Raw genomic sequence first — 144,179 nt, 5'->3', positions numbered from 1 at the left:
CAAAAAAATTATAACAATTTTATATATAAGTGTTCTTGGTAATTAAATAATGAATTAAATAAATAATTAAGTATTTTTGAAATAATAATGCTTTAAATAATTTAATTTATAGCAAATGCAACGGTCACGATTAGTTTAAACATATTTTTGTCTATGAAATATTCTTAATTCTATATAGTAGTGCTAGTTTTATACGATAAACATTTTTAAGTGTGATATACTCTTATTCCCTAGCTTTATAAACTTTTAACGCTAAAACTCCAAGTAACTTACAAGCTAAACTTTGCTGATAGGAAACTGTCTGACTGCATCTATTGGTCTATATTTAGTTAACTAATAGCTGTAAGATTGCAATGCCTTTAGTTTTTAAACTTTTGAGCGAACTTCGAAAGATCATGACTAAATGTTTTACAAAGAATTACTAAAATGAATGTATTAATCAATTTTAATTGTCTTTTAATCTATGAGAAATATGGCAATCTCAATTTTTATAGAACCATCCTAGAAATTCATAAAATTTTTGAAACTAGCGTCCCGTCCGCGGCTACACCTGACCTATAGAACTATTTATTTACTTAATTTTATTTAAGGTGATAATTTAAATATAGTTGTCTATTATATTTTATACACTAAATAAATTGTAATTTACACCTTTTAGAATTTAATTTGTTTTTGCTCGCAAATAATAACGAATGTTTTTGGTTATTTTATATCTTTCCGCCAATAGGTACTCGCGCTCGATAAGCGCAATTTTCCCACACTAAATATATCTCCACCAGAATTTTGTGATAGTAGCCATACAATGCTCCACTCTTCCTTTCTATATCTTCTAATGAAAGTCCCATAAATTCCAGGTCCAGCCCAGAAGAACAGAAAGTCAGGGAATCAGTCCAATAGAAACACATCTCAATTTTTTTTATATAGAAGATAGCCGAATGGAAGTTGAACTTCCAATCATCTTACATACACATATTTCAACTGTATCCCGATGAAATCAAAATACTGCTATATCTAATGTGATATCCATGACATTACTAGGGACTTGAGTTAGTATTTTTAAGATAAGTTTTCCATTAAAATCTTTTCATTAAAAAGTATAAATGATTATTAAATTAAGCAACTCCAAAGAAAAACGCTAGTAATATATAAACCATTTGAGCGATTCAACAAGTTCTAACGTAAAAAAATATATTTAAAACTCAGAATTTATACCGTTTTTCCTTCGCTTTGTACATTTATATACTTTAAATATAAAATGTTATTCATCAAATTCATTTTTAAAGGTAAAACTTCTAGCAAGTCCGTACAAACTTTTCTATTCAGAGAAACTTCACCGTCTAACTAAAGGCTCTATTGGTCTGTATTTAGTTAATTAATAGGTCGTAAACTAGTAGTGTCTTTAGATTAAGGATATTACGGGTATTCACTTTGAGGCACTTCTGGACTAGCTGTGAATTGATTAAGTTTTATATAGAGTGCTTGTATAGCTAGTATTCATTACATTAATGAAGTTTGATCTTTCTATAGAAATATTAAATGTGATAATATTTATTATTTACTATCATCTTTTTTAATAATTTTATAGAATAATATGGCTTAGATTGTCATCTATGCGTTTTTAACCTAAATGAAATCGAGGTAACGATCTAAATGGATATACAAAAAATTATAACAATTATAGACATTTATAAAGTTATATAAAGTAAATAATATTATTATTTTTAATATTTTTGAAGTGTAATTCCACACTTAAAAAAGAATATTACTTATATAGAAAACCTATCAATTATTGTACGTAGCATGATTTGAACCTACACCTCTTGGACAGTTTCTAAGAGGCGCGGGTTCCAATCCCGATACATTACAATTTTTATACGTTTTCCAAACAAGTAAATATTATTATTACTTCTAAATTGTGTACATTATTAGTACTATTATACATTAAGTTAGTAACGATTCATATGAAATTTCAGCTATAAACTGAGTCGGTCCGAGCTCTCAGAGTTTCAAACTCGTTGCCTATTGTGATTTTACTGTTCAAATTAATCCTGCGGTGTGTTCATTGTTGCCGTTATTTAAACGGGACGTAAAGTAATGTTCACACATTTTCTTTTTTACCCTAGTATCTACGCGTGTAATGACTTCAGTAGAACGTAGTACCTACCCTAAGGTACTATATTTTGTATGTATCTAAATATTTCTTACTCATATTTATGATAGGTTTACAAAAGAATGATGTATCAACATAGTGTGAACCAGGATGGTGGTGGTGGTGCGATGGTTTATATTATGTTGTATATGATGGGTACCATCGCGCTATCATATTCTTTCATTGACATTTCCATTTTTTGAGAAAATTCCAGACATTTTGTGCTCACTGGCGGAATTCAGTGCCACGCTTTGTCTCCCCGCTCTGGCGAAATGAAATGAAAATAATCTATTTCTCCGCATGGAAATTGAGCCTATGAATATAAAATATCAATTTACAGACAGACGCTGTCACCTGCTTACTAATGAATTATAAATAGAATTAAAGTGTGAATAACGAGAGTAAATGAAATAATTACAACAGCTGGATTCTGTGCCTGATTTGTTGATTCACCCGACAATAGTATCACACTTTTGTCAAAGCGCGGTGCTGGGTTTAACCAGCTCAATACGCAATCCTTCGAGAATTCGGTTGAAATTGGGGAACGGAAGTGTCTTAATGGAAACTTCTGGAGGATCTTAGATCTCGGAGGATTTTAAAACTAGATCCCCAGGTTCCCTCTGCCTACCCTGTAGAGATACACTAGATACAATGTGAAGCGATGTAATCACACTTATACGATATTGTAGTACTATTTTGTATCTAAATATATTCTACAATCGTGACTTCATTGTTTGTTTTCTAACAAAGGAAATCGTATCGTTTTTCAGTTTAAAAGAATTGTCCTAAATCCACCGTGTCCTTTCAGGATCTCGAGCCCCAGTAAAGTACCAATAACGTAGACTTAACATTTAACCCTTTTATTTGAACACGCAGAGGAGTAGGGTCGGATACGCTACGGTTAGGTATTTGTGTATTTTGAAATAATAAAATACGGCCGATTAAGCATCGTGTTTGCGGATTATGTGCCAGTATTTCGTAATTAAGGTAGGATGTCATAATGACAATATTATTTAATTGTATTTAAATTATAATTCACGTATATTTTTTGCTTAAAACATTGCTATGTAATTTAGGATGAAAAAAATCCTGCCTAGTAGGTATCCTTAGTTAAAAAAATTGAGGATGTTATGGCGTAGGGGCACACGCGTGTTACTGTAAACGTGACAGGTTGTGGATTCTATTCCCATTGGAGGAAATGATATATTTAATGTTAGCATTTTGTTGCCCTGGTTTGCCTTGTTGAGGTAAAGCGCGGTGTTAAGTTTTGCCGTCCAACACGTAATGTTGCAGCAATTTGGCAGTGTGTCAGGAATGGAGTGTCATGTGTAGGTTCCTTCTACCTACCCTGCTATATAGCATTTTTTTTTTATTAATTGTTTTTTGTTAGTATTGTTATATCCATTAGTAACATTATACAAATATCCATGGCATTACGATCCTGAAAAGAGGCGTGAAAGATGCGGTTTTCTATTCTCGAATAAAGCGATCCCGAAAATCCCTTTAGTCTGCTTGTGATAAATGATGTTATTCTTTTCAAGTGTCATATTAATGGAGTTCTATCTCTGAAATAAAAGTGGTGTTTTTAATTAAATCTGTTTCGATTAGCCTAACCTTTAGATAAAATTTGTGTAGTATATTTTGAGATAATTAAACAAAATTGTTATTAACCTAATTTTACTGGATATTTTTCCTCATTGTGTAAGCAAGAAAAAACATAATTGAAACCTATTTCGTCAACATAAAATAATTCATAAAAAATAATCAGAAATAAAAAAAATATCCCTTCTCTCTGTGCGGGATACAGCGTGAATTTGATAAAAAAAAATAAAGAAAATATTCAGTATATATCAATGACATTTTATGTGTTTATAGTAAAATGTATAGTATATACCTATATTTTTATTTATTCCTTTACGCAGCATTAATAAATATTCCATCAAGACGTCGCACCCTCCAAACACACCTTGAGGGTGGAATCATCGATTGCTATAATTACATTACAACCCTTAAGATAAAAACTATATCTCCATCTTGATAAAGACAATTTGGTATTTTAATTAAATCATGTTAGTTAGACATATATGTATTAGAAAAATGTATAGTTAATTACTAGCTTCATGCTTTTGCCATATAGCTCTTAACAAGAACCTAGTGAGGTCAGAGACGACCTAGTGAGAAGACACTTAGATATTCTCTTTCTTGAATATCTGGATTTGACGATGAAGCTATGTTTTGCCAGGGTAGCGAAAGTAAAAATAATAATTCAATGCTCAGAGAGGGAATCAAACCTACAATCCTCGAGTCATTTACACTGTAACACTGTTCCACCGCGTCTCGGTGGCCTCAGTTGATAAATGAAGATACATACAATGACACTTCTGCTATTCCTAACCACATAGATATATAGGAAACGATAAAACATCATACTTCTTTATTATATTAATTTGTTTAAAAAAAGGACCTATTGAAATTATAATTACACAATTAAATGTTTTTTTTTCCAAATTAAATGTTATTTTAGTTTCATGCCGTATCATAGCACATTTCAGGATAAATAAAAGGGCCTAGGCATATAATAGGTTCTTCATATGTTTGCCAAAAAATAGAGAAGAAGAGAATATCAGAAGCACGGAATCGAAAAGTCCTTTTTTCTTACATTTTACACATGTGTTTTATATCTTCAGTGTATACAAAAAACATATAATAGAACACAAAACGAATAAACATTAAAAAATAAATAATTAATTAAGAATTTACTCTTTAATTCAGTGTCTAATTAATGATTGAAGCAAAAACGAAGTCGCATAATCCCGTTAGAAGGAATGGTAGTCCGTGGTATCCCCGGGTTTATCTTTGTTGCGGAAAATATAAATATCATACAATTATAGTCTTTAAGGTTAACACAATAAGATTTAGGATAATGGAACTGTATACTTGCTGTACTTCTGTTGCCAAAGGGATCAGTCAGCATTAGTGAGTCCGGTGTAGGCACTTTAATATTCTATGTTGTCGATGTGCTATATTTATTATAGCACTATGGATAGGATTAGGTTTGAAGGACTTTAGGCATACATTTGAGTAATTTAGTAAAGTTATCGGAAATAATATGTATTGGTTTTTAATCGTCAATTATATAAATACTAATTCGAGTCGAGTTATATGACTTTTAATTAATATTTAATTTAATATTAATTGTAGTGGTGTAAACAAGTATCGAACTATTAACTATTCGGTTATTAGTTCGATTTCCACTCACACATTTGATTACAGAAAACTCATAAATCCCGATAAATGCAGCAGATTTCTGAAGATATAAATAAATAAATAAAATAGAATGTTGAAATAATCCTATCCCTATTTCTGCAATGCTATTATGCTTTATAGCGTAATATGACATTATTTTTAGAACAAATAAAGCTTAATAAACTCAAACACACCTTAAAACATTTATCATCATATTTAGCAGCTTTTAAAAACAGAGAAACGTTTTAAAATGGCAATATTTAAAAGAAACGACGGTAAAATCCTTTAATTGGGGTCCAGGTTGGACGATAAACATGAATAATGTGCCTGTTGTCCAAGAACTTTATTTTCTTACTTTGTCACCTGCCTTGTAGAGATAACAGCTAGTCTGGATTTAGAGTATTTTCAAATGTTAGAAAACGCCGGAATATTTGGTCATTTTATTACAATTTATTACATTCTGTCCACTAGTTTTTGTCTATCGTATGACGTTGGAAAGTGGGTCTTTATTTTCTTATTTTTCTTATTTATTTATTTATTTTCTTTACTTTTATATGTATATTTTTCAAACTACAATATGAACTCTAATTATCGTATAGCGAGATCGTAACGACGCAGTGAAATAGTGTCTGACTGTAAACATGATGGTTGTGAGTTCGATATTCACTGGGAGGAGTGTTTATATTTAAATTATTCTTATTTCCCCGCTCTGGTAGATAAAGTGCGGCGTTGATTTTCGCCACTTAACATACAATCCATCGACATAATGTGACCAGGCAGCGGCGGTATATCGCCTTTTATGGTTGAAATAAAGTTTTAAGCAATACCTTATAAGTTATAACTCCAATTAGAAAATACAAAAAGAGACTAACTCCAATTAGACAAAAAAATCCAACTAAACAAGCTTCTCCAAACAAATCAGCACTAAAAACAAGCTTATACATTCAGTTATAACATATTCTAACAGTACAAAAAGTTCGACGACACACTTGGCTCAGCGAGGTACGGAGGAAGTCCTAACGTTTATTTAATAGGCATCCGACGCGAATGCGTATCTTCGCAGCAATAATCTCGGTAATTGCGCGCCAGCCTCCTGCATACAAAATAGAGGCAGATGTTAAAGAAATAGCGCTGTTTAGACTTTGGGAAACAGAATTGAAATAATTACCGCTATTTGTGCCGCTTCGCTGAGTTTCTCTGTTGTTTTATGTAATGCGATGTAGGGGTGACGTTTTTATTTTTATGTTTTTAGGGAATAAGGTAAAATGTGTGTTTTTAGATATTTTTTTTTGTAACGGCCTAGGTATGATATTTGACAGGATAATGCATGGAAAATGTTTTTTTTTGCACCATCGATTTGCTCCTTTTTAAACCATATGGGGCATATAAGGATAATAATTCAGCGAGACTAAGTCTTTATTTACTTTACCTGTTCTTTGAAATAGAATGAAATGAAAGGAAATTTGTGTTTGTAGGTATCATGGACTAATATAAGATTGCCTATAATAGGTAATCTATATATATAAAAGGACTTGTCCTCACTGACTGAGGTAAGACGCGCGCACAGCCGTAACCGCGGTGCGTAGAAACGTGAAATTTGGACAAAAGTTTACTTTCATAATCTGGACATCCACTAAGAAGGGATTTTGAAAAATTTTAACCCTAAAGGGGTGAAATAGGGGCTCAAAGTTTGTATGGAAAAAAAATGAAATCGGCACCGATTTTTATAAAATTTGAAATGTAGATTTTTAAAAGTATTTAATTGAACACGTGTTTCATCGTTTTCTAGAATTCTCCCTCAAAGGGTGCAAATAAGGGGTTGAAAGTTTGTATAGGTTTTTTTTAAATCGTCACCAATTTTTATAAAACTTGAAATTCAGACTCTTAAACGTATATAATAAAACACATGTTTCATGGTTTTCTAGAATTCACCCCCTAAGGGTGCAAATAAGGGGTTGAAAGTTTGTATGGAAAAATCTTTAAATCGCCACCGATTTTTATAAAATTTGGAATTTAGACTCTTAAAAATGTTTCATTGAACTCATGTTTCATGGGTTATTAGAATTCACCCTTAAATACGCAAGCGAAGCTGCGCGCGTCCGCTAGTAGGCCTATATATATAGGCCGTCTTTGCGTAGCGGCCACTCAACACGCAATGCCCCCAGAATTCGGATGAAAGTGGGGAACGGAGTGTTTTAAGACTAGGTTCCCTCTGCCTACCATGCTGTGTGCAGCGTGAAGCTAGAATATATATCTTTTTAAAATTATCATACGTAATTATTATGTGTGATAATTTATTTTAATATTTTAACTTTCAGCTTTAAGAAATAATTAAATAATTATATAAAAGTAAGCTTTCTTAATTAATTTTAAATTCTTTGTTAGGAAGCCTGGGAAACCAGGAACTTGAACAAATAGTTCAGTACACAAAGCATTTGCACAAGCTTGGTACAGACGATGAAATCTACGGCTAACCGATATTTACTTACAAAAGTGAAAACTATCTCTAACGTGAAATGTTTATACAAGTGCTTAATTTACTATAATGAAATTAATATCAATTTTTAAAGTAAAATATAGTTTATTAAGTTATATACTTAATTTTTCAAATCCACTCTTTTTTAGTTTGGAGATCCACTAGAGATTTATTTTCAGTTTGATCATTTCGTATTTATTGTCTTTAAACACGTGAGGAGCACTTAATTACTAATGACAAACCATTTGTGACACACAATAGGTTGTGGGTTCGATTCCAGGTAGAGGAAGTGAAAAACTAAATATTTTTCGTTCGTTCGAGATAAAGCGCGGCGTTGAGTTCCGCCGTTCAACATGCAGTGTCTCCAGAATTTGGAAACTAGGGAGCGGAGTGTCTAACTAGGCTCTCTCTGCCTGTCTTGTAAACATTCTTCATATAAACTATTATTTTGAATAATCCTGACTTGTGTAGATATATCTAATAATATACACACCATTTTTATTGAGACACTATAAAGTTGTACATCAGTGTTAGTTTTAAAAGCGTTTCTATTTTCGCTTACGCATAAGACACCAATTTTATTATCTAAAAACAAAACAAAAACATACCCTAATAACCATTATCTGTCACGTCCTCTAGCTTATTACACGAATTAGTTAAGAAAGAAGAAAGAGAAAGAGAAAATTTGACTGTTGACAAAATGTATGAATCATACAATTTCAAAATCACTAAGCCATTTAAAGTATAACTTCTCTGTAAATAATCCAAAATTAATGAGCTTGTAATTAAAACTCTATGTTTAGACAAACATGGACGCTCACATCAAAAGGATGGGACAAAGAATAAATAGGGATGCGTCTGCGCCACGTGTCTGTATTAGAGGATACTACGTCTGACAAAATTAATGTGACGACCGGTTATTTTATGTACACCGTATTTCAATGGTGTAAAGTCGAGAATTGCTCAGCGTTGAATTATATAATGGTATTAGTACATTGGTATATTTACAAGTTGACATTGCAACTAGTCTCAACTATCAAGGGATTTTCCGTGTAATAGGGTGTCTTACTAGCAAGCGTTTAAAAGCAGATAGAGCTGTACAAAGTCGTTCACGAAATTGGGTTTTTGTTATCATAAGAGATTGTGATGAAAAATTCGAGTGGTTTTGATCTTCGGGTGAACAGAATGACTCGCATTCTCCTGTTTTATATTAGTCATAGTGGAGTCGTCATATAAAAGTCGACAAATATATTTAAGGTAATGAGCATGAATATCATGGCTCAGGGCTCAGGTAGAAGCAACTGGTTTTGAGTTCGATCTCCATTGAGAAAATGAAACATTTATTTAAATTTATGTTTTCATTTCTTCGCTCTGGTGTCGAGGCAAGGTGTGGTGTTGAGTTCCGCCACTCAAGACGCAATGTCCTCAGATTTCTGCGGAACGTGGGGAATGGAGTGTCTCAACACTAGTTTCCCGCTGCCTACCCTGCTGTGTGCGGGTAAAGCGTGAAGTAAATAAATGTTTATGAATGAATATTATAATTTATAATATATAATATATATAATATATTAAAAATACATTTTCTTAAAATATTATAAAAGTTATTCGACAACAGATAACGATCGTAAGTTATCGGTTACGGTTAGGCTCCAGCACAATAACTTTAAAGGCGTATTACTTAGAGATATGGCGGTAAGCGGGTCACCTCCCGTGAGGCTTCAATGATATTGGGGCTCCTTCAAAATTCAGCTATTTCTTACAACTACATATATTTAATATATTATATAAGATTACATTATAGTTTTCTTTATATTAAAAGATGCTTATGGCACATTGAATTTTGCTTAATAACTTTTTAGCTTCATTATAATATTTTAGAAAATTATAAAGAACATTTCTTTAATAAGAAATTACCTATGAGGGCGTCGTCATGGCACAAGGATCTGCCTGTCACGTGACGGTTATGGGTTCATTCCCCACTCGGAGGAATTAACTATGTATCATTATTTATGAATATTTTAATTTCTTCACTCTGGCGACTTCCGCCATTCAAAAGCAACGCAAAGAAAAATTCTGCGGAAAATCGGGAAAAGAGCGTCTCAACACTAGGTTCCCGCTGCCCACCCTACAATATACGGGCTATACGAGTTTTATTAAGCTGCATAATAATAACAAATTCCATATAATTTATAAACGACTAAGTAAACCTTATACCAAATATCCACAACTCCATTGGTATTCCGCACTGTATTTGGTGCACTGCATTGGCTGGTTCCGTCCCGTCTATCCTATTATTAGGCAGGCGCGTTAAACGCCACAGCTTGAAATGATTGTCGGCTGTCGTTTCATTTGATTGCAGTCGGATGTTCTTTGGGCCTCAATTGGACAATCGAATGAAATTTATTTTATTTTTTTTATTATTTTACTAATTTAATTATAAATTTCATCATTGTTTAATTTTCTTATTGGTATTGCTGCACTTTGATAATTGCAAAAGTAAATTTTGTGAAAATACGAGTATAACGATAATTTTATACTTTTGTTAAATAAAAGGAAAAAATATTAATAAAAATCTTTCTACAGCTACTAAATTAAATAATTTTGTTATCTATAAAATCATTTGCAAACTAAAAAAGTCTATGCCTATACCAACATTCAAGAGTCGTTAAAAGTAAGTATTCGATTAGGTAGCAAAAGCTATTCATATCGAGTCCGTCCAGCCGAGTTCATTTCAGAATTTCCCAATCAAATTAGTGGAAGCCTCATTTTAAATTTTTCAGCCAATTTACATAGAGCTTTAGTTTCAGGCTGAGCAGTTACCAATTAGTAGATTACAGAGGATGGTTTTGCATCATGAGAGCTCAGGGCAAAGTGTTTATATCATGGATGAACGACAATATGTATAAATAGGCAATCTGGATTGGGAACACGTATATCTAACGAGCCGTCGCGACTGCACCAGGATCGATACGTACGGTGTGATGGAATTACTTAGATTAACTATTCAGGTATTGGAGTATTTTTGGTACTGTCAGCTATTTACTATGTTGCAATTTTCAAAGTATGTTGATGCAGTTTCAACATTTTTCAAGTTGATTTAGAGGTTAGGTAGTTTGTTTCAGATTTAGTTCAAAAACTTATGTTTATTTTTTCATAAGTAAGCTTCCTTAGGTTTTTCTAAAAGGATAAACAATATCAGTAATACAACATTTTTAAAATTCTATGATTATTGGGTCTAGCGGGGAGGTCGGCGTAGCAGTGAATAGTCGACTGTGTCTACGATATGTAGGCCTGCTACGGGGCACAACTGTAGGCATGAACGATAAAGTCAATTACGTCAGTGTTATATATACCATTTAAAACATTCATCTATATTTAGTTCTACAAATTCTGTTCTCCACATTCCTTATAAATTAAAACAATTGAATTCTGCACATTGCATCTTGGTCGATAAAGCTACCATCAAGTGGGGACCAAACCTGCTACGATTATGTATACGGTCAGTCACTTTGCAATTACGTAATGACTAGCTTTGATCTGTGGCTTTATCTGCGTGGTCAAATAGAATGACACAATCTAAATAAGTGAGGTACCTCCGACCGCAGGTAACGTGGAATCTATTTACCTAATGTACCCTATAGCGCCCCTCGTTAAATGAACTTAACAATTTTTTTTTTCAATTAAAATGAGCAGTTTCTGAGATTAACGTGTTCAACCAAACAAACTAGTTTAATACTATTTATATTTTCCAATATTATTTAAAACGCGCGGAGCGCGTGCCAAGTTCTGGGTTTCAGAACTGGCGAGCAGCACCGTGTGTTATTTTACACGAACCATTTGAAGCCACTTTTTACCTATTCGTAACTCAAAAACTATTCCACCTAAAGCTGTCATATTTGGCTCAAATATTTAGACCCCCTACCTATATACGTGCATAAAATTTCATAAACACAGCTCAAACAGTTATTTAGATAATGACGTCTAAAAATTGTAAATTTTTAGGGGGGTGACTGACCTATAGACCTTAATGTTAACCAAGTTCCAGATGATCTAGAATGGTGAAATTTAGCATCCGGTTAAGTAATTGGGTGTATGTCAAGGGAAAAATCCGAAACTAGTATTATTTTAAATATTTTCTTATAATTTTTCAATAAATAGATTCAATTAGGAACATTTACTTATAGCACCTGTAATGAAAGCATAGCAATCAAAGATAATGATAACTGATTTTTAGGCATAGCGCCTGCCAACAAAATAAGAGCAATGCATTATTTATATATATTTGCTTTTATTTATGTCACACGTTAGTAAATATTTTATTTGTTTTGTAGACTAACTTCACTATTACTTACGTAAGCCATCTAAAACAACACGATGCTTTCAAGTATATTTTAAGATAAGATATGTCTTCATTTGTAGCTGAAAATGACTCTAATTTATGTCCTGAGAAAGCCTGCCATCATGTGGACTTCAATGGCTTCACGTAAAAATATAAAAATATAATAAATGGATTAACATCCTTCATTAACATCCTTATTATTTATTACTAGCGGACGCGCGCAGCTTCGCTTGCCTATTTAAGGGTGAATTCTAATAACCCATGAAACATGTGTTCAATGAAATATTTTTAAGTCTAAATTTCAAATTTTATAATAATCGGTGGCGTTTTAAATATTTTTCCATATAAACTTTCAACCCCTTATTTGCACCCTTAGGGGGTGAATTCTAGAAAACCATACAACATATGTTTAATTATATACGTTTAAGAGTCTGAATTTCAAATTTTATGAAAATTTATGAATATTTGCACCCCTAAGGGTTCTCTCTAGGGAGGGAATAATAAGAGGGGAGAATTCTAGAAAATGATGAAACACGTGTTCAATTAAATACCTTTAAGAATCTAAATTTCAAATTTTATAAAAATCGGTGCCGATTTAAAAAATTTTCCATAAAACTTTGAACCGCTATTTCACCTATTTAGTGTTAAAATTTTTCAAAATCTCTTCTTAGTGGATGTCCAGATTACGAAAGTAAACTTTTGTCCAAATTTAATGTTTCTACCATCAGCGGTTAAGGGTGTGCGTGCGTCTTACCTCAGTCAGTGAGGACAAGTCCTTTTATATATATAGATAATTTAAACATTTTAGTACTTATTATACTAAGAGTATTTGCATAGTCGATTAACGTATTTGATATTAAATACCTGAAGAACTTTTATTAAATTAGTGAATCACTTTTACATTTTTAAATATAAATTATTATAAAAAAGATACATTTAAAAATATAAAAAAACCACTCTTCTGAGGGCGGGACAAGGGTCCAAGCCATCGGTGGCTAGGGCTCCAGAGAGAGGAACCTCCGCACAATACGTGCCGTCTCAAGTAATACTGCCTTCTGTATCCGGTTCTTGATCCAACAGCTAAGCGATAGCCTCTTAAGGTGTTGGTCGAGGCTTTTCGCTATTAAACCGTTAACCGAAACCACTATCAGCACAATGATAGTCGCATTGATAATAATATTAAATTGTTATTACAATATTTAAGTACTAAGTCCTATATAAGATCCTATAAGGGTTCTGTTTTATTGCTTTCGAGGTACAGAATCCTAAAACAGAAAAAAAATACGCTAAAAAATAAATATAAATAAAAGCTTTTAAAAAATAATTATATTGATAGAAATATATATAAAATTTGATAATAGTATACTATCTGTAAGGTCAGTCGTGGTACAGGGGCACAAAGTGTGACTGTAAACCCTGACTGGTTACTGGTTACTAGTTACTGAGTGTTTTAACACTAGGTTCTCTCTGTCTACTCTTCTGTGTGCGGGATACAGCGTGAAGCTGATTTGATTTTTATTTTGAAACATTGTCAGCCTACCAGCTATCTTAACAGAAGTAATTATAAAGTAATTATTAACAGTAAAAATTTAAGTAATTGTTAATAAAAAAATAAGAGAAAAAAAGAGAAAATTAAGAATTACTTAAACAAAAGAATAAAAAAAACCAAAATGTGGTGTCGTGGGACACCAGGTAGGAACGAAGTTTGACGAACGACGAGTCCTTCGGCTAATGTAGAATCGACACAAATTGTAAAAAAAGTCGTGCTCAATTTTATGTAGGTTTTCTTGATTTTTCTCTTAAATTTTGCTGATTTGTTTTTATTTAAGTACAAGAAAGTATTTAGAAAATTCTGTGTTTTAGGAAATAATAAATTACTTAAAATAAAAAAACATCGTAATTCAAATGATCAACTAAAAAAAGAAAGAGGGAGAAAGAGAAAGGTATTATACACTACTCGTCTGTGTATGCGACTGTCGCGCCTGGGCACGTCTCATTTAACGGTTTTATTCCACGCATTTTTCTTACGGTTTTACTATCACATTTTTTTCAGTTCGGTCACGCAGCGAAATCCCTATCCCTTCCAAGCCTGCCGTAAGGAACTTCGTTCTTATAAATAAATCCGCTTTACGGTGTATCCCACACATAGCGGGGTAGACAGAGGGAACCTAGTGTTAAGACACTCAATTCCCCTCTTTCCATCGAACTCTGGAGGCATTGCGTGTTGAGTTATTCCAACAAAATAATAACATTAGAAAAAAATAATAATAAATATATCAGATTTCTAAACGCAGCATACATTAATTACTTTATAATCTGACAACTGTCATTTAATCAACAAAATAAAAACTATAGTCGAGATTCATTGATAAATATAATCTAAATTCATATATAATTAAATATCATCTTAAGAGTAATAAAACATAATATTATTGACTATAATAAAAAAAGTAAATATCTAATTATATTAGATACATTTTATTGTATGAAGGCGCTCATATTTTAATGGTTTTTTTGGCCTGGGTTTCATGATTTTACTGGTTTTAGGAACACTTGTGAAAATGGCAGAGAACGAAGTCGACCTTGGGATCATATCAATTCAGATTGGTACCGTCGGCTCTTAATAAACTTATTGTTTATATTTTTTCCAAGACATGTTGAACAATGAGTCGTTCAATAGAATTGCTTGTGGGTGAAACAAGAACCTTACACCGAATTGTTCCGAGGCCTCCCGATGGGAGCTGTCTCTTCCATGCTATTGCATCTTTGTTTGAGCGTATTGATATACAACAAACTAATAAATTGCGCGAGACTATAGTAGAGTACGTATGTCGTAACTGGAATGATTTAAGTATCTACACTAGCGCTCGAAACGGGAATCCTTACTCTTCTAAAGAAGACATGCTTTGCTTAACTACGTACGGAGCTACTTCCGAGATAAAGGCTGCAGTAGATTTGTACAATATTAAGATAGACGTGTATTATCACAATGATGTCCTACTTGGTTTATTCGGCGAAGAGAAATGTCCTATGAAGCGCTTACTCTAAACTATGTTTTAAAAAGAGCAACTTTTGAGTTTCTTGCCGTAGTAGCTTCCTATAGGAAAATTACTTGTAATGGCCAAATTGAATAAAGAATATTTTGATTTTGATAACATTATGAACCTTCCTACTTATAATTTCTGTACAAAAAGTAATGATATCCCATCAAAAACATAAATGTAAAAAGAAAGCCAAGTTCTGTAATAAAACGTATGCTTTCAGCGATAAAAGAAGTGAGATGTAAATGTATGCCAAGTTCAATGGTCAGTCCTGAAATTTATTTTTAACAATATAAAATATTTTATAACAACTGAAAATGCCCATTCTTCTTACAACTTGGAGACTTTATTTATGTGTAATATCTGACTTGGCTAGTTTTCAAATTAATTTACATCTATATTAATGAATCTATTCAAATTCTATTCTATTGTATTCAGATTCTATTGTAAATTCATATGAAAACTAGCCAAGTCAGATATTACACATAAATAAAGTCTCCAAGTTGTAAGAAGAATGGGCATTTTCAGTTGTTATAAAATATTTTGTATTGTTAAAAATAAATTTCAGGACTGACCATTGAACTTGGCATACATTTACATCTCACTTCTTTTATCGCTGAAAGCATACGTTTTATTACAGAACTTGGCTTTCTTTTTACATTTATGTTTTTGATGGGATTAAATATTAATATAAATATTACTAAATAATTCATTTAATACATCGACAATAACATGTCACAGAAAGCGTTCATATCATTTACATACTTAACACTAGAAGTGCCGAAGATTGAGACCCCCCTAGAACCGCCGTCGTGACAAATTTGTCCCATTCTACTTATTATGTTGATTATTGGTATAATACAAAAAAATATATTATTAAAATAATTCGTAAAGTATGTAGACCATCTTTAATAATCAATTCTTATGCTTTAACAAACATAAAAGTACCAAAAAACAAAACACAAAGAAAGAATCAAATATTTCTAATACGTTCTAAGGTCATGACAACTAACTGAATAACGTTTACAAAATTTATAAGTTATTGAAATTAATTAATATTATTATTAGGCCAAGTAATGCATTAATATATTCTTCATCAGTGATACATCACAGATGATTTATAACATTGCGTGGTAATGTCTCCGAAATTCGGCGAAAAATGCCAGCGGAGTGCATAGCACTAGGTTCCCAGGTTCCCTCTACCTACCCTACAATTGCCCACATTTGGTATCGAGTGTTTTTCTGAAATTCAAGCCTAGCTCAGTCATCCTTTCATCTGATACCTCACTTGCACTAGCGGCAAAATTTAGTATTGACACCAATTTTACCCCACTTTTCAGGCTATTATTTTTTAAGATTTATGCATAAATGTATACATTTATAACTTACAACTTAACTTATTTTATGAAAACTATAGTTTTCAGATTTTTCCCTCTACTAGTACTACATGTAGATGCTAGCTGCCAAATTTCATAATTCTAAGTTAACTGAAAGTACCTTATTAATTTGATTCCCTTTATAGTGTCGAAATACACGTTTTTTACTATATAAATGGTCATATCTTTTTTTAAGGGCACTTTTCAGGAAATTAAGGGACTGTAGATAGTCATATAGTTGATATTCATATACTTATATGAATATCAACTCGATTTCTCCAAGCATTCCTGAGATAAAGGCACAGACAGACGCATGGACAAAAATATGATCTTATAAGGGTTTTTTATTTCCTTAAAAGCTACAGAACCCTAAAAACTTAGGCATTGACTGCTAAACCTACTATTCAATTTTTTTCCGCCCCCGCATCGCCCTTTCACCTCCACCTCGTCCCCGAGGCATGAAAATATGTCAAATTATACCCTCAAATAATAAAAAATAATGGCGGGACAAAAATGACCCAGCGGCAGTTCTAGGTAAATCTATTTTTTTTTCAAAAAGTATGACTGCTATAAAATTATTTATATTTTTAATTAAATAAAGATGTAAAATTGGTAATAGTAAAAAAGTTTCATCAACATAAATTAACAAATAAAAAAGTTATATAGAATCAAACTTGCGTTTGGGACAAAAATGGGACGGCGGCGCTTCTAGTGTTAACCGATACAAATGTGCGGTCAGGGCCGGAACACTGTTGATATATTGAGGGAGGTTTTATTTCAAACCTTTTATAATATGTTGACGTGAATGTTCTTTTTCATTTAGCCATATATTGTGGCTTACAATTATATATAAACATATGATGAACTGTAAACGCGAAAGGTTGTGAATTCGATTCCTATTTCAGGAATATTTAATATTTTCATTTCTGCGCTCTGGTAACGAGGAAAAGCGCGGCATTGAGTTCCGACAATCAACACGCAATGCCTACAGAATTTGGAGGAAAATGGAAAACGTAAATGTCTCAAAACAAGGTTCCCTCTACCCGTGCAAGATATAATATAAGGTTAAAAGCAATAAAAAGATATACTGTTAATTTAATATGTTTTTACTTACATATGTAAAGATATTTTTTTCTAACGTTTAAAAGCTATACACGAATGTTGGAAATTTCAGTAAAATTTTGTTGTGTAGTACAACAAACCAAAAAGCTATTTAATCTTTAACTCATTGTTAGCGGTAAAAAGAGATATATTATACGTCACTTTTTCTCCGACTCTACAGACTCTACAGACTCTCTCTACATCCGGAATAGTATTCTGGATTTGATATTTACAATTTTACATATTAAACTCGCAACTCTACCTCATAATTATTATCTTTATAAATACATATCTTTGAATTATAAGATATTACAATTTTTCTAGAAAATACGATTTCATATTACTAAGTGGGTATGAAATTTAATATGTGCTCAAGTGTAAGTAACGTGATATAAGTAAATCATTTGATCCGTGCCTTGCCTAGCTTGCTCTACCAGGCTCTAGTAAGCACTTAGAACCTACGCTGTTGAGAAGAGAAGAGTAATAAGGGTTATATTTTTATAACATAGCCAGATTATGAACGGTATGACATTAAAATTTCATTTTTCAAAGTAGCAATAATAATTTAATTGAGGCCGTCGTGACGCAGCGGCGCAAGTCTGTGATTGTAACGCGACGGTTGTGGGTTCGATGCCCACTCGAGGAAGTGAAATATTTATTTACGATTATATTTTCATTTCTTCACTCTGGTGTCTTAAGTTTTGCCACTCAACACGCAATGCCTCCAGATTTCGGCAGAAAGTGGGGAACGAAGAATCTTAACACAAGGTTCCCTCTGCCTACCTTGCTGTGTGCGGGGTATAGGGTGAATCTGATTTTTTTTTCAATAATAATTTCTGGTATCTTGTTACCAGAATAAGATGAGGCAGAGTTGAGTTTCGTCACTCAATGGCTAATATCTCAGAAATAAGGGACAAGGTTGGAAACGGCTATATGCTGGGTTAAGTGCGAGACTTATTAGTCCACTCGGTACCAATTTCAAGATTGTAATTTTAAAGATATTGTATTTTTTTATACTGAAAGCAGCGGTGCTTAAATTTTAAAATTAGTGGTACATCGAATTTTATATTTCGCGGTGCCTATGGGACTACCACGTCAGTTGGAGAGGGTTAAACATAAATAATCTTAAAAGTCTTATATATATTTTATATAAAAAATAGAGTTTTTACAAGTGTTCGTTGGAGGTGTACTTAGTGAAACAGATTGTTTCACATATGTTTTCCATTAGCAATACATTCTGCTAGTTACCTACATATATAGTGTAATTTGTATACGTCGTAGCGAAGTGTTACAGGTACATGTTGATTGAATTACTTTAGATTTTTATTAATGTAATTTCCTGAATTAAAAATAATTGAGATGAAACCTCCTAACAAGGAGATAACAGTCAACAACATTTTAATGTTGTTTAGTTTAAAAAGACTATAATTTAAATTTGGTTTTAAACCGTATTAAAGGTAACGTTATAACCATTCCTTAAATTTATCCTTTATTGACCGAAGGATGGCTATAAGAGATTACTTAAAGCAATAAGATCGCCTTTGCATACATCTTATAAATATATTATATTTTTATTATATTGTGTTTTCCCATATTTTGTGTATAATTAAGAATACTTTATTCTTTTTTGTTCTAAGTCTAAATTTTAGGACTATTTTTTAATAAATTCACAATAAAAATAACCTTAATTCCATATAATAAAATTTCCAAAAAAAAAAAACAAATTTCAGAATATTACTATTTAATTATACATGTTGCATAAGAAAATGACACCTTAAACGATTTTCCTTTCTCAAGTAATAAACATGACTAAACAGGATTCTCTCCGAACATGCATACTCGTATATATTATGTACGAAAACGTGTTCCGGAACGGTGAGTCCCGACGTTTCATTACAAGTATTTGATTTATCGGGAGTTGAAATACTGAGCTGTACGGTATTACGGTATTGTGATAAATTGTAAACCTTATTATGCTTCTTGATTCAAAGGAACATATAAACTATATAATATACGAAATATATACAATTAATGGACATTCTCGCTTCTTTAAATTACACAGAAATCACCTATGTGACGTTCTGTGAAAAATAAAATCTGTTATGGTCCAATTTTCCATAATTTTGAATTTGTATATTAATTGTATAATAGATTTATGTCTTAATTATCTATAGTAACATTTCTTTAAAACATATACATGTATCCAATTTATTTTTTGAAAATATATAAAATTTAAACATAGCGGGAGTTTGAACCCACGCCTCTTGGAAACTGTTTCATAAATAAGTTGTACTAAGCATATAAGAAATTCGACGTATCTTGAGGATAATATATGACTTAGTGGTCAAAGTGTTTAAACGCTTTCCGAGAGGCGCCGGTTCTAATTTTGCTACGTTAAAAAAATATTATTAACATATGTGTTAGTAAGTAATATTAGTTTCTAAGAATTTCAAGAAATTTTCAGGGAATCTATATTTCCTGCATTAAGATATCAGAAAAATCAAACGATTAAATATTATTAAATAAAAGTAAGCAATGTCAAAATAATAATTTTCCAGTATCTGGCGCTTTTCCAGAAACACTTTAGATAAGAAAAAAAGCCTCTTGTTGAACGAGAGCAAGGAAAACTACGATTGGGACATTCGAACATTGAATTAATGGGATACGGTCGCAGCGGATACAGATATTCATTGAATAAAAAGATAAAATCCGTTTTATAGTAACAGCATTTGAAACTTGGCTCGTTCTCTTCGGAGAGAAAATAAGAATTTGCTCACTTTAATGAATACACTTAAGTGTATTGTAAGATCTGGAATAATAACAACTTTTTTTATACACTTGATATATGAAGTGAAAATCTTTATCTATATTTATTCGGAGAAGAAAAGTAAGGAGAGAGAGTAATCCGACATATGTTGGTTCGATTCCCGCTTGGGGACATGAAATATTTCATATTTTCATTTCCTCGGTTGCTCCAGTATACAACACGCCAATGCCTTCAGAATTCAACGGAAAGTGGGAAACAGATGTATTTTAATGGGAACGTAGTGTCTTAGCACTAGGTTTTCAGGTACATTCTGCCTACACTGCTATGTCCAGTATACATCATGATGCTAAAAAAATCAAGCTCAAAAGTCTGTCAAATCTATAAACATCAATTATGATATGATGAGCACTTTCGGTTAACATAAAAAACGAGGGTCTATTATAGAGCCCTTGCTACCAGCGTAGTGTTTACGAATATAAAGCCTACGTCATAATATGATTTACATAAAAGGATTGGAAATGGAAGTATTATGGCAAGCATATTTAACTCCATACAGACAAAGTTGCGGGTGGCAAATAGTATATAAAATCTTGACACATTTTCATGTCAGATTTCAAGTTTAGAGCGTTATTGAACTAATAAAGCAAACAGTCAGGAAGGGGCTGTTTTTCACGTCACGATCCATCGAGTCAGGTTCAATGGTTCGAAAAAGCCGCCGATAACGCTTTTTTGAACTGATCCTAAATATGGGATATTCCTTTGATACTTGACATGTTGCTCACAACTTGATCTTGTTGTTAAAATTATTGTTGTTGTTTTTTTTTTATTCTTTTTTGTTGTAGTACGATACACTTATGAATTATATATTATTTTATATTATATTTGTAAGCATAAAACGTTTTTTATCGTACAGTGATTACGATATGTATTTTTTCTTGGCAGTATATACATGACTAGTGGACCCGGACGCGGCTACGCCTGCTTCAAGTATAAGAATATTTATTAAATATATTCATTAAATTATTTTCAATTTTCAATAGAATTAGTAAGAAAATATAAGTTTAATAATCAAAAAGAATAATAAGTAGATACACATTATTAGAAAAAATTATCTGAGTTATTGAAATTAACCAACAAAAGGATTAAAAGTAACTAAAGGATAGATATTCTTAATATTAGAAAAAGTACCTAAAGTTTTCCGTGCGTGCGTACATAGATATCGACTCTACGAAATAACTAAACATTTCTCTCTATTAAGCAGGATAATTTTAGCGGGCAATATCAAATAAAATAAGAAGAGAACCAAAGTGTAGCTTAAATTAATTATAAACAGCAAATAATTACATAAACATTTACAATAGTTTGAAAATGTATGAAAATTTATAAAACCGTCAACGTCATCTGCCCGTTCGCGTCGGTCATACTGTGCCGCCCGTAGGCTAGGTCATTTGGAATCAGTGACATCTCCTTAATTATTTATTAGAATGTTATACAGTAAACTATAATTTCAATCTAGATAAAATGTAAATAGTGACTATTATATTTATTTTCATAAGGATGAATATCAAAATGTCGCGGTAACGGTTGCGTAGCGACGCGACGGTTGTTATTAACATGGCAGAATAAATTGCATGTCAAATTAGAAAGTACTTTAAAATATATTAGTATATATGTGTAATGTAATGTTATATAGCCTATAGCACTTCTGAAAAATGCAGCTTTCCAGTGGACCAGTATATCCAGAGATCTTAGCGTTCAAACAAACAAACAAACAAACAAACAAACAAACAAACAAACAAACAAACAAACAAACAAACAAACTCTTCCGCTTTATTATATTAGTATAGATTGTTTTTTTAGGGTTCCGCAGCTAAATAGAAATAAATTGTACCCTTCTATATCTGCTATTTGCCTGTCCGTCTGTACGCGTTACCCACTTTATTCTGAAGCTATTATAGTTTAAAATTATAGTAATAGTTTGGCTAGGTATAAGTAATTGATATATTAAGTGACCCAATTCCATTCTACTACGAAACACTCTCTGGACGAGTGTGATTTTTTAGCCAGTTTTGATGCTGCAGGCAACCCATAGAAATTTTGAGCTAATTTCATTAAACAGGTCTTGTAAATTCATAGACAAAAATAAAGTATTAAACAAAACTTTTACTGCTACTCCAATTCCAAAGTATTTTGGAAATCAATTATTTAGCTTAAGAAACAACTCAGTGCAATTTTAATAGACCCGACCCCGAATTTTCTTTAAGGAGATTAACCCCCAAGAGATCGCAGGAGTTACCTATTATTTAGTTAATGTTCTAACTTATTCCATATCTGGCCATTTTTGTATGGACTGTATAAGTCTACTAACCATATAGAACCTGAGGGTCCCTCAAGCTGGTTGGTTTTCAAAATCCCTCGTAAGTTACAATACTAAATCTACAGAGATCCCCATCGATTGCCAATAATGCCTGTAATTACTTCCCCAGTGTCTTTAGTTGTTAATCTTGCTTAGGCTCAGGTTTAGTTAAAAATATTCGTTTAGGTATACGTAATTTTATATTGAAAATTTATATTTCAATTTTAGTATCATTATAATAAATAAATAAAACTCCATCTTACAATATTATTTTATGTTTTTGCTCGTAAAATAATACAAATAAAATAATCTATTTTTTCTTTTCTTTTTTAAAAAGAAACAAGAATCAAAGTAAAATGTTGTTTTAGGTCATAAGAAAAACGAGGGCATCGGTTAAGATTAATGAAAGTTTGATAAAAAATATAATGAATTATGAATAAATTGCATGAAATATGATTGAACGAGGGTCTATCGCATTAATAAAAACTGAAGCTATCGAGAAATCAATTTGCAGGGCAATACGCTGAGCACGCAAATTTAGCTATTCTACCAAACATCTAAGCTTTTAAAATTTTAATTTATATGGAAAAAGTTGTATAATCTTTAACATGAAAAGTTATTATTACGTAATATTATCGCAAAGTTGTATATTTTGAGGGAGGAGGGAGATAGAGAAAGAGAGAGAGAGAATGGAAATGTAGAACTTCCAGAAACTTCAACTTTAGAAAAATGTAGACTTGTCACTCTGTAGAGCGACGTATTGTGGATTTGGTTTCCATTCGAAGAAATGGAATATTTAATGATTTAATTTCTTCTAGTTCTGGTATCAATTCAGCACGTAATGCCTTTAGAATTCGGCGGAAAGTGGAGAGCGGAGTGTCTTAACACTATGCTATCTCTGCCAACGTGAGCAGTAAAAATAAAAAGAATATCAAACAGATTCCAAAACACGGATATAAATAGCAACAAAGCTTTAATAGCCGACAAATACTCTAGGTATCGACACCGTGTGCCATTTTGTGCATCGTGTACCCTGGTCACGTGGTGTCGTTCAGTTATTCTTGTACAAGATTCCGTAACGGATGATATGGTTTGGTACGTTTCTACTATTGGTCAATAGAATTGAACTTAAAATAAAATATGAAAAATATGTAGGTTTTATTTACATTTTATAATATTGTGATGGGTATTGTTGCTTGTTAAAACACTATTCTGGTTATCGATAGAATGTGGTTTTATTTTTGAGATCTATAAGAATTAGTTTTTTTTTTATTTTAATAATAACAACAGATTTTTCATACCAGGTCAGTCGTGATGCAGGACACAAGTGTCTGACTGTAGACGAATAGTTCTGGGTTAGATTCCCTCTCGAGAAAATGAAGTATTTCATTTCTTCGCTCTGGTGTCGTTAAAGCGCGGTCTTAATTTCTACCACTTAACATACAATGCCTCCAGAAGATGGCGAAAAATGGGGAACGGAGTGTTTTAACACGGGGTTTCCTCTGCCTATCCTGCCTAAAAAAAACTATTTCCATATAAATTAACATTTTTCTGTATAACTCCTGAAACTTCGTATGAAACAGCCCTTAGATCATTTCACAGTCAGGAAGATATAAATGTCCCAGACGTCGTGGAAGGCATTAGTAGTCAGGGACTACGCCGTCCCGTCACGGCTGAGCCAAAGCCGAGCTATTGTTCGAGAGAATTTGCCAACGGCGAAAGTATATTAACTGCGTGGCTAGACTCTTTTGAGACCGATAAAGATTTGTTAACGCAATTCTGGCCAAGGATCCTTTAGTGGACAAAACGGTTGGACTGTGGGATTTTCTTCATTTCATATATTTTTTTGCTTTTAGTTTTGAATTTTGTGTCGTTTGTAAGGAAAGTATGGTAGAGATGCATTATTATTCTCATTTGTGTTCTAAGGAAGCATTTATGGAACTACTTTATGTAAAGGCGAGGCCAGTCGTGGCGCAGGAGCACAATTGTGGCTCTTGTGGCTTCGATTTCCACTCGGGGAATCGAAATATTTCCATTTTCTTCTCTCTGGTGCCGGGGCAAACAGGCCACTCTTTCCGCCATTGAACAAGCAACACTCCCAGAATTCCAGAAATTCCAGAAAACTCTGCCTGCTTTTATGGGGGATACAGCGTGACGTTATATATTATTGAAATATCATTGAACCTACAGGTACTATTCTGTCATATATTATGGATGATTCCTAGCCAAGCATTCCAGACTATTATTATTAAAAAATTCACACAAATATCGATCATAATGCAAGAATGACACTGAATTATATATGATGAAGGAAACTCACATTTTTCTATTGTTACAAGGAAATTGGCACTTGTGTCGTAATTGACGGACATGATGCGGACAATGTGACATGAGACACCCCACTCCGTCCACCCCATACTACAATAAAAACATTACACTAAATCGAATGTACTTGGATCTTGTTATGTTTAATCTTGTTGTTTATTTATAAATATATGAAATATATGTTAGATAAAAAAATGATAAACGTATCGATGTAACAGATTCTTACATTCGTCTGTCTGTCTGTCTGTCTGTCTGTCTTTTACGCAATCAGGGCCAAACAGCTAATTTAATTGTGATAAAATACTCATATAGTAATATAATAATAATATACTCATATATATAGAGATACTTGAGGGTCTCGGGATGAACATAGGATACTTTTTTTTCTCATATTTGTGATATTTTTGATATATACCAATATATTAAAATACTTATTAATTTGACATGCAATTTATTCCGCCATCTTAATAACAACCGTCGTTACTAAGCAACGATTTGCAAAGTTTGTTGTTACAAAATGTCACCCAAAACGAACTTGCTTAATGCATCTCTCTATTGAAAACTGAAAATAATTTCATAAATATATTTAATAAATATTCGTATAGTTCAAGCGGGCGTAGCCGCGTTCGGGTCCACTAGTTAAATATATTTAACAAATAAATAACCTTGAAACAGCTTGATAGGGTTTCTTTATTTTATTTTTTGATGAGCTTCACGCTGTATATGCTGCCCGCACATAGCAGAGTAGGCAAAGGGAACATAGGAACAGACACTTCCGTTCCCCACTTTACCTGGTTACCAGAGAGCAGAAATTAAAATATTAAATATATTTCCCTGGGTGTGAATGGAACCCACATCCTTCACGCTTGTGACCCTGCATCACGATGGCTTAAATACAGCGTAAAGCTGATTAATTTTTTGTAATAAATATATATTTACTGTCATTCTTAATAAAATATAACATTATTAAATATCAATACATCCCAATATGAGCTATCGTCATAGCAATGAAATTAAAATGTTTCTTGCTCGCAGCTGGGCCCCCCACTATTATGTCCAACATCAAAGGCTTGTGGGGTGATGGATTAGTCGCATGCCACGTGCGAGATAACATAGATATCTATACTAAACGATTGTTTAGCCCGGGGGACAGATTTTGGTTGGTATATTGCATTTGTAGATCTGTAATCGTATATGAATTGAGTTTTGAGGCTATTTTGATTTTGTATTTAAAGTATTGAAATTGATCTATTTTGGATATTTAGATGCAATATTTTTAAAAGTTCGTTCAGATTGATACTGTATTCCGCATCTGGCAGGATATGCAGAAGGAACCCAGTGTTAAGACACTCCGCTCCCTACATTGAGTCATTGCGTTGCTCATCGTCGTGCTTTCGCCTTTGTACTAGAGCGAAGAAATGACAACGATCCGAGCTGAGAGCGAATCGAACCCACAACCGTCGCGTGACAATCATAAAAAAAGTAAAAAAAGCAAAGTAGTTAAAAATAAAGTCTTTTTGTATTTTTTTAAAGTTTTCAACAGTTACGATTGATTGCAAGCACGATCGGTAGCGTAGCCATGTTCCATATTTAAAAAAAAATATTTATATTATTTAAATTTTTTGTTTTTATTATTTTTAGTGTTATAATTTTCGTGCCTGATTATCCACAGTGGTTTTTAATTTTAGAACAATTTTTTTGGTGAGATTTTAAATAAATTGACGTATAGAAGATATGCAAAAAGATGCATGTGCAATTTGATAACAATTAAATAATTGAACAAGTTTTAAATCTTTATTTAAGACATATTAAATACACGTACTTAAATTTTCTCGATTTCTTTTCTTCCTTAGCTTTGAATATTTTAATGAGAATAAGAACCATTTAGAGGCAGACAGGGATTTTGTCACCGACTGCGTCTCAACGAGCCCTTGAATATTAACTTTTGCAATTTTACAAAATGGTAATTACAAGAATGAGAAGTATACATATATTTGCTTATTGTTCTACTACATAAAAATATTAAGTATAAAACGATGTATCGACATAGTCTATAGACGAGCTTGTCTATACTTTACATAGTCATTTAATTCAAACTTTAATTTTACAAATCACATAATATTTTATAAATATTTGAAATCTTCAAAAAAAATTAAATCTATTTGTATTTTGTAAACCTATTTGTCCTTGAAACTTTTATTGAATCTAAATACATTTTTCTATCTATATAGGACAATTGGTAAACAGAAAAATATACCCAGTAATGAAAAAATAGTGATGTGCTGTAAAAGTATAATTTCTGACACTATTCTTCCACATTATATTAATTTTGTGAAAGTAAAAAGTCCTAAATATTAAACCTTAGCTCATAAAATCACTGAGATGTACAAAATCAATGCAACTATCATTATATCTTTATTCGTTGTAGTAGCTAAAAGCGTCAGCTAAAATCTCAGGATGTTATAGACTAGCTGTTCGGAGATCAAGAACCAAATATAGTATTACTCGAGCAGATGGGTATCGTAAGGCACCGTCACTCTAGAACCCTAGCTCATATTAAAGTTTTGTCCTGCTACAAATGGTTTTTATGTATATTCAATTTTATTACAAGAACTTTTAAAAGAATTTTCATATCTTTCTACGTAAATCTTCATACGTAAATCTAGTAGACATTTCGCGTAGGGCACCAATTACCAAGCTAATACCATAAATAAAATTAATGTAATGTAAATATTGACACCTTCACATAATTTAAATACTTAATTACATACTGATTACAGAGTGCTCTGACAACAGTTCTTGTAACAAAATCGAATTATCTAAAATTAATTTTTATAGGAAGTTCAAAATTAGGGGAGTTATTATTAGCAATTACGAAGAGCGAAGTTCACTAATTAGGATTATGAAACCGCCAAGCAACTTCTAAATGTTCGAACGAAAATCAAAATAGCTGTAATAAAAACTGATAATTAAAACAAATTAAAACATGAAATTGGTTAAGTTTTAATATGTTGTGAAATATATTTATTGAAGTTGTTTATTTTGTTTAGTTTAATTATTTATAGGAAGTTATTTGCTTATATGATATTTGGAAGATTAATTAATCCATAATGAATATTTTATGCTTCACTAGTGGTTGTAGCCTCAAATATGAAATATTAATTCAGTTGTCTATGTATTTTACAAGCTTATATTTTTATTTATAGGAGGTAAAACTCTTTTAGAAACGTCCTCAAAATCCTCATTTTTATACGTTTTCTAAAAAAAATATACAAACCATATACTTCCTTATTTTAAAATTCCCAATCATTTGCTTAACGTTGATGGGAAATACGAATACGAATACGGTTTACCAAAGCGTACAATTGCTGTGTGCAGGAGCAATGGAAGACGTGAAATTAGGTAAAAGCCACCCGTGAACCCAGACACGGCATGTAAACTGGCAACGTCTTCATTTCATTAAGGGGAGCGGTGTTAACTCACCCTAAAGTCACGGCTATTGAAGAAGTGGCATAAGTCTCATTTTAAATATTTTAATGGTAATAAATGTCTAAAAATTTTATTACGTACGTATGTTTATATTCATATAAATATGTAATAACAATATTCATTAGTTTCTTTTTTCCTGCTTTAGGCTGTAGGTATACAGCAGGGTAGGCAGGGGAACCTACTTTCTCTATTTCCGTCCTATTTTCCGCAAAATTCTGAAGACATTATGTGTTGAGTGGAAAAATTCAACGACGCGCTTTGCCTCGACACCAGAGCGGAGAAAAGAAGATTATGAGAAAAATAGATTATTAATTTGAAATGCGAACAAAAGTACATAAATTAAAACTTTAATTAATAATTATAATTTTTTGGCCTGTAAATTTTAGTAGTACATATTTATAACCAGTAATTATTGTACTTAGACATGTTTGCTTCACATTGTTTATCAAGTAACTTATGTTTGCTCCATACATTGCATTAGGGATGTTTGTGAGCAGTCGAGATCTCTTCGGTGAATTGTAAATTGTTACAAGTACTGGTGTTACAAAATTCTTACAAATGTATCTAACACCAAAAAGCACCAGCAATGTTCGTAATGTAATTGAGGTGTTTTCAAAATTGGTTTAAAGTTTAGGCTTTAAATTATGTTTAAAAACCGCCACCATAAAGCAGGTATGTGTACGCGAGTGGAAAATGAAGATTAAAGTAACTTATAACAGCGCCGAAAACGATGAGACGTCGAAAGAAAATTACTACGAAACTACTACGAATGCGAATAGAACTCAGATTTTAGAGCTCGCTATATTCCGGATATAGTACAAAAGGAATAGAGTTAAGACACTCCGTATCTCATTGTCTCGTACCTCGTACTGCGCTCTACTGAGGCAAGAAATACAAACATTAAATATTACATTCCCCAGAATGGGAATTGAACCCGCAACCACGAGGGCCCAATAAATATATAAGGCATTATAAAATAATTATAACATATAGTTAACTTATAAGTAACATCTGACTTGTTTCCAAGGTTTTTTTAGCGTCTGTTAACTGAAGTCTCAAGATAAGTTCTTGTTAGTCTCGAGCTCAGTTCTAGATAACAATACTAATTAAATGAATGTTGCTTACAACGAAACTAATTAATATACTTTAAAAGGATATTGTTTTGTACTTTCTGTGAGTACTTACTTGACTATGAATTGTAGAGAATGTATTTTTACTTTTGTATTAAGTGTATGTCTGTTGTGGATCCGCGCGGGAATAATGCGTTTGTATTTTAAATTATTGTAATATTTGTACATTACCTTATTAGGAAACGATATAAACATTTTAACGAAGCGGAATTGGAACCTACGCCCCTTGGAAACCGTCCAAGCGCTCTGCCCATACCTTCTAAACAATACGTCGTCTACGTCTAAATTCTTATACATATTTGTTACAATTTATTTATGTTGCTATCATCACTATAGGGAAATTTTTACTAATTTCAAAGAAACACGCTTGTTAGATTCGTAAGAAAGTGGGAATCGGAAGTGTCTTAATGGAAACAGTGTCCCAGGCTCCCTCTGCCTACCTTCAAAAGCTAAGCTAAAAAAACCTAGCGCTATCCGTGCAAACTATACAACACCAATTTGCTGAACCAGCAAAAAGCGCTAGCAAAACATAATATTATTATCAATATAGTTCATACAAAGGTTTCTCTGTATGAAATTTGTATGATTTTGTGGAATTCCGTGAATACTACCATAATGAACGAACTAAGCTGCTTATTCTGCATGCGCTGTGTAATTTGATATCATATAGAGCATCGTTATGCCCTCATATATATATGTAATAGCGAATATAAACAAAGGACGTTACATACTGCGTAGTACAATTTCATTAAATAAGTGTACGCTTATTAAAACAGTGTATGACTCTTTTATAAGATTTCTTGCCAAATTAAAGTCTAAAATACTTTTATTATTTCGAAAAAAGGTCATTCTTTTTTAGATACGGAAGCAGAGAAATAGGTTGAGTTATCGCTGAGAAAAATATATATTTGCAGTAAAGTAAGCTGGAGATATTTGAACTCTAGAATAAGACTTGACTAGTTAAATATTACATTTCCAAGTCGTAAAAAGTGACTGCAGTATTAAAAGTTAAAATTTTTCTCAATAATAGAGTACTATAAAAATAGCCTGAATGAATTATACAAATCTATTTAATGGAACTCATCGTAAACTGGTGAAATTCTGCTTAAATTACGTATCGTTATTTTGGGTCGCTAATGATATGAATGTTCCCTAAATAAAAAATATCTTTAAAAATAATAGTTAAAGTACGTAAAGTAAAGTAAGTTAATTTAATATTTTATACACAAATAATAATGTAAACTGACTTCTCATCCCTCAAACTGAAGAGTCGTACACGTCCCCACAGATAGACAGATGGAGTTCGTTACAAGTCTTAAAACAATTAAAGTTTGTATAGAGAGCTCTGAAGACGCTAAGTGCTTCTGTCGATTTGTTTAACTTTCAAGAATAGACAATTGATGTGAATGTAACAACTCGTACAAGTTAAAGTATTGTTCTTATTTACAAACTAGTGCCTCCCGCGCGGCTCTGCTCGCTTGAACTCTACGAAGAGAATTTAGAAAAATTAGTTGATCAAATTATTATAGTCTTACATATTTCGGTAGGCCGGTAAAATAGAATATCAGACAGACCTACAAAATTCTAAAATTCATAGACAGTCTAATTTTAATTATATTTTTAGATTTATTGAAATCTTTTAGAGTAGTGAATAGGTTTTTTTTAAATAATAATTTTAAATATATCCAAATTTAATGTGTATAATTTTTCAATACGACAAACTAACGGAATAAAATTTGCCTCCGCATTTTTCTTGCTGCATAGACTTCGCTCTGGTAATCTTACCTTGTTAAATTTCAGACGTATTTAAATTAAACATGAGACACACAGTAATAGCATTTTGTGAACTAATTTACATAACAATCAAAAGTACATTAAGAGTAAATTATTACCTTTTACTTTGTTTTATTAACCATTTCGAGAGTAAATTTATTTATATATGTATATATATTCCCATACTCGAAGAACTATATCAGATGCAAGTGCCTTGCTATGTCTATCCCTGGAGTGACACATCCCGGAGGCCTAATAAAGCACTGGTATTCAACCAGTGTTCCTTCGGCGTCGTCGTCGTGATGCAGGACATGAGACCCAGTTGTCTAACCAATGAGGACGTTAAAGACGGTAAAAAGTGAAGTAGGTTGAGCTGGAAAGCAGATACTGGCAAACGCCGGAATTAATGCTAGGAGAAAAAAAATAAATGCTTTTAAAAACTCTATTTTCCTATATAAAATAATGAATGAAATCTTTGAAATATTGTTATTGCCTAGTTATAAAATGCTTGTATGGTGTAACACGTCAGTCAAAGCATTAAAATAGTTACTTACAATAAAGAAAATAAATAATTGTCAAATCAATAACCTCAAAAATATTGCAATTTTATAGCTAGCATATTCTTAATTTTCTGAAAATAATCTTACTTAATAAGCTATATTTATACAGACATATCCAAAGTTGACGTAAAATAATTACGAGTGTACATTAGTCGAGCGTAATAGCAGTAAGTAATTCCCCAACTCTAAATTCTACGGTTTTCGTCTCAATATATTAAAGTGATTTATCGACAAAACTCAAAAGACTGCAGGAACTTTTGTCGTTTGCGGAAAGAAACAGATTTCCTCTGACTAATGAAACAGCCATTTTGTCTTTAAAACACGCCCGGCCTTTTAAAAGTTAAAAATGACTTGCCATATAATAAATTCTAAAGTATGTCAAGTTTCGTAAGCAGCCTCCAGCTGTAATTTACTTGACAAAATAAAGAGAATGACTGTATTGTGTCTATTTTTATTTCACCTGTATTGGTAAAACTATTTCATTAAGGTATATATTTTAAGTTTATTACAATAAACAAAATTATGGATATTTTTTTAGGTATCTGTAGATAAACATGTAGTATATTATGGTAAGTTGGAAATATCAATAGGATTTTAGATATGAATATCATACACCTAAGAGGGATAAAAGTTGGATGAGTTCTAGAGAACATGTAACTATATTACTACTGTAAAAAAAAAGCCATGACAAAAAAACGATAAAATATTTAATCTTTCAATTAGCACGTGTTAATTTCACATATTATTTCCATTAAATTGTACTCTAGACACTATATTTCACCTACAATTTTAAAATTCACTATACGCTTTCTAAATCCAGAAACATGGATTTGCTCTGTTGTATGTCTTCGGGCAGATTTCACACCTATCTACGAAGTAGTGTTTCATGTACCAGGATTTCACAGATAAATGGCATCACATACAAAACAAGCACGACTGTCGCGTTCACGTGATAATCTTTGTTGGAGATACATTGAAAATTCATTAGATTAATATTACTATAATAGAATTTACAGTTATTTGATTATAACTAAGTATTTTTGAATTAGTTGTTCTGTTTTCACTTTCTTTTTGTTTTCTTGCTTGCCGTTACGCAACGGTACAGTGTCTAACAGTAAATACGACAATAGTAGGCGTTCAGGAAATGAATTATTTACATTTTTTCACTCTGGTAACAAAAAGGACAAAGTGCGGTGTTAAGTTCCACCACTCAACGCGTAATATTACGAAAATGAGGCAAAAAGTGGGGAACGGGGTACTTTCATAAAAGGTTCCCTCTGCTTACCCATTCCACCCGTATACCTATGCGGGATACAACGTAAAGTTATAAAATAAATAAATAAAAAAATCCACAATAATATACGATAATGTACGCAGAACAATCGCCTTCATACATAATGCGTGATGACATACTACTTTATTTAATATCCGACTGCGAATATTAAACAATAATTTCAAGTCATAATTGCTTTTTAATGTCCAAGCCGGTACAATAAATTTAACCTGGTCATAGTGGAGAATTATGCAAAAGTATGAACATTTTCTCGGCAACATTATTCGCAACTGTGTATCTATTTGCAACGTTGGGAATAAATCTGAATAAATAAATACGACAGCACGTGCATACGGCAGTAAAGCCGCGGTGGCTCCGCGAGCGATGCTAAGAATTGGGTTACTTTAGGTCTGCTTCTTAGAAAAAGATATACTTTTTTCTTGAAGTTAGTGTCGAATTAAGAATTCAAAAAATTAACTTACCTTACCCTCACGCTTTTCCTAGGGGGGTAGTCAAAGAAAAAGGAGCGCCAAACCCTACGGTCGCTACACGCCACATACCTCTTTTGCCTCGTTCACTATCATCACCCGCTCACTTTTTCTTCATAAATCTTTTTTGATATTCTTTCATCACTCATTCGTTCGACGTACCCAAACCGTTCACTTTCTTCTTCATTCTCACCGTGATATCCTCGCTAGTACCTGCCATTCTCTGTATCCCGTCATTGCCGTTTCGATCAGCTAAGCTGACTACGCCTCCTAAGAGAAGATTCTTTCAATTCTTCTTCTTTCATTCCTCTTCTGTAATATTTACTTTCCCTGTCAAATAACCAAATAACTTCAACATCTTTTCTATCTTTGTTGGTAGTAATGACCTCAAGTTTAGATTGTATTACAATTTCGCCCGTGATAATTAATTTGAAAGCAACAATGTTACTCTTTTTACCCCTTTGAAGTTTAAGTACACGTTAAGAGAGACAAAGATGAGAAAGTCTGTTAAGACTTATCTGTTCCGTTTATTTATTCTTACTTAGTATATTATTACTTATTACTTCTATATATCTATCTAATATCATAATAAAGTTTTCCCCTTTCGTCAAATTTGAAATAATGGTAAGGTAAGTTGAAGTACGTGGTAAGTGCCTAAACTTCACCAGAATGGGGAAAAAAAACAATTCATTTCTTAGAGTTAGAATTGAACCTGCAATCGTTAAGTTTACAGACAAGCGCTGTTCCACGTTGCTACGGTGATATTTATTTCTGAAAATACTATTTTAATATTGTATTAAGAAAATGTTGGCAGTAATTGATAAAGATCAAGTAAAAGGCTTGAGAAATTCTTAGAAGTTGGAAATATAAAAGGTAAATGGCAGTCCGAAGAAATATCATAAAAGAGGTGGTCTGCGTGTACCTGCTATCCCTACTTATAGTTTTCTTACGGAGAAAACTTTCAATATTAAGTAATATATAAAATTCCAAGCGATAGTTCCTGAGACTAGTGGGTTCAATAAAAAAGATTATTATAAAAAATGCTATTATCATAATTAATCACCTATCCTATGAAGTAACTACTTTCAGATTCACATATCATTAGCTCGTTCTCCCACCATGTCATTTATCTTTCTCGCTAAGCTACTACTGGAAACGTATAACGTGTTTCTTAAACATGAATTGCTGGTCTACTACGACTGGAAAACAAGTCGCGAGAAGCGTACTCGCGTGACATGGCAAATGTTCCAGTATTTGAAGTCTGAATTTGTATTTTATGTTTAGATACTTTGAATTTTTAACTTATGTACTACTATAGTAGTTTTCTAGAAAAACGTCGTTATGTTACGAAAGCTAGTAGGACTATTAGTATGGCTTCTGAACTATTTATGAGATTTTCAAATGATGTTAACCATTTCTTTGGCCGAGACATACTTTAAATATTATAATGGTTACCAAATATATTTGCATAATTATCAATTTAATTATCGTACCAAATTTAAATAACAATAATAACATGCAAAATAAAAATTGATAGCTTTATCTTTCAAGAGAATTATCTTTAGTTTATACCCACATCTTCCAATTAAATACTACACTAATTCAATAAAAAAAGTATCTAATCTTATATTTATCTTAATAGGTTAGATAACAGAATTGAATGTCCAAATAAATTAACTGTGTTAGAAGTTTCACGATATATTTAGTATTTTTCGAAATATATTTAGAAATTTAAAAAAATGGTCGAAATAACATCCAAGGTACCTTTACCTACCTACTAAAAAAAATATTTATGTCCATATAAAATGATTATAATTAAAATTACTCAAGAATATCTAAATAGCAGAATAAGCTTAATACAGCTAAAAAGCTAACTTATAAAACGAGAGCCTCGTTAAAATGTCGTTGAAGGTTAAGTGGATAAACAAGTTAAACGAATTTTCCTCTCTCAATACAGCCTCTCATACAAATGACGTAATTTTCCGTTGAATTGAAAATAGTATGAATGCAAGTCTGCAATTGCCCGAGTCGCTTAGCATAATACGGCAATACTATTCCAGCAAAGACCAAGGGGTAGAATCAAAAAATAAATACGATAAAATTACGGTAAAACTGATTATTATCCGCTTCTTTGAGGATCTTTTTAAGTTCACGCTGTGCATATAGCACGGTAGGCAGAGGGAGATTTAGACACTCCGCTCCCCACTTTTTGTCTAATTTTGGAGGTATTGTGTGTTAAGAGGTGGAATTTAACGCTTTCAGGATTTAGATAATAATCCTGATGTATTTGAGAAATTGAAACTTGTTTTTAGTGTTATATAGTAATAGTATTTAAGAAATGGATAGGTGTTCTAGAAAGTGATATCTTGGCAAGTAAGTATTGCACAAAAAAACAATTAAAATAGAAATAAAATTTTATAATAAAATTTGAGGCTTTATTCAAGTTATTAAAATTGGTATCTGTAGATGTGTGTTGTGTGTGTTGATGTAGAGAAAGAGAGAATTCAATCATAAACATCTCCGTTATTTCTTTCAGCCTATTTCAAAAAAGGAATTTCAGATAGTAGATAAAGATCTTCATATTAAAATGAACAAGCCAACCTTTATTTAATATTGTAACGCCAGCAAATATTTGAAGTGTTTCATAACTGCAACACAGCACCTACCTAAAGCGAAGTAAAGTTTAATTTTAATTTGAACACCTGCCTTGGGGCATTTGCATTGTGCACGTGTTAACAACATTTTAGCTAAACATATTGTACTTCCATCGAGCTCGGTATTCTCATTACAGCTCTTCTGAATTTATTTACACGAGGGTCATCTAAGAAAATGAGAATGGATGCAAGCCAAGGCGCGCCTGGTGAATTTACAACTTCTATTTGGTGAGATGTTCTAGCTTTCTAGCTTTAATGTTACAGTGTGTTAAGTGTGTTCTGGGTACAGTATGGAAATTAGATAGATTTTAGAGAAACGAGACGTTAATTTTAATTTATTTCAAGTTATTTTATTTTGTTGTTTTTTAATTAACTGTTTAAACAATATGTATGTATGACACTCATTTTGTAAATTTGTTACGTTTAACTTATTCACAAGTGTGGTTTAAGTTTAAGTTTATAATCATTTTTTTGTTTAAGACCTAATTGTTTAAATTACATGAATTACTTTAGATATTAATAATATTTCATAAAAAAAATACCTTGTAGTTCAATATATTTTGTGTTCCACTTAACACCCATTGTCTAGAGAATTCAGCAGAAAGAAGGATAAATTCTTAGCACTAAGTTCCATCTGCCTATACTGCTATACGTTAGATATAGAGAAAAGGTAAAAAAATATAAAACCAAATTGATTCATAAAGTCACTGAACTTTTTCAATCATAAATATAATGTTAATTTCGTTTGATTTTTTATCCTCGCACTAACCCTTCGATGACGTATTGTGTAAATTGTGAATCCCCTAAAAATAAATAGAGGACTTGCAAGACACCAGTTCTCTGTTTTCTACATTTGCTGAATTACCGACCTTGTTATCTTCCCAACTTATTATTCGTTCTAAACAGAGGGTGCCTCAAACACACCACTTAGACACCAAACAAGGGTGTATTAAGTGTGAGTTAAAATTTAAATTGATTCCACCCTCCCTTGGAGGAAATTCAAATAGTGCATGATGTTGAGCAATACTGAAGCTGTGGGATTCTTCTCAGCAAATTGGACGCCTCAGGCAGTTTAGACACTAAAAGAGAATTGGACAGTGCGTCTATGTTTTTTTTACATACACCCATGAGCAATTATCGTATGCTTCATTTGTAAGGGAGGGTAGAAAACGAATTTGTTGGCGATAGGATAGGCTATCTAACATAGGTTGATAAATTTATATTTAAGTTAAAATCATAAGGATATTTTGATTTTTATCTATTTATATAGCAAGGTAAGTATTAAACAGGGTTCACATAACACTAGGTTCCTTCTGCCTTCCTTGCTATATGAGGGATACATCGTGAAACTGAAAAGGTAACTAAAGCCGAATCTAATTAATATCTGCTGTGCCTAAGTGGAATAACTAATTAGAATTAGGACTTTTAAATAGACATTTTGCTCAAAGCATAAAGCTATTAAAATTAAAATTTATATGAATCTTCTGAATGCATTGTAAAAAATATATCAAGATAAGCTAAATAAAACTGAATATGAGTGCTGAAAGTACATATCCAATTTTTCAAAATAAAGGTGACGACGAAGGCTCCCTTGTTCCCTCCAAAACGAACCCTGCCATCTGCCCAAATCAATCTTAAATATTGAATTTGCGTCGTAATCGGATGGCAACTTTTCACGAGTAGGGCCTCTATTACGTTTCAACGCAATTTGTTTCAAATTTTTACCTTCCGCTATATACGGCGTTTGAAACTTACAGAGGGGGGTCGAAATTTTAATTGCTAATGTTTGTGGTATTTTCATAAATTGATTCATTTTGTATAATTTTATTGATAAAAATCTACACAATAAATGACATGTGGTTAACAAATAATTTTAATAATCTACCATTTCTGTTGCTATTTATATTTATAAAAAAATTATATTATTCATTTTAAGCTATTAAATAATAGTTAAACTTTTAAACCGTATATTTGCTTCGTTGTTTCTGGTCATCTACTAGAGAAGTAGTTAAAAAAACAGCATTCAAAATAAATCAATTTATCCTCCAGGTATTTGGCCATGTCATTTTTTATCATGAAAACTGAAACGCAGGCATTACAGAATAACAATGTTAATACAGATTTTTCACGGTCCATACACTTTGCCAACTCGCTGAGGGATTACGGCACGTCAATGGCTGCTCGTTGGAACTTCCCGCTTAAATCTTTCCCTTCTCTGAGTACATACTTAATTAATTATATATTTCGAGTTTGAAAACCTAATCCCTTCAGACCAAAGTTAAAATATATAAACGAGTAGCTTATTAAAAATTTGTTAGTTAAATTTGTGGCTAATTTGTGATGCATACAACAAATATAAGGCAAAGGTAAGTTGTAGTTCCTGCTTTTCCTGTATTATTTTAAATTTATAAGAAAGTATAAAAAAAAATAGAATTTTCTTATGATGAAATTAGAAATTAACACTTAACACTAGGTTCCCTCTGCCTACCCTGCTAAATGCGGGATACAACATAAAGCTGAAAAAAATATTCCTTTTTTGAAAAGTGCGGTAAACATCCGGGTTTTACTTAATATCATATTATTTATGTACAATTGTACATATATTATATTCTTTACACTACAATAAAATATTTTATACTCACAGAAGCACTAGTAGTACTGACATGCATCTAGAATACTAATGTTATTTAGTCTAATGCGAAGCAAGAGCCAATTAAATTCAAGCGAGAGTAAGAAAAACAAACTCATGCATTTCCATTATATTCACTGCATTTACAAGATATTCCTTTCATTCTTTACATAATAAATACGTACACGGACTGTAAGGAAGCTTGTTTATTATATACTAGTTTTTACATCATGCTTTGTCCTCGTGGTTAAATTGAAATATGTTATTTGAGGCCAGTCGTGGCGCAGGTTGCCAGTCGTTATGTTAACAACATAAATAAGTTGTAACAAGCGTATAAGAATTTTGACATAGCTTGATGAGAACCTATGGCTTAGTAGTCATGTCTGGACGGTTTCCAGGAGGCGCGGGTTCAAGTCATGGTTTCTAAATAAGTATTAGAGTGTTAATAATTAAAGATAGGCTATATCAAAGTTTTAGTAACTTTTCCTCCTTAAATAGTATTTTATCGTTCTAGTCTGCCTCATTACATTGATACCGTTAGTACGTTCAGTCAAACAAAATAATTACCCATCTTCCTCCAAGATTATGAAAAAGGAAACCATTTCATAAAAATGTGTACAAACAAAATGTAGAGAACGTTTCATTAAAAGAAAACACAGTTAATGCTCTCCCGTAAAAAGGGAAACCGTTGTAACTTTCTTTCCCATTAAAAACATGGAGATAAGCTTTCTGCGCTGTCAACTCATACATCGTTAATTTTGCGAGTCTCTACTTTTTATTGTTGGTAATTTTTCCTTACTCTGTAAATATATTAGCTGAGCTGACAAGGTTCCCATTTTTTTCGATGAAAAGAAAGCAAATAGAACATCTTCCTTATGGGCTTCATTGTTTTTCTGGCCAATTAGGATTTTCTTATTAATGACCAGACACATTTGGCGAATATCGTATAATGTTGAGATATGTTTATATAATAAATTTATTTGATGTTACATTGACAAAAAAACACAAATAGTTTTACATTTTTTTATTAGAAATAGAAGGTCTGTACGTCCTCACTGCTTAATCTTAAACAACTTCTACTTCTTTCTCCTCCTTCTTCTACTACTTCTACATGTAAGGCTGAACAAGTTAATAAATATCATATATTTTTTCAGCTTCACGCTGTTTCCCGCATATAGCAGGGTGGCCGGATTCTTAGATCTAAACACTACGTTCCCAGTGTTAAGACACTCTGTCTCAAATCTGTTGCTCACTTTTCGCCGAATTGACCTCACAACTGTCGAGTTACAATCACACGCTTATGCCCCTGTAACACCACGGCAAATCTCACAAGATTTTCTATTAACCGCTTTTCCATGTAAAATGACATTCTGGGTAGCGTAGCAATGTGAAACATTTCTTACCTGCCTATTGGGCCCACGCATATAGCTTATGTTTAAGGTAGGATGCGCGCGTCTGGTCATAGTCTGTGCCCTCCCCTCAGTAAGGCTGCCGGTCCCGGGGAGGGTGCACGGAACCACTTCCGCCCAACGCGCTACGTACGAATGTTAGAAGTTTTCATTGTGCTGTGCATTGTGTAAATGACTCGGTGATTGGACTTGTTTGTACGTACGGGAGTTTTGAGGTAGGTGAATGTTTTGCGAGTTTTTGGTATGGTTCTATTTTGCAAATTTAATTTTTTATATTATGTAATGTGAGATTGAAATTAATTATTCTTGTTGGATTGTTTTTCGACTGGGATTATTCGAATAAGATTTTTTTTTCTTTAAGCTCCCTTAAGAACAGTGATATATTATGCATATTATTTGCCTTTTCACATATTACATATAAGGATGACTATAAAAGTTAATAAAATAGTTCACATTTTACAGGAAATGTAATCTAATTCAGGTAATAGTGGAGTAGAACAATTCGTATATATCACATACATATATAATATGTAAATTGAAAAAGAAAATTGGGAGAAAAAATTATACATTCAGAATCCGTATTCAGTTATAAAACTATTTTTATTTCGATAGCCTCGATGGTTCACCTTTCAACTACCCATTCAAACTTTCACATTTATTATGAAAGCTGTCAGTGCTGGTAAAGCTGAAGCCCAACTTTGAAATGGCAAACTTTTATATGAGTCAGTCCACGTATTGAAAATAAAATTTCTCATTGTAATATTTCACATGTCAATATAAAAAGATATTTAACAATCTTTATTATAATCAAAAGAAAGTTATTGATGTTAAAAAAATAGATATCACAGATAAAAATAGTATCAGGAACAGGTACGAAATATATTAATATATTAATTCAGTTATATTTTTTGTCTCATATAATAAAACAGTATATAGATGTAGGCACATGTCATAGGTATGTATTCGTACCTATGACATGTGGTAGTACTTAGCTTAGATTTAGTTAGAAAAAGCTTAATTCAATAATAAGCTTAATTGTAAAAAAATAGTGTATTTATTTATTTATGCTATATAAAGTATTTTTTAAATCTTCCTTGAATACTTTTCTGTAAAACCTATTTTTCTTTATCATCGTTATTTCATGGAATTCCAAACTCAGTAATTCATGCCTTAGTATTTAAGATTATATTGAATTTCTATTGTCTTCTTCTTTTCACATAAAAATGCTGCTTCTTCTTAGAGCGTGTCATATAAATATAGTTTTTGAAAGAGTTTGGGGCCAGTAGTAGCGCAGGTTGGGATAGAGTGGTGCACTCAACACGAAGGCGCCTCCAGAAATCAACGGAAAATGGGAAACCGAGTATCTTTAGACCCTTTGCCTACTCTGATGAATGTGGGATACAAATTATGGAAGGTACAAATACATTAAAAAAATATTTCCACTAGGGAGAATGAATTAGCTTCTTACGTCAATGCATTGTCACATATAAAAAAATTAAATTGATAGTTCCAATCTAATCTAATGTTAAAGTTATCTTAGGTGTGCTGTTAAGGTATTATAAGCAATTTGTACGATTCTAATGTTAAATAAGTGCAGACTTTTACAACAAAATCCTAGTTTTTTAGCTTCATACTATATCCCGCACATAGTAGGGTAGGCAGAGGGAACCTGGGAACCTAATGCTAAGATACTCCGTCAATAAGATACTTCCGTTTTCCACTCTTGTTGTTTTTTCGATTATCTTCTTATTTGTATTCGATATTTATTAGTACAAAAAGAAGTTCTTTTTGAAAAATACTAACCACTTGTCCAAACAGAAAACACGGGAAATAAAAAAAAAGCATATAAATTACACCAACGCGTTGGACATCGAACAATACAAACAAAGACGTCAGGAATAGAGTCATTTAAATCCATTGTACTCTAAAGATTTCCTATTGAACAAAAAGTATTGGGCAATACAAATTTTAAAAACATAATTCTTACAATTGTGAACTTTATGTATAAAGAAAATAAAGTTCATTTTTAAATTGATTATAGTAAATTTATTTTTGTATAGCATTACAAGCAAACTGATAAAAGAGATAGAAGCGAATACTATAAAGAAACATAACAAAAGGTATGATTATAAATAAATACGTTTTGGTTAATGTAATACGTTTAATATATGAAAAATAAAGATTTTTAACACTATAATTATCTTGGAGTAAGCAATCTAGGGATAAATTGGTAGGTATGTATTGGTTTTGCCAACTGTATATAATTATGTAATACTTGAGGACAGGCTTATTATTGTATGCAATAGTGACGTTTAAAAAAGAAAACTGAGAAAATTAGTATGTTTCTTTAGTCTGCCAAATAACGCCCCTAGGTTTCGTTATCGCAATATGCTCAAAAATGCCTTTCTCTCTATCTCCCAATCAATATAAAGCAGAAGATGCAATAAAACAAATATTTTTAATTTCTCAACTATATCAACCAATAAACTTCTATTTACATTTCAATGCTAAGTGCTCTGTCTACTTAATTCATTAAGAAAGTGTGACAGTTCAATCGACGAGGCAACATGAAAGTAAAATTTAACGTCATTTATCAAGCTTTATATCACGACTAAGCGTCCATGGTGTACGCATTGTTCTATAACCGGAGCAAAGGTCCAATCCCATAGAAACAATACTAACAATTTATACAATTTTATCTGATGTCAAGAAAGCGTATCTATTACGAAATTGCTATTTTGATAAATCGCCAAACATTATTATGGGCGGTGAAAGAAATAGACCTACTCAACTTGAAGTAACTGTGGAATCCACAAAAGTGGCTCACAAGATAATTCTTTATGTCTAATATATAGGGTTCATTTTTCCAAAGCAAAAAATCGGAGTCGTTTCATCAAAAATAAGTGTTATTAGTAAAAGGAAAATATTATAGCACAGACCCTTTGACGGTCTTTTAATAAATTAGCTGCATTTTAAGTAAATATTAACCTTAGCATTTAAATAAAATAGTGCCTCAGAATTTTCTGTGAACTAAGAAAATCTTTTAATTTTGTTAAATATTGATTCATTAAAAAAGGCTACAAGACTATCATATTGCTAAAATGAATGTATCATATTAGTTGATAGGTTATTAAATACCATGTTAATACATCTTTATAGTAAATAAATTTCCAAAAACTAGCTACATGGTTTTAATTGAATTTTATTTAAATTTGTTCGAGTCCAATTTAATACCAAAAATTTTAGTTATTTATTTAGATCAATTGCGTTATTAAATCAAGAAGCCTTATTTTGTATTAAACGTAGTTGTGAGAGTTAACAACTTCATTTCTTCTTAGTTTGCGTGAACAATAAACGTTAAGTTCTGTTCGTCTCCGTTCCCATAGGAATTTTAAGATACCTCTTAGCACTCCCGGACACATTCCCCAAGGAACCTACATGCCAATTTTAAGCGTTTTACGCAGCGTATTTCTGACTATGTGTTGTCAGGCAAGTAATGGAAGAGTTATACACAAGCAGATATAAGGCAGATATCAATTTATCAAAAAAAAAACTCCCTCTAATATCTAGGAAGAATTACATTTATCTCTCTAGAGTTTCAGGGAAGGCAGAAGGAACCTGGCAACCTAAGACACTGCGTTCACTTTTGTCACTTTGTCTTTGTAAGTGGCGAAACTCAACTCTGCCATTTGCATCATTACCAGAACAAGAAAAGAAAAATATTAAATATTTCCTTTCCTCGAGTGGGAATAGAATCCACAAACTATAGCGTTTACAGTCGCAAGCTTGGAGTTTTGCACCATGACTGGCTTGAATTATTATAATAAAAAGAATATATAAAAGCTTATTTAAATCGTAAATTTCATATCTCTTATGTAAAGCTACAAGTTTACTAGTAAAAATAAAATATCCATACATTATTTTAAGTACATGTTTTACATTATATTAACTTTGTCTCATTAATAATTCCTTCGCCATTTCAATTAAAACTTGTTTTTGTTTATGACCCAGCGTGATAGAGTCCCATTAATTTTGATATTAAATATTGTATTGAAGTTTGAAACGAAATCATAATAACATTGCATACTAAATTTGCACGACAGAGTTTTTGCCAAACTATTACTTTTTATTAATTTACATATTTATTATTTTTTTCATAAAAATAGTAACGATTTTTCTTTCTTATCAAAGAATACTTGAAAATGTTATTTATTTAGCTCCAAAGAAAATAGAGAGTCTTTGTTATATAAGTAAAACATGTCTGTGTATGGGGATATGTATGGGTCTGTCTCTATATGTCTGTTTATGGCATCGTAGCTCTCAAAGAGATGAACCAATTTTGAGTTTTTTGTGTTGGGAGTTTTTAATTATCAATTAATTAGTTTAAAAAGTATATAAATTACATACCAAATATAATTTACTGCACATAATGTAACGTAATGGATGGTAAATTATATTAACATTTACCATAGACATTGCCGAAATTTTTTCTTTACCACTTGGACTACAAGCACAAAACAAATTCTAGCTATCCAGCGGTTAGCCAAAACCTCAATAAACAGAACACTATTCTACAGAACAAATAGACCAGGTCGGCTCCACCGAAGTCTATTAAGGAAGCATGCCACTAAATTATCAGCCCGCTTTTCCTCGGTAAGGGATGATCGCGTGCCAGTATCTGACAGAGCCTCACGCGATATCAAAATTTCCTATATTCTGAAGATTACGAAGTAACTATTACTCTCACGTTTACACACGAAGCCCTGTCGACAGATTTACTGACAGATGTTTGTTTGCCACACATTGTAATTAAGACAGCTATGAGTATGAAGAATAGTCGAAATGGGATGTCTTATTTCATTATTCGTATGAGTCATGCTGCAAATTTCTTTTTTTATTTTATTGTTAACAAAAGATATTTTCCATTTCACGCTGTATCCCGCATTTAACAGGAAAGACGGAACTTAGTGTTGAGACACTTCATTTTTCGCCGAATTTACGATGGAACTCAAGGCTGCACTTTTGTTTTGTTACCAAAGTGAAGAAAATATTTTAATTTAATTTATTTCGACAAGTGAGAATCGAACCCGTAACCGTCGCGTTTACAATTACATGTTTAAGCCTTTGCACCAGGACGGCCTTAGATTAGAGCTCCCAGTAAATTGTCCTGGGAGTGTGAACTTTCACTGTCTGTACTGTGGCTGTTTAGAAAGATTATAGTATTCTCTAAAAAGAATATAAGCGTTAATTTAAATTTAATGTTAAAATCTTTTAATTTTATATTTAACTATTATGTTTAAGTTTAAAAGGTCAATATATATATAAAAAAAATTGGTTCTTTGTATATCCATTCTAAATTTTCTTCAATATTTCTCTATGTAAACATAAAATAGTAATAATAATAATGTTGAATTATTTATTTGTAAGTTTGTTGGTTTAGTTGGTGTTAAAGTGAAATATTTTTGTTCAAAAGATTGTCGTGTCGGTAGAATGTCATCAACTGTAGAATTTAAATAGTTAATTCAATTAATTTTAACAACTTCATTTGCATACTTTAATTGTGTTATTTATTTGTTTTAATATAATTAAAATAGTTATGAAAATTCCTTAGGGCTTTTTAATTAGGAAGCTAGTTGTTTTTTCTTAAAAACATTGTGTATTTTTTTTTATTTAGTCGTACATTTTGAGATCTTTCATATTACACAAAACAGTTCATTAGATTAGGTATAGTTATGTTTTATTTATCAAATTTAGGCTCTTCTATAGATAATATATTGTTAAAAAATAAAAAAAAAAATTAAAATAAGTTCTATAAAGCTTCTGTATGTTTATGTAAATATATCGATATCTCAGTTAGACTCAATTAAAAATAAATAACTTTAAACTCGGCAGAGGAAGTCACAAGGCAAATTTTGATATAAACTGCTAACGATACCAAAGCTGATAATTGATAACATGCAAAATGCATTTAGGAAGGTCAAGGCGACAACTGAACGTGAAAGCGGCAATTAGATTAGAGTCCCCGGTAAATTGTCCAGGGGGTGTGAACTTTCCCTGTCTGTACTGCAGCTGTTTAGAATTGGTTGTTTGTGGTTACTGCTTAGGTTTTAAGCTTCATCATTCATATTGCATAGAGAAGCCAAAGGGAATTTAGTGCCAAAATATTCCGTTTTCCGCTTTACGCTTGATTCCAGGAAATTTGGTAGCTGTAAGGTAGTAAGTAGGCCGCGCTTTATTTTGCTAGAGCGAGTAAATTAAGGATTCCATCCCCTCTTAAAGAAATGGTTTATTATTTATACTAGCGACCCTCCTGCGGCTTCGCCCGCTTTAACTACTGGATTATTCATGTAATGTATGTTTGCAAAGCACTTAAGATAATGTGAAAATTAATTAAACCCTAATGCAACCCGCATTTTTGTAGTTTCAATAAGGATTTTCCTATTGTTTTACACAGCAAGGATTTTTTGTAGGTACCGTAATTTTAAATCTGTGCTACTAATCTTTTCAAGTACTTATTAAAATATATTTAAATGACTATTTTTAGATAGTTAATTGACTATTTTTAAACGGAAGAAATTATAAACAAAAACCTACCTACTAATAACTACTACAAAAAATGTGAAACCAAATATATCGCGCTGAAATAATACATTCAACTCCAATTATCCAATACGTGCAAGCGCATCTAAATCTTCGTTGCTATAGAGGCAGGCGGGTTTTTTTTTTTCGAGCTTGTGGTTAATGCTGAAGGGGGTATTCTGTCCCTGGTGAAAAGCAAGCACGACGTGGCTGCCTGTGAGGAAAATTAAATAGATTGCATGGGCCGGGAATCGAAACCGGGCCGCCCGCGTGGCACGCGAGCATTCTACCACTGAACCACCGATGCGTGTAAGGCAGGCGGGCGCGGCGGACGCATGGCGAGTGGCGAGCCGTTTCGCAGCAAGGATTTTTTGATATTGTAACAACTTCTAAAGTATTTATTAAAATGAAAAAAAATAAAGGCAACTTTGGTCTACATTAAATGGCCGTTGGCCATATACTTATTTATATGCTGAGTGTAAAGGATAAGTGAAACTTGAGTAACATACGGCTGATGTGTCAACGGCGGGATGTGTCAAAAATTAAATGCGTTTTTCTGTAAAACTATTCGCAATTTCGAAATATTGTAAAAAGCAAATTTTATCTTAGTTTAACGTAGAAAATTAATAAAGTATTTTAAAGGATAAGGATTAATACTATTATGGAAAAATATCCCTCAAAATAAAAAATATATTGAAATTATTATTTTTAGACAGAAAAATGATCACTACACGTTATTCTTAAAAGATACGAATATGCTGTCGCGAACTTTTTTGTAGATCTTATTAAGAGGAACAATACTCCAGTACATTTTTTTCATGTAGTACTTACCATTAGAGCAGCGCATGCGCGAAAGTGTCTCAACTGGTAGGACTTTATATACATTTATCGTATTTATGTTAATTTACATAAGAATGTACAAATAATAAACTATATATAAACCTTCTACGAAAAACACTCGACTTAATGTTGAAGACCGCATCAAAATCCGTTGGGTGGTTTAGAAGAAGAAGAGTTAGAAACAACAGACAGACACGAAAAGCGACTTTGTTTTATAAGATATAGGATATTGATATTTTCATTTCTTCGTCCGGCGTTAAGTTCCACCAATCAACGAGCAATACCTCGAAAAAGTCGATGGTAACGGATAGACCGGAATCTCTTATCACTAGATTCTCTCTGGTTGGGTGCGTATCTAAGCGTATTATAGCTGATTTTTTAACTTTTCTATACATAACTACGATATTAGTACCTAACGTAAAATCGATACAATTAGAACTGCAAAATTAAAAGCAGCTTCACACTGTATCTAACACATAGCAGGGTAGGCGGAATTAACCTAGTGTTAAGACACTCGGTTTCTCTCTAAATAAATGTAATAAATATATTGTTTTGTGTTCTCCAAAGGCTTCCTTTAACAGAATAAAGCGACATTAGCATCGCAAAACTTTGAATACGGGTACCCGCTGCTTCCAAATAATCAATTCGCCACGCGTAGTGGTAAAAATATTTTGTCGTCCTTCCTCCGCAGTAATTTCTATTGCTCCAGTCCACCTATATAATACTTAACGCATTTTCGAGAATAACTGACAATAGAACTATGTAAAGTTTACCTGTCAATAACAAATTCTATGTCCACCTAATAAGGTACATTATTAATTGATTTTAATTTTTCAAACTGTCAATTGTATTTGCGTCGGGACGCGTGGGGTGCGGGTTCGTGATTTATATATGCCTTTTGTTTTTGGCTGTTTAGCCAGAGTCGCTATCAATGGTCTGCTATGAAGGTCGTTACTCTTGCATTGTAACACCAGTATTGTTTCTAACGACATCGTTAGTAAGGAAGCGGGTGGTCTTGAGAATTGAAATTCTATTGATGAGGTGATAAATCTTCACCTTGTGAAACGATTTTGGTAATTGTTTCGATTATATTGACATTTGTTTAGGAGTTTTTTTTTAATGTATTATATAAGTATTTTGTAGTAAACTTGTAATATCAATGCGTTTTGTTCAAAAACTTGGGCTTGCATCCAAAAAAATGGTGGTGGTAATCTATGACACCTGAGCCTCAAAAAGCACGTGGAGTTTCGGTGGCTGGTTGATTGACGGTTGCGTTGTGTGTGTTTGTTATTTAATACTGAGATTAAAATACAATTGAACTACATAGTTCAATTGCGAGAAATTCGGGACAAAATTCGTAAGAAAATTGCGCGCACATGTGTGCAGTTTCTTTTAGCTTCACGCTGTAATAAGACTAATAAATTAAAATTTGAGGCTAGTTGGCAAAGCGCGGCGTTAAGTTCTGTTACTCTACGTGCAATGCCTCGAGCATTTGGAGCGAAAGTGTTTTAATGGAAACAAAGTGTCCCAACACTAGGTTCCGATACAGCTTAAATCTGAAAAAAATAAAAGAAAAGTATCTGCAATGAGCCTCTTTTAGATTAATCTTGTTTTACAAAACTATTTAAAAGTTATACCTTTGTACATATTTACATAGTAGGCGGTTATAAAAATATATTATGCTTGTTATTGTATAGAAAAGTTATTCTCATATATAAAAAAAATATAGTCTTTTTTAAATTGTCCCATCTATGTTGATATATTGCTTTAGACACAACAAAAGAGTGTTCTAGTCCGTTTGTCAAAATAAAACGGTATCGGCCCACACTATATAGAGAATGTCACATTCACCAAAAATGTCACACGCATGGACGAATTACTAGTTTCCGAATAAACGACAAATCTAAGCAAAAAGAAGAAAAAAAGAAGCTTTGTAAACTCGGGTTTAATATCGAAATTGTAGAGCAGCTTTTACGTTTAAAAGTAAATCCGTTACATACAGTTTAGGCCTGTGAAGAATTATCAGTTCAGTTCAGTTCATCATTTGTTGTGTTTGAAGCGTGCTAGATGAGCACAGTTTATTTTGCCTTTGTCACGTTGTATGGAAATACACGAAAGAAATAGACCAATAGAAAGAAGGATAAAGTCCACGTTTATAGAATACATGTAAGAATCAACTTCATATATATAAAATTATATAATATGTGTTTGTTTATTTAATTAAATACTGAATTAAATATTGAAGCTTTATAATTTAAATGAAGGACAAATTTCGCTGAGAACAATTATAAAAGCCTTGAAACTATTCTTAAAATTTAATAAAATTTATTCATTTAATATTTAATTCCCTTTTAATTAGAAAATAAAAGATAAGCTCTCTCTAGATTATAAACAACCAGTTCAGTATATACAATATTAACATTAAAATGTCAGTTTTTTATAAATAATTCGTCTACAACAAAAACAGCGAAAATGCAAACAGTCTGCGTCATGTTTATCATGAAAAGTTATCAATTAGGTATATACCTAGTGTTAAAATTCTCCATTTTTCTCTTTCCGCCTGAATTTCAAACAATTCGTGAAGCTAAAAAAAACTATATAGGTTATTTAAAACTGTACAAACATTTTATTACCTAAAACCTGTGATCGGCTCAAAAACTTATTACAAAACCAAAATAGTATTGTTGTTGGGAGACGGGTGATCCGTGATGTCATCCATTGTGCGTCCCCGTGTTGAACAATAAGTTGACCATTGGAAACAAGCTTTTGTTGACGGCAGCTGAATATTTCTGTTGGCAATGACTATCAGACCGAAAGAAAAACTTCGTTCTTTGTGATCTAGATTTTCATATAATATTTGAGGGCATCTAGGCTATATGATTTAATGTTTTCCATTTGTATTTCCATATTGTTGGGGGTGAAGCTTTTATAGTCAAATAATATAAGAAAAGTCAATATAGTGACTTATATTATATAGTTCAACCATGATTTACTACTTGGTTTACAATTCTAGTTACTAAAGAATTTATAAAAATATATGAATAAAGAGATTTGTTTCTAGGTTATATGCCTTTTATTAAGGATGAAGAATTTGAGGCCAGTCGTGGCGCAGCGGCACAAACGTGTGACTGTAAACGTGGCAGGTTGTGGGTTAGATTCCCACTAGAGGAAACAAAATATTTAATATTGTCATTTTTTTCGCTGTGGTGTCGAGGAAAAGTGTGGCGTTGAGTTCCGCCACTCAACACGCAATGCCTCCAGAATTCGGTGGAAAGTGGGGAACGGAGTATCTCTGCAGTGTGCAGGATTCATCGTGAAGTTGAAGAATGTGACAGTTGTTTAAAAATACGATAAAAATAAAAGTAAAAACTTTATTTCAATAAAACTTACCATTTGTATTAAATGAGGAGGTTCGTTAAACACTAACATCATAAAGTATACCAGTATTAAATACTACACGCTGCTTTACAATATATTATTGCTCGCATATGAGGTAAAAGTGAATTATAGTTTACCATACAAAAGAATCCGTCGCTCGGATCGAGACTGTATTCAATAAAGTCAACAAAAAAATTCATTCAATGATTCCAACTTTATAGTAGCAGCGGACTCGTCATCATTCACCACGGGACGTTATTTTTTTCAATTTTAGATCTTTTTACATTAATCATTATATTAAATTTTTTTTTCTATAAAAAGCTGTTCATTGTCAAATGGAAAACCTGGACATCTCTTAAAATGACATTAAAAGAATTATGAGTAGAATTGATAAATATAAGAACTTGTACAGAAAAATGCTGCAATTCAACAAAACATTGATGGTTTTACGAAAATGGCATAAAAAATCAATAGATGAATCCACCATTGATTTTTTAGTCCTCTTTTTTGAACAATGGCGTGGACTTTTGCTTTCTCTCAGCCAAATAACCTCTCAGCGTTAACGAAGCAAGCAATAAAGAGACAGAATTAAAAGGTACTGAGTGAAGTGCCCTCTAACAGAGACATTTCATTAACACTACTACTATAATGAGGTAGGAGTGAAAGTTGGAACGGATCCAGAATATCTGGTAAACATTCAGGAATGTAATTGAGGTTAACATTTTAAAGCAACTTACTGAAACTATTCAGCCACTTATCCTGAACAGTGTTTTAAAATTATTTTTTTAACTGTTTGATATTATGAAACAAAAAAAATTATTGAATTATTATAATATAGCTGCTGGTGCTATAAAAATATAATTTAATCATAAAAATAGAATTTTTTAGCTTCACATTGTATCCCGTACATAGTAGTCTAGGCAGACAGAACCTGGGGACCTAGAGTCAAGACACTCTGTTCCCCATTAAAACACTTCCGTTCTTCACTTTCCACCAAATTCTTGAGTTCTAGAGCTTATTGATTCATGACGGCCTAAAATGGTGGGATAATTAATAAAATAATAAATAAGCAAAAAGTTTATTAGGAAAATGTATCGCTGATAACAAAATGTATTTTACTACGGAAATACTATAGCAAAGTATAATTATATTAATATCCATATTTAGTTTTCCTATCTAGTGCCTTTTAATCTTTATTAAAGATACCCGGTCGCAACTGTCCAGTCGCTGGCTCTCTATATTTTGTTTGAAATTCCCAAAGCTCACGAGAGTTATCAGCACACAGGCAGATTACACAGCTTTGCTGTAATTAAACATTCTATGGAAGCTTTGGAGCGATTTATCCTTTTTACGTATAAAAGTTTTGAATTTTATATAAATATAAGCTTATCTAAGCATTATGATAATGTGAACAAAAGTAGACATATCGTGAAATCTTATTGCATTTTATAAATATATTTTTTCAAAAGTTATAATGTTTTAGTTAATTGTAACTGCAGGAGGGGTAATGGTTGAATGATGGAAAATCTTATATTACTATTGTCGTTTCTTTATTCTGGAATACGAGACGAGTCCCAACTTGAGATGCCATTTTCATAACAGATTATTAAAACGGCATATCAAGATCGATCTCAACGTTGAGAGAGTAAAGTAGAGTATCAGTGTCTTAACCTACCTACCATGACGTATGTACAAAAAAGGGTAAAACTGAAAAAACCTATTTATTTCATTATTTTCTACCTTTTTAAAAAATATTGGCATGAAGTACATTTACGTTACGTTATATACAAGGAATTAAAGCACATTTCCACTTAAGCACTTAGACTAAGAGTTTAAACGAGTTAACTTCACGCGGCATGTGGCTGTTAGGTGTCGAGAGCAAAAAATTTCACGAGTAAATAATTAGTCACCCTCTTTAATTAACGTTAATGTTTTCATGTCATTGTGTGACACCTGAGCTGTGGAATACGCGAATTGAAAAATATTATAAGTTTAGGTTGTAGGTATGTATATGAAATATAAATATTTATTAAATTTAATATAAAGAATTATCTTTAATTTATGTAAGTTTTATGTGCAATAATGTATATTGTATTGTATTGTTTGTTGTAAGACAGTAAAAGTATGAGAACAAGGATCAATTGTATTTGGTAGGCTTTGCCTTTATTAGACTAATGGTAGAGCAAAGTTCTGCTCTCAGATTCAGAGCCATATCTTAAAATAAAATCAAAAAATTAAAAAACTGGTTTTTACTGTTCTGTTTCCCACTTTTCAGAGATGCCCGTGTTAAGTCTCAAAGCTGCGCACAAATACTAATAATTGAACATATTATATTTATTTTGGTTAAAAATCGTATTTCTTCAATATATATTAAATAGATACATATTTTATCTTCCTCTATACACAGGAACACATCTATTTTTATTTACAGGAAAATATCTATTTTTATATTTGTGCCAATACTTGCGTCGGTATAACAAATGAACAAATATAGCATAACACTCGCTTTATAAAATGAAGCAGTAAAATCTTTTTTACAACCATATATGGTAAACGGCGCCACGAGCTTAAAATCTCCATAGAGCTACTAGATTTTGTAAGCTTAACTCGCCACCAGGGATTATTCTCTAGATTAGTTTAACATGTTAACTTAACGATTAATTTGTCTGTTAACGCAACAGTCAGTCTAAAAGGACATGAAAGCGGCTTTTCCTAGAACAAAAGTCATTAGAAAATATTAACTAAATGTTATCTAGGTGTGTTGTTGTGAGATATTCAATATTAGCATATGAGTACGTTTGTTAAGATGGTCTGATTAGATAGGGTGGGTGAGATAATGGATTTCTCGTTTTAGTTGGCCTCACTCTACCTTCTATTCGTATTCAAATGAAGGTGGTAAGGTAAAAATTGAAATATTAGTAGATAAAAAAACCAATTTCGGAAAAATTACAGTAACACATTCTGTTCCCATTAAGACACTTTCCAACACTTCCGTTATCCACTTGCCGTCGAATTTTCAAGTCATTCTCAGTCACTAGAACGAGGAAGTTAAAATATTATTCCCTGAGTAGGAATCGACAACGACAATGCCTGTGCATCTGTGCCACGGTAGCCTCAAAGTAATATTTTATTTTAGAGTAAAAATTAATTAAATAATAAAATATTTGCTTAATACCTCAATTTAGCAAAGAGAAAAATTTAAGCTATTTGAGTTACTCCTTTCTTTACTTTACGTCCATTTAAAGGTATTACGTGATGAGTGGCGGAAATCAACGTCTAACTTTGTTGTTTGGTTGTCGCTAAACCGGGAAATACGTATATTATATGTAAATTTATATATCCTCCCCGAATAGAATATGAGGCTGTTTTAGCTTAGTGGAATTATGTCTGAGATTAGATGTGCTGTCGATGACGCTTCTCGCTGTATCACGCACTCCGCAGGGTAGGCAGAGGGAACCTAGAGTGAGAGCTACGTCTGGCCTCAAGTTAATAATTGATTTTATAAATAACTAAACAAAATCTAAACTAAACTAAATCAAAATGATATTTTATTATTAAAAAAACAATCAATACATTTATTATCAAAGACCTAAGCCTTAAAAATCGATGGAATAGTCCGACATTCAACTAGGAACATGATAAGAAAAAAAACCTTCTATAACATAGCGTCATAAAGCTTGACTGCTGTTGCCATATCATGATTCTTCTATCACTCAATGCCACTTTAAACACTTGGAATAAAACCACCCGTCATATGGACATCAATTTGTCATTTCACCCGCATCTTATGTTTCTGAAAGGTACTTATTATTGATTAAGATGCAAGTTCCAAGACGCTAAGTGAAACGGCAAAATAAAGATAAATGTGGACACTAGATCTGGTTTATGTTAGTGTCGTCGTTTTAGTGTCTGTTTAGTATTTATTTATTGTATAAGAAATTCACAGTTTCAAGCATCTGTTTTATTTGCAACATGTGTGGACAGAAACTTCCTTGTTAATAGATGTTGGGTGTATAAGGCACATAGGATTTGTTTAATCAAACTGAGAATATATCAATAATGTAAAGGCTCGCTAAAACTAGAATTGACATGTCGAAGAATTTACCTTCCTATATATGATTTTAAGGAACTTCTTGTTTGTTGTACATTTATTTTTTTAAGGAAAATATACGTGGTAAATATGAGTATAATCTAACTCAGGTTAGTTGTTATAGTTCTAAGAACCCTAACAAAAGTGAAAAGTTATAGCATAAAGATGAACACTCAAAGAAAATTAATTATTTTTTTTCATAGGTTACTATTTATAGTAATAAATTAATATTTTAACATAATTATTCTTAAGAACTGCATTCAAAAACACATTAATAAAAACAATATACAGATAATAAATGGATAAATTTTAGGAAATAATATAATAATAATTAATAGCCTTTTTGCAGATAATTAATAGGTTCACATTCAAAGTTTTATTATATATATAATTTGACTCTATAGTAGAGCATGTACAGCCGAGTAGTCAAGTGCAAAGCAACTTTAAGACTTAAGGCAACTGAGTCTGCGCGTTTCGGTAACTTATTAAACTAGTTATTTCAACCAACTCTAACTATATTTATATCCTATATTTCAAATATAAATAGGTTTTAAGTACATTATGGTTTTATATAATCTATGGTACACATTTAACATTAATTAACATAATACTAGTTGACACAATGGCTAAAATTCTATATAGATAAAGCATAATTTTTAAATGGACAGAAATCAGAAAATTATACTTTTCCACAAAATTATGAAAATAAAAGAAAATCTGAAAGAATATTTCCTAAATTAAAATTAGAAAAGAAAAGAGAATTGATTGTTTTATCATTTTATTCTCCATAAAAAAAATTAAAACTAGTGTCTCCATTAAAACTAAATTATAACAAGAGAAATTCCAATAGATATAAACTATCCTAGTTACAGTTAGTCCGCACAAAACTTCACAGTAGGCAGTTAGACACGGAACTAAAATTAAACTTGATCGATACGGATTATATCCAGCTTCCAGTGCACAGACATTGCAGACATTTTATTAATAGAACACCTATTGCCTCTAGCAGCTGCTATTTACTGATGGCAGCATGAGCTAGCGCTATTGCAATTTAGAAATTAATTATTAAACTTATATATTTCTTTTGTTTCACTGTATTCAGTATACGAGTATAGCAGGGTAGGAAGGCAACGCAGCGTTTAACTCTAGGTTCTCTCTGTCAACTTCATATATGAGAGATAAAGTGTGAATGAAGATGAAGATTTTTAAGCGTCACCTGTATCCCACACAGCAAGGTAGGCAGAGAAAACCTAGTGTTAAGATACTCCTTTCCCATTTTCCGCCGAATTCAGAGTGGCGAAACTTAACGCCGCGCTTTGCCTTTACACCAGAGCTAAGAAATGAAAATATTAAATATTTCATTTCCTCGAAAGGGCATCGAATCCACAACCAACCTGGCTAGACTAACTAAACGTAGGGTACGTTTTTATTTGTAAAATACAAAACATTATTTTGTACTTACGAGTATATTTACCTGAGAGCATAATAATAAATTATATCAAAATGTTAAATTAAAAATAATAACCAAAATGTACCAAAATAAGCAACAAATCAATTGATATCAATATTAAAAGTATTTTCCATAAACCAAAATGAATTTCAGATACAAAATTGGAAGCTGCATTCTAAACTATACTCATATACATATAATAAATATGAACTGCAATACCATGAGTTAATTAAAACAACCAATTACACCTCTGTACTCTATTGTTTCAAAAATCACCTCTATCGACGCTTTTTGGACGTTTATTATACCTTTATGGGTACATCCCTATAGGGTTGATTTACCCCCGTGCCGTCGTCTAGACCGCCGGCCAGACCAGTACAGCTTTGGCTATGGGCGGGGAAGGACGTCTCTATATAGAGTTTGACGCGAGTTTTGAAACGTGTGTTGTGTTTTGTGTTTTCTTTATAAATCGACTGGTTTTTTTTTTATTTGGTGATTCGTACAATTTGATTTATTTGTATGTATATGGATATAAGGCTGCTATGTAAGTATTAAAGATTGCTAATATAATATTAGTTAAATTTATATTTGCTTTCCTATTTTTTTTTTTAATTTTTGATTTACTTTTCTGTTTTATATTTATTATTATTATATATGTTTTATTATTTGGGATATTTAGATAATTTATATTAATTTATTTCATATTATTTCACTGATATTCGATCAATTAAAAACATATTGTAATACGGTTAGGTCCTTTCCCGCAATCATAGCGCATTGTTGTGATAAATTTAATTCTAGCTCTAACAATTGATTATTATGATGAATATTTTTGTGAAATTGGTAAAATATTTACCTTTGTATATTTATTATATTTTACATAATAAGACGATGGTTTATGTAAAATTGTAAATGCCTCTAATATTTTTTCCTGCAATTACACTTTATTTTTTTTTGTATATAAAAATAATAATAAGGGATTAGTTTCTAAGCATTCGGAGTAGATTTTATAATACTTTAACAAAACATCAACATTTCAATAGAATAATTGTTTCTCTATTCAATGGGGGTTCATCATTATTACCATTAATAATGAACTTTTGAATATACTCCATACATATTTAATCATTAATTTAACCTAAATTACCTGAACCTTTTCTGTTTCCTCATCAATAATAAACGATGGGAATTTTTTATTGTATCGTAGAGCATACTTTCCCTAAGTATACCATTACCTTAATTGCAATAAGCAAAGTATTGTCATTCTATTCACATTTCACATACATTCACGATACAATTTTTTTTTTCATTTTAAGCCAGCGGAAAATGTAATGCTAAATCGCCATTCTGCCATGAACATTTCTGTTCTGTTTATACGTTTTAAAAACTAGCAAATAAAATTACAAAACTATGTTAAAAGAATTTATATTATGTTTTTTTTTATCTCAATTTGCTGCGGGTTTATGAGAGTCATTATTTTGGAATCAATGAATGTAGCCAAAGCTTCATGGAGGCAAAGAGAGGGCTCGAGAGGTACAGCATTGTAAAAATAAGTGCAAAAGGGATGTCAAAACGCACTTAAGAGCGAAAAGTCGTTTTCGAAGACATTTTGTAAAGCTCTCGAGAGTTTCGAAAAGAAAAAAAAAACGACTTCCGCCCCGACCCGTCCGCCACTTATCACTGCGGACAGAAACGATGAATTAGCGAAAATATTACGATTGTACTTTTGTTAACGAACATTTTTAAAAGCGTCATAGTCATTTTTGCTCAAGTACGTCTTAGTGTGAAAAGAAAGAGATCTATACCGCCACATAATTTAAAAATGTCATCGTATGGTCTTATACGAGTCTTATGTATGTACCCTAATAAGAAGTTAATATATATCCATATGGTAAAATACAGGTCAAAATACAATAGACAATTTGGTAAAATATAATTATATAAAAAAAGAGTGGTAAGTTTGAAGAAAGCTATTGAGATTGTGGAAAATCCTAGCGTGATTCACTTTAAACCTTGATCTTATTGAGACATCAAATATGTCGAGAATTATATGCTCTCTTTTGCCAAATTCTATAAATCTAGCTTGTACTACTCTGCTTCACATTTAAAGCTTATTAAAAACTACCTGATGACAAAGATGTTTTCATACAACTTAATTAACAAATCTTTTCAAATTCTAATTTGATTAATATCTATATATTTCTATACATATGTATTTGTTATGGCGGCCACCGTAGAACATCTGCCTGTAAAAGTAACGGTTTTAAATTCGATACCCAAAATATAATAGTAACTGATTAATTTCCCCATACTTTGGCAAGACAAAACTCGGCGTTGAGTTCCACCAAACAACACAATGTCTCAAATCAGGGCGAAAATTGAACAGAGCTTTAAAATTTCTTTTGTTCCATGAAAACTCTTATATTTGAGTTATAAATATTCTTCTATATGAATATTTAACTATCACTAACATCGGGTAGTGTTATATCACAACCTACTGTATATTAAAAAAGTGTATAATATCCTAATCAAAGTTGAACTTCACCTTACCATTTTCTTTACAATTAGCGCAATTAGCCCATTTGAGTACAAATTTGAGTATCATAAAAGAAATAGTAGCATTCTTTTATGGAAGGTTCAGTAATAACATTATCGTGTCAATTGATTCATTTTCCATAGCAAATTAGACTACAAACTACCTCTACAAACAATGGATATTAATAAATCGGCATGTTGAGTTTACATATAGGCATATAATAAAAATATTGTTAAGAATATAATATAATATTTTGGAATATAAAGTATAATCGAATGCAATTGGGTTATTTTACTCAGCATATCAATAAACACAGAAACAAAAGTAAAGAACTAAGTGTTTTGACACTAAGCTAGGGTTTTTATCAGTTCGAATCGCAGCCAAGTAATAATTTTGTCCGTCGTGGCGTAGTGACACAGCTTCCGACTAAAAGCGTAGAGTTTGTGGGTCAGATTGTTACTGGAAGGAATTAATTATTTTAATTTCGTCTCATCTCGAAAATTACTCAAAGGATTGTTTAAACACAGTTTGCCTACTTTGCTTTATGCTAAATACAACGTGAAGTTAATATAACAATATTTATTATTTAATTCTCCCTGTCTAAATTAATGAAGTGTGGCATTGAATTTCGCTGCCAAACTCGCGATATGCCGATATAGAGTACTTTCCCTCGGAAAATAATGTAATTTTATAAAAAAAATAACATTTCATTATGAAAATCTTCATTAAGTTATTTTATTATATGTATTTCATTAAAAATATAATTCTGATATATTTTATTACATAAATATAAATAGTTCTTCTACCACCATCAATCACTTCTCAAAATACTAAGAGATCATAAGTACAGCTTACTAGTTTCTTATACAGAATAAGCACTTGATCTGCCTTATCAAAGCTTATATGAAGGAGATTAAGAGGTATCGCCTTACAAACGTTTGCGCGGATAATTTTCACTATGACATCGATCCGAAATGGTTAAATAAGCAAGGATAATGCTTTTTTCTTCATATTAATTCCTCGAATGGGAATCGAACCTACGATCTATTGCGTTTACAATTGAGCCTCTGCGCCACTAGTGACCTTTATAATAAAAAATCTTTTAAAAACAACATATTATTCTATCAATCCCATTCTGACGTCAGCTATTCATTTTAATCCCTGGCGAGCTATTTGAACTACTAACGGATATTAAACGTGTACCACGTAAAAGTTCATTCAACGTTCGACAAATGTTTTAACATGATTACGTGGTCATCAAAAATTGACTATAAAATACTTTTTATGTACCTACCTATCTATGCCGATGTAGACTGTTTTTGGACCAGCATTTAATTTTTACATATTGGAAAAGTAAAATCAATAACTATTACATGAATAAATACATTTTTATATGAGTTCGTTAACTTTTTGCATATAAATTTCTGTTTTTTTTTTCATACGATTGTAATGGTATTCAAATTTGTGGAATTTTGTTATTTGTTTGACGCTAACAAAACAGTGTTTGGGGGTAAGTATGATGGTAGTGAATTCGATTCCCAATTAGGTATGAACACATCCGTTCCCTATTTTCTGCGCAATTCTTGAGGCTTTGCATATTGCCTCAGCGGCTGGGCTCTATTTTTTATAACACTAAGTTTCATCTGTCTACCTTCCCATATGCGAAATAGTTCACTCTATTTGCCTATGGGAAGGTAAAATATTTTAATGTCTAACAATATTATCACTGTAGCATATTTACGGAACGTAAAATTACGATTTCAAATCCTATTAAGGGATTTCTATCGATGACATTATCTTTCAATGGCCGGACCATTGATGACCATCAGATTAATTTATAAAGATTTTTTTCAATCCGCATACGGATTTAAGTACAATCTCAAAAATACCCGCAAACCAATTAAATATTGTATTTCGTTATTATTACAAATTGACATAGTCCTATAGTAACGACTGAAGTTGGAACTGAAATATCATATTTTAAAACTTTTTTTACGTTGACGTTGTAAAAGCCGGAAGCTTCGAAGTCACAAATAGAAACATTACTTCTGGTAATTTTGTCATACGATCCAACATGTTTCCACTATTGCATTAATGTTAGTTGTAAAAAAATGTTACATTTTTAACTTGTGAAACATGGAAGAATATGTGACGTTTCTTTTAAAGTTATACAGTAAATCTATGTTGAAGCTGTAGAATTTGTTTGCTTGAAAACGCGAGTCTCAGATTGAAATTGAATTGAAAAAAAATGTATCATATTACAATACCTTATTAAAATGTATCATACACAATTCTTGGTATTTTTAATGTTCACATGTAAAAGCTAGTAAATATATCTTCTTCTTCTTCTTCTTAAAGTGCCTCTCCAACTAGTGAAGGTTGGCAGTCAACTTCGCATACTTGGTCCTGTCCCTAGCCAAATGAATTAAATGTACGGCGTTTTTAATTCCAGTTCATTCTTTGATGTTCCTTAGCCATGACTTAAAGTAAATATATAGACATATATGGGATTTTCTAACCGGACTAATCACTGTTCTTCTAGTGTCTTTGTAGAATCAGTCTCTTTATAAAAGTTTTGGTTGTGGGTTTGATTTCCATTAGAAGGAATGTTTATATATATTTGATATAACGCCTCAAGCTTTTGGCAGAAAGTGGAGAACTGAGTGTTCATTAAATTGTGAAAGTGGGGAACGGAGTGTCTTAACACTAGGTTCCCAGCGTGAATTTGATTTATTTATTTTCTCTTACCTTACTATATACGGCGTACAGTGTGAAGCTGAAAAAGAAAAAAAATATTTAAATTGTTAATTTCGACATAGATACATTGTAAGTTGTTTATAAAATCGATGTAGATAAATACCATTGTTAGAACATAAAATGACTATTTTAGTCGTAGCTCTTAAAATTCAATGTAAGATATACTACGACACAGTTACAATAGAATTGGGAATGGGCGACAACCGTTCAGTAATCGCTCTGATCCTGTCTGTAAAGGTAGTGACACACTTCTCTTAATCCATAAAAAATATATAGTATTTTTTTTTATATACTAATAATTCATAATTGTTAAAACTCTTATAATTTAAGTATTACTACATAATAATAATTTGAAAGATATAATCTAAAAAAAGCTTAAATAGTTTAACTCAGTTTATCAAGACTTTTTCAATAATAATATTTGTGAGTTATATTAAAATTCTCCTAATATTATACAAGTTCTATAATCCTATATATTTTTTTTCAATAATACCGAATTCTTAGTATCTCTCTGCTTTACGTAGTGTCAACGAGGTCATCACATACGGTTGTATTACCCACCCCGAACATCCTGGTGTGTTTAACATACAATACTGTCTTACAAAGTGTAAAGGCGTATATTTACTTAACCCAGCTAGTTCAGGTCACAGTATTTAGCGCCGCGTTTCGCGAAACTGCAGGAAGCAAAAAGTAACGCCCGTTATATTTACATGTACATTTACGAAACACACATGTCGCATGTCGGTTATTTTCTTAGCGATTTGCATACGAAATTGCTGACGTCCGGCCCTTAAATATTAGAATTTTTAATAATTCCATATGTTAAAAGATTTTATGTTATATTTGAACTTTTGTAGAGCAGATTAATATTTTCTTAAAATATATATTAAATAAATTAAAAGATTTTAATTTATATTTGGAGACAATAAAAAAAAAACTTATTTTTCATTATGTTTTAAATAATGAAAAACCTTATAAAAGAACGTTGTATATTTTATTATTAAGTCCAATTAAATTAAATCGACAACTAGACAATAAATTTTTCAAAGCACTAAGGCCGTAACATTTCGAATTCGAATAGGTCACGTAATTATTCTCCTCACTATCAGCGACCCTCAGCTTTAAAAGCCTATTCTTGTCACAGATAAAGCGAAGATATCTCATGACCTCGGTAAATCGGTCACTTTGAGGATAAGAAACAATGAATTTTAATTCTCTAAGCAACCTGGCCGCCGGGGTCATAAATAAATCCCTTATCGAGAAGGTAATTGGTAATAATAGGGCGATCGCTCCCAACTGGTTAGATATCGATATTAAAAACATTCGGTTAGATATCGATATTGAGGATGTTGTGAATGAAATTAAACCTTAACTCGAATGTCTTGACGATTAAACTAATTAATAAATACAAACAAAACTGGCACTTCGTAAGTAACTTCAAGCAGCTTATCACTTACCCATTAACAAATATATTAATGCAACTTCAGTAGTTTTATACGACCGTGATAAGATAAGAGGTTAAAAAACATAATATTTTTTATGGCTTAGAACACCCAGCTAGAATTTCGGTGTTTATGTTCTTTTACTGCTTAAAATATGATGTTATATTTTTTAGACTTCTATTGAAAAAAAATAAAATATGAAACTAGTCTAAAATAAAAATCTAAAAGTAAATTGTCCTTTATTATCACTTGTTGATTATTCTAAAACATATTTTATAGGTCGCTTCCGTGTATTTCAATTTATATAAAATACATAAACCCCCGCTAACAACGTTAAAGGCTGCCAGATCTCTTGAGTGACAGCGGGACCTAAATCCATCATTAAGTCTATCAAAATCGAATAAAGTACAATTTTCCCCCATTACCGCCCTTCATATCTTCCGTCATTTTACGTATCGTTTCCGAAGCAAAGAGGGTAGGAGAAAAGACGAAAATAATAAATCCGTATCGAATATGCACGATTGGAGAGAACCAGTGGACGAAATGTGATATACACTGGTGAATTACATCTGTCAGGGTAGTGGTGATCCATCACCAATTAAATGCTGGCGTGCTGAAGATATATTATCAGATTCGAATGCGTCATAATCGATTACTGGTTCCACAAATGGAACATTTTATTTCAATATACTGTCTACAATGATATAGGACGTTTAACTTAAGTCAAAATTCATGTTTTAGAAAACTATATTTATGTTATTTTTATTCTACTAAATATAAATATCTATTTGTGTATGTATAGTGAAGCTTTAAAAGAAACACACGAGGAAAAAAACTGAATGGAGACCAAAACATTAATCGATAACTTTTTGTGGTTGTGCGTAGTAGACCCATAAATAATAAACTATAATCGGTACTGCTATGCAAGTACTGATTCTTTTCCTTTTTTTATTTTTTTATTTATTTTAGTGCACGTGCAAGTGACGAAGGGTACTTAAACATAAAATTACATTTTGATATGTAAAATATTTTCAAATTAATATTACATAAAAGATTGTAATTACAGCCCTGCTTTTGAGCTTAATTATTATATCCGCTAGATAATTAATTAAACAAAAGGAGCTCCCCACGCCTAGGTATTATAGGCCGCTATTGTTGTTGGGTTCGCGGGGAAAAATCCCCAATGTTTCCGGCTTCTTCTTAAAAGCTTTGTTTACACTTTCATTTTCTATACATTTACTAAATGATACAGTTAACGGTTATAATAAAAATTGATATTGAATTAACAAATTGTTTATTAAACTGGCATTTCGAATCGATTTCAAAGATTTCTGATATCTTTTTGATTGGAAAGTAGGGACGGATTTGTATTTTCTTTGTCGGGGGTCGTCGGTTCCCATGGCTTTAGGGTGTTACGCTATTCTAGTATGTCGTCTCGTAATTTACGAGCATGCGATATACAGACGCGCTTTTAGGGAGATGGCACATCCATTTGGGCGACGATTCTTTAAATTTATGCCCCAGTAAAAATGATAAGTGACGCATAAATAGGTTACTTAAGATATTGCCTTTTCACAGTTTTATGTTTCTAATTAATTGTTAGTACAAAACAACTTCTTTATTGGTTACTGTTGTTAGTCCACTTTAATGTTTGTTTTATTGCCTCATTTCTTAGAAACTAGTATAATGAAATTTAATTTAGTGCGTGCTTTATTTCTATATGAAAGTAATAAAAATTGTAAACACATTATTCCACGCTTACTAAAGTTAACCGGCTCAGTTAAATAAATAAATCTTTTTTATACTGCCAGGATAAACGATAAAAAACCTTATAATATATATAACCTGGGTCTATAATAATAATATGATAATAGAAATTAAATCATCTCATGACAAATTTCGACATTTTTCAAGTAGGTACTCTTATACCTAAAATTATGGAAAACTCAAATCTTATCGAATTCAAGGAATCGATTACAAAGATACAATAAGAAACTTCTAAACTCAATTTATTTGTCTCAACAGTCCTTACTAAAATCGTTGCCAGATTTAGCGCTGAAGGGTTGTAAATACAATTTGTTGTTACCATTGAAACAATGCCGACCGATGTTATGGTAATCTTAGAGGCGGCAGAGCATTTCTTTCGGCTTTACTTCGTAAGCGGCCTTTTTTATATTCATGGACGTAAGGGATATTTTCTGGGATTAGGACTCGATTGTGTTATACACGGTGTTGCTTATTTTTGTATGAGATATGGCTCGTTTTGTATGTTGTTTTGTTTCTTTTTATTTTGTGTATGATGCTGATGCTGAAGAAAGCTGATGATTTGAACTCTTTCACAATTTATTAGGAGAATCCTGTAGTTGTATCCTTGATCTCAATTTTTTCGCCAAATTCTGGTGTCATTGCGTGTTGAGTGGCGGAACTCAACGCCGTGTGCCTCGGCACCAGTGCGAAGAATTGAAATTATCCAATATTTCCTTTCCTTGGGTGGGAATCGAACCCATGATCTGTTGCGTTTAAGCAACTGGCCTCGTAGTAATTATTTTAATAGATTCATTTCATCATTTTAGCAAATTTCTATCTATGAATAAATGTATCGATATCAATAAATCTAGCTAATGTACTAATGTTATTGCAAAACTTGATATCTTTTATGGCACAACGCAATGTCACGGAAAAGGCAATGAGGTGTGAGCGTTGCACAGCTGCTGCCTTTGTACTTGTATATAATAATGTTGGTGCAGTTCATATTTGTTATTGTTTGCTCTTATTTTCATCACCAAAAATCTTAATCCGATTGAACAATTATATCGAGTATTTAGTTACAATGCTTTAAAGCCGACGTGACGTGACGTTATTTTTTTTTTATTATGTTGAAAATAATTGTTTTTTTAAGTATTTTTGTAATATTAAATATAAGAAAAATAAAATAGTAAAATCCAAATGTTTGTATGTCCATCAAAAGAAAAATCTATAACTAAATTGTACCTTAGTGCTTGTTTATTAATTATTATTTATATTTTATCCCATACTTGGTATATCTATGAGATTTAACGTCTGTGGTCGCATCCCTCCGGGAATAGAACAGTAAGTTGAGTATATAAATTAGCTGTCAGGGCGCTAATCGCTCCGACATCCCGCGATGAAACTTTAGAGTCCATCAGTGGCTGTCTAAGGCGAATGTGTGTTCCCAAAATAAACTAACAATAACGGGATCCATTTATTTTGTTATTCTATTAGCAAGTTATTTTAATAAACATTGTACCTATATCGTATTTTGGTATAATGGTATAATATAGTTCCTGTTCCTAATCTTTAAAATTGTTTTAGAATACACGGTTGTTTTAGAACAATCGCGGCGCAGGGGCAGAAAGTGTGACTGTAAACGCGGGTGGTTGTGGGTTCGAACCCCACTCGAGAAAGTGAAAGTTATTTATTTACATTTATATTTTCATTTCTTCGCTCTGGTGTCGAGACAAAGCGTGGCGTTCAGTTCCGCCACTCAATACGCAATGCCTGCAGAAGTCGACAGTCTTAACACTAGGTTCCCTCAGGCTACTCTGATGTATACGGGTTAACAGCAAGAAGCTGATTTGATTTGTTTTTTTTTTTTAAATATGTATGGGTCTAAATACTTTTCTGAAAATCTGTGACGCCACCAACCAACTCAAAGTATCGCTAAATATAACTTGTTCGCCGGGAACAAGCAATAATTAATCTTTAAGCCGGCAGATAATCCACCATATCGGAAATTTCCCAACTTTTTTTCATTAATTTTGAATGGTAAGCTAGCGTGAACGTTGCGAATTAGGGCGAACGTTCCATTTTCACACGCTTCGCAGAAAAATGGCGGCGGGACGTATTTCAAGTACAATAGAGCACAATTACGTCCTCGGCCGTAATGAGCGCCCCAATGAGATAGCAATAAAATTCCGCCTCAGAATACGGCGATAATTAGAATTAACTGTTTCGTTCTCGCCCACAACGGATGGCCGTTTCAATTTTGCTCTATTGAGATTGTCCAGAATTTGCTGGGTGACGTTCTGATTACCCTTATGTATATATGTATAGAAAGTTAAGTATACAGCGTATGATTACTATTCAATTCTATAGTACAGTAATTAATAGAAATTATAGGTTCGAGATTCTTAAATATGATTTGTATAGACTTCTATACAAACGACTTTTTAGAGATAGGATTCGGGTTTAGCATGAATTGTAGAATAAATTTAGCAATCGCGGCGCAGGAGAATAAACGTGTGACTGAAAACACGACAGGTTGTGCATTCGATTCCCAATCGAGGATATAATAATATTTTCATTTCTTCGCTCTGGTATCGAAATAGAGCGCGACGCTGAATTCTGGCGCTCTATCCGCAATGCCCCTAGAATTTGGAATTTTGGCGAAAAGATGGAGATGGAGTTATTTACCACTAGGTTCCCACTACCTTCCCTGCTGTGTGCAGGATAAAGCGTGAAGCTTATAAAAAAATAGCAACTCAGAGCAAAAGGCTTCGGTATATCATTATTTCACAAAGACCTTCGAAATAACCTCAACCTGGCCTCACTACCACATTTATGTAAGCATATCCAGCATACAGTTGCATTTTAAAAATTGCAACTAAAATTGTTACAGACTGGACTATAAACTAACAGGCTACATAAAAAGAATTACACGAAGCCTGAAAACGTTGTAAAAACGTTGAGTGGCACGTTTATGAGTAGTGTTTTGTTTCTGCAAACAGCTGCCACATAAAATGAAGGAGCCCTTGTTCTCTCTTTCTTTAGTGTTCCAAGTTTTTGTGAAATCAATTAAAATGATACTCTATTTCTTACAAGGGTGTCTAAATTCACAGAGTGCTCTCGAATGGTTATTTAGTGGTACCCAATTCGGAGGATTTAGTGGGAATTAAGAATGGGTACTGTGATACCATTGTTTGTGGTTTAGGAAACAATAGCTTATTGTGCATTGGACTCAGCGACGTAACTATGTGTTGCTATTTAAATGAACGTTCTATTGCTTAGGTTTTAATACTGAGTTTTGGAATAATTATACGTTGTACGAGTATTTGTCGATGAAATGCGGATTTAATTTTATGAACTTTTGTTTTGATTTTAGAGTACTTAATGGTATCTTTTTCATAATTCATGATAAACCTTAAATTTAGTTATTAAATTTAAAAAAAAAAAATTCTTCATTCAATATGCATAAATGGAAAAAGTACCTAAAAATGTGTATTTTGTATGTTTTTTTATAAATAGATGCTTAATAAATAGATCAGTGACTTGCAATTAAGGAAATGAAAATATTCAAGGCAATTAAGATTTCAACGGGTAATGTGAAACGGAGTGTGTTAACACTAGGTTCACTCTGCATACCACACTGTGTGGGGTATACAGCATAAAGTAAAGAAAAAAACTAAAAACTGTTCATTTGCATATAAGTGGCCAATTTTTATATAAAAAGCTAATCGATTACGTACGAATTTTATCGTAAATTTTGTTGATGTACTACCATCAATCAATGCTTTGAAATTCAATCTGTACCTTTGGACCCTCCAATTAAGCATAATTTAAGATAAGCCTTTAATTTTTCGTTACGGGTGGGCCTCAAGTGTAAGCCGGTCATTAGCCACTTTTTTAGTACAATTTTTATACCTTTTGTCTTAAAGTATCTCATATTTCTCGATGATAATCCATAATACATGAGATATGGCGCCTTCATAGCAATTACGTGTAATAAATCTAAAGTTAGATCAACAACTAGTTTCAAAATATATTCTTGTACTATATAATATACTACCAGCGGATGTGTAAATCCATTTTATGATGGTATAAAAAATAAGGGGATAGATTAAAAAACGATTTCAGCTTATCAACTGAATGCCACTTTAGCGAGCTCATACGTTCAGGGCAGGGCAGCCAGCATTATCACGGAAAATAAATGACCAATTAAATAATCTAATTCATTTCGGGCCCCGGTCCTCATGCTGCTATAAATCAACGTATCGTCGAGTGGCGATAAACATTTTGTGACTTCCAGGCCAGGTGATAAAAAATGACTACTTTTTTCGACATTGCACCCGCAAAGGCTCTAAAAGGGTGACATTTTTTAGCTCTAACAGCTCCTTAATTGCTGGATGCCCACCCTTTATGCTTAAAAACGTCCCTTTCAACAAAAAAGGGGCCTAATAAATGACCATAACGATTTAAGGCGCGACCAAGCAAAAAACAAGCGGTAGTCGTAATAGTAGCGTTAATAGAAACAAAAGCTGATAAAATTGAATTCTTATTGACATAAAATTCACCGCATCGATGAGACAGACGGCTGAGAGGTAAATATTTTTTTAATGGCGTACGCTATAGCTTTAAGTACCTGCTAATGGGTTAAGCAAATAAAAGGTACACTTGTATATATTAAAGTGCTACAGTACTTGGCTATGGATAAGAGGGTCAATGTTTTGATAGCGCGAGGTGGGACGGTAGAAACATGTGGTCAAACATTGTGCAATCGTATGTGGCTGTTTAGTTGCGGTTGTAAGCACGCACGAGTATAACAAAGGACAAATGTAGCTTTCGCTGTGCTCCCAAACGCTAACAGAAATATGGGAATAGAGGGTACCGGGTGGTCTGTGCCCACCCCAGAGTAGTCTGGTGCCCATACCAGATTAGTCTGGCGTCCATCCCAGAATAGTCTGGTGTCCATCCCAGATTATTCTGGCGCCCATCCCAGAATAGTCTGGTGCCCATCCCAGATTAGTCTGGCGCCCATCCGAGAATTATCTAGTGCGAACATATTTAATCAAAGTTAGAATACAGCCCACCCTCGACAAAAGTAAATCTAAATCACAAGAGGTAACTTATAAAATAGATCCTATATAGAACAAAGCGCATCGCGTAGAGTTCATTATTCCCAGCTAATGGCGTCGTAAACACGCGAATATGTAAACGTTCACGTCGCATGAGGATATTTGATTTTTACGGAAAACGGAATTATTTTAATTACTTAGTAAACAACTGCGACAAATCGTTAGTGATGTAATTAAACTAAATTATCTAAATTATTTTAACTCGACGGAAATAACGGAGTGTCCTAACACTATATTCCCTCTAAGAACGATACTACGAAAACAGCTTGATGTTGAAAAAAAAACATTCACAAATATCTTTTGCTCTTAGTCTAAGCCGTAGAATGCTAATAAAAATAAAACTTAACGATGAGTCAGCTGTCGAGCCAAGAAATTCCTCATGACATCAAAGGCGCGTGGCAAATGAATATTCGCGGAAATGCAGTTTTTCATGTGGAATTAGCGACAAATAATAATTAATATATTCGTACGTATGAGTTACATTTCCTTTCAAGTTTTACATCCTTTGATTATTTCATTTGGACATGTTTTAATTCGTGATTTTTTAAATTAGCATATTAACATCAAAGCTTAATAAAATTTGTTGTTTCACATATGAATTTAAATTTATCTAAGGTAAATATTATATACGTATATTATAGTATATAGTTTTTTTTCATAGCGGCATATTATTCTTGTATTTGAGGTCATAAATTATAATAACTTAGTTTTGAAGAATATTTTCCTACAAAATACAAATAAAAATTCAAAATTTTCATATAAAATTTAAAATAAAAAGAACAATAACTCTTTAATAGCATACAACAAAAGACAGCGTGAGCTTGAAGCTTCCATAAAGTTATTTCACCTACATGCGGCATATTCTTTGTGAACTATGAAAAATATGAAATGAGAGAATATTGTAAAAGAACTTGTTTATGAGGTCACTAGTTTACTTCGAACTTTAAATATATTTATTGTACTAGAGTAACCTAAAAATTGCATTTTAAAAGAAAAATAAAATAAAAAGGTTTTTGTGAAAATAAGAATTATTACATAGAATTTTACACTCAAGGCAAGATCAGAAGTTTATTATAATGGGATCGGAATGTCTTGACACTAGGTGCCTCTGCCTGCCCTGATATGGATTAAGAACCCACAGTATTTCACAACCGTAGGTGCCTTGCTGGTACAATTCACAATAAAAATATAAATAAACTAACAATAAATTCTTTACTTACTTTACAAGGAGATGCATTTTTTTAGCTTTATGCTGTATCACGTACAAAGCAGGGTAGGTAGAGGGAACCTACTAATAATACTGAAATCCACGCATCGCTTAATGTTCGAGACAAAAGTTTGCTAAATATAAAAAGAATTCCTAGCATATATATTTTATATTTACTAGTTTTATTTTCACTAAGCCTTTATACTATCTGCAACTTTCATCAAAAGTACTGTAAAATTTGCGAATGGCAAAGCTTTATGCGTTATAATTTCCAAATAATAATTTTATTTTCGACTATCATAAAATATTCTGTTTCACGAAACGCTCGGTGAGATAGTTAAATTTAATGTATTAAATATTTAATTGAAGTGATGATTGTGAGTTCAAGTTCCACTCGGTGAAATATGTAATAAAAAAAGATTCTGTTTCATTTAGATACTCTACCTGTCGCATTTACGGTTAGGCTCTTTTTGGTACAAGGATAACGACAGGTTTTGGGTACGATTCTCAATCGAGGAACTGAAGAAGTATTTGAGATTTTCCTCACTGTGGTAACGAGGCAAAGCGCGACGTTAAATTCCGTTACTCAAAAAGTAATGCCTCCAGAATTCGTCGGAAATTGGGCAACGGAAGTGTCTTATTGGGAACGGAACGGTAACGTTAAGCTAAAATACACTAAAAATAATAATAATATGTATATAAGACAAGAAGTGAAGAAGCAGGCGACTAATTATTATTATTATAGAAGAGACGGTCCATATACATCATGTGTGGGAGGCATTAGATCAAATTCCTTAAAGTTCACAAAGATTATCCGAGGAGGTTATCGATTATAATTAATGTTATAAGTTTATCGTTTTGACATAATTGTACATTGTATATTAAAATTAGGTACTTTATCATATTTTTCTAACAATGAATGTTTTACAAATTGGCTCACAATGTAAAAGATTAGAAATTCAATATTTTTGTATTAGAGTCGGATTAAAGATGGTGTCGTAGTTTAGTAGTAGGTAAGTTGATGAGAATCTAAATCGTAAAATAATTATAATATCTTTGTCTTGACTAAACGTGATATATAAAGTAGGAGCTTTCTATGATTACTCTGCAAAGTAAAGCGAAGCATAATATATTTATTTTATTTCAATAAAATATTTAAAGTAGCTTTTATTAGAAATAAATGTAAAAAGATTCAAATGTCGACAGTTTCCTAAGATTTCTTTGAAATTCGTTTCAAATTTTATCAATGTTGTAGATTCGAGATTCGACAAACTTAACATCGCAGTATCGTAAACTAAACTTTTCCTCGATTCTGCGTTGTGACATTTCTATTTCAAACTTCAAAGTTGCTGTCAGTTCTATTTGTTATTTCACTTCTCTATAGGTACAATATCTTTATGGCTATAATATTCTATAGAATATTTTTCTATTAATTGTTCTTAATGCATTAATTATTTGTATAATATATTATTAGCTTTGGTTTAAAATAATATCTGTATTTTGTATTTGTATTTCACAGCTTGTCGACATTATTGGATGAATTTCTACTAAATATAGACAGTATTCTAAATATAAACATTTAACTTGTTGAATGAAGATTTAACATTAAGGTAACAAACACGCAATGCCTCCAGAATTCGGAGAAAAGTAGGGAACTGAGGTGTCTTAATGAGAACAAAGTGCCTTAACACTAGATTACCAGGTTTCCTACCATCGCTATGTGCAGAATATAGCATGAAACTAAAAAAAAAATGTCATATGACAATACTTAACCACTCAGCGTAAACAACACATTGGTACCTATACCTAGACTCGAGAATTCTTTTTAAATAGGTATTGTATTTCAAATCCCTAATCATTCACGAGCTCACCCCCGATAATAATTTCGTAGATGCTTTGTGACGCCGCTTCCGGTCTACACAATAGATGCATGCAAACTTCGTGAAATGGGTAAAAATAATCCTCCACCAGAGCCTAATACATCACGCGAACTGTCAGCGGAGACCGCACGAACAAAAATATACTATTGTGAGACGAGTAATGCTTTGTCGGGAACTTTGATAAAAAAAACTTGTGCAATTTTTGGTCCTGCACGCACCGACGCGCACCCATGGAAAAAAGACAGACGAACTTAATCCTATACCCAAACACCATGTTGCGAGCTAAAATCCTCACCCATTTCAATTAACTATCAACAAGATCGTTAACGCTTAAATCAACGCTATGATACTAATGAAAAAAATACCGGTTAAGTGCGAGTCGGATTAGATCACGGAGGCTTCCGTATCAATTTCAGAATGGCAAGTACACATAAAATTTGACAAAATTAAGTTTGCGGGCATACCCAGGAAGGTTTTGATTATGCCGGGAATTTCACACAAAATGCAGGAAAGTCGATACATATATTTTGACTGCATTTTTCTGTTTTTCAAGAGACCATGGCCACCACTCAGAGACCACCTGAATATTAGATATGAATTTCAGCTTCATACCTCCACGCGATCTCGTGATAAATGGTCTTGACAAACGGACAAACGCACAAAAAAGGTACCGGTTCCGTACCTTTTAAGGTACGGAACCCTAATAACTCCCCTCAATTAATGGTGTTTGTCGTTTCAAATTAGATTGCCGAGCTTCATCTCTACCACACAACCTACAATTAATCAATTTAGAAGTAGAACACTCATAATATTTCACAAGGTTTCTCAACAACTCCGTGTGGGTCCAATATACGTCGACACCCTTGACTCCACAAATATGGTAGTCGTCGTCAAAACAAACTCTGAAAAACATGTTTAATTTATTTTTACAATAGCATTCACGTTTATAAAATCACCGCGTGTGATCTCCACGGCGCAGGTTTCGTGAGATTTCTCTATTTACTTTTAAGGCTACTGCTCAAACATTTACATAATGTTGCCATAATTCATTTACTGGTATGTTGGCTTTATGAAACATTTTTGGAGTGAGAGTAAATATGGCACATCTAGATTGTTACGTTTTGTTAGAATAAATAACGTTTAGTATATATAGCGTTGTAGCCGTCTCTGCTATCAAGAATGTTAATAAGTTCTGTTGACGCAGCTAGTCGTATGTGAAAAATAAACATGATGAGGCCCAACTTAGATGTGCTAAAGTTATCTTTACACGTGCTTCAAAAGTAAAATGTCAACAGCCGCATTATGATTTGGAGAGCCATCAAGTAACTAACGATGTTGTTATAGTCGAAAAATTTCAATATTGGTATTAGAAATAAATGACAGAGAGGTGATGGGACAAACTTATTTAGACGGAAATTTTGTTTAAAATAAAGAATAAAATTTCTACTTTTAAGTACTGGTAATTCACAAATGCAAGTTTTAAAAAAAGCTTGTAGAATACAAAAATATATTAATTAATCGTTTATTGATTATATTTGATTTATCTAGGCTAAGTTTAAACAATATTTATTTGACCCTCTAACTAAGCTTCACTTACGATTGCCTTACCATTTTTTATATCATTTTTACAATCTTTATTTATATTTAGTTCCTATGATTAAGTACTCCATCCATCGTCTCCGCCATTTCGGCGCGCCGGACCACTAAATAGGTCTTTGTTTATTGGATTGAGCGATACAATTTTTTGTTAACTGCCGTCCCGTCAGCATTCAAGTGGCAATAAATTATAAACTTAACCTTGGCCACGTTTGTTTTGGTTAACCGTTTCAGAGTGCATGTGTGCCTCGTGAGAACGTAGTAGCAAGTACTCTGTTCTATAAATTTTCTAATAGCTGTTTATTTTTATACTATTTATTGTGGGATTGACTTGAGAGTCGTAAATAATAATGTAAAAATTGATAATTTCTTTTTTGTTTTTCTTTATATGAAAAGATATTTTAGAAATGTTGAAATCATTTAAAGATTTTTAGTAATAAATAATTTTTATGTTCTCATAGAATTAATTTAAGTTATAATAAGATTGTTTTATTAAAAAAATAATACAATTTTTACAGTACCAAATTACCATAGACGAAATTTAATAATTAACAATTGTCGTCCATCTAAAATTTAATACTCGATTCGATTTCCGATTGAAATGAAACTAATGAAGTACGATTTGAACACATTATCCCATGAATTAACCGGTCCGACGTATTACTGTTGATTAAAATTGTTACAGTGATGAGAGTAAGTCTAGTAAATTATTGTTAACGTGGCAATAGACTATATATATATATATATATGTAGGTATTATTTCCTATAACAAATTAGTTTCTTCTACGAAATAAACTAAGAATTAATAAGTAAGTATTCGTATATCCTAGGACTATTGTCCTAGAATGAATCAGTCCATCGAAGGTCAAGGAACCGTCCAAAAAGCATTTTTTTCCCACTCCAGGAAGAAGTTCCGCCATTCAACATGCAATGCCCTTAGAATTCGGCAGAAAGGTGTTGAGTGGAGTGTCCCAACACTAGGCTTTGATTGCCTTTCCTGCTATATGCGGAATAGAGCGTGAAGCTAAAAAACTAATAATGTATAAAATAATATTTAAATGCCAAAGTATAAAGTTACTCTACACGGATTCACAGAGCAAAACTTTTATTATTTTCATAAAATTTAAATTAAATTGTGAAATCCAGAAAATTACACAGTTAAAATCTCCAGTTTAACGTGGCGGTCTACATAAAACAGGAATATACTTATGCCTTATCATATATGCATATGTCACGCCACTTTATTGGCTGTCACGTAATCTCTTTATATTTATACCTTGTACGAGTATCCCAACGTTCTTATCGCAGGCTACTGCAGCATCTTATTATAGAGAGATATTTTTATCACTGCCCTATAAAAAGTGGCGAACAAAAATATTTACATGGTATAAAAACGTATGATATACTCGTACAAACAAATTTATGTTAGGTTTAAGTCGTTTTTAAATTTTAGTCATTTAAATATTTTTTATTTTTATTGAAAAATAAGTACTTATATTTAATACTAGCGGATGCGCGCAGCTTCGCTTGCGTATTTAGGGGGTGAATTCTAAAAAACCATGAAACACATGTTCAATTAAATATTTTTAAGAGATGATCTAAATTTCAAATTTTATAATAATCGGTGGCGTTTTAAAGATTTTTCCATACAAACTTTCAACCCCTTATTTGCACCATTAGGGGGTGAATTCTAAAGAACCATGAAACACATGTTTAATTAAATATTTTTAAGAGTCAAAATTTCTAATTTTATAATAACCGGGGGCGTTTTAAAGATGTTTCCATACAAACTTTCAACCCCTTATTTGCACCCTTAGGGAGAGAATTCTAGAAAACAATGAAATACGTATTCAATTAAATGCTTTTAAAAATCTAAATTTCAAATTTTATAAAAATCGGTGCCGATTTAAAAATTTTTCCATACAAACTTTCAACCCCTATTTCACCCCTTTAGGGTTAAATTTTTTCAAAATCCCTTCTTAGTGGATGTCCAGATTACGAAAGTTAATATCTGTCCAAATTTTACGTTTCTACGCACAGCGGTTACGGCTGTGCGTGCGTCTTACCTCAGTCAGTGAGGACAAGTCCTTTTATATATATAGATTATTTATATGTAATTTCTAAGTATGTTTATTTTTATTTATTATGAAAAATATTAGTTTTGTAAATAATTTTATTTAGTTCTAATAAGTTTAAATTTGTATGGCTTTACTTAAATCAAACGAAAGAAAATAGAAAAACGATTAATCGCTAGACGTAAAACGCTTAAGGTTTTAGCTAGTGAAAGTAAAAGTAGTGAAGATTTATCTCTTCTTCTTATTCTCAGCTGTAAAGAAGAATTATAAATATTTTTTAGAATATATATAAAAAAATTGAACGTGGTTTTTATAAATATTTTCTACAAAGTACCTTTTTTTTTGTATTTCCTAAATATGGAATAACACTTTAAAAATGTAAAAAATAAGAACTAACTATATATAATATTGAAAATATAGTTTGTACTAGTAGTCGTGCAATGCCCCAGCGAATGACGGAAGCTTATATCAAAGGTAGTTGAGCTGAGTAATTTGAACCTGTCAAAAGTTAAATGAGGGTCATGCATGCGTGGAACAATACTCGTATATAATGATAGGCCGACAAAATTACAATTGACAGAATTGGCGTTTTATTATTACAGTTCTATAGTATGTAAAATTTACCAAAATATATATTTAGGCGATTGTAAATGCCACTGTTGTGGGTTCGAGAGCATTCAATATCTAATAATTTAATTTCCTTGCTCTGGTAACGGGTTAAACCGTGGCGTTGAACTCCGCCATTCAACATGCAATGTATCAAGAATTTGATGGGAAATTTGGAACGGAACAGTCTCAATAAGGAACCGAGTTTCTTAACAGATAGGTTCCCTCTGTCTACCTATGAAACTAAAATAATATGCTCTCTAATAATAATTTACTTTAATTTTCTTGCATCTTCGCCGGCCCCTATACTAACACCAACTCAGTAATAAAACCGATTTTGCTCTAGTACTAGTATAAGCATCGAGGCGTATCGATTGTATGTGAAAGGGTAAAAGGAAACGTCAATTATCATCGACACCACTGTCAATATTAAATAGCATTATTGTATACTAATAAACTTATTTGGTTTATTTTTATAAATTTAATAATAGTCTAGCAACATTGGCTACAAATTAATTATAAGGGTGATAAATTATATTATGTCCCCACTAAATATTCCATTAGCCGTATAACATGGTGTAAATTATGAGGTAGCTAGATTTATGTAGCTGATGTACATCTTGATTCGGATGTGTTTGATTCGATGGAAATATAAATTACTCAGCTTCACGCTGTATCCCGCACACAATAGGGTAGGCAGAGGGAACCTAGTGGAAAGACACTCCGTTCCCCACTTTTTGCCGAATTCTGGAGGTATTGCCTTTTGAGAGGCAGAACTCAACGCCGCGCTTTGCATCGACACTAGAGCGAAGAAATGGAAACATAAACGTAAATAAATATTTCTCTTCCTCGAGTGGAGATCGAATCCACAACCGTCGTGTTACAGCTACACCGTTTAGCCGCTGCGCCACGACGGCCTCGTTGTCTTATGTATCTAATGTATATGAATTACTGGTTTTAACTTTACTGAAAATACGATAAGAAATTAAAATGTATCAGTAAGTGAGTGTTATTAGAGATTTTAACTAGTCATATCATACAGTAGGGTAGGCGAAGAGAACATAGTGTCAGGACTCTGTTCGCCACTTTTCGTCCGAATTCCGGAAATTGCGTGTTTAGTTGTCTAACTTTAACACAATTATTTGTGTTGCCATAGTGAAAAAAATAATAATTATGTCTCCGAGAACGGTTCGAGTAAATAGCCATAGAGAAATATAAAATTTATGTGATAATTTTTTTATGTTTTTCTAATTTAAAGCTTATAATATTTTTTACATTACATTTTACAATATGTCAAAAATCTTATAAGATTTTAAAGATTTTAGAAACTTAAAAATATGTGTGTGTGTGACCTACTAAAAGGGATTTGATTTCGACATGTAATATATAAATCTATTCGTCTTAAATAAAGTATTTGATATATGAGAAATAGATCTGTGAATAGTTACTGTGACGAGTTTAGGAGTTTCGAATCTCATATAAACAGATGTTTACAGTCTCCTTAATACGTTAAACGTAACATAGTTGTTTACGTTATAGCTGGATTCTGAAAGTGTCCACTGCTTATCAAAATCAATTTAACTTCCTAAGTTATTTTATTTACGAAAATATTCTTATAAAAATAATTCTTATTAATCTCTTAGAGTTTTATATTTATGTAAGTGATGCAATTTAATATGTATAATATACGTATAAGTTTATTATTTTTTTAACATCTAGCTGTATCCCACAGGGAAGGCAGAATTAACCTAGTATTAAGACACTCGTCCCCCTAATTCATTCTGTCGACTGAGAATCGAACCCACGATGGCCCCAATCAAATATTAAATTATAATAATTCAAGCCCAATGTTTCATATGCAATTTTTCATATGCGGTGTCCTAAATTTAGTTATGATTAAAAGCAAAAGATAAAAAAGCTTTTATAACATTTTATATATTGTAATGTGTTTAAAAATATATTTCTTACTGAACATATTTTTTTTTGTTCCAGATAGTTGTTAAGAACTAATCATGATCAATTTCCTCGTGGGATATCAAGAGTTGGATATGTGGCAGTAACCTGCCAGCATGGATACGCTGGCTGTGGTAACTTCTCTCCTGGGACTCTTCTGTCTCGGTTAGTGCCTTATCCTGTTATCCTTAGAAATATTGAATTTTTATAAAAGATTTAAGTATATAATTTTCACTTTCATGATACAGTATTAGCACAGTTAAAAGATACTAACTGCATACAATAGTTTCCTTTATATATTTCTAACTTCATGCTATATCTTTTCACCGAATTCTGAAGGCTAAGAAAACGAAAATATTAAATACTTATTTCCTCGAGTGGAAAACGAACCCAGAACCTGCCGGGTTTACAATCGCATTCTTGCTATGTTTTACTTGCTCCACACGTGGCTTTTTATTTAAATTGTTGTCGTTGTTGTTGTTGTTATCGATTAGTAAAAAAATATATATGAACTGATATAGTCATATGGATATCACTAGGTTAAGTTAAAGTAACACTTGGGGCAAATGCTTTTGCTACTCCATACATTTTAACATGAGTAAGATAAAATAAAAATAATTCAATGAGAATAAATTGTCATATATATAATTAATAATCATTATTTAACTTTATTTTTCACATTCAATACCAAATATCTTTAACGTTAACAATGTTTTTCGAAGTAAGTATAAAATAATAACGCTCGTAAAATATAATAAGTATTCGTTCGTCTCTATCAAAAACACATTCCATATGCTGGGTGAAGAAATAAAGAATTCACGGGGAAGTCAAAGTTCAACCAGCGCTAATAGCAGCCCTCCCATGGGGTCGTATTCCCCTACACTTCGATATTTAGTGCCATATCGTACCATCTTAGATTTGTGGAACCACTTAGTTAAGAAAAATGTATACCTATTTTAAGATATTGTACTCTGAAAGTAAGTATATATTTAGATTACTACAGTAATAATAAAAATGTTGACAGATTTCAACGGTATATTAATGGCACAGTAAGGAAACATTATTTTTAGCGTCATGCACATAGCTGAGTAGACAGAGGGAATCTAGTATTAGGACACTGCGTTCTACATTTTTCGCCAAATTCTGGATACCAGAGCAAAGAAAATGAAAATATTAAATATTTCATTTCCTCGAATGGGAATCGAATCTACAACCTGTTGCGTTTTCAACCACACTTTTTGCCCTTGCAGCACGACTGGCTTCAAGTAAGGACACATTTATTGATTAATTTTTAATATGCACTGATTTTGTTTTTGGTTTTATTTAAAGTTCACACATATAATGTGGAAAACAGATAAATATATTTATAGTCCCCTATACATTTAATGTCTTGTCTTACAAGAAAACGTTAAAAAATTGCTCTCTGGGGCATAATTTCATTCAGGGGACACCGTAACTTATAAGTTAAAGTCATTAGCTTTCTAAAACACACATGCAGTGATTTAGAGAAGCATCTGTCTATTGCATGCATTTTATAAACGATAGACTATAAATACGAGCTCACAAATTATCCATTCACCCAGTTAGTTCTGTCACCATGAAGGAACTACATTATACCACGGTTCACGAATCGGTGACCAAAAAAGCGTTCGCCCCAGGCGATTATTAAAGCGTAAAGAAGTTAAGCTAATGTTAAACGACGCCTATCTTTTGTATCTAATGCGTGATGGATGCCGCGTGAAATATGTGGAAAAAATTAAACAGAAAAACCAGAATCAATCGCTAGGGTACCCTTACAATGGACTTGCATTGAAGTCATTGTATACAATGAGATATATGAAAAATGAATCGTATCTCAGATCTGAGCTCGGACAAAAGTAACTTTTATGAATATTGACATATTTTAACCCCTATTATAATAAACTGTTCAGTATCGATAGACCATTTCATATGCCATCGTTTGAAATTAAGAGGCGGAAGTTGATATTAAAAGGGTACGTCTCGTTGGCAGTAAATTAGCCGTCTGTTTCTAAGGCCCTCAAATCACTTCGACCTTAGCGCAGATGTCGTTGCTAATAAGCAACGGCCGAATTCTATGTGTTTTTTTTACATCCTTCAAGCACTTTGCCGATCAGATAATTTTCAAGTTGCAAAGTATGCTCATTTATCTACCGATTTTAATGGAGACACTACAGAAGCGGGATGTCTCTTTTATACTGTCTTTTATTTTACTTTTTGCTCTATCAAATGTTCCAACAAAAAACGAACTACCTGTATATTTAGGCTTAACATATGCTAAACATTTATTTGCAATTCATGTTAAGAAAAAATAAATGCTTAAAACTTCTCAAATTATTAATCCCCATTTATATCATTATTTTTACAAATTGCCACGCGTTTGAATGCTGCATAAACAAACTAGGAACAAAAGATATGTCACAACTGTCGCCGACGGGATCAATTACTCCGGATTCCTTAGTAAAATAAAGTTCCGTTAATTTTTAAATATGTATCTTACAATCAATGTCTTAAGGATTAAAATCCTTTAAAAATATTGAAGGGAAAGCCAAATTAGGTGAACCCTATTGTTTATCATATAGCTACTTCTGTTTCACGCAGGTATACAAGTCCCCGTGAAAGTTGAAACTGTGTAAACAATTTGTTTTTACATTAGAAGCGCGTTACAACACAAACATTGTAAATCACGAAATTCATATTAGTCTAATCCGTCCATCCGTTGAGGCAAAACGGCTAATTTTCAACACATGTGCGACGCGACGACTTGGGCGTTTTTGTGTCGTAAACGTTAAGTGCTATTTCATTAACCGTGACATTCCTTGAACCTTAAAATGTTAATATTTTAAAATTTGTCAAGTTATTATTAATTATTTATTTTTAACATTTTATTTAACTCTTAAAATTGTTGAACTGCATACAGACACGACAAAAAACAGGATTTCCTATTTTACTTCTTATAGTCCACATAAACCAAGTTGTAGGCAAAGACTAGTCATGATTATAAATTGTATTGTTAAATAAAAATTAAACAATCTTTTTCTTACTACTTTTCGGTGGAAAGTGGAGAACGAAAGTGTCTTAACATTAGGTTCCCTCCAAGGTTCCCTCTGTCTACGCTACTAGATACTCGCGAGATACGGCTTGAAGTTATTGCTCACTGCCGATTGTAAAGTTTTTAATCAGGAGACTAATATAATTAATATAATTAATTTTTATACCGTTTATATAAGCTTTTTTTAAACCAATTGTATTTTCATGTTTAATAATAGTTAAATATTAAATAATAAAATAAAATGTTATCGAACGATATTTTAATAAAAACGGTGTTAACTGACCAATTATCGACGATAATAATACAAAATAGCGTAATTACAGCCCGGAGTTGTATTGCAAGGAGGGTTCTAAAGATTGCACACGTGTTCAAAATTCCAAAAATCATGATTGCCTCCTAAGGGAGCCAATCACTGTCATTAGAATTAGATATTCAGTTCAAACGAATATCGAATTACAAAGGGTCGTAGGTTTGAATACTTGACACTAGATAATAATCTGAATAAATTATATACGGTGAGAAAGATTGCATCTTGGAAGGATGCTGAATTACAGTTACACTTCTAGTTTTTTTCGATTCAGTATTGCATATTAATAAAGAACTCAATGCCACGCTTTTTTATTATCAAAGCGGGGAAACGAAATTATTAAATATTTTATTTCCTGAGTGGAAATCGAACTCAAAACCGTCATATTTACAGTCACACGCTTGTGCTGTTGGGCCACGACGAACTTCTAGTTAACTAAAATTAAATTGGTTTATAAGGCTACCGTGGCGCACTGGAAAGTGTCTGTAAAAACGATAGTTGTATGTACCACCTCATTTAGGGGAATTATTTATTGTTATTTTTTATCTTAAGATTAATAGTTAAACAATATTATAAAAAACAAACTTTATATAAAAACATATGTAACTAGTGAGTCCACCATTTATTTTCATCAGCCAAATATAGATAACGAATAAAGATGTAACACGGCAAGTAGCCTGATAGTATCAAACGAGCGACCACGCGTTTGATGTGAACGCACGTCGACAAGTTAGTGATTGGTTGGTAAAAGGAACCAGATTGAGTTTTCTTTGATATGAGAAAATAAAAGAGTGGCTAGTTGAGGGACTATTAGCCTAAATCGTGGAATAGGAACGTATCTACAAAAAATATATATTCTGTATTTGTAAGATTATGTAAATAAACAATTATTATGGTTTTTAAAGCTCTAATAGTATACAATAAATTAATATATATTTTTATTTCACCAATAAAATACTACCTCTATTAATAAGTCGGTAAAATTTGAGGTTGTAATTCACAGTATTTTTGCTCTCCTGTAAAATTTAGAAAATGTAGATACGTTCATTTGACTCTTATGCCGCGAAATGTAGTGAAATAAATTGTACATTTTAGTTTTAGTAGTTTTCAGGTTATATAGCTTGTCAATTTGCTGTGGGCTCTTAACATTTGTCGTTAGTTTTAGATTTAAATTGCGAGTTTGTTGCAGCGTGGCGGCTTAAATGTAAAAGCCATGTTGTTATAACCGATTTTTTTATTTTTTTTTTACTCGGCGCGTGTCAACATGTGCAAGTAGTATAAATTAGCTGGGGGACAAGTCGCTCCCTCGCAAACTTTTTTCTAACAAAAGTTTTTGAACAATAGCTACATAACTACACGCGTGCGAATAAAATATCACTCCCTTAGCCGTAAAGTCGATGTCGTCGCTACGAAAACATTGATTGAGACTCTTTTTTTTAATATTCAAAAATTTTTAGTAATACCTTCAAAGCTAAGTAATATTTTTTAAAAAATATTTTTTGTATAAAACTATTTTTATATAAAAAGTTAAAGCATTCCTGTATACAAACCGTTTTAATTGAAATTTTTGACGGTAGTTATATTTATTTTTAGTTTCATATTTTTCGGATGTAACGTTATGATACTCATTTCGTCTACTTTATCGAGGATTTTCATTTATCCTATATAATCGATAGTTCAAACGCACAACTAAGCAATAAAGTGAGTTTTATGTGCGATAAAATAACGTATCGAGATCAACATAAACAATATTTTATGGGCGCGCATTCCGCTAAATTTTATTTATATCGATTTCGGTTTCTTTTTGACTTGTTATAGTGCTGATATTCACCGCATTTTATCTGTATTGGTTTAATATGTACATAAATAAGATTTTTAAGAAATCTTTGATGTGTTGTTACAAGGGAAAAGTAAAAAATTTTGTTAAGTTATCTCAAATATCGATATGAGACAAAAATGTGAAGATAACAAAAAATAACTAAGATTCAATTATAGATTAGCCGTATCTTTACATCACACGATATGGGCCACGTGAATAAATAAACACTATTACTTTGTACAATGGACATAATCCCTGTTCTGATACATTTCCAAAATAGAGTCGCGTATAATAACGGGCGGTTACTTTAGCCGGATTTCGTGTTTTTTTTTCAGAAATCGTTTTTTTTTCATGTCGTAATAATAACTTAAGGCTCAACAATGGACATACATCAATTCAAGTGTCAAAAACTAACATCTGCGTCGTTCGTTGTAAACACAGCAAAATAGTGAGGGTTCCAGTACAGCATCCTGGGGGACCCCAGCCAGTGTTTATAGCTCATTATTATTGTTCGTTGCTTTAAAGTAGCTGAGAATGACACACTCAACCCATTCATATAATATGCTGAAGCCTAGAAAGAATCATTGTTATATAAATTTAAAATAATGACAACACACTTATGGTTAATTTAAGTGAGAGTACAAAGTGTATGTTGTAAAAGAAAATAAATTTTAATTATAATACAGTAGCAACCCGCCAAGCTCTTGTGTTATAATTTTATTTTGTTTACGTCTTTGGAATTTTTATAAACACTTTATTATAAAGACTTAAACAAAATGGAATCGTAAAATATTAATACTAGTAGTAATTTAAAAAGAATAGTAATATTGTGTTTATAATATTGTAATTTTTTATGAAATCGTATTTAATTCTGTGAATTACAATATGATAAATATCTCCGCAAATTTTATGGTTTCTCTCTAAATTACAATTATATTTATAAAAAATGTAACCACATACGAAAAAAGGTATTATATTTTTTTTTATTATAAAATATTTTTATTCAATAGGTTCAGTGAATGGGGGCCTAAGCGATGACTACATGAGCAGCGGTGAAGCGCCGTATATTATAGAACAACCACTGGACGTGACGGTAGCCCGACATCAACCCGCAACATTAAACTGCAGAGCGGGCGGATCTCCATCACCAACAATAAGATGGTACAAAGCTGGTGTCCTCGTAGTATCAGACACACACAGAAGTCTTCTACCTGCTGGAGGACTTTTCTTCCTTAGAGCAACACATGGAAGAGCACATTCAGATGCTGGAGTATACTGGTGTGAGGCCACCAATCCTTATGGAACTGCAAGGAGTCGAAACGCTACACTACACGTTGCTGGTAAGATTTACTTTTACTTAAATAACAAAATATTATACAAGGTAACTGTGACTGCAATATATTTTTATTATTAAATAATTTTCGACTTTTGTAGTTCTTCGAGAGGAATTTCGCTTAGGACCAGTTACCACTCAGACAGCGCAAGGGGAAACTGTGATATTAGAATGCTCCCCTCCACGAGGTTCTCCAGAACCAACAGTTTATTGGAAGAAGAATGGCCAAGTTTTGCATTTCGATGGAGATTCCAGGTAATTTATAACATACATGAATGTGTGTAAGATTTAACTTGAAATAATAGAATATGGCTACTTACACCAGAATGCTTTTGTCAGATGAATAATTTATGTGAACACTAAACGACTGTTAGGAACTAACTTCGGATTGCGGAAATCTAGTAAAGTTGGCAGATATATTAAAATGTAGAGCTCTGGGATATCAAATGAAAGTTACTCGCCAGTTCGACAGAGCGCACTTAACGTAAAATCGAGGGTAGTTGGTAAGAGCACTTGGAGTTAAATGGGATGGTGGAAACGCGATAGTCTTGTAAATCTCTACTGAATAAAGTAGCATATAATCAAATTTCTTTGGAGGAATATAATTTATGTATTGTATTTGTATTCATTACATAATAACAATACAAATACAGCTTCACGCTCTATCCCTCAGTTTTAAAACACTCCGCTCTTCGGTTCTCTTTATATTATAGAAAACTGTGGACGCCCAAATATATCATTATATTTCTAAATATGAAACAGGTAATTTAAACTTTACGTGTAGTAAAATATCAACAACATTTTTTACGCAATTTACACCTAATTCAATATACTCGTAGCTGGGACATGTTTCCTTTTTTTATTTAATAACAATCTTCGCTGACTTCAAATTGAATTTTGTCAAAAAATTTATTGCCAATTCATTTCCATTCGTTGTCTATGAATTTTTATGAGATATGGCGTTAGGTTACATCTTGAGGGCATAGTGTGTGTATGGCGAAGCATGAAAATAATTAACAGTAGGGAGAGTACATCAAAGTCATAAGGAAGGGGATATTTGAAGAGCTCGACAAGCAATCAAGTAAAAATCTGAATAGTTGTGACTCACCGGACCCTTTATTAAATGTTAATTTCCTATTCAATTATTCCGCCCAATATTTGAATGACTTTGTTACTTTTGCTTTATTCAAAGTAATGAATATGTAATTAATAATTTCATTGTATATTAAGAATTATAGCACCGTTTATTGTTTATTTAGAATGCATCTAGTAGACGGAGGCAGTCTCGTAATACAAGACGCGAGGCAAACCGATGCTGGCAGATATCAATGTATTGCAAGGAATGCAGCTGGTACTAGGGAATCTGCAATTGCTACTTTAAGAATTCATAGTAAGTTATTAACAATATTTATTATCACCAGGAATTTATTAATAAGTACTTCGTCTTTATCCAATTTTAGTATAAAATAAAATAATTAAATATACTAATTTAAATCAATTTGTATTATGCAGTTAAGCCGTATTTAATTGCTGGCCCGGAGGATGTTGTGGCACAGACTGGAGGAAGTGTAACTTTCCAATGTAGAGTGGGAGGTGATCCTCTACCTGACGTACTCTGGAGGAGGACAGCCGGCGGTGGTAACATGCCACTAGGGCGTGTCAAAGTCCTTGACGATAGGAGCCTCAGGCTCGACAATGTTGTTTTAGCAGACGAGGGAGAATATACGTGTGAAGCTGACAATGCCGTAGGAGCAGTTAGTGCAAGCGGATACTTGACCGTTCACGGTATGTAAAGCTCTATTTGAAAGAAAGTCACTTTTTTTTTCATATAAGTACATAAAATATCTATATTATGTACAATGGCATATGTATATGTAAAATGGTTTATACATATTTTTTAACATGGCAATAGTCGATATCAAAATATTAGTCTTATGTAGATAAATATAACTCATTTTTATTTTCTCAGAACCTCCTTCAGTTACAATGAAGCCACATTCCGTAATTGTTGAGAGTGGTTCAACAGCCACATTTACATGTGCCTCTACAGGCAAACCAGAACCGACTATGTATTGGAGTATCGAAGGTAATAGAACTATCATACTACCTGGTACATCGATACAAAAATATCACGCTTCGTCGGTATCAGATGGTATAACAATATTGACGATCAATAATACAAATAAAAATATTAGTGGAAGCACAATAGTGTGTTCGGCGGTAAACTTTGCTGGCAGTTCGTTTGTTAGAGGAAAACTAACCGTGACGTCAGACGATGACCGCCCACCGCCAATCATAACAAGCGGTCCCTCTAACCAAACGTTACCTATAAAATCAATGGCTGTTTTTCCTTGTGCGGCAATTGGAGAACCTGAACCCATTATTGCTTGGTATTTTGAAGGAGAAGCGTTAATACAAAATCATCGAAGGAATATCTCTAGTGATGGTACACTGATTTTAAGAGATTTAGATAAAATTGACAGCGGCACTTACACGTGTGTCGCTTCGTCTCAACATGGAAAATATGTATGGAGCGGAGTGCTACTCGTTGATAGTCCCATTAATCCAAATATTCATTTCTTTAGAGCAGCTGATACCTCTGCTCTACCAGGACCACCAACAAAACCTCAAGTTTATAATATTACAGACACAAGTGTAACTATAACTTGGAATCAAAATAACAAAATAGGTTCCTCTTCAATTCTCGGATATCAAGTAGAAATGTTTTCGAGAGAAACTTTATTGGGAAATAATACTCCTAGAAATTCCCGGGGATGGATTGTAGTGTCTAAGAGAGTCCATCAAACACATTTTATAGTGAAATCATTAATCCCTGGTATAACATACATGTTTATTGTCAGAGCGGAAAACTCTCATGGACTATCTGCACCAAGTCAAATATCAGAAGCTGTAACAGTTGGTGAAGATAGCAATATTTTATGGGAAGGAGGAATATATTCTAATAATACTGAATTCAAAAAGAACATTATGACAGATAATATCGTCGAATTAATAGAAGCAACACCTATAGATTCTAAAACTATTAAACTCATGTGGGAAATATTAAACTTCTTCCATTTAGAAGGATTATTTATATATTTTAGAGCACTTGACAATAAAACTACTGAATATGAAATGAAAACAATATTGCATTCGAATGATGTGTCTGGATATGAAATCACTTCACTTAGAAAATATACGAGATATGAATTCTTCCTTGTGCCATTCTACAAAAGGTTCGAAGGAAAACCCTCAAATTCTAAAATAACCCAAACACTGGATGATGGTAGGTTTTTAAACCAAAGTTTAAAATTATTTTTATAGAAGTTGTAACCTATAGTAATATATATTTTTCATTGTTTTAGTTCCCGATGGCCCTCCAACTAATATTGAAATGTTTATTTATAACACTACGACAGTTCATTTAAAATGGCATCCTCCCGAACCGCATTTACAAAATGGAGCTATTATAGGATATAATGTTGTTCTGAACTGGCTTGATATACCAGCCAATAAGTCAATGGTAGCCATAAATACGACTGTACATCAGGCTACGAGTTTGATAATGACTAATCTAACATCGGGTGTAAGCTATTCGGTCCAAATAGCCGCTGAAACTATTGTTGGCTTGGGGCCATTTTGTCAAAAAGTGTATTTAAACATCGACTCTCGGTCTGTTGGATTAGACCCATTATCAAGGTAATTAAGCATCATATGAAAGTTTATTTTTGATTTATATCGGCTATTAAGTCACAATTAGATATGCCTTTATATTATCAAAATCTCTGTGGCACAGGAGCACAACATTTGTCTGTAAATGTGAGTGTTGTGGGTTCAATTCCCAATCGGAGAATGAATTATTTAAATTCTCTGCTAATAAGACACTGTGTGTGACAATAATGTCTCGAATATTCGGCGGAGAGTATCTTAACACTTACTTTCCTCTGTTTACTGTACCTACTAAATGTCGAGGTCAAGTGGAACTAACAAAAATACAGTCGAATTGATAATCTCCTTTTCCTAAATTTCTTTTTCGTTGTAGATATCCCGTAAACGGAGAAGTATCGATTGTTGCTGGTGACTTTGTAATGGAAACTTGGTTCTATTTTTTGATTGGGGCTATTGTTTTGTTTAAAATCGTTATGATTGGAGGAATCATTTATGTTCGAAGACATAATATTTTTGCAAAGAAGTCTGCTCTGCCAAATATATACGGTAAGAAATAAACATTCGAATATGTGAAGGTGAAAGTTTATGTATATGTAAACAATACGTCTTTATACATCACTTACTTTCAAATACTTACATTTTCCCTAGAATCAGCATCAGAATTTCAAAATTAAAAACATTCCACGGGTGTCGTAGGGTGGCGAGGGTGCCGAGCGTTTGTTTGATGGAGGCTTTACCATGCGAGGGGCGGGAGGGTACTAGATTACTTTCAAGTTGAAAGGTAGCACGAGCCCTCTCTTCCTAGCACTGGATCTCTTTCATTTTACATTCACGTTCGTGGCACAAAGGAATGATACAAATCCGAAAAATAAAAACTCAGTAAATGTAAATGTTTTTATTTTGTTTCCTCGAGGCAATTCGTTTGTTGATTCACCCAGTTACCTTTAAGCCAATTTTATTCACTTTATTTGCGGGTAGAATTTATAATCCTTAATTTTCCGGATATCGTTTAAATAAAATATAATAGTAAGTTTTCTATAGATGAAGTAATTAATTTGTTTTAGATTCAAATGGCACAAGCTTGGTGACTCAAATGAATATAAAGGCGGCTGTTTCCCTATCACATCCACTTAGTAGCTGTTACAACAAAAACACTGTAACTAAAACTGAATCACTTTTGTGGATGGAAAATCAGCCAGGATTATGCATGTCCAATAGTCAAACAAATCAAAGCAAAGAGAAAACAAATTCTGAGTATGACAAAGTTGCCCAGCAGTTGCCCGAATATGCCGAAGTAACGGCTTCCAGGGTAAATGGCAATGAATGGAATACAAGCAAAACCGCAACCTCGCCCGCAGCGTATGCCTCGGTTACACTCGTAGCCAACACAAGGCAGTGTGTTAGTTCTTTGGTAAGTTTTTATTTATTTTTAATTGATAAAAAAATGTATATTATAAAAAATATATTAATTGAGGCTAATCGTGGTGCTTTTGCCCAATAAACATGTGACTATGCAAGACGCATCTAACACGACAACGACAGGTTGTGAGTTCGATTTTTACTCGAGGAAATTAAATATTTAATATTTTTATTTTTTCGCTCTGGTGTCGAAGCAAAGGGGGCCTTGAGCTCCACCATTCAACATACAATGCCTCCAGAATTCGCCAGAAATTGGGGAGTGGAGTATTTTAACACTATGGTCTCTCTGGCTATACTGCTGGATGCCAGACAGCGTGAAGCTGAAAAAAAAAATGTATTTTATTATTATTATTATTTTCTATTAGGGATGGTTTCCTCCTGGGAGTAAAAACGTCGACAATTACGACAATCGTTACGCACCAGAAGAGGAACTTTATCCTGCGAGTAATGGTGGATATTATAACAGAAACGTATACAGCGAAAAATATTTTCAAGGGCACCCAAACGTTCTTAAGTTTTATGACTTGCCTTCATTAGACAAAACTCAGAAAGCCCAACTCAGGTATAATCAGAGCTTAGAAGAGAGAAAAACTGATAAGAACGTCAAACCAGATGTGACACAATCATTAATTGGTAGAAGTTATAGAAAAAATTCCGAATCAGAGACAACGTATAGAGCATTCGGTGAAGATGATTCAGATGATGACAATTACGGTGATGACGGTGGCTATGATGAATTGCAAGCTATGCAACCGCAAAGACAAAGACCTAAGCATCAATACGAGCGGCCTAATTTTGACAACGATCCTACTAGAACGTTGGCGCGGCTGACGTCTTTCAAACATGGACAAAGTGTCCTAAACGGGACGCAAGGCTCCCATGCGCCTATTCATCCTCCCCCAGCTCCACATCCGAGGGTAGACTCGGTGACGCGGTAGTATCACGCCTTGCCGGTTTTCGGCGACCTGTGCCAAACAGACGTATAGACCATTAAAGTGCACTGTAGTGAAGTTTCCAGGTGAAGTGAAGTGAAGTGTAAAAAATAGAGATTTTTTTTGTGTCCAGTACTCAAATAATATCTTATTTCTTACTAATTTTCACAGTGAAATATTATTTTTGAGCTTAATTGCTTAATTTTTATATGAATAACTTTGTGTACTGAAGCTTTATTGCGTATCATAAATATTTATTATGTTATAAATATCGTAGCTAGTCTTTTGTAATGTTAAATTTGTAAATTATGTACAGAACTACTTTAAGATTATTTAGAAATCTTATTATAATTATAATAAATGTGAAAAAATTAAGAAAAGTTTAGATTTTATCGGTTTATTTAGTGAATAAAACAATATGATGTAGTCCGTCGGATATCAGTAAACGAATTTGTGACCTACTTATCATTAGCTTAAGTCTAAACTGATGTAAACGCTTGGCAATAATTTAAATAACATTGAAAATTCACAGTAGTGTAAATATTGATTTAGATAAAATTTCTAGTAATGTCATATAAAAGAAATGTAGCTATGATTATTTAAAAAATATATATAAAAAATCAATGGATAAATCCACATACGCGAAAATAGCTGGCATATATAAGAATAGCATAACGTAAGCCTAACAAAATGGCACTAATGTATTAATAAATTTAATTTCATATAATAGATACTCTAATTTCGTGTGCCATAACTTGTTTCCTAAATTATAACAAAGTAACATTGGAGTTGTGAGATAAAATTCAAATCTTTTACGAAAAGGAAAATTTAATCTACGTAAGGTATGTGATATGTATAGTCACTCGTTATAAAAGATAGCACTATTGTATCATTGCATATCATCGGTAGGTACGTATTGTTATAATGTGAGGCTTCTATTATATTATAATTAATTTGTTCGTCCTATGGCCACATATAGCGTTGACTGTAGCTATCTGCAAAATATTTTTATTTAGTATTATAGAGTTAATAGGAAACACGTGAATTATAATATTAAAAACATATTTTCCACTCAACTTTACGTATGTTGAATTTTATTTAATTTAGTGGATCTGCCACTAAATTATAATTATGCACGTAGTACCTAAATACGTTAAGTGTGGCCATGTTCTTGTAAATAATATGTACAATCAAATCTTAATGCCTAAAAAATATTAGACTGGTAAACTTATATATTTATTTTCTAATTTTATGATTTAATTACGTGATTAAAATTTAAATAATTATTTTTTCTTTATTTTCATGATATTCATTTTATTAGTGTAACGTCATTTGAATTATTAGTTTTATTAAAAAAAATAACATGTAAAATCTCTTCTAGTTCCTATTTTGGCACACTGTTCAATTGAAAGATTTATTGTAAGGATCAGGCAAGCTTCCAATATTTAAAGCAAACATTTGCATTCGTTGTTTTTACATATTCGTCATTAATTTCATAATTAAATCTTAGACGTTAACATTTTTTATTTAGCTCTATAAATATGTATAAAATTCAATAGTATGTACAATATATTTTTCCTGTATTTTGGCTTATAATTTATATCTTCTTGTATTATTGCTAAAGTATTATGAAACACATAGAAATATTTTTTCGATGCAAATCTGTAAAATTTATAGCTAATATAGATGTAACAGTTAAAATAGCAAAGCAATAATGTAAGTTTTGCTAATGACAACTTCGAATATTTCATTTATAATATCTGTACGACACAATGATAAGGCCTATTTTTGTGCAGATACGTTTATGTTATGGCAACATTAATTACTATGGTCACAATAATCAAAACCTATTTTAATTTTATATCGGTGTTTGAATACCTATTTTTTAATAAAATAAAAATTACTAACTTGATGGAGGTTTTATTTTTTTACCATGGCACAGTTACTTGAAAAATGTGATAATGACTTTTTTTTTCAAATAATCTCATTGATATAGTCAGATATCTTAGAGGTTTCTCAAAGTATCATTGATTTTGCAATTTTTACACATTTTCAATAAATCTAGTCAGTCGGAGTGAGTTCCAGAAATTTCATTCTAAATATGAAAACTCGAAAAGTCTGGTTTCCAGAAATTTCATATTTAGAATGAACAACTTTTCGAATACTTTGTGAGAGAGAGAGAGAGAGAGTTATTTTTTTATGCTCAGATTGCAATAAAATTAATACTTATTTTGAAATTATAAATTAAATCTTATTACATGTAGATTGTAATATGTAACGATATGCATATATTGTATGTATATGTAAAGATCGACATACATTGCTATCGAGTGCAACTTAAATAAATAACTAAGTTATTCAAATATTTGCAATTATTCAATTAGCGTATACAATAACTTTGTCATATAGAAAACATAAAAAAATTGCACGACATATTGTTTTCACGTTTACTATTTAAACGTCATTATCGAAACTTCAATTGTTTCAATTTCAAAAGTCAACAACATTCACAACTCGTACGAGTACACTATGAAAATATCAAATAAACAACGACCACACGACGGTGAATAAATAAAGAGAAATTAAATTGAAACGAATGTAATGTGCCCGAGCATTGTCAATATATTTCAATACCACTCACATAGAACAGAGATTAAAAAGAAATGTCATCAAGAATTTTAAATAAATATATTCAAATCTATCTATCTTAGTTGATATTCAAGGTCTGTAGAGAATGATATAATTGAAATTAATTATCTTATCCTCATTTTCTTAAAAGAAACAATTTAATCTATTTTGTAATTTTGTATTCAATTACTAACTAAAATTACATATGAATATAATTGTAAAAATAAAAAGTTAAATCTGGTAAGCTTATTCAGTTAGGATTACTATACCAAAAATTTCATAAAGGGCACTGTTAATTTCTACCTGATTCTACATTCTGTGATATAGCTGCAAATCTCACATCGACACTCGTCGTAAGTACGTTATTGGATATTTAGCATCCGCTTGCGGTCCGTCGGTCCGTCTGTAAATGTCAGATAACATAGTTAACCTTATTAAAGCCTCGCACATGCCAGATTTCAGCATTGTTTTTGACTGGTGCTCCATAAGCTATTGTCTTCAATTTGTATTGTGAACAATTTAGTCTATGAGCATTTATATAAATTACTTTAAATGGGGTATTTAAGTAAAAATAAATATAAAGAAAAAAATATTAAATATTATCTTGTTTATTTTTTTTAACGAAATACAAGATATTCAATATCGTGAGAGTTCTAACTGCTAAGTTCTAGTAGTAGTTCTAGCGCTTTATAAGAGCAATGTGAGATTAATGTGTAAAAATCCCATATATTTTTTTAAGTACATCCATATATATGTTATACTAGTTTACTAAACATTTCGCTTTGTTAGACAATTTATATAACATTCAAATACGTTTACAATCCCCAATGTACAAATAACACTATAAAATTTTATAAAACGCTAGCAGAATATTTTTCAGGATTATTTTATTTGTGCCATACAAACAGTACCTAAATACGTGGCTTACATAGCTTAAAAAAGGAGGTTAAACAATTGTTTATCGATCATAAATTCCAATCCTTTATCCTTAATTCGGCTCGCGAGGTTTTCAGTTCGGGCCACTGACATTGCTCGATCATTCGAATATTTGCATGTACACAATTTGCCTGTAATAGAGAAATCGTGTCGAGTTTTCGATCGAATTTTTATAAAACTTGCACCATGTTTTTTTTTTTTAATAAAATAAAAAAATCTATGGAACCGATAAAGTTTCTAGAGCGAGGTAAATGTATGAATAAACGTGAAGTCGTCTCTTTTGGTTCAGTTTCGCATATTTTTTTAACATAGAATAGTATGTGGTGTGTGGGGGCGCGGTCGCCTCGGGTATCGTTTTAATTTTCCGCCAGCATGGAAATTTACACGATCTGAATGAACCATCAATTTTAATGAGCTTTAAAAGTTAACTGATCAACGCTCTCGGTGGTGCGCTAGGCGAGGAAAATGTTTCTTCCGTTAGAAAATTATATGAGGCTAGAGTGTAAAATTTATATGCAAAGATACGTTTATTTATGAAACAATAGGGTGAGTGAAAGTGAGGCTTTCTGCTCATCAATGCGTTGAACGTAACACGTTTTTAAATAAATAAAATTCAGTTAGGCAAGCAAGTTATTATTCAAACTAAAAATCAACAAATTATAAATAAAGATGATATAATAGCTAAAATAAAAATTAGATGGTTAGAAAAATATTAACCTTATTTCATTGATATGATATACCTATTATATATGTATATAATCTCATCAAAAAAATTTATATGCAAAATGAGAGCCAAGTTAAATAATAGGTAAATCGTTCTTGACTTCTCTGACAAAAGAATGGGAAATCTATGTGTTTGCCAAATTCTGTTTTCATTTGGGATAATATTAATTCATTGCATGTTTTCAACTTTTTAACTTGGCTTAACACACTGCTGCGCATCTTCACGGTATTTTAAAACAACATCATAAAATTTTAAACGAATCAATTATCTATAAAAGATTTAATATAAAATTCAACAACGCACCCCCCCTTAAAAGCTTAATTACCAAAAATCCTTTCTTAGCGGATGCCTTCATCATAATAGCTATCTGCACGCCAAATTTCAACTCTCACTCTTCACTTCTATGAAGCAATGAATTATTTCTAGTCATCAAATGAACAGGTATTTTGAAAGCCGGCACTCGGCGAGTCAGTGACGAATATAATTCAATTAAGAATTAATTGCTTTATTAAGTAGCGTCCGTCATTCGAGGGGTGTTTTGTTCTATTAACAGAAATATGATTTCGGAGGTGTGGTGATTTTGAGGTCAATTTTGGTAATGGAGCCAGTTGGTACGTAGAGTTCACTGTATATACTTATATGGACATATGGTTCATTGGAATGTCAATATTTTCCTAAAGATATTTCAAATATTGCATTAAGGATATGTATAATAATATGTCTCTTCATGTCGTCATGAAGAGATTGGCGGGAAGCGGATGGGTCCGAAAAGCTGAAGATCGAGTGTGGTGGCGAGAATTGGGGAAGGCCTATGTCCAACAGTGGACAAAAGATGGCTGTTGATGATGATGATGATGATGATGATAATAATGTATTATGTTACTTAATTTTAATTATAATAACATATTATGTTGATTGACATATATTTTCCAATATGTCAATTAATTATCTTAAAATTAACAATTAGTTGTATATATTTATTTAATAAATAATAATAAATTAAATAATATTTAAAAAAATGTAAAAACATTAAATAAAAAAAGATTTTAATAAACATGTATAGAATAATTACTCTACGTATTTCTAAATTAATTTAAAAAATATAAAGATATTTTTACATACAAATACCAATTTCATTCCTTATACAGTCAATGTACAGTAACGTTGTGCTTTTCGTTCCGAGAGTCCATAATTACCTACTTAAAATTTAACGCGGCTCGGTCTAATTAGCAAAGCATAAAACGCATATAAAATTTCTTCTCATGTAGGAAAAAGGTCTGGATAATATACGGCCGCCCTTAAGCCCAAAGTGCCCTTAATACTGTGCTTAAGTGGGCGAGGTACAGACATGTTCAGAGGCTTTTCGGGCCCAACACTTCTAAGCCTTTTAATATTGTACCCTTAGTAGGCCTTTCATCGGATCTCTTATAATGTTCTTTACTTTTTTAATAGCATTCGACGCTGAAACTGTTAAGTTTTCCCCTTTGATTTAATTGATATTCTCCAGTTTTAATATGTGCTCATCGTTTAGAAGAAAAATGTACTCTTTGTACAATTCTTGTACAAAGAGTACATTTTACAGTAAGAAATATTCGTTTTGGTTCACAATTTTTTTTTTATTTAATACATATTTCCTTATAAAAATATTATAATATTCATCGTATAATTAAAATGGCGGCGTCCATCCGTATACATGTGACAAACGTGATTCAGCTTAATTCACTCAATTCTCACACCATGATTGCGAGACAAACTCGTAACAATTTAAACTAGCGATGACGATTGCCCAAATTTAATTAAGGCGATGCACCAACCCTTTGGACTCGACCGGGCTATATGTTAGAACGGCACATGGGCCCAGAGTTTTGTAATTTTATTAATGATGTAATAACAGTTCTGTCAGTCGCATGTGTCCATGAGCGATAGTGGAGTCGTTACTTCGAACGGGTTCATATTGAGGGGTCGACTGGGGAATTATCTATGGGTTCCCAGTTGCTATAGACATTAGTGCTTTGCCTGTATTATTACTACCATTTCAGGATTTTAAAACCTTTGAGACTTTTCCTGTAAACAGTTATTGTTTTTTGAATATTCTATATGAAAAGGGGGAACTTTGATGTTGGTTGGAAAAGTTTTTAAGTAATGACAGTCTCTTTAGATTCAACAAAAGGTTCAGTTTCAGCTTTTTAGTATAAAATAATAGTAATATTATTTTTATATTATAATTCTCGTAGGTACACTTATCACCCTATTAGCAATATGGAGAAATTTAGGATGGTCTAGTTGAGTATACAAAATTGCCACAATTTGCAACTTGAGAACAACTTCGAAACTTCGCGACATAACAATAAACGGTTAGCTCTTCGAAGATTGCCGGCGCATTGTCGACTACAGACTCTATTACTCATGAACTTAACTGTATTAAAGTTATAAAAATCTTCCAAAAATGAGAACATTTTTTTTTAAATTAACTTAAGTTGTACATAATTTAAGCATAAAGAAGAAAATTGTACTGCATTGACGATTCGTCAAAACAACTTCTCAACAGATTAATGTAAAAAAAAATAGTAAAGTAAATATAAGTATAAATATATACTTTACTATTTAACATTTTTGATAAATACTATTTTTATAGAAAAAAACTTAGTAATTCCAAATAGACACTAAGAATGTATGTACATATATGGATATAGGAGATAGAAGAGTATCTACTAAATGTAGTACTAAATCAACAGCGATAACTCGGTGTATTTATCGTCCCAACCCGTGTTTTTCATCAGATTTGTCACGTTGCCGACTAGACGGTAGTTCCATCACCGAGCTTTGTCTATGTCCAGACAGACAGACTACCGGGTAATGTTTATGTTTTGCATACAGTTTATATATTTTATTGTTCTCGTGGCATGGTGGCACGCTTGTGCCACTTGTGTGACTGTAAACGCGATGGTTGCGGGTTCGATTCCCACTCGAAGGAATAAATAAAGCGATGACATGAAAATATTTCTTAATATTAAAAATAGGGAATGGAGTGTCTTAATCTTAAGAGAAAAGGTTCTCTCTGCCGCGGGATACATCGTGAAGCTGTAAAAAATATTACTTTTTAACGAGAGTTCATAGTGTGTAGTGGAACATTATTATTTTTTATTGCTCACTATGTTTAAAAGTCTTTTGAAAAAATGTTAAAAATAATACATTGAACACTTTTAAACTTTATAAATATGTAATTTCAAATGTAAAGTGCAAAAACAGTATTACAAATTCATATAATGGACAAACTAATTATGATTAACTACAATATAAAGTTGTACTCTTTCTTATATTGTAAAAAATCTACAAGAAAGATATTTTTTTAAGAAAAACAATTGAAAACAAATATTATTTCCTAAATGGTTTTTCCAAAAATATACTCTAACGCAGTCACGGCAACTGCGTGAGTACTATACATAAATCAAGTAAGCTTAGTTGTCTCGCTAAGTTCCTAAGCAGGGTCACCCTTCGTATGACACCTAGACACGAAGGCATTTGATGTGTGAAGGTGATATCAAGAACTCGAAAGTATCATATCGTTTATCAAACTTGGTTTTAGTTTGTCCAAGCTTTTACAATATGTTTTGAATCCTTTATGTAAATTCCTGTACTATAGTGCAAGTATATATTTCACAGGCTCGTAGGTGCATTCAATGGACAGACTGGCAAAACCAATACGTCTACTCTCCCACGTGGCTCTGGTAGTCTGTTTATACCATCCAATGCATTTATGTATGGATGAGTGATTGAAAGATGAGCTTTTTAGCGCGTACAATTCATTTTCTTTGTGAGTAAATAAAAAAAAAACCTAGTTACAATTAACTAAATGTATATTTTTAGGTCTACATCCAAGGAGAACACGTGCAAACGACACTGTCTTTAAAACTATTGCAAACGAGACAAAACGCGGCGTTGTGTTTCGTCACTTAGCACGTAATGACGCCAGAATTCGGCGGAAAGTGGGGAATGGAGTGTCTTAACTGTGTCGGTTCCCTCTGCCTACCTCGTGCTGTATGCGGGATACAGCGTGAAGCTGATTTAATGATATTCTAATTATTTGCGCATTATCTGTAGCTGAGTAGACAATGGGAAAAAACTTCTGAATGTTGTCATGATAAATCTCCTATGTGTAATCCAATATGATTTACATCTTCATAGAGGCTCTACACTTCTCTCTGCCTATCTTGTCATAGATATGTGGAATTTATAGGAAAAAAATCAAATTCTCTATAATATGCTTTGCGTATAAAGCTAGCTTTGCTGTTTTTCCTACACCGCGGCTACAGTCTGTACAAGTATTATAGTTTGGGCACCAAAAGGAATAAAAATGTGTACACTACTCGTACACGCGATGTCGCCAGCAGATAAGTGAGGCGCGATCCATCATTGCATTAGAGGGGTAGCGATATTTATTGATTTTTACCAATTTTCGCCCATCGCCCAGCTACCCGTGTTTATAGGACGCTAAAAGGATTTCTGGGCTTTTGTATGACGCTGTATTGAATTAAAAATTCTTTGTAGGTGATTTATTTTTCAAAAGGTTTGTTAATTTTTAACTTTTTTTAAAATACGAGTATGTTTTGGTATTAATAGAATTACGTTTATGACTGTTTTAATTTGTGCTACTTGATATTTACTTTGTTATTGATATTTTTATAGCTTCCTTCCCTAGCTTAGTTGGCGCACCCTGGCTTGGCTCACCCAAATAATATAAAAATAAATAAAACGCGAAATATTTTATTTTATTACGACTTTCGGACTGGGCCTGGTTTACGTGTTTTTGCGAAGGCACTACATTCCAATCATAGGAGAAAATAAATATTATATTTATTAAATTAAGAAATATTTCAATAAATTAAGTTCACACTAAGATCTTTTAAGCACTCAATTGACACAATACATCCATATACAATCAAACAAATCATAAAATTAACTATAATTTATTTATTTATAATTTTCCAAACATATGCTCCACTCAAATTAATTAACAGTAAATCTCTTTGACATTGTAATGTTTATAGCATGTTAATAAATTCCAATTCAAGCAAGTAGATTTACATCTATATATACTTCAAAACAAAAGTGACTTTGGCCTGAGTGTGTGTCTGTCTGTATGTATTATAGAGCTCAGCTGCATATTGTTAATAGTTTCTGTAAATGTGTCAACCGCTCTGTGTTTATTACTCTAACCCTCGCCTTTGTCTTACGATCTTCTCATTTAGGAATAAAAACAGTTGATTTGCATGTGCAAATAACAAGTGTGAAATCCAAATAGTAATTTAGATGACAATGAATGAATGTCTTTGTTGTGTTACTTTGTACTAATATTTATTTTTTTAGCTTACGCTTATGCAGTATTTTTTTAACTTAATGCTCTCATATATATCTCTTCATAGCTTTCACTCACTCCGCTGAATTATCGAGACTTTAATGTCGTGTGTTTACGTGCTACCAGAGCTAGTAAATGAAAATAAATAATTTAGAAATATATTTTAATATTATACATTTAAAAGTTTTTTTTAAGTGTAATAATACTTAAAATCATATTTTAATTCAACATAATTTAAATAAGTTGAAAAAAGTGATATTCAAGTCTTTTTTCTTAACCTCAATCTACATATACATAAATTTATTATTAAAAATAAACATGACTCAAAAAATAGACTAATAAATAAAATTATTCTCCATACAACAATTTCCGCAATCTATAATCGACAAATGAAAAGGAATCTCCACAACAATTCTCCGTACGCAATGCCGAAAACATAAAAATGTCATGTGCATAATGCACCCTATAAATATTATTCCCAGTAGACACCACTAATGCTACTTAGTCTCTCTCCAGAGATGTAGGTCACCATGTTATCTGTCCCCCTATATATAAATTTCATATATTTTACTCTACCCTGTCAAATATAAAGTTTGATTTTGACAATCTTATTTTGACAGTAAAAATACAATCTCAAATATTCTTTAATACAATGTATTATAGTCCAAATTTGCATGGGCTAAGAATTTCTTAAATGCATTTGTTAGAGAAATGATTTGTGCATGCATCTATTGCATAGGGTTATCTTATAGACGAGACGTACATCTATTTTATGGTGCACAAAAATCTTTTGTAAACATAACTTTAATATAATATGCACAATTAAACCCATTTTTAGATGGTTATAAATTTTAATTTAAAATATGGGATTATATAATGGGATTAACATAGAAATATTGTTTATTTAACTAAACGAGTATTTTTGTTGACATATTATTGAATTACTAATACTGTATGTATAATAACGTCTTATTAAATGCAAGATTATATATAGATAACTAGTCGACAAAATAAAGAATCGTTTTCCAAGAAAGTGATATTTATGTGTACACACACAAAAACAAAGTAAATGCATAAAATATTAAAATTATAATCTTATATGAAACTATTTTCAATACTATTTCAGACACACAGAAAAATAATAGTGGTAACTTACTATCCTGATTCTTTTTTCGATTGTAATTTTAAATTACCCATTAATACGTTGGCAGTTAAAGCTTTATTACTATTTACATTTCCCATTATTTGTTTTATTGATTTAAAAATTGATTAGATATACCATATGAATGAAATATGAAGAAAATATTATGAATTGCTCAGAATTCACAAAAATACTAATCGACATATATGTATAAGTCCATCTGTCTTACAAAGCAGATATGTCGATCGCAAAGGCCGATCGCCCCAGAGATCTATTTGCACAGTAACCTACATTATTTCGTCGTATAAGGGATGCCATCATTAACGATCACGAGGGTCATAATTCGAGGGACAAACCCTCCGTGACTATGAATGCATTGAACTACATCTCATCAGATCTGACACAGACCGAACGAAATTTGACTAACCCTATATATTTTATGGATAATTTTGAAAGTTCTTAAAGTTAACATCAACAATCTGCTTAAGTCCAGTCACGTAAGAGGCGCGGAAGTTTGCATGGTAACCTATTTTTATTCTCGCCTCTCGAAATGAAATTGCGTTAACGATATTAAAGCCGGAACAATGTTGTTAATACGTGGATAAAATGTAATCAGACTTATTATGACATTTAATTAAGTAACTTTCATATAGAGAGATTTTTTTTATTTGGTTAATTTAAATTAGATTTTATGAAATAGGTTTTATTACCATAGTTAATATTTAACTTAAAATATTTAATCTTAGATTAGCAACGTAAGGAAATATCAGCATAATTTTAGTTCCAATTTCAATATCAGATCGAGTCCATGCCGATCCATTGTGACCAAAGTCCGAGTGGTCGGAAGTATGGCTGAAGAGCGCAGTGGGCGTCACCGGCCTTTCATTTCTCCCTGTACGTATATTCTATTCAAATTTTTACCCTCAGCTCGTTGGGTACGGTCGATGAGTGCTCTAGCGTCCGTTCAATGCAATTTGATGGAGCCAACGCGGTGTACGGTATTCAAGCTCAATAGGATTGCCCACGACAATGCTGTGATTTAATGGAACCAATCCAAAACTCGACGATAGCCGATCATATCGTTTTTGATTAGTCCAGTTACAGGAGTTTGTTTATTTGGAATAGAAATCGAGAATGGAGTTCTTAGTTTTTTTTATAATATTTAATGAGCTCTTCATTTAAATCTTTTATTTTTTCGTAATATTAAACAAATATCAATAAATGAAGTAATTTTCCATACTAATTATAGCCTCAGAAATATTGCATTACCGCATTCATATGTGTCACAACCGCAATGCAAATCGCGTGCCCTAAGTGGCGCGTTTCATTAAACTAATAAATCTGGCAACAACGACAAACAACTAAAACTGAGTTATAACAACAAAGTCAAATTACTAAAGGAGTTCACCGCAAGGGGGAAGGCACCCGACACCGGGCGGGCTCGCGGGAAGAATACTGATGATTCCTGTAGACTCCTAACTCGCCCAAGATTTTCGGATCGGGATTTTCCTTTCTTTACAATGGGCCTACTCTGGGGGCATATCAATTGCAGGCGGTTATGTCGTTAGAAACTTCCGCGGAGGGAGCTCCAACGCCTCATCGATTTCCTAGCTAATGCCAAATATACTTTTGGAACGTGATACCTTTACATGTTTTAGCAAGATTTTGCTACTTTGATTTTATATATATATTTTGTTTGTGCAAGCACTAAACTGAGCGTGATTTTTTGACAATTTTATTTTAGAGCGACTCGAGTAAGCTATAATTACATTTTTTTAGAAGATAAAAATATTTTTTTAAACAATAAATTTCAAGATTTGGGAATTGGGATATATCTATTATACACATAAAAAAATTACTCCAAAATTCTATCTACTTAAAAATATATATATCTTTAATTGAATGTTATATCTATATTCCACACTAACAGCTGTAAAGGTCAAATCTATTTTCTAATTTAGTTCTACTAATCTACGGTAATAATAGCGGACTTAGTTATTATTGTCCCTTAATTTAATTTACATAAAAGCGTTGCCGATTCATTTTTCTGTAAAAGGGGCTTATCTGCTAATATAATAATAGTGATCCCTAGTGTATTAGTTCCTTTGTCAAATACATTTATCCACCCACATAAGGTTGTAATGAAGGGGGCCATCGATTCATTGTAATATTTAAAATCGAAAGCTATGGCTTTGACATGTGGTACGGAAAGATTTTTTGAAATACTCGTTTAAGTGATCATTGTACGAAATTCCGTTGTCGGTTAGTATTGAAAACGGGATTTACCTTTTTTTGCTATTAAGAAAAACAGTTCAATTATATTATCTACACTAATAATATAAAGCTGAAGAATTTATTTAGTTGAACGTGCTAATATTAGGAGATACTGGTTAAAAAAAATAATAAATTTATATTTTTTTTCTTCGCTCTGGTGTCGTGGCGAAGGGCGACGTTGAGTTCCGCCACTCAACAAGCAATGCCTCTAGAATTCGGCGGAAGGTGTGGAGCACAGTGGGTAACCCTAGGTTCCCTCTGCCTACCCTGCTGTGTGCGGAATACAGCGTGAACCTGATTTTAAAACTAGTTAAAATTGAAAAACTAATTTGTGTCAGATAATTCATAATTTCGATGTAACCCATTGTATCTGTATTTGCGGTCGGTATTACCTCCTGCACTTAGAATATGCCATACAACCCATAGTTATTTCCATTGGAACATGCGGGTAACCGCCGCCGGTCAAAGCTAGTATTCATATATACACATATAAAACTTATATATAATTTAGGTAGGTACTATTTTTAATATATGTTATAAGTAAATAGTTATAGTTATATTTTAATTTGGATTTTTGATATTTTCTTTTTTTTTAATTTTTTATATGGAATCATTGTTTTATATTGTAAAAACATTAATTTGATTAAATAATATTCTAAACTGTGGTTTAACTAACCTGTTTAACTATAACCTGTATATCAATATCAAACGTATACTATCAAAAGTTCCTAAAATTAAAATAATATTAACGAAAAATAACACAACTTTAAAATAATCAGCGAGTTTTAAAGAAATTAAATCAATTAATTAAAAACAACATTCTACAGATCTTAATTAGAATGATTACAGTATCAAAGATTCAAATTTCTCACAGCGCGAAACTGTTTCGTCACGTATACGAAATATTTCTTCAGTTCCCCCATTTAGTTGAAGTTTAGGGAACCATTTCCAATATTTTGTTCTAATATAAGCTTTAGGCTCCCACAGATAAGATCTGCAAGGACATAAAAAGGACTTGGTTTACCAGGTGGAGCAAAGATGCTGGAACCGTAGGGCCCGCCTAAACTCTGTTCAGGAACTGGAAAATTGCATTCGTTATCGCATATCCGTATTCGACTGCAGTAAATCGGCGTTAGGATAAGACCATTGTGAGTTTACGTTCCGCATCGATTTAGCTATAGGCACGTGGTCAATTAAAAATTTGTACTGAATTTTAGAAGTTTATGTTCTCTAAGCGTGTTCTCAAGTGCTTCTATGCTTCAATTGTCCCTACATATTCTGAAAATAGATTCATTCGTGAAAAGCTACGAGACAATAAGTTAAAAAAAGAAGGAAAAATATGTATAGGTTCTTCTAAAAGTGTCTTTTGTAATTGTTTATTGCTTGGAAGTTGTTTTATCACACCAGCTATATTAAAGATGTGTTGCCTAAACTTTCTTTTTTTGCATTTGTATTTCTGTTTCGCATTGCGTATGTTTGTCACAATCATTGTTCCACATAAAGGTGAATCAGCCCCCCCAGTTCGCACCTCTGTTTCTTTTCACCCTGGCTCCTTTGTGACACACGACATCTCCTGAATGACCTCCATTCATCCCCCGACGCTCATTCTACTAATGGAGTTGCCTTTTTAACGTACGAATAAATAGTTTCACCGTTGCCATTCCATATAAAAGGATGCTAATTAATTAAGAATTTCTCTTAGGACGGCAAATAAGTTGCGAATCATTTTATCAGACGACGTTTCTTAAGAACGTTGTAATTTAATAAATTATGAAGAATTCAAAAATACCGGTAATACTGCTAATTATTTATGAAAGCTATTCATCTCCCTCTTTATACAACACTTTCAAATAAAACTTTGCAAAAATATTTTATTGAGATAGAATATTTTAATATTTTATTCGGAATATTTCTGTTATGCACTGCCAGATTATAATTAACCGTCTGAAAGAAAATGCCGATCTTTGTTTCGCTATTGGGCAACAGCGCCTTTCACATGCCAAAGTAATTGAACATTCTGTTGTGCCTCTAAATATTTCTTGATAAGTTGGCAATAAGAAGGTTGCATTTATAATCTCCGCCCTTCTAGGATTCTCGATTCTGCGTCTGATCTCGCCCTTTAGTAATGAAAATTCTAGACGTCCCGAAGCGGATTTTCAGTTATTTGAGGATCGCAATGCGACCGGAAAAATAGGCTCGGCTTAAGAAAATACTCGACAAGGAAATTGATATTATTTATGCAATAATGTTTTCCTTGACATTTATGTCAAATTAAAGCAGGCGATTGACTGATGCTTGGAAAAGTTCCAAGTTTTCATTTTATTTATGTAATTTCAGGAATAAAGCAGATTAACTTTAGCTTCTATAGGTAGAAGATATTTTTATTATAAAATACAAAGATATTCAAATTATTAGTTGGAAAGGTCCTTCAGTGAAAATTTATATGAATATAAATTATAATTTTAACGTTCGTGTGGTTCCACTGAATACAATTATTGTATTATCTGATACCACATTATAACAAGATAAAATACAGCGGTTTGCTCTACCGTTCAGTACGTGTGGCAGGTAGGTTAAAAATGCAGACTCTCACTATTTTTTCTAAAAATAAATAAAAAAGTCTATCGTATTATAAAATTCACACTAGTAAATTAAATGCACATTATATTTTAGAAAAATATCTTAATATTTAGAGCTAAAACATATGAACATTTATTATTTAAACGATTTGAAAATCCAACTGGAACTAAACACTGAGAAAGAATAACCAACACGTTGTCCGGGGGCTTTGATCGGATCCCGAGGTGTCATGAATGAGTAAAGTGTAGCATCATGAATGTTTTATAAGTCGCCGGTGATATGGATCAGTGAGGCGATCCTAAAAAACCGTATTCAGAAATTTAGTGGCACTTTCCGAATATCGTATGTTTCCAAAATAGCTTCCTCTCAATTCCTTTTTGTAAGCAAAATATACATATAAAACGAAAAATACAACAAAATAACATTAGATACTAAAACTTATGAAAACTTTTTAGTGAATTACAGATTTTTATTATTTAATAGTCTCATTTAAAATATTGTACAACTTTTGTAAAGTAATCTCTATTACTAATTTTCTATTAAAAATATAACTTGTTAAATAAAAACCATTTAAATAAACGAAAATGATAAATATTCGATTACTGATGAACTTGTATAGGTATTACAGGAGTAAGTGAACGTTATGTTAAGATTGAAAATATTTTGAACAATTTTTTATATAAGGATTTAACTTCAAAGGATCTAAGATCAAACTATTAAAATAATAGAAAACATAGAGTTTTAGATCTCAAAAACATCAAATCACTATTTCACTACGAGACAGACATAACAGATTTCCCCAATCGTGCCGTCCCGGATATCCTTACCCCATCCGATAATGGAAGCGAATTTATAAAATATTCACATTCAACCTTATTTATGAGACCTTTATGCTTGAACAAAAGCAGCGTGCTCCATATATTGTCCGTTTAAAAGCAAAAAACAAACGTTACGTTGCTTATTAATTATTTCAATTCGTATGGAAACCTTTTCGGGTTTTTTTGTTAAATACATAATAAAAAGGAAGAAATGGCTTTAACTCTAGCATTGCCCAGTTGGTGACTACACGCAATAATCATGGGTTCAACGTTCACAATTTTGTTTTTTTTTTAATTTAAGTTGGGTTCCACAAATTAAAAATTGGCAAAAATTAGTACGAAACTAGTACTACTATTTTATCTTTATTAAATTAATAATATTTTATATCCTAATATTATTAAGCCTTTTTTAGCTTCACTGTACCTATTATGCGCACATATAGTAGGCAAAGAAGACCCGAGAACCTAGTAATTAAGATACTATATTCCCATTAAGACACTTCCATCCCCCACAGTCGCCGAATTCTGGAAGCATTGCGTGTTGAGTGGCGGAACTTAACGCCGCGCTGTGCCACGTTATCAGAGCAACGAAATGAAAATATTAATTTCTTCGACTTCAAGGTCCAGCAATGAGCTCATATCATATGGGTCATACTAGCAACATATTATAATCAACAATTTAACATACGACTACCCTGTTTTGTTTCATCAAGAATATTTAATATAGTTAGCGAACTGCGATGTAGACATCGTGAAATAATTAGACAGGCATTTATACTCAAGAATCGATTTGCAGTATTCTAATTATACGTTTTGCTTAAAACAAATCGATATCTTTGCCATTTCTGTAAGTTTCGTGTTCATTTGTTGTAGTGATTTTAAAAATAATTAAATATTTTATTTTATAACTATTAATATTGATGTGTTCAGGTAAATTATTATTAGTGTATATGAAAATTGTTTGCCACTTTTTTATATTTTTAGCTTTTTTACTAACTATAATTTTTACGCAGAATCCTAGGGAACCTAGTGTTAAGTAATACCATTATCCACTTTTCGCGTCACTTTCGAGACTTGGGTGTCTCGATATCGAATCCACTATCTTAAACAAGAATTAATATTCTTTTTATATCTTCTAAATAAATGTTAAAGATTAAAAATGGCTCAATGCTCAAAAGAAAGGTGATTAAATGAATAGGGTGCTTTATAAATTGTTAGGGGAAGTCGACTGACGCCTTTCACATGTTGTAATTTCAATTCTAATAACACGCTTTTAGAAAAGTAAACTTTGTTTATATAATGAATAATATATGCAATTTTCAATAAATGTTTCATTATATTTAACAGGATGTTACTCAAATTCAATATTTGTTTTTATGCGAGATGTCAAGATCAAACAAAAACAACAACGCATGCAGGGGCTCAAACGCGACGTTTGTGGATTCGATTTCCACTCGGAGAATGAACTATTATTTAACCTCCTATATAAACATAAATGATAAAAAATAATATTTTTTCTATTTTCTCTCTTTATCTAAAAATAGCAAAATACATAAACGGAAATGAGGACAAAATGCTACATGATGACTTTAATCAAATATAATACGAATACTACAAAGCTAATTCTTGCTGTTCGCTTTTTTTATGAAAAAAAAAACTGAAATCAATTTGGTCGGGTATAAAAAAAAGAGAAAAGAGTGGGATGTCCAGGGGGAAAGTTTCACGAGATTAATTCTCTTGATAAAATTTCACGGTTCAAGAAATCCAACTACCGGTTGCGTGGGGCGATGAGCGATACTGATTACGTTCGAGCAGGATGCCTTACGATTGTATAGAAGTTGCGTCTGTTTTACTTACATTGGAAGATAATTTTATAATTTAAGTAATAATTGATGTAATATAGTTAAATAAATTATGTTGTGTTATAATTGTGGTAATAACTATATATTTTTTTATATAAACGACGTACATTTTATATTTGGTAAAACCCAATACATAAATTTAACAAACTGGCTTAGTGGGAGTGGATTCACACACAAAAGGTTCTGTATTGTTTTCTATAAATATGGCAAAATAATCGCGTTCTAAATAAGTAATTGAAATGTATGTAACAGTATCTTCTTCCTTGGATAATTCAATTATTCATTCAAATTATATACAAATTTCTTTAGTAGTGAAAATCTAATATTCTACTAAAGAGACAACTAATACTGAATTCTTGTATAAAATGATATTGGTGTCATTCAGGTCTACGACGGTTGTAGTTCTGTCTCGTTACGGTAGCCGCTACGTCGCTACGGGTCGTAGAGGCGCTACGGGTCCCTGGAGATATAAAGCCTTCGCTGCCTTCAATGTTCTAGCATTTACGCTCAGAGCTAAGCTGATGTCTTATTATTTTTAACATGGCGTTTGAATTGAATTACTTTAAGTACCCGGCTAGAGTTTGCGAGAATTTAATATCTCGTTGCTTTTACCTTGATAAATATTAATATTGAAATAATTACCCTGGTTTCCAGATTTATATTTATGAAAAAATATAAAAAAGGATATTTTTTTATAGGTTCACGCTGGATCTCGCGTATGGCAATATGGGCAGAGGGAAACCAGTGTTATGACCCTCCTTTGCCCACTTTCCGTCTCATAAACACCAACCATTAACAAACTTGTGACCGTAAGACATTAAGGGACACCTCAGTTATTTATTTCACTACCACTAACTGCGCAATTCAAGATAAACTATTAAATTAAGCACCAAGCTGAGCCGCAAATTGTAAGTAACAATTTCTAGATATTGTTGTTTACGAAACATTTCATAGAACAGCTGGAAATAATTTACCAAATAAATTACATTTACGAAATAATATTTGTTCGTAAAATTTCATGTTAAATAATTTTTGTACTGAAAACTTAATTATATTATTATTTATTCGCCCTCAACGGCGTTATTGACTAAATAGACGCGTATATTACAATATAAACACGGTGTTGGCTGTACTCTATAAAATGTATTTAAAATGAGCAGAGCATGAAAGAAGAAGTAATATATTATATACTAACATCAGTAATATCTCTGCCTACATTAGTTGATATTTATAGTTTGAAACTTTTATTTTTTTATAAATACTCCTAATCATTTTAAGAGCAATTCGGATGCCTGTGTTATAACTATATTTAATAAAATAATTGTTTTATTTTAATCTGTTCTTCTTTTTCCAGAATTAAACTCATTATACTCGTATGTTCATTGACAGAACTCAAAACATCGCTTTTTTCTAAGCTACATATGGAAATGAAAACATTTTATACATTTTTTACATTTTTTCCAAGTTAGATTTAAAATTACAATGATAGCATTGTGTCAAGCATTTCCCAAAGGCGTTAGCTAGTATGGATCCGCAAAGTCTCAACGCTGTCATTTAAATAATTTAAAATTATAGCACATAAGTAAGTTAAGCAAACTTATAATATACATTTTATGCGTAGCCAGATATCCCAATTGAATCAACTTTGTTATACAAACCAAGTTAATTCTAATGGGACCAGTCTAGATTTATACTATTAGCTATATAATATATAACGAAACACCAATTACTTAGATATATTAAATAAAATAATATTAATTTCATTTATTAAAACGGCTCTTCTATTAAAATTAACTGTATTTACCTTAGTTTCAAAATAGACACTAAAGTTTCCATAACTTGAGACTTGTTAGGCGCGTGTATGAGTTTAATCAGTCATGTGGTTACCATAACATAATATTACAACACTACTACGAGTATGTTTAAAATTATATAAATAGAAAAATTGAATATTCCATGAAAATATTTTTTTACTATTACAAATGTATATAACAATAATTGTATATAATAATTTCACTGTTTTATATCATACAAAAATATCAAACATTTACGCAACAGTAGAGAAACCTAAATTACCTTTTGTACTGTAACATAATTACCTACGTGCAGATTGACCCTTCGTTTTAATCTTAAGAAGAATGAACTTTATTCGTGCGTAACAGCTTGCAGTAACAATTATTTATGAGCCTTTAAAGATTTGGGGCTGAAAAAAGTTTTTCCATTCCAGAACTTACCAAAACGGACTCTACAAGCGAGCGTACACGTTACATGAATAATTAAAAGCTTAATTTAACAAAATATGCATTATTACAATAAATACTATTTTATGCAAAAAAAAAAAAAAAATTTGACGATTTTGTCCTTTTGTATAGAAGCAACAAGAACAGAATACGGATTTTGCTCCAATATTCTTCACAGGCGCTTTCATTTTTTATTTACAATAGGTTCACATAATTCATTTTCTGAAGAATTATCAAATAATTTATAGGGCATTAAAATGAATTGAAACTTCTTCATAATTTCGAATTTCGGTCCCATGTATCTATCTAAAACAATATTGTTTTTTTTTATTAAATTAAACATACAATTTCATACAAATAATAACATGTATCACATTTTAAATGTAATATCTCACAAATATTATTCATTATTACATAAGTATAATAAGTATGTTATTATGTAAAAAGTCAGTCTGTATCGATCTTTATGTTGATCCAATGTAAAGTAAAGCTTTAATAACAAATTCAAATACATGCAGGGCTATCGAATGTGTACCTACAGGATGCTCACTCCCTGAGTTACGGCCAACCTATTCCGGTGAATGTATTTCCGGTACACTCGTGGTCACCAGCTAATCGCCCAGTAATTCATAACTAATCAGCTAACTGACCATGTTATATGAATTTAGTATTAGGTTCCCTTAAGATAATATTAAGAGTTATGTGAATCAAGGGTAAAAATATTAACATATATAAATATGTTATATCATAAGCAGAATTATTACTATAGAAAGTTATACATACGTAATGATTTATTAAGTTTATAACACGCTAAGAAAAAAAAAAGGACTAAGTAGATCTATTATACAAGGTCTTAGTGGCACGCAGTCAACAAGAGAAAATCTGGCTGCCCTCACCTACCTGGAGGCGATCGGTTAAGGAAGCAGCTTTAACTGGTCTGGGCTGGCAAGATCTGGAGGCTGCTGCCCAAAATTGAGAGCAGTCGAAATCCCTTCTACGGGCCCTACGTCCCCGAAAGGATTAAGCTCTACAATACGTATGAACTAAGAATTATTCATTGCTAAAAATCATATATCAAAAATATTAAAAAAAATATCAAATGTAAATTATGTTAAGTAAAATATTATTGAAACTAAACATACGACAATTAATTTAGTAGTAAAATTAGTTTATATTTTAACTTTAAAATAAACGCAGTTAAGTACATCGTTGATAAAATGCGATAAAGTTAATTAATTTAATTTCCATCCTAGAACTTGGATAGTCTCAGTTCTCGTCCAATTTACATTCCAATGCCTTTTATATAAAGGTCTGGTCTCTTTATTATGATGTAAAAATCCATTTCTTTATTCACACGTACCGAATATTAAAGCGTTCATTAATGTTTGACTTTCTTTCAGATATCAAGGTACGGTTGGAACAAAACTCATAAATATGTAAGTGCTGGTAACTTCGAATGCGGTCCTTGCAAAAATCCTCGCCCCGCTTCAGAAAAGATCAACTTTGTTACATAACGACTTTAATACATACTCGTATATTCTAGTAGTATTATTTATTGCATATTATATGTATATAGGGATGAATTGAGATAGTTTAATTGATTTTAGTATAATTATAGTAGGTAAGTAAAAGTGGGGAATGGAAGTGCACTAGGTTCCCAAAAATGGAAATTTGTAGGATACTGCGTGACGCTAAAAATTAAAAAAAGATAAACCTTCGTGTGCCTTAAAACAGACAGACGTTTTATATTACCAGAATAAGACTACTCATGAAAAAAAAAACAAAGAATTTATATCTGCATTCTAGAGTTTATTAAAATAGCATTAAATTGTTTATCTCTTATGAATGCTGCTATTTACAGACAATGAACTCAATTTCTTAGAAAACATTTATAAAATACTTCTCGCTGCATAAAAAGGACGAGCATTTTGATATTAAATTTCATTGTAGGTAGTTACGCGAAAAATTGCAATACGAAACAAAACATCCCGGAATTTAATTTATGCGTCGCTCCCAACAGTTTTCCCTCAGTACGACTTGTTTTTAAAAATCTACATCGTTTCCTCCCTGTAATTTTCATTCATTCGTGCGAGCATTACGAGCTTTAGAGTTTTTAGGCAAATAAAAAAATCACCCCTTTCGAGCTGACCGCGGTCGACGTTCTTATAGCTCGGGTGGTCCATAATATCGTCATATTTCTTTAACTTGGCGAGATTGGAATAAACTGAAGGGAAAGCATCAGAATGCTAGGGGTCACATGCTTGCCATAAATAATAGACAATCTGCGAGTGTGTCGCCTGCCTGCGCCGCGTCTGGGCGTGCGTGTCCGGAATAAGACGATTTGACACGTTCCATTTAACAATTTTGCTGGCGAAATGAAAGCCTGCATTGCCTTGCCTTGGTTTCTATTCTCCCTTATGTAAATTCTTGCATTTTTCTCATGAAAAGTAGCAATATTGTATTGTGTCCTAGTTTTTCATTATGTAGCATTATATAACCAATTTGGTTCGTTTATTTTGAATAAGAATTTTATGGTTATAAATATGAGCTTTGTGATAATATTTTGGGTTAATAGCAAAAATGAAGCCAAGTGGGAGCCAGATTTTTACTTGAGGAAATAAATAGAATACAATTTATATTTGCTACAAAGCTCAGAAATACTTTTCTTCATAATTGGTCTTCGTCTATGGGTGTATGGTCTTTTCAAAAACAAATCTTAGTTCGGGTTGATGACCCTTTATTAAACCAGGATAAAGCGGTTGGCGTTGGTAACTTTGAATAATTATTCAATTCATTCGTCTAAAGTCAATATATCGTCGGTTATCGTAAATAATGCGTCGCTAGTCATTGTGGCGTAGACCGCCTCTTTCCTGTTTGCGGCAAATGAGACGGCCCCGTGATGCGCCCTTCGTCTATCATCTCTTGGTGCGATTCAATTTATAAGATATTTTATTTTATATTTGTTGATATACTGACATTTTAGTATTAAAATTACTTAATTATTGTTCTTTTTTAATTTTATTTCAGTAAATTTAAAATTCTAATTCTTAATTTCTTTTATATTGACGCTGTTATCATTTGTATTTTAATATGGAATTTTATTATTTATCTGTCTTATCTTTTATGTGATTATTTATATTCTATTGCACAATCCACTTAATTATAGGTATCAAATTAATGGCTTGATTTGTAAAATATATAGAAAAAAGAAAATATATAGAAAAATGTAAAATATATATTCCTACACCATTAAAAAAAATAAAAACTTGTTTTTAAAAAAGATTTTCAAATAATACTCTTTTTGTACCTATACTTAGGTACCTATACTTTATATTATAGTCGCAGTAATGTTTCAACTTGTACTACACTTCGAATATTATGGTGTTTTATACCATTATTCCGATTCTACCTTTTAAGATAATTACAATAATGTTCCGGATGCTTCACGGTACACACAATTTAAGTATCTCCTTTATATTTTCTCGTATTCTTACTTAAAATTATGTTGGTAAAATCGACACCATCATTACAGGAAAAATAAAACGAATGAGAAATATTGCAGCAACGTAGATATCCTTTTAAAGTATAATATTGTTTTCTTAATTGTATTGCAATTATAAATACAAAAGCTTTTACTGTATTTTATATTAATAATTTATATTTAAAATAAGATAATCAAAATTAGTTATAAGGTAATACAAAATATTAGAAATGGTATGTTGAAATGTTTGAGTATTGTTGTATATAGTAATCATATTGATTATGATAAATAATAGGTATAACTACATATTCTAAATCTATAAAAAGAGTTATGAGGCCAGTCGTGGCCCAAGGGCACAGAGTGTGACTGTAAAACCGACTGGTTGGGGGTGTGGGTTCCATCCCCACTCTAAGAGACGAAATATTTACTTAAATTTATATTTCCATGTTGGCTCTGGTGTCGAGGTAAAGCGCGGTATTGAGTTCTGCTACTCAACACGCAATGCCTCCAGAATTCGGCAGAATACACTACGCTTAACACTAGGTTCTAAAAAGAGATGCAGTGAATTTGAAAATTAAATATATGTAAGAAAATAACAGATATATTATATGTATAAGATAAGATATTATAGGGGCCATATAATATTGATCTAATTAACTAGACTTTTGCCATACACAAATAAATATTTATTTATCAGATTTAACTTTTAAGCGTGATACTTCTACCATTGTTAATCAACTAATGTAACACAATAAATAGTTGTCGCAAATGTTCTGCAACGTTCTACATAATATATCGTATTAAAAGGATTTAAATCCGATTTATCCGGCAAATGACCTACTCACACTACCCACATAAATGTATTGTATTCACAATGCTACGTTTACAGGAAGTACATAAATGTATTAAATTAAGAGTATTATAATATTGAAAAAAACTAAATTGAATATTAAAGGGACAAATGCCAAAGAGGTTGTGGGTTCGACTCCCACTCGAGGAAATGAAATATTTAATATTTTCATTTCCTCGCTCTAGTAACGAGACAGACCGCGGCGTTGAGTTTCGCCACTCAACACGCAATGCCCCCAGAATTTGTTGAGATCCTATTGCTTAAATATGCAAGGATCTGTTTTATTAATAAAAGTTATTAAGCTTCCTTTGCCTACCCTGCCACATGCGGGATAGAGTGTGAAGCTAAAAAAAAATACATTTTTAAATAAATCCATATTTCAAGCATATAATACATAGATCATAAGTATACGAGGAGCAGCAACACGCACAAAAGTTAGAAACAATAATACACTGTGTGTGCACAAAATTAGCATAATGCTGAATAACAGCGCAGCAGCGTGGGAACACGCACGTGTGTAAATAGCGAAACAAACGTTTGGTTCCGTTCTCAAAGTAATATTCTGATATTATAAAAATACTTGTGAACTCTAAAAACACAAGTAATATATGTACATAAATATATATACACTTTATGGCGGAATCTCCTCGTTCAAGGTAGCTTTCATAGCAAGCAAGACTAAGAAAAATCGCTTTTAGAAAAACGTGTAATATTTTCCCAAATACATTTTTTACATAAAAAAGATTAATTTAAAAAAAAACAGTAATATTTCGTCATAATTGCATCAAGTGAGTAAAGTTTTTAAGCCTATCCAACTCGGTTTTGATATTTAATATACTGACAGTTATCATTGTCGTGTAGTGTTAAAATAAATAATGTTTATATTTAAATAATTATTCTGGTCTATTTAAGAAGCACGATAAACGATTTTTAATTTTCTTCTAGATTAAAGATTTTCTTTCTAGATTTAAGATCTCTAAATTAATCTCGCAAACCCAAAAACTTAATAAGCATACTAATATCAGAAACGAATTTGAACCCACTATAATTGCTTTAGACAGAAAAGCCCTGACCATGCCGCTATATACGAGTATATACTACCGTACATATTAAACATTTGCCCCTTCAGTGATTGAATCCCGCAACGACAGAGCGTAAGACAGTTCCAATTAGATGTCGTATATCGTCACGACGATGCTCGATATCGTACAAGTGAAAGACAGAAATATATTTACTTGCCCAATAATAAAAAGCTTTAGCTAATTAATTAACATTACCTATTAGGTAAATATGTTTAATTGTATATACATATCTATCGACGTTATGTAATAAAAAAAATGTTTAAAATAAAATCAACATATTGCTATTGTAGTTATAAAATTTTATACAGGTATTTCTAAATAATAAAATTTTACAGAAGTCATATTTCAAAAAATATAACACATTTTATTTTCCGCTAAATATGAATGAAGCATCTGTTGGAGTTGCTACTTGTTCGTAACTGGGTTAAAACCGTCCCCAAACGTGAGGACGTCCAACAATTTGAATAAATAGCGGCTAGTTTTCAGTTTTGCTGCAGACCTGGAATGAAAGCTATTGACCCCATACACTCCAGCTACTACCTACGTACGCTGTGTAAATATTGTTTTAGAAACCATTTGCTGATTAGTTCATTGACATTTAATCGTCAAATGCCTGTTGTAGCTAGTATAATAGGTTTTATTTTTTTCTATATTAATTATAAATATTTTCTTATTAATATAGTTAGTTTCTAACTGCCTGAATTGTTTTTTTTTCTTATCGAGACAAAGAAATAAAAGAAATACTTTGAACATGAATGGAGTGCGAACCCATTAGGTAAACTTACAATCAAACACTGTTTCACTGCACCATAATAACTTGTGGTCAAATATACGATATAGTAGTGTATAAGGTGCAGGTTCATATTTTAATTAGAGAAAACATTCGTATTAATCCATCAATTAGTCTTTTAGGTCCATCATAAATAATTCAGTGTAATCGATTACTGGTAATTCCTATAGGATTACGCAAAGTGCTTCGCTGAGTTTCGTCATCCTGCATTCAATACTAAGCTAGGAAAGATGCAGTAACATTCCAAACGTATCCTCTATATGTATATCTCTACAAACCTATAAATAAAATATCCACGATTAAATAAAAAAATTATAATCAATTCAAAAAGGATTATTATTTTTAATTGTGATGTACTCGAAGAAGTACCTGAAGAAGTCCTAGGGATGATAAAATGAGGTCTGTCAGGTCAAGTTAGTCCTTTCAATCTCTCATGTTCAGAAATGATCGTGTAATGGAATGGAATGGAAGTCTCTACTACAGGCTTCATTTTTCTCCGCGTCCAAATACAGGAGATGCGTAAAGACATAAAAATATTTCAAATAAGACAATATTCAAAATATAAAATGAAAAAGTCTTCTTCAGAAATTAAGTCAAACTTGTTGAGCCCTGTAATGAGCGGACAAAAGCATCCGATTTTGAACGTTAATGTTTTAATTACTTCCTTTTTATTGTCTTATAACTTTGGAGCATATTGTGCCGCCTCGGCCTAATTAAGAAGACTTTTAATTATGCTCTTTCATGCATACGCCGAAAAAGATTTTACTTACTAAGTTATAAATATATGAAACTTCACCAATTTTCGCGGGCGGAATATGAATAAAATTAAATATAGATATATTTTTAAAATAGATAATCTAAGTGTATCTGTGTGTTATTGTAATAGTCATAGTTTTAATTCTTACATTAAAAATATATTTTTCTCTATGCTAAGCATGATTTTCACTGCTTATAATGAAAAAAGATTTAGTTCATCCACTTTTTCATATAGGCCTGATAAAACATTTCATTTTCCGTTCAAACAAAAGTACTGCTAGAGAGAGAGGATGAGGGTAGATTTCAGCTTTCTATATCGAACTATTTCTACGGTCTGTAATTAAGTGTTCCTGAATAAAAAATGTACAACAGAGAAATTTATCATTTCTTAACCTGCAATAAACTTACATATTTTCATAAATAAGAAAACGACATGTAAAAATTTTATTCGGTGTATCTCACATGCTCTTACACATTCTAACAACCTTATTAATAAATGATGTTTCCAACTTAACACGTACGACAATTCAAAGGGAATGGTAAATGGCGTTATATACACAGTTTTTAATATAATATTCATAACAGACTAAGCTTTGCTTGTAGGACCTTACGTTAACTCTCGTTACTACAAATGAAACAGTCGTCTAATATGGTATGTAAGGATTGTAGGTACAACAAAAAATATTCCTACTTAAAATTAGCCACTAACTTAGAATATTAGCTAAGGTATATATATGATTTGTGTGAATTTCCTCTAAAATTAAAATCAAGAGCACCAATGAAGAGCAAAATTCATAAATTCTAATTTTGGCATATCAAAACTCCAAGAATTATACAGCAATTACCCACATATATGTATAAGTACCTTTTACCAGTATATTAGCACTGCTTTGGCCTATTCACATATCGGTTGATGTCAGAGCGTTGCCATTACAAGAAAATATAGGTCGTATTTACATAAGTGCCAGGACGGTAGAAAGTAAAGCCACAAGCCGCCGAGGCATTTTTGTACTGTATTCAACTGTGGTTGTTGGGACCCATTACGTTATTTGAATTTGAATGTACGACTCCTTTATGTGTATTTAATGTTGAGAGGAAAATGGAGGAATTATTTTTATTTTAACTTGACTATGTTATGTCAATGTTAAAAATTATCTAAATGTGCGTATTGGTAGTGGGTTCAAGTCTTGTATTTGGGTAATATGTGCAATATTTCATTTAGTAAATTGTGCAAAATCTCTAGAGAGCAACCGTTAAAAAATATAATGAGATCGCTCTTGGTTAATCTGTTAATTGATAATTTAAACACTAGTGAAATATTAATAAATACAATTTTAATAGGTTTTATTATACGTACTCCAAAAGAATTACATTCTTTTACCATAATAGCACTCCCTCTAAAAGGTTTCTATTCTGAAATAATGATGTCGTAGAAAATAGGTTTCAAAAAATATTAGCTTATTTATATAAATAAATAAAAAACAAAAATTTCAATGTATAAATAAATCATCTGATTAAAATACACCATACAAATAGGACGCACAAAATTACCGCACAAATACTAAAAATAGATAAAAGACTCGATTCATATTTTATTTCTCGTTAGTGGTTAAAGATACCCTATTTTTATTTTACGTCGTGCTTCACCCGTGACATAAGGACTTTTGAATTACAAGCAGAAAGAAATAAAGAAAAGGAAAAGGAAAAGAAAATTCTTAAATTACAGGTATGAAAAGTATTATTGCGTGTATTTTCTGCAAGCGACTTCTTAATGAAACAATACGTATTGAATTATAGGTTGATGAACTACGGTAAGTGGAATTGATTTCTTTGCTACCTCGTTACCTGGTTTAATGCTTTGGTTTTAAGAAAAAATATTACTTATTTATAGTTTTATGAGGTCGCAGTGGCGCAGAGGCATAAGAGACGACTGATGTGACTGAAACGCGACGGTTGTCGGTTCGGACCCCACTCGAGAGAATGAATTGAATTTGTTAATATGTATTTTCATTTCTTCCCTCTGATACCAAGGCAAAAATCCCGGTGATGACTTCCGCTGCTCAACATGTTGAAAAAAAATTAAATGAAATGCTTCTAAAAATTCTACGGAAAGTAGGGAACGGAGAGTTTTGACACTAGGTTCCTTAAGCCTATCCTGCTATGTGTGAGATACAGCTTGAAGCTGATTTTTTTTATTTTTATGATCAGTTAAGACATATAGAAGGTCAATTCGATGTTCGACACTGCCTATAGCACAGATTTGAAATAAAAGTATATGAATAGATTGTGAATTCTTACTTAATACATTTATGGTGAAAATCAATATAATATAGCTAAATTCCAGTATAATAATAATATTACAACGAAGTAATGTGAACAATAATTTATTATACAATTAGTCTGGAAATATATAGCCTATAAAGCATCAGTTTCATAGCATCGTCTCTATAATTACGTCTTTGTGCTACAAGAATGTTCTTTTGTTTGGAGGCAAGCTAGAATAATAACAAAAGATGGCAGACAAGGGAGCCCAAACAATAATGTCTGGTATGAAACTGAGATTCTAATGGGGGGACTTTTCACTTGTGTAATTTAAAATTGACATAATATATGTATTATACCTAATTTGTCAAATATTATAATAGGTTTCTTTATATATGTCAAATGTTATTTGAGTTTTTTTTCGAAAATGATCAAAATATCTATATTTTAATTATTTTTAAGCAAAATTTCAATTCATATATAATGATGTATTATTCTTGAGAATATTAGGACTTTTTTCACAAAAGATTTGATTAAAAGCTTATTTCGAAGCTTTTTGCGTTGCACGAACTTTACTTGTTGCGATGTGATTGAGCACTTCCATTTTTCAAACAGCCAAATATTTAAACTTTCACACTGAACATTTCAAACTTTAGAAGATTTATTCTTTACAAAAATTATTTTTGTCTTTTATTATTAATATTTCACGCAAAAGAAGCTTTATTATAAGGGAAAAGATGAGTAGACGTTTCCATTAAGAATTATCCCATATTTATTTTTCTAGTATTTGCGACCCAACTTCATTTGTCGATCATATTGGCTGAGTAAAGTTGTTGTTATAAGAATTTTCTACTACGCTGAATACCCTAAGATTACATAGTTATTCGCTTTCTTTTACTATTATAATATGTATGTACTGTTATAATAATAAGCAAATAAATAACATGCTGTATATATGTATGCATGTACCTACATATTACAAGTGCAATGTATACGTTTTAAAAGCAGTTCTAATTGGTATCCTACTTAATATCTTGAGCAAAAAAAACCAAGTATGTGCTACAAATTTCGCTACTAAAGATATCCTTATCCTTAAATGGGTAGTTGTGGTGCAGGGACTCAAGCGTGTGACTGTAAATGTACCAGGTTGTTGGTTCAATTCCCTCTCGATGAAATGACATATTTAATATTTATTTTCTTGGTCTGGTGTCGAGGAAGAGCGGTTCCGCCACTCAATAAGCAATGCTTCCAGAACTCGTCGAAAAATATCACTAGGTTCCCTCTGCCTTCCTTGTATAGGCCGTCGCGGCGAAGCTGTGTTAGGTTCCATGTTTTACTTATCCAAAGACATTATCAAATATTATACAAATTTTCGTCATCTTCATACCACAAAATATTTGTAAATATACTCTGGGGTACAAACCGCCACCCGGTACAATACTTCCTTTATAAATATTGAAGTAGGTGATAATAAATATGGAAATTATCTTCCCAAAAGGTTGTCTTTAGATAGTTTTTCATCTGCCAGACTTAATGCTCGATTAACACACCATAACGGTCAAGCGGAAACGCGAACGCCATGTTGCCGGGGAGATAGCGGAAATATATCACCGGAAGTAGGCAGCCATTATTCAGGAAAGGAAACTTTCCGTTGTCACTTCATAAGTGTTCTTATTTTGATTGTGGTGTTGGGGAATAACGATTCATTTAATGATAATTAGATTGTTTATAAATATGAATTTGGTGGGTGATAATATTTTTAACTCAGATAAAAAAATTAAGTTTGTTGCTAAAAATGTAGATTTGGAAAATTAAGTCTTTAACCTTTTTGAAAACGTAAGCTATTTGTGATGATTGCTTTAATTAATGTTGATGATTATTTACTTATGTGTATTCAATTGTAAAAAAAATCATACCTTCTGAATGTAGCCGTGACTTTGTTTTAAGATTAGGTAAAATAACAAAAAAATATAACGAAATATTGAAATAGCAGCTTTCCTCGCCTCATTTACAGTAAATACGCTTATTACTTAGATATTAATAACATAATATTCAACTTAATGAGCAAGTAATCTCCATACTATATACGCTACCCATATAATATACCAGATAGCGATTCCAAATAGGTTGGGCAGTTAGTAATTAATCAAGATTTTCAGGTGACACCATGGATGGAACACCATCATGAGTCGGGTCGATGGCACTGACAAATGTAAGCCATTACTGTATCTTAAACCCTCGGTAATGTGAAAGGAGTTTATACGCTTACTTTGATTGGTCGAAAATATTATATTTTTATTGGTAAAGCTAGAATTATAATACATCATTATAAAAGTAAAGTTTTTTTCAGTTTTACCAATTTAGATGTGAATTTTGATGTAGGTACAAATTGAAAATGAAAATTCAATATTTATATATTTATTACTTTAAAGATATATACAGTTTACACACTTGAGATTTCAAAGTTGAGATTTTAAAATTCACCCTCTTATTTCTTTTGGTGTATGGTACAAAATAGGTTTGCACATTATTATTGTATTTCTAAAATTGCATTTTTATACAATAACATACATTTAATACATAATATCGTTATATATAAATAAATTAAGAAGAAAATATAATCGTCAATAGAAAAACTAAAATATTCAATAAAAAAACGATTTCGTTTTTTGCATTTATTGGTCCATTCCAATTTATTCTTTACAATTGAATTTTGAGATTTTATTTAATAATAATTAAAAAATTAACAAATTAAAATTAAAAATCATAAAACATAGCCAGGAGTGCGACAAAACCAAAAAGTCAATAAAAAACCAAGTGTTCCCCGAGGAAGGTACCTAACGACGTGTTCTCCTCCTGGCACGTGTCAGTCGCGTGCCGCAATAACCAAACACGCTGTATATATGTACACATGTACTACAAGGCATACTACAAGGGCAAACTATACGTTTTAAGAGCAGTTCTAATTGGTATCTCACTATAATATCTTGAGCAGAAAAATTCAAGAGTGTGCTACAAATTTCGCTACTTGTAGGGATGTTGAAATAATTCATGAACCTTGCTAGTTTGAAGATGACATTTTTTTTATTTTAATACTTGAAATAGCATCACACATGAAGCCATTTAGTAATACATAGTCCAGAGTTGAATCCCGTCACTCAACACGCTGTCTCGAATCTTCGTGGGAAGTGGGTTCTCTTTGCCTATCCTTCTATATGCGAGGAATGGCGTGAAGCAGAATAGAAAGTGACGCGACTCTAGCTAGAATCGAGACGCTTATAATGTTTTGACGATTTATATACGACGACGATCATTGATGTTTTTCTGTGACATATAATTAATCTAAAAATATATGTTAAATTCGTGGAAAGGAGACTATTACATATAATATCTACATTACAATAACCCACAAAAAAATTTTTTTTGGTGTCTTTATATACACATTTATATAGTTTATATATTACTATGTACAAAAAATAATTTTAGTATAGTAATTATAAAATCAACATAGAGTTAACAAAAAAAAACTTTTTTATTATTATAATTATACAAATAGTTAACATTAACAATTTATCGCGGAACGCTATCTACCATTGAATTCGGCAAAATGAACATTCGATAAATGCCGGTAGTAAATAGATACATTTACATATAAATCCAATTATTGAGATTACATTTTGTGTGCAAATAAAATCGTATGTAACGTCGGTTATTTGGCCTAAATTTTAATGTTTATGGGTTGCTAAAGCGCTCGCCAGTAATGAAAATTAATTCATAATTCTATTCAAAGTGCATCACATTCAATAAATTTCCAATTAATTGAATTAACAGTAGGTACGTTCATTTTAGAAATATAGTTTATGTTTTTAGATTCTTTATAAATATTAAAAGTTATTTAAAGTTTTTCTATTGGAAATATTTATATTATATGCTTATAGAGATTGCTTGGGGAACTCAAAGAGTAATTAATGTATACAAATAAATGATTCTGGCAAATCCGAATTTAAAACCATTACGTACAATCAGATATATATAATATTTAGTTAAGAAAGACGTACATTACATTTAATTTTCAAAATTTCGAAAACTGTATACTCTTGTTAAGTAATAACTCAACTGCAAGTAATCGTTGCTAAGCAAATTAACTTTATCAACATAATTGAATAATAAGTGTAGCTAATGCATTAACAATAGCACTTATTTATATAAGGTGCGGTTATCACAGATCGTAGATTGATTGATAAACAAGCTAAAAAGCTGTTGGGGAGACATAATTGAGCGAATTTCCTCACATTCCCCGCAGACGTGGCTGTTATCGCACTTGTTAGATACACACGGCTCTAAAGTTTGGGCAACTTGTGCCGCAACTTCGCATAATTTATTTGAATTTGTTCTAACTTCTTAGTGGAATAATATTTTTGTGTTTGGTTGCATTTTGTTTTGTATGCTATGTTTTTTTATTATTTCAAAATGTTTGAGTAAAAATAAGTACAATTTTTAAGAAGCTTACAAAATATTATAATTGTGTTTTTTTTTATTTCTGTTAGATTTTCATATAAAACTATTTTAATGTGTACCTACATATTTTAACATATTGTGTCTTTCGAAACTAAAATACAGTGCTTATAATGCCATTAGTATACTTTTTACATTATTTATTTTTTACTGTAATATGTTACAATAAAATTAATATTAATGGTAAACTCTTACTCTAAACTAATTGAAACGATCGTATGTCCACACTAGGGTGTTCAACGTACCGTGCGACATATCTGAAATTAATTCCTGTTTTGTCATTCCCTCACTTTATATTCAGGGCTTAATGACGTTGTGATATAATACACTATAGTAAAGGCTTCCACGTGAAGATATCGCGAACGTGCGCGTATTATAAATGGAAAAACAAGGATTTGCTCTTACTGGACGTTAGGACAAAAACCAATATTTGGAAGGGGTGCTATTCAAAAGCACCCTTTGGTAGTAAAAAACGTGTTGTACCTATGATTAATGGGTGATACGAGGCTTTGAGGTACAATTGTATACTTTTCGAGTGTTTTCTTTTCTCCTTTTTTTAAATTTTAAGCCAATTACCTAATTATAGTAAGAAAACTTTTAATATCTGGGTTCCCATTATTAATATTTCATTGTAGACTTCAGTTTTTATTGTTTTGGAAATATTAAACACATAATATCATGAAGCATTGGAACTTTTATAAATAAAAAAAATAATAAAAAATCCATACATAAAAAAACAGCATTCCGTATTTTTCGATTCTGTCCAATGAGCGACCACAGATTTGGCAACTACAGTTTACATTGGCCGTACACACCGAATGCCTACATCAAAAATATTTTTCAAATTAAATAACTAGCGTATTAAATATTAAAATAATGATAGCAATTTGTCGTTTTAATTCAATAATTGAAATAGGTGACTATTATTCATATTTATATTAAAATAATGCGGTCGACGTCCATACAAACATTTCAACAATTTTAATTATTCACAAACTCCGCATTGGCCGAAATGTAATAAGCAAAATGTCACATTTGTGAAATAATTTCGTTAATATGTACATGTTATTTATTACGATACATGTTTCATTTTATTGTGTTTTTAAACGCACGTCATTCGATAGTCAAGTGCACTAGGCTTAAAATAATTCTTGTTTCATACAAAATCGCGAAAATAACAGTCAGTTGTTAAACAACAATTTCAAATTTATTTAATATAATTTTTTTTCAGCTTTACGCAGATACTCTGTCCCCCACTTTCAGTTGCATATTCAATGGCGGTACTAAACACCGCGCTTTGCCTTGGTACCAGTGCAGAAATTAAAATATTTCATACTTCATTTCCTCGAATGGGAATCGAACCCACTAACTGTCGCGCTCACATACATTTGTGCCCCTACGCCACGAGAGGCCGCTCTCACAATATTTTATATTATTATACTTTTCATATAATTACCTATTTAAAACATAAATTTCGTTGGTAATAATATATTTTACATATGAATATGTTCTCAACTTTCCTAAGATTTATTAAAGGTATTAGGGGAAAATGGAGAAACGTTTTTCATGCGCAGGTGTGCTGACGATTTGCTAACTTGCCATATTTTTGTACCAAAATTGAGTTGGGAACACCCAGGGCGCGTAAATTAGTATAAAAGTAGGTTTTACTTATATCACAACATATTGTTAATCTGTGCAATTTTTTTTTTAATTCATGATGCATCCCGCATGTAGGCAGAGGTAGCCTAGTGTTAAAACACTCCGCTCCCCACTTTCCGGTGAATTCTGGAGGCATTCGTCGCATATTTTTTTTCCTTTCCTCGAATGGAAATCGAACCTACAACCTGTCGTGTTTACCCTGTCACATGCCTGTGCCCCTCTGCCATGACTGGCCTTTGAAAAAACCTTGTAAATAAAAAACCTGAAGTCATGGATTCGATTCCCACTGAAATATAAATATTTGTTTGTGTTACCAGTTAATTTTCTGCGCTTACATTTAAAAGTACGTATATATTATTAAAAATTATATCTATTTATAATAAATTGACTACTATTACTATATTATAATTAACTTTTAAATACCCTAGCTGTATATAAACGTGATAAGTTTTAACATCCTTATAGCAAAACTCAAAAACATCACCAACATCCGTTAATAGCCAATATGCGATGCCAAAATTGCTTTTGTAACGTTGTTTCCTTGTAAGTAATATTGCCTTAAATACATTATCACCTTCTAACAATATGGGTAACTGGTAACTGGTTGTCTCGTTTTTTTTCTTTTTTTCAATGTTTTATTTTTATATCTCTTTTATACTACTTAACGTTTAGTATTTATTCGTATTTGTATCTATTCGTAACTGCGTACGTCTAAACTATTGACGTCTTTTAATGATTTTTTTTGGTTAAGAATTGAAATATTTTTCCTTATATGCCGCTCCCGTAAAAAGAGTGCAGACGCTTCGTCCTGTATATGTCAGATTTATATTATTCGTAATTTAAAAAAAAAAAAAAAAAAAACAATTTTAATACACAATAAAATTGAAAATATACTCCCTTTAATGTTCAATATGGCGAACCAAATAAATCGAGCCACTAAGTTATTTTCTGTTATAACATTCTATCGCGAAATATTTCAACTGCTTATGGGTAATATTAAATTCTTGATGCAATATTCATATCGGTCTTGTCTTGTACGAGGCTCTTCTGAAGAAATAGTTCTTGTTACTTCTATATAATATGGATGCAGATTCATATAGTGGACTGTATTGTCGATATTGTACGTATGTTTATGACCTAGCAGTGTTATGATTTCCTTTATATTATTAAAGAAAAAATATGAATAAATTTACAAATTAAAATTCTATAAATTGTGAATTGAATTGAAATGCAGTAGGGGGAATGTTAATATTTACAATGTATTTGTTTTACGGTCTGAATAAATAAAATGAGACATTGTTTTTCATTAGGTACTATGTATTTTTTTAAATAGGCCATAATTGAAGATTACAGTGATGTTAGCCTACTACTTTCTATATCAGAATAAAAGGATATAAATTTAAAAATCGAGATAACACAAAAATATTGAAATTGTAATGTATCTCGATGCCTTGAACATCTATCTTAAATAGTTACAATATGAAATGATAATATCATAAACAATTAAATATTTAATGACATTGTAAATGTATTTTGCGAAAATTTAAATCAGCTACGACCCTCATTTTTCCACTTATTTTCCGAACTGTATTCGTCGTCACGATCCTGCTACTTGTTTGCATGTTAATTTGCATAGAACTAAAACAGAAAGCCACTCTATTCATCACAATCAACTAAATTATAAGTTACTATAACTATGAAGCCATTCGTGGCACAGGAGCACAGTGTGACTGTAAACGTGACTGGTTTTGGGTTCGATCCCCACTCGATGAAATGAAATTTTTATTTAAATGTTCCATTTCTTCGCTCTGGTGTCCAGGCAAAGCGCGTCCCGCCACTCAACACGCAGTGTCTCCAAAAAATTCAGTGGGGAACGGAGTGCCTTAACACTAGGATCCCTGCCTACCCTGCTGTGTGCGGGATACAGCGTGAAGCAGATTTTTTATTATAACTATTACTAAGCTTAACATTACCATTTGCAAATGTCACATTTCAAGTAAAGATATTTTTCTATCAGTAGTGCAGTATCTAATATTAAATTTCAACAAAATTGTCTTAAATATCTATTAAATACGCCTTAAACATAAACAACAGCATATACTATAATTTTGTTAATAATAATAATAAATACAGATATTAATAATAACTAAGCTCAGGTTTACAATACAAGTTTCATACAAATATATCCAAACTTTCTGATTAGTCCTTTACCTATATCCATTTACCGAAGGATTTCACTGGAAAAGCAGAAGCCCTTAGAAAAAGGTCCTCCACGAACGGTACTTGCGGGATGAAATGTAAATACATGGTGATATGAATATAAATGGCATCTAAGTAGACCTTGGGGTTTGTTATAACGGTACGAGGTGGTTCAAGTCAGTTTGTTATTGGAAGATGCCATACGCTGGAAATCGTTACATATCGTTTTAAGAAGCTGCCTTAACTCGAGATGCTACGTATATTTTGTATGAGATATTTAGTAATATATAAAACTAGCATGTTGTTGTGATGACGAATCAGTTTTGAAACTGTTTTCTTTATCATTTCGTTATTTAATATCCAAATTAGTGATGAACGGAATATTATATCACTACACATGCCAAACTTCTATGTCTGCCTTATAAAATCAGATTGTTTTAAAGCAGGTATTTACGGTTAACAAAAGCTTGAATTGTAGAAAGTCCAGCTTGCTCGTTCGAAATTGCTTTTTCATTTCATTAAGAAACGAAAACGCAAACCAATACCAATCTTCCAAGAATATATCTTCCAAAAATTAACAATTTTATACTTGTCTAAATATGTTTAGACTAAGTTTTTAAGATCCATAGAATAACATCCTCATATAATATCCGTTATGTTTTCTTCTTAGATATATAATAATAAATCTTTATATGTATATTAGTAGATATGTATGTATGTAATATATGTATACTCCATCGTTGTACTCACGTATTGTAAAGGTGCGGTGAATATGCATATTGTCTGGTGGATAAGAGCACTTCAGCTTGGAGACTGTAACAATAGGCCAAGAGCAATTTCAAGTTTTTATAGCTTTTTGTTACACAAATCTTTTTATTTAGGAATTGCAATTGTTGCTGTGTTTATATTTGAAGCTTTAAATAAAGTAAGTAGGTAAAATATTTTGACATTATAACAAGCTTTTAATTTCATCTATTTTTAACTGAACATTAATATAAAAATAAAATATCCCGCATATAGCATGGTAGAACACCTTCCGCCGAACCCTGGAGGCATTGCCTGTTGGGTGGTGGAACTTACCGCCATGCTTTGCCTCGACACCACAGTAAATAAATGAAAATATTAAATCTTTAATTTCCTTGATGAATCTAACCTTACAAAAATATGAATACTAAAATAAATATTTAATGCTGAAATTGTTATAGCGAAAGAGTAGGAAAAATACTGTAAGATACTTATTTAATATTTACAATAAATATTAACATATTACACAAGAATGGTAAAACACACTTTAAATCCTTTTAAAGTAGAACAGCTAAAAAGCATACAGTTTTAAAGTGGCGCACAGTGAGTCGTCAGGACTCTCCGCGTTTCACGGAAATCCCATTAGAATAGCGCATCCTTTTCACCCGTCTCACTTAGCAAAAAATATTCGAAATATTTGAAAAGCAAAACTTAAACAATATGTCTCTAGAGTGCCAGAAAATATTTTATGCTATTAAAATTTAAATATTTTCCATTTTTGAATCATACTACAACCATTTTTCAAATTTATTACTCTTAAGTTAAGATTGCTCAAATGTATTTAGTTTATAATACTGATTATTATAATATAGATAATATTAATTTGGGCAAACAGGCAAACATTAAAAAAATCTTTATATTAGCCAGTCGCTAGAAATAGATTTTCCGAAATATCTTCCATGCACAGACACCAATAACTTTCAATTTTATTATACATATAAAATATAAAAGATATATAAAAGATAGAAGATAGATATATCAAAGTATAAAATATACCTCAATCCATTTCCATAATCAAGAAATAGTAAAATATTTACATCATTTACATTCGAATACGAACTCCCCTTAAGTGGATATGTTACGTAATCACGACTCGAAACGAATTAAATTAAGCTTTATTAGAGGAATCGCTGTTAGATATAACTTTGAAAGCTCAATCGTTGAATACTTAAGATGTTATGGATTATTTTATGATGTTATCAGAGCTTTTAAGTAAAGTATATTAATATAAATGGATATAACTTACAAATATATTTATTTTAATTTTTATTTGTAGAGAAAAATATAATGGGTTTAAGGAAAGGAGTGTCTCAACACTTGATCCCCTTTGCCGACCCTATTATAGGCGGGCCTGAAGCTGAATATCAAAATAAAATTCGAATACAAAAAGTCCTATTAAAGAAAAGAATCAAAAACACTACGTAACTTTATTCATATCTAAATCACAAAATCGTTTCCATTACCTATACTACCACTATAAAATATTTATCATATCTTCATAATACCATTGATTATTATACAAGAGAACCCTTAGAACATGTATTATAATATTATACATCAGTCAAGATTTGCTAATGAAATAAACTTTCAGGTGGTAAGTTTAATATTCACGGCGCGTCCCGGTCCTTGTAAATGTTTTATTCGTTAACGAGTCGACGAGATTAGGGTAATCATGTCACGTTGTGCTATATGGAACCTTTTCAATTAATTTGTATAATCAATTTGTGTAATTCCATTCAATTATTTAATTTTTACACGACAGTGGTTAATTAAAGTAGTTAATAAAGTATTTTTTTAGGTTATGGTAACTTAGTTGTGGGTCTAACATAAATAAGGTTTTTGTAGGTTATACTGTTTTAGCGTTTTGGGTCTAGCCTAAGTAAATATATTAGCGTTGACTTCTGTGGAATTGCTATAGAATTGTGACTCTAGAAATATCGACATAGACAATGAAATAACAGTAAATTTACGTTTATTCATTTATGAAGTCTGTGCTGGGTGTCCACGGAGGCCTATGTAAGTTTAAACTTCATAGCAACAAAGAAAATTTAAGTCCAAAAAAATAAAAAATAAAAAACTTTAGCTTTCCAATACAATGGCACAAAATAATTATAATTTGACTAGCAATTGCGATTATTTATCTAATCCTAGGGCCTAAAACTAATAAAATCTAAGTAGATCATAGATTACAAACAAATATATGTAATATATTTCTATTCTATCTTTAATTTTCATACATCAGTAACTTCAGCCATAAATTTTCATTAAATTTATTGGATAATTCACAGCAGAAAAGCGTGAGACTCTGAGATAGGAGGATTGTCGATGCAACAGTGAGCATTCAATCCCCAGCTTATTATCTATGTTTATTAATATATACGAGTATTGAAGCCTGTTCTCGCTTTACTTTAATAAGTTTTAGCAGAAATTTAAATTAACTTTGAAGACAGTTTAAGAAAACATTATAACAATTTTATTAATCTTTAATATCATTATCAAGCATCTTTTTCATTTTTTCAGAATAATAAGAACTGAGAGTCTCTCTCTCTCTCTGTCCTAAGTTACAATATTTTTTTAATATATCTGAAGTTATTTTATGTATCCAATTGTACTGTTTGTTATACCAAAACATGGGTTACTGGGCCATACATCACGAGTGGTCTGTAAAAATATAACGTGCAGAAATTAGTTACTAATATATTCATCGGTAGACATCATTTTATGCGAAAAAAAGCAAAATTATTTCATTTATACATATTATCTCGAATAATATGTTTACCTTAATAGAAACATACCAAACTAAATCAACGTAAAAATCCTTTTTATTACTTTCTGTTTCTTTGACCATTATGTATTACTTATCCGCTAAACTACGTCGCACGCTTCAACTACTAGAAAAGTATATGAAAATATATTCGATTCATATAATCATTATAAGTTAGATCCCTCATAAGTCGTTCATATTAGTGGATTACACGCAAAAGCTCTTTCGTATCCTTAAGCGACCGATAATCGGCTTTCTGACCCATCTATGGGTAAATAGGCGTGAAAATATTCAGTTTACGGAAGGATTTTTATGAGGTTTCAATACGGTCGGTGTAAATAATGTAACAACCTTTTGTGGCCCATAAAATTGTATGTCGAAAAAGGTAACGGAGGTTTTCCTAGAATACAAAAAGTATTAAAAAAGTTACATCTTCTTATATCAATAAGATATATCAATATCTACTTAAATGGATAATAGATAGTATATAGCTTGTACTACAAAATTATTAATTTTCTCATCTAAATCACTTATGAGTCCAGTATCCAAACATCGGAAAGTAAAGTTTCAGTTAATTAAATCAAACACTTATTTTATCGCATGCAATAATCTAAATTGAAGTAATTTTTATTGATTTATGAGCTGATTTAAATAACAGTAACACCAAATGCACAAACACACAGACGAACACACAAAAAAAAAAAATAATTGTTGTGGATTTCATTATATTAATAAACTAGCGACCCTATTGCGGCTTCGCCCGCTTTTACTACTGGATTATTCATATAATGTATGTTTGCAAAGCACTTAAGATAATGTGAAAATTAATTAAACCCTAATGCAACCCGCATTTTCGTAGTTTCAATAAGGATTTTCCAATTGTTTTACACAGCAAGGATTTTTTAGTAGGTACCGTAATTTTATATCTGTGATACTAATCTTTTCAAGTACTTATTAAAATATATTTAAATTACTATTTTTAGATAGTTAAATGACATTAAATAATACATTCAACTCGAATTATCCAATACGTGCAAACGCATCTAAATCTTCGTTGCTATAAAGACAGGCGGGTTTTTTTTTTCGAGCTTGTAGTTAATGCTGAAGAGGGTATTCTGTCCCTGATGAAAAGCAAGCACTACGTGGCTGCCTGTGACGAAAATTAAATAGAATGCATCGGCCGGGAATTGAACCCGGGCTGCCCGCGTGGCAGGCGAGCATTCTACCACTGAACCACCGATGCGTGTAAGGCAGGCGGGCGCGGCGGACTCGCTTGTATAAGCATAACGTCGCGAGGCGCGTTTCGCAGCAAGGATTTTTTGATATTGTAACAACTTCTAAAGTACTTATTAAAATGAAAAACAGAAAAGACAGTTTTGATCTACATTAAATGGCCAACGTAACTAATATACTTATTTATATGAGAGTAAGGGATAAGTGAAACTTGACTCGATACAGTTGATGTGTGAACGGCGTGATGTGTCAATAATTAAATGCGTTTTTCTCTAAAACTATTCGCAATTTCGAAATAGTTTAAAAAGCAAATTTTATCTTCGTTTAACGTCGAAATTTAATAAAGTATTCTAAAGGATAAGGATTAATACCATTATGGAAAAATATCCCTCACAATAAAAAATATATTGAAATTACTATTTTTAGACAGAAATATGATCACTACACGTTATTCTTAAAAGATATGAATATGCCATCGCGGACTTTTTTGTAGATCTTATTAAGAGGAACAATACTCCAGTACATTTTTTTCATGTAGTATTTACCATTAAAGCAGCGCATGCGCCAAAGTGTCTCAGCGGGTAGGACTTTATACACATTTATCGTATTTATGTTAATTTACATAAGAATGTACAAATAATAAACTATATATAAACCTTCCCTGAGAAATACTCGACCTAATGGTGAAAACCACATCCAAATCCGTTGGGTGGTTTAGAAGAAGAAGAGTTAGAAAGTTCAGACAGACACAAAAAGCGACTTTGTTTTATAAGATATAGGATAGGATAGGATGCCGCGCTTTGAGGCCATTTTGTACTAGGGGAAATCTTTTAGACAATAGAAGATGTGAAACTCAAACCTCTGAACCATCATATATATTTCAAATTTATGATAGTAACAATATGCAAAAAAAGACAATCTCACTTTATACAATTTTCCTCTTTAATTTAAAACATCGAAAACACTGATTTGAAAATTAATTATATAAATTATGGATTTCAAAATAATATTTAGTTCCAGTTCCATAACCTCAATGTATTAATTATGAACTAAGCTTCATCTGGGCCATCTGCGACTTTGTAACTGCTGTGGACAATATATCTCATTCTCCACACAACTTTAGTTTCTTGTCAGATATTAATTATTTGTAATCGACTATGCTACGCTTAGGTTCAATACTTAGCTATATATACGTATATTAAGTTATCAATTAATCCGTAACTAAACTCCTTAGAAATTATTGTTATAAGATTGAGGATGTCTCCATCGTCACCTTTTAATCCCACACCAATTTAATATAGGTAGTGCAAGGGTAATATCATATAAGGTAGATCTAGAATCAAAACTGCCTAAAACATATTAATAAATAAATAAATATAAAAATATCTTATATATATAGCACTATAATACAGCTTCCAATTGTTGAGTTTCCTTTCTTCCTCCCAATACTCTGTAAGTCCTCGTCAGTCTACATTGACGCTTAATATAGATAGCTGAAAAAATCTGACAAATATTCTATCATTTGTAAACAATTCGCACAATGATGCAAACATCCTTTGCAAAGTAAATCTAGCAGTCTTTAAACTGGATCCAATTTATTTGGACGACATTCACGTAATCGCAATGATGTTGACAAATAGACTAGCTGGCCCGCTCCGCCTCTTCGCTGTTTGCACTCCTAGCAATGGATACTACGATACTATATTTCATTAGATTACAAAAACAGTAACAATACAGTTGTTATAAATAACTCGTGACCAAATCGTGGCTTTTACAAAATTTTCGGAAATTTCTGCCACAAATAAATAGAAGTGTTGTGAAAATCATTTTAATTTATTTATCTTCTATTATCACCATATCTTGTTCGTTTATGTTAATGAAATTCGATTAGTAATAAATGGTGTCACTATAAAAAATTACATGTTGATACATCTTGCAATTAAATTTAACCTTGTAAATAACTAAAAAAAATATTATGTCAATAATCCTCAACATTACCAATATGAAAATTTATCTGAAATGGGCCTAATACCATGTTTAATCAGTAAGCTATAAAACCTTATGAGCTGATGGATTGATTTGTCATTATATTTTCTCGTTTTGGCTCTTATATAAAAAAATATTCATTCATTGCATAGTGCACCCCCTTCAGTATTAAACTGTAATCATACCCAGAAATACAGGGGCATATTCGTGTTTCTGTAAACGATTCACTCTGATGTCGTGGCCAAAATACGGGGCTGAGTTCCGCCAAGCACGTAGTGCCTCCAGAAGGCGGAGTGTTTTAACACTAAACTCCCTCAGACTACCCTGCTACAGTGTGCTTATAAAAATTTTGCAATCGCATGATCGCAAATTGACAAGCATTTTTAAACGTCCATCACATGTCATTGTAAAGCCATCAAGTTCAATTACATACATGAATTGTCGTTAGGTATATGAAAGGAAGGGCTTAGCTTTTCTATGTAAGGATTTCAAGCGTCTCCTTGAATAACCTTTTGGTGCACTCTTCAATGATTGGCTATAGAGTACATAAATGTAAATTATAGACCAATTATTATTTTTATAACTTGCAAAATTTTATGATATTTTTATAAAATTGTAGAATCTGCACTTATAAGTCTAGTCCTTTTCCGTAGGTCTCCCTCATAAAACATCAACCATCCCGGTCTCTGACTGTTCTCATCCATCAACTGTACATTGAAAGACAAATAAATAATATTACTATGTGCATATTTTTGAAGACTTGTTAAATATTTTATTTATGAAGTATACACATAGCCTGAAGACTCCTTCGAGTTTTCGTGTATTTGTAATGTGAAAAAGAGCAAACTGTTATTTTTTATATTAATTTCAGATATCAACATTTTCTTATCAAATTTCTATTTATTTTTACTGTTTACATCGTTGAGTACATATATAAGCTATGGAGCAATGATGTCAAAAAATATTATACAACCCCTAGTAGCACTTTACAATACTATAGTATAAGAAAGAATCCAAATCGTATTTCAACATCAGTTTACCATTTACCGTCACCGACACGATATTTCCATTACAGGCTATAGACTAAGTTTTTCTCAAGCTATTCTGATTTTCAACAATCTCATCAAATCATGGGCGGCGAAAGGCACCAAAGGGAGCTGATTGAATTGAAACCCCGCTACCTGCGCCATATTTCTTTTCCCGTTTCCCAAATAGAACTTTTATCCAATGTTAAATGTGTTTTAATCTGATTGAATCTGCGACTTAGATAAATTGTTTGACTATTGTGCTGTTTCATTTGTATTGTGCTGTATGGTCTTAGGGTAATATTGAATACTAGCGGACGCGCGCAGCTTCGCTTGCGTATTTAAGGGTGAATTCTAATAACCCATGAAACATGTGTGCAATGAAATATTTTTAAGTCTAAATTTCAAATTTTATAAAAATCGGTGGCGATTTAAAGATTTTTCCATACAAACTTTCAACCCCTTATTTGTACCCTTAGGGGGTGAATTCTAGAAAACCATGAAACATATGTTCAATTAAATATTTTTAAGAGTCTAAATATCAAATTTTATAAAATACGGTGGCGATTTAAGAATTTTCTCATACAAACTTTCAACCCCTTATTTGCACCCTTAGGGGGTGAATTTTAGAAAACCATGAAACATGTGTTTAATTATATACGTTCAAGAGTCTGAATTTCAATTTTTATAAAAATTGGTGACGATTTAAAAAAAACCTATACAAACTTTCAACCCCTTATTTGCACCCTTAGGGGGAGAATTCTAGAAAACGATGAAACACGTGTTCAATTAAATACTTTTAAAAATCTAAATTTCAAATTTTATAAAAATCGGTGCTGATTAAATTTTTTTTCCATACAAACTTTGAACCCCTATTTCACCCCTTTAGGGTTGCAAGTTTTCAAAATCCCTTCTTAGTGGATGTCCAGATTACGAAAGTAAACTTTTGTCCAAATTTAACGTTTCTACGCACAGCGGTTAGGGCTGTGCGTGCGTCTTACCTCAGTCAGTGAGGACAAGTCCTTTTATATATATAGATATAGAAATACGTGTATAAAAATTTGCATGTTAACAATCAGTTTTTCAATATTATTAATATTGAAATGATGAATGATTTATTAAATATCTATATATATAAAATCGAAAGGTCACTCACTCATCACGTAATCTCAGAAACTACATTTGCTAGGAATCTCTAATTTTGCATAGGAGTTATTTATAGGACGTAGGTGGTCGCTAAGACAGGAATTTGCAATATTCGACTTCTAAGGGGTTGTTTTTGGGGATGAAAGTTTGTATGAAACTTCGTTACTACAAATGCTAGGAGTCTCAAATTTTGCATGGACGTCACTTATAGGACATAGGTACTCATAGAGACAGAAATTAATAATAACGTAGTTCACGCAGGCGAAGCCGTGAGCGGGCCGCTAGTGTAACATATAAATAATATATTTTTAAAAATTTAATACATATTTATTATGATTTTCAGAAGGCAGCCGTGGTCATGTTACACCTGCCTAAATTCTATCAGGAGGAAGAAAAACTGACTTAGCTACCACTTTTGTGCAACATTCAATTTAATATAACGTCAGATAACCAGTTCCAATCCTTCCAATGACTCAATGATTAATTGTCGAAAATGTATTATTCCCAAATAATTGCTAATTCCTAAAGTGTTATATTTCGTCTTCTACTAAATTTAATCTTAATAACGTTTGGAGTCCATCTTTTTAATATTTTCATAAATAAAGCTTAATATATAAATGTCAATAGATTTTTTCAACCCACTCACTCGTTGGGTAACCTCTTATAAGAAATGCATGATTTGCCACTTTATTTATTTACATGGGGTAACTTCGATAAATCCAGGACTTCTTGCCGAGGGGGAGTTTTATAACAACGATCAATATGACGGACAGATATAAAAAGTTACTGCTATTGTTTTATCTTGTTTTTATTGCAATATAAATATAGTTTGGTTTACTTGAGAATTCTTAAGACGAATTTTCGCGCTGTATCCTGCACATAGTAGTGTAAGCAGAGAGAACTTGGGAACACTACTCATCACGGAAGACCGCCAGAATTCTGCGGAAAGTGAGGAACGGCGTATCTTAGTACTCCCTCGGCCTAGTCGCCTACCCTGCTCTACAAGGTATAAAGCTTGAAGCTGATGAAAAATATTCCATTTAAAAGAAACCATCTTCAAAATCACATAATACAATTACTATCTTAATTATTGTAAACACCAATTTACAATAGTTTCGGTTCGCTCCAGCGTGTAATTAACGACGCGGCACGCAGAGACGCGCTAGTTGTCATGGCAAGCCGGCATGTCTACATATACGAGTACATATGTTGGTAATAATGCACCATAGTCCATAGCTCGTGTGTATTGTAGATTTTTACTTGTAATGAAAATAAATTGCATATTTTGAGAGTATTTTGGTAAAAGGGGTTGTTGTGTTATATGTAAAATTTTCTCTTCTCTTCTAACAGAAATGACGGCTTTATCATAAGATCAAGGAGATGAAATTTAATTGTAATACATAAAAATTGGTAATATTTTGATATATTCATTTCTTTTATCATCATCATCATCAGCAGCCATCTTTTGTCACCGCCCATCGCCACCACACTAGATCCTCAGCTCTTCGGAGCCATTCGCTTCCCGCCAAACTCTTTATGTCGTCGGTCCATCTGGCAGCGGGTCGTCCCACCGGTCGTTTTGTACGGGGTCTCCACTCTAAGACATGTCTGCCCCAGGGGCCGTCGGCATTCTTTGCTCTCAAAGAAATGAAAATATTAAATATTTCATTTCCTCGAGTGGGAATCGAACCCACATCCTATCGCGTTTACAATCAATCTTTGTATCCCTGCGTCACTGGTCTCATGTTGAATTTAACTATATGTTTTTATATATTGTGAAAAATCAACGATTCAGGCTTGTTTTCTATTTTATCTTTGACTAAAAATAATATTTTTATATATATATGATTATTTAGCCGTATATACCAAGCACTTTGAAATATATAATAGTTATTAGAGTATAGTAAGCATTACAAACCGCGACAATTTACAGTGACAACGGTCAGCAATGTTAGCATTGACATAGTAATTAGTAGTGCCTCGTTTGTCACGAGGACGATTCTAATTTCCGCAAAATGTATGCTTTTACTTTGTAATCTATGTAACAATGTATTATCAATTTAATTGAAGTAATTTCGATTATCTGTACATTTTCGTAAATATAAGTAACAGCATTTATTTCATATGAGATATGTGTAGGTTCAATTCCGACTCTACAAAAGCATCAAATTTTCTTACTCGATGAAACTTGACAGATGGATGCCTATTCAGTCCACCCGTGACCACGCAGTCAGTCAGTCAACTCGACGTTTCGAACACTTTGCAGTTATGAACAGCGAAGTGTTCGAAGGTTGAGTTTCCAAAAATTTATAATATTAAATATACGCAATTTCATTTAAAATACATAAATTGTTAAAATCAAAGACCTTATTATTTTACTACTTACCGTATTACCCACAATATAAAAAAATACCGGATTTTAGATTAGGTGTGCAAGAAAAATGTTATTGCAATTTTGGAAATTGTTTCAAAAATCTTCATAGCACACTACTCCAATGGACATTTGGATATTTTTTTTATATCCTGCATCAGATGAACAGCAGGTGTATAGATGCTCCGTTCCCAACTTTCAGCTCAATTTTCGAGATACGAGATACTTACTTTGTTTTTTCGGATGCAATTTTCACCTAGTTCAACATTCTCATGATGTTAAAACGTATATATACTCGTTCAAGTTATAAAAGATAAAACACAAAAATAATACAGAAGTAAAGATACAATTTACGTCTATACCAATTAAGCCGTCACCTACAAACGATTGGACGCATTTTATTCATAAACAGATGACAGAACTAAGGAATCCATGATATTGAAAGGGACAAGCAAGGTGATATGTTAATTGCTATCTACAATTAATTGAAGGACAGGTATGCTATTTAATTAGAACCTTTACGAATGTATCTACTGCAACTAATCCTATTTTTAGCTTCATGGATATAGCAATGCTAGAGAGAACATGAGAACATGAGAACCATGAAGCTGAAAAAAAAAATAATAAAAATATATTTATTATTAATCCTGTCTGTAACCTGACAGATATTGAGAATTTCCAATTTTTATTAATGACACAGACCTCGCAAGGAGTAGATATTTAGAGAAAATTAATGAAATACTATTATTTTTTCCCTTTCATTTATTTTACAAACAAATTTTAGTTTAAAAACATCTAGCAGCTAAAAAGAAAATATGAAAATAATAATAATATCTAAATATTTCACAACACACGTACTATTAAGCCAATTAAGTCAACAAGGGCCCGCTATATTGGATAGTAAAGTTTAATATAGCTTTGGAAAGCTCGGGTAGTCCGTAGTAAATTCTGAGCATAAGATGAGACAAGTCCTATCGGAGTTCAGACTGCGGTTGTGACTGGACACCGAGAATGGTGCGGTCCAGCCAATGGGCTTACTGCCGAGGACATTGCTTCGTTAGGGCAATGCAAGTGTAGATTATTGTTGAATCTTTATTTATTATACTTTAATTTGGTTTGGTGTATGAAATTATCTAAATTTATCAATGAAGAGAATGAATCAAATTTATAAATTTTATTTGTAATTTTATTTTATTATATTAGAGTATAATATATTATACTGAAATGAATTTTATGTATAATTTAAATTTTATATAAAGTATACATATATTTTCATTTATTCAAAGAAGCTCCAGAAACTCTTCTGATTATAATAAACCGGAAAAACCTTATTAAAACTATTTAGCAATAGTAAAAGTATTAATAAATAATAGATATATCTTTACTATAATATATCGCTGACTCTATGTGTAGTAGAGCATGGATTATAGTGCTATGTAACGATTCTAGTATGATTGTGGCTATTCACTTTCCAGGCTAAGCCATACAGACATTTCCATTTAGAGGAAGTCGCAGATTTGCCACGACAAAATGTTTCAACAATTTGCCTTTGAAATGTCGGTATGCTTGTATTCTCAAATAAATAGCGACGTTTAAATATTTACAGAACAATGAGATGACATAAAATTTTATGCATATTTGAATGAAATTTCTTGTAATTTACTCGTAGATAAAATAAGGAAATTATTTCATATTATTTTTTACTTTTATTTGTTACTTATATTATTTTGATATTTTTCGGCACATTTAAGTTCATTATCTAAATAATTTATTATATTACAAATTACAACAAAAGAAATATACAAAAACAACTAATCCTTTATTTTGATCCTATATTTTCCAATTACAAAGAAAAAGCACAAAACTAGATTTGACAGTCGAACCAATACATTTATATTCATTGTAAAATACGCCCGCCAGTCAAAAGGCGAACCAGAGTTTACTCCAGTAAATACGGCGGTCGAAGCGATGGTTCCATCAGACTGCGCTGCATTACACCGGCACCGGCACCGGCACCGCCACCGGCCCGATTGTTGCGGTGCGCTCTTAATGGACTTAATACTGATGTGGCTTTGGCTTTTAGCCTTTGTTTACCTCGCCTCGGTTGCGTATGTAAACCATAAATCTATGTTCGAGTGTACTCTATGCGAGTACTGTAAAAATTGTAAATGAACTATGAAGTTATCAACTTGACATGTATGTAGATTTATGTTTAAGTTTGTTCTTAAATTATATCATTACTTTCACGTTGTATCACGTACATAGTAGGGGTAGGCAGAGGGAAACCTAGTGTTAAAACACTCCGT

At 31.9% G+C, this 144,179-nt stretch overlaps 1 protein-coding gene across 2 annotated transcripts; it reads left to right on the top strand.

The window, feature by feature from the left end:
• The first annotated feature begins 40,669 nt into the window (after nucleotides 1-40,669).
• LOC146530122 (roundabout homolog 2-like) lies at nucleotides 40,670-94,303 on the top strand. 2 transcript variants are annotated; one of them, XM_085200517.1, is made up of 11 exons: nucleotides 40,670-40,796; nucleotides 79,882-80,007; nucleotides 86,049-86,378; nucleotides 86,473-86,626; nucleotides 87,631-87,761; nucleotides 87,884-88,156; nucleotides 88,341-89,657; nucleotides 89,737-90,070; nucleotides 90,414-90,586; nucleotides 91,105-91,451; nucleotides 91,825-94,303. In XM_085200517.1, exons 2-11 carry the CDS (start codon nucleotides 79,959-79,961, stop codon nucleotides 92,395-92,397), a joined length of 3,681 nt encoding a protein of 1,226 aa, XP_085056643.1. In that variant the 5' UTR covers nucleotides 40,670-40,796; nucleotides 79,882-79,958; the 3' UTR covers nucleotides 92,398-94,303. The 2 variants fall into 2 exon arrangements, with proteins under 2 accessions (XP_085056643.1, XP_085056644.1); XM_085200518.1 differs by lacking the exon at nucleotides 40,670-40,796 and adding an exon at nucleotides 57,320-57,462.
• Nucleotides 94,304-144,179: the final 49,876 nt, after the last annotated feature.

Source organism: Heliconius melpomene, chromosome 17 (genome assembly GCF_056956725.1).
Source record: "Heliconius melpomene rosina isolate 202511_hmr_F chromosome 17, ASM5695672v1, whole genome shotgun sequence".
Classification (NCBI taxonomy): Eukaryota; Metazoa; Arthropoda; class Insecta; order Lepidoptera; family Nymphalidae; genus Heliconius; species Heliconius melpomene.
The sequence above is the reverse complement of the archived record's forward strand: the minus strand, read 5'-3'. Positions and strand labels throughout refer to the sequence as shown.

Excerpts from the sequence above, each read along its gene's own strand:
- LOC146530122 (XM_085200517.1), top strand. The coding sequence starts at position 79,959 with ATGGATACGCTGGCTGTGGTAACTTCTCTCCTGGGACTCTTCTGTCTC. Across the intron at positions 87,762-87,883 it reads TGCTACTTTAAGAATTCATA|TTAAGCCGTATTTAATTGCT; the intron begins GTAAGTTATTAA and ends TGTATTATGCAG. Across the intron at positions 89,658-89,736 it reads AACCCAAACACTGGATGATG|TTCCCGATGGCCCTCCAACT; the intron begins GTAGGTTTTTAA and ends TCATTGTTTTAG.